The 144,179-nt window shown below is 36.8% G+C and overlaps 1 long non-coding RNA gene across 1 annotated transcript; it reads right to left on the reverse strand.

Moving 5' to 3' along the window:
- Window positions 1-44,032: 44,032 nt before the first annotated feature.
- LOC129471531 (uncharacterized) lies at window positions 44,033-47,537 on the reverse strand. The gene is made up of 3 exons (XR_008653624.2): window positions 47,475-47,537; window positions 44,514-44,662; window positions 44,033-44,147 (listed from the first exon to the last, which is right to left on the reverse strand). It is a non-coding gene; the product is annotated as an uncharacterized lncRNA (long non-coding RNA).
- Window positions 47,538-144,179: the final 96,642 nt, after the last annotated feature.

The raw sequence follows: 144,179 nt of genomic DNA on the forward strand, positions 1-144,179 counted from the left end.
GGGCATTGAGATGTTATTGCATACACTCTTCTGTTTCCTGCATTACAGTTCAGAATGCCATAGTAAACATTTTACCATATCATTATAAACTTCATAACTAAACATTCAATGGCTGTACATCATTTTTCCTAGTGCTAGTCTTATCTTTTTCCATTTTTGTGATAATTATTTGTATCAAGGAATATCTTCGTGATGCTCTTTGCATTTAGATTATGTTGTTGTGACTTCTAAATTGGGTAAAAAAAAAAGGATAACATTTTAAAAGTGTGATTTGGCATTGACATCCTAGAAATCCTAGAATGCTAAATCTCACATGTCTAAAGAAGTGCTTCTCAAATTTAAAATACACATTAAGTATTTTTAAAATTGGAATTCTGATTCACTAGGTCTGGAGTGGGGGCTAATAATCTTTACTGGAATAACCTTCCAAGTGATGTTGATGATGCTGGCCCTTGCCTCACACTTTGATAGGAAAACGCTAGTGATTTTTTTTCTCTAAATGTGTCATTGATCATTATGTTTCAATGTCCATGTATATCACAGAACCCTTTAACCTCACTGCCATGCAGGGAAGATATCATGACTGCATGTACATTTTTAGGTTTATGTATTATTTGCCAAAAATTCAGTAGTTAAATCCCTTTCCTTTCTGGCATTTGTTTTGTAGAAGAGTAGCCTGAGGACACCTCATTCTGTTTTCATTTGTGGTTAGATAACCTCTTACATTCCCCACCTTGTGTGTTTATAGGGTCATAATTCAAAAATGAAATTCAAGCAGCAGGGCTAAGTGAGCTCCAGCAGGACAAATCCTCCTGCTAATCATGAACTCTAGACACAATACAAACAACTGTGTGAAAACACTGGGGAGTGAACAAGAGCAGTGAGATTTTAGAGGGGAATTGACATGCAGAAAAAGGAAAGAGCACAGAGTGAGTTTCTGGAGTTTATAATTTTTAGTTTGAGGGCAGGTCATAGTCTGTGTCACACTGCCAATTAAAACTCCCACAGAAAACCTGCAGCCTTTTTTGGCAAGAAGAACTGGAGGTTAGAACTTGAAGCAAACACTTCCTCTCAGAAGTCTAAGGGTAGTCCTGGAAAGGAGAGGGAAAGGGGGAGCCCCTAAATCTGTGTATTAACTCTCCCCATATCTCAAGGCTACGCCATGAACCATGAATGTATAGAGTACACTGCTAGCAGCTCAGCAAAGGGAGAAAGATATGAAGTGACATTTTTGATACCACCTTTAGGGGAACACATTTAACAAAAGATGTATAGTGTCCAGTTTAGTTACCTACTGAAAGGAATTAAGAAGACTTGAAGAAATAGAGAAATATGCCATGTTAAGACTAAATATTGTTAAGATGTCAATTTTACCTCAAATTGATCTATAGTTTCCATGTAATTTCTATCAAAATCCAACAACCCTGCTTTTAAAATTCATACAGAAATATTAAGGACCTAGACTATCCAAAGCAAACTTGAGAAAGATGAACAAACTTGGGAGACATACACTATATAACTTCAAGATTAACTATAATATGCTGTAATCAAATTATTATTTTACTGGCATAGAATTAATAAATAGATTAAAGTGATAGAATAAAGGGCTAAAAACTAGAGACACACTTAGATGTCCATTTGATTTTTTTGGTCATAAATTCAATAGGAAAATGAATGATCTTAACAAATCGTGTTAGGGGAAAACTAGCTATCCTTTGGGAAAGCAATATACCTAGACCCTACTTCACACAGAACACAAAAATTAATTTGAGATGTATTATAGACTGAAATATAAAAACAAAACTATAAAGCTTTTACATAAAAATATAGGAGAAAATCTTTGTGACTTGTGTGTAGGCAAATGTATCTCAGGACACGGAAATTAAAACCACAAAAGAAAAAAATGAATTGGATTTTCTCAGAATTAAAAACTTCTTCGTATTAAAAATGTCACAACTTTGGCAGGAAGGTATGCATAAAACTTTTAAAATGCAAGTAGTGAAGCAGCAAAGAGGTAGCCTGAAAGGGCTCCCACTGGCCTAAGCTAGGACAATGTGAACATCAAAATAAGAATAATGGATGATCATCTTTAAATTAAAATGATCTGTGAAACTGCTGATAAATAAATACATTAATAAGTAAACAAAGTAAATGGAGGTGTGGAGGACCGATTTCCTACAGTAGAGTGACAACCAGTAAATGTGGAAGCAATGATAAAATTGTGAATCAGTATTTTACAGCCATCATAGTAACAATTATTGCAGAAAACACGTACCAATAGATGCCCAAACCAGAAAGTGAATTTTAATGAATTTAAATTTTAAAAAGTATGTATACAGTCTCAAATATCTATGCACAGATTACTTACAAATCTCAAAGGCAAAATGGTAACTTTACAGCTGAGAAATCTGGCAGACTCTATCTTGGATCTAACCAAAAGATCAAAGTTAACATTAGTAGTAATGGGAAAAATTGGTAATATTTACTTCTTGATGTGACACACGGAGAAGAACATACATCATTTACAGTATTCCTGTCAAAAGTGCATAGCCTGACACTGATAATGAGGAAACCACCAGACAAAGTCAAACTGAAGAACATTTTACAAAACAATGGACCTGTACTCTTCAAATGTCAGTGCTATGACATTTTTCAAAAAAGAGTGAGAAGCTATTCCGGATTAAAGCCTAAAGAACCATGACAATGAAATACCATGCATGATCCTAGATTAGGTCACAAATGGGTCAAAGAAATCCTATTAAGGACAATTGGTGAAATTAAATAAAAATTTCATAATTAATATTATCAATGTTAAATTTTCTGAATTTGATCATTTCACTTTGGTTATGTAAGAAAATGAATGACCTTATTTTTGGAGGAAGAGAGAGAACACAGCATATAGTAATATTGTAAAAGGTAACAATTGCTGAGAGGTGTATATGGCAATTAATTGTATTATTCTTGTGAGTTTTAAGTTTTAAATTGTTTTTTAAATGCAAAGTTTAAAAACCAAGGCAAAAATACAATTCAAACATTTTGCTGCTCTTTATTGAGGGAGTTTTGGGATTCATCTTTATCTGTGATTTAGGGCCTTAGGACATGCAGGTTTTCTTGATTGGTATCATTTATCAATTATCATTTAATAATTTTTTCAAATGTATTTCTTTTTTATCCCCCTTGAGACCAGGTATATCTTTTGTACTTTTAAGAGGTACGTGTTGCCAGGACCTCCTGAGGTCCATGAGCATGTCCTTGACCTTGGTAAAATAAACTTTCTAAATTGATTGAGACCTGTCTCAGATACCCTTTGGTTTACAATCTGTGCTTAGAATCTTTCTCTTTTATTTTTAATGAATATTTGTTTTAAATCTCTTTATCTAAATTGTCTGCATTCTGGTGGATCTTTTCAAGAGGATTCTCCAATTTGCTAATTTTATTTTCCACAGTGTTAATTTCATTTTGTTCAGCTTCCAATTCAGATTCTACTATTGTGTAGACTCTTTCCCTGAAAACCTTCCCCTGTCATTTAATATTTCATCTCATTTTCTGAAAATCCTTTCTGCTATTTTTTTTTTTTTTTCAAAGAATCCAAACAGACTCTACCTAGAGACAAAAGAAGATGCCATTTTTATCTAATACTACCTCTGTTCCTTTGGTAAATCATTATCAGGGGCTTTCTTTCTGTGAGTTTTCAGGTCAAGCTTCTGTTGTTGTATACTGCAGTATTTTGTTTTCATAGATACCATGTTAGCCTTTTTTACCGCGGACTCCTCCACAAACAGTGGAAGGGCAAGGGAGCCTGTCATTTGCTGATAGACGTCTAAGGCAGAGCTTCAAATCATTCAACTGCTTCTAAATTAGACTGAGATGAGATTTCCTCCTCCTCCTTCCCAGTCTGGCTCCCTGATACATTATACATGAGGAGTGGGCAGGAGGGTGGGGTGGGGGGAATAGGGTTGGAAGAGAAATTTCTTTTTCTTTTCTTTTCTTTCTTTTTTTTTTTTTTTTGACACAGAGTCTCGCTCTGTTGCCCAGGCTGAAGTGCTGGAGTGCAGTGGCACCATCTTGGCTCAGTGCAAGCTCCGTCTCCCAGGTTCATGCCATTCTCCTGCCTCAGTCTCCTGAGTGGCTGGGACTACAGGCGCCCGCCACCTTGCCCGGCTAATTTTTTGTATTTTTAGTATAGATGGGGGTTTCACCGTGTTAGCCAGGATGGTCTTGATCTCCTGACCTCGTGATCTGCCCCCCCTCGGCCTCCCAAACTGCTGGGATTACAGGCGTGAGCCACCGCACCCGGCCTGGAAGAGAATTTTCTAATTCTCTCTCTACAAGCTGCCCAGCAGTGGACTTGTAAGGTTACACTTCCCAGTATTCAAAACACCAGCACAAATTCCCTCTCCTTAACACAGTTATTTGTAATTTTTTGATGTTATTCAAAGTCTAATCATTTTAACTAAGTTCCCATGTTACTTTGGTCTGTAAAAAATACATTTTCACTAATAGTACAATCAACTTTTGGACAAAGCAAAGTTTCAATTTAGAAAGAGGAAATAAGATACGTAACTTTAATCCCAGTGATGAATGTCTATTTTTCCTTCTTGAATTGAATCCTTTTTGTTTCTTAGATATGTTTTTCAAAATTCATGTTTTGTGTTGTGCAGTAACTGCAATGAACAAGAATAGCATGTTTTTTATTTTGAAAATTGCTTTGAAGGTCTATATATTAAAATAAATCTAGTTAAGATACTACGGCCCAGCACGGTGGCTCACGCCTATCATCCCAGCACTTTGGGAAGCCGAGGTGGGTGGATAGCCTGAGGTCAGGAGTTCAAGAGCAGCCTGACCAATATGGTGAAACCCCATCTCTACTAAAAATACAAAAATTAGCCGGGCATGGTGGCAGGTGCCTGTAGTCCCAGCTACTTGCGTAGCTGAGAGACTGAGGCAGGAGAATTGCTAGAACCTGGGAGGCGGAGGTTGCAGTGAACCGAGACTGTGTCACAGCACTCCAGCCTGGGCGACAGATTGACACTCCATCTCAAAAACAAACCAAAGCAAAACAAATAGTATTTTTGTTATTAGTTTGTTGTTTTATAGTAGTAAATTGCAGTGAATGAGGATGGATTTATTTCTACTTTTAGGAATTTATTGGTGTTTTCTTTATGGCTTGATATATGAGCAATCATTTTAAATGTTCCATTGGCTCTTGAATAGGAGGTGCAATACTTATATAGGATTTAGGATTTGAAATACAACTGTACATAAAGTACACCCTATTAATATATTACTCAGGCCCATTTTTTGTTTACTCATTCTATCAAAGACTGTGTTAAAAATGTTCGATTAAATTTATGTTTCTGGCTATCTTTAAATTTCTAAGTATGCATTTTAAAATATTTAAATCCTCAGTTAAATGCTTAAAGATTTGCTACTATTTCTACGTTTCACATGCTATGGTTTGTGCTTTTGGTATATATATTTATACATGAATGACATATATATGCACAAATATATTAATTATATTCTATTTCCATTTATTTCATTTGTCAAAGGCTGAAAGATTATGTTAAAAACTTTTAGGAACTTATTTCTGACTTTATGTCTAAATATTTAATTTATATATTTACATATTAGGTTATCAAGTGCCTAAAAATCTCACCACAGTTTTGTTTGTCGTTAGTTGCATGTTTCACAACAGAGAGCAACTTTATCTACTGAAAAGCTTATCTTGAACTCTCCTTTGATATTATTATTAGAATCTTTGCTTTATTTTTATTGTATTTTTATTGCTCTATTTGCCCATCTTTTTCCTTCTAGTCTCTCCAGGCCACTTTGTTCCATGTATCTTGTTGATAGCATGTAGTTTGTACATATATGGTGTGGGTGTGGGTGTGGGTGTGTGTATTTATTTACTTATTCCAGACTATAAAAATAAACAATAAAAGTAATTGTTAAAATTAAGAACTGTATTGAAGTATGACTTACATACTGTGAAATACATGCTTCTTCACAGTACTGTTTGGTGAGTTTGGTATATATCAATATGCCCATCAAGCTAGAGAACATTTCTTTTACCACAGAAACTTTTGGCTCATGTCCTTTCCCAGTCAACCCACTTCCTAGAAGAACCTCTCTTCTCATTTCATAACCACAGGTCAAGTCTTCCTGTCCTTGACCTTTACATAAACATAGCCATACCTAACATATCTATTTGTAGCCTGGATTATTTCCCTCAAATTAATGTTTTGAAGATTCACTTATTTTGTTGCTTTTATCAGTAATTCACTGTATTGATTTTTGAGAAGCATTGTATTGTACAGATATAATGTAATTTTAACGTGTTTACCTGATGCTGGGCATTTTTTGCTTTTAATTTTCAGTTATAATGGATAAGAAGCTATTATGAATATCTGTGGACAAATCTTTTATGGACATATTCCCTCATGTCTCTTGAATATATTATTCAGAGTAGATTTGCTGAGTCCTAAGGTAGGTAGGTAGTTAAAGTTTATCAAAATGCCACATAGGCTGGGTGTGGTGGCTCACTCCTGTAATCTCAGCACTTTGGGAGGCCAAGGCGGGCAGATCACGAAGTGAGGAGATCAAGACGATCCTGGCTAACACGGTGAAAGCCCGTCTCTACTAAAAATACAAAAAAAAAAAAAAAAAAAGCCGGGCATGGTGGCAGGCACCTGTAGTCCTAGCTACTCTGGAGGCTGAGGCAGGAGAATGGCATGAACCTGGGAGGTGGAGCTTGCAGTGAGCTAAGATTGTACCACTGCACTCCAGCCTGGGTGACAGAGTGAGACTCCATCTCAAAAAAAAAAAAAAAAAAAAAAAGAAAAGCCGCATAATTTTCCAAAGTGGTTCTCATCTTAAATCCCATTTGCAATGGAACAACTTGCTTTACATCAGTATCGAAGTGGAACGCATGTACTCCTGGGAGGTGGGGGGAGCTCCTGAAACCCTTTGGGAGGGGGGGTCAAAAAGACCAGAAGTATTGTTATAATAATGGTAAGGTGTTATTTGTCTTTTCCTTCATGGGAACATTTGCACGGATGCAACAAAAGCGATGGTGGGTAAAAATAAATCAGCTGGCATTTTAGCATAATCAAAGCAGTGGCAACAAATTGCACTAATAGTTATTGTTTTCATCACTGCTGTGTACTCACAGTCAAAAACAAAAGGAAGAAACAATAAATAAACATAACAGCATCATATAAAAATGTCCTTGATGAAACAGTAAAAATTCCTAATTGTACTGAATTTTGACCCTTGAGTACACTCAATTTTAATATTCTTTGTGAAAAAATGGGCAGTCCACATAAATCACTATCGGTGCATTCTGAAGTTCAATGGCTATCCTGACAAATTGAACACGTAAATTGTAAGTGAAGTTGGCTGCATTTTCCATGGAACAACATTTTTTACTTAATAAAAATGACTGTCTATGGTTATTCAGATGGGGTATTTTTTAGATACTTTTCAAAAATCAAGTGTGTCTGTCACTTCAAGGAAAACAACTTGACAGTATGTGTTATCAGGGATAAAAGCTGAACTTTCAGGCAAATATTTGAATTTTAAAAATCTTGTAGCCACCAGCTTCTCAATATTTAAAGATGTATTTGATAAGATTGGTGTTGATAATATATGTGGCTTTTGATATTACACAATGAAATGTGTCAACGTTGGAATATCTGAATAACTTAGTTAACCAATGTTTTGCACATAAACAATGAATGATGTTACAAAATCATGCTTGAGTGAAAGATCTATTCAAAGTTCAAGAGGGACCGATGGATTTTAATGTAACAGAACGTGAAAAGTTCATTGATAGGTCTCTTTGTTTCTGAGCGCTGCTGCTACAAATTACCATAAACTTGGTGACTGGGAATAACAAATGTATTCTCTGTTATTTCTGGAGGCCTGATATTTGAAACTAAGGAGTCAGCAGGCCCTTGCTCCCCCTGAAGACTTTAGGAAAGAAACTTATTTTTCCAGCATCTAGTGGTTCCAGCAATTCATTCATTGGTGACCACATCAGTCCAATCTCTGCCCCCATGGCCACATTTCCTCCTTCTTTCTGTCTGAAAACTTTCTCCATCTCTGTCTTATAAAGATATATGCAATTGTGTTTAGGGTCCTCTTGGATGATCCGGGGTAAGCTCCTCCTCTCAAAATCTTTAACATAATCATATCTTTGGGTATGTAAAGTGATATTCACAAGTTCCAGGGATCAAGGTATGCATATATATTATTGGGGGCCACCATTCAGTGTGCTACAATGTGGTTTTGAATGTGGCATAATTAGCCCATAAAACTGATTTTTGCAGGTTTTTTGAATAAACATAGAAATTGACCTTTGGTTTTAAAATTTGAAACTTACATTTGTCTTATCTGTGTTCCTTCCTCAGGAAACCAACCCTCAGGCAAGAGATTAAAACTCACTAAATCCCTGCATCCAGACAATGAGGGTCTAGATCCTTCATCCATCATGATTGCCTTCTTACCCTTCGTTAGTTCCTGTTTTCCCACCTTCCTCACTGTATAAGCACCCTAGTTTTATTCAGTCAGAGAGATGAGTCTGAGACTGACCTGCAATTCTCCTTGGTGGCAGCATGTGTTGCCTCAGTGACTGGCAGTCTGTACAGTGAGCAGCATAACTTAGAATTAAACCCTGGTGTTTTGCTAACAGTTTCATAATCTGTATTGTAACTAACTTCTCAGGTTTCATCAGTTTTTCAGTTTTGACATAGTATAAAAGAACAATATCTACAGTAGCTGAAAGGGTTTTCAAGAAAACACCTTCCTTTTCCAGCTATCTATCTGTATGGGGCTGTTTTATTCAGCTATCTCAACCAACACAACTTGTCACAATGAACTGAATGAAGAAACAATATGAGGATCCAGTTTCTATTAAGTCATACATTAAGACATGTGATACTGAGTACCTTATTAGTTTATTTATAACTCTTTTTTAAAAGTTTAATTTTCCTTGTAATAGTTGGTCTAATGGACATTTAGAAGAATTGAAATATTTAATTTAATTTGGATATTAAATTCCAAATATTTAGAATATATGTATCTTCAATATTTAATTTATTTGTGTTGTCATTAGAGAACAGACTGTATGATTTCATCATTTGAAATGTATTGATACTTATTTCATGGCTCTATCTGTGGTCTTTTCACATCTTTGTAAATGATCCATATTTGGCCTATGTATTATGTTTACTTTTTTAAATAGTCCCATATTTCCTTCCTCTATACTTTCCTAGAAAGGATCTGATCATGATCCTCACCTTCCTTAAAAATTGCCAAAAGTTCTTTAGTGCCAAATTCCATGGACATCTTTACCAACTTTTCCAGATTTATCTCTAGTATTATTAACTGTACATTTGAGGTTCTCTGAACATGCCATCATATTCATACTTCTGTAACTTTTCACTTCTACTCACTGTATTTTTAGTACCCTGTCTTCATTATAGACCTTGTAAAGTCTCACACCCATGACCTCATAGACAAATCATTCCTTGTCTGTGAGTTATATAAATACCAATTTGGTCACTGGTTGATGATATTGTTTAAATGTTTTCTATTCTTTCTTATTTTCTTGTCTTCTTGTTTTATCAGTAAAAAATAGGAGCATGAAAATCTCTATGTGTAATTATGGATTTGTTCATTATGTCTCCCTCTAGTTCTGCCAGTTTGAGTAACACCTTTAGAATTTCCTTTTTGAATTGCATGTGCATTTCAAATTGTTATGCCTTCTTACTAAATTTAACCTTTTATCATTATGAAAATATTTTCTTTTTCTCAAAAAATTTCTTGTCCTAAAGTTGACATTTTCTTGTATGAGTAAAACCATACCATATTTATTTATTTATTTTTCTTGTTTTTTTTTTTTTTTTTTTTCTGAAGAGGCAGGGTCTTGCTTCATCAACTAGGCTAGAGTGTAGTGGCCCAGTCATAACTCACTGGAAACTTGAACTTCTGGGCTCAAGTAATCTTCCTGCCTCAGCCTCAGCCTCACAAGTAGCTGGGACTAGAGGCATGTGCCACAATGCATGGCTAACTTTTTGTATTTTTTGTAAAGAATGGGTCTTACTATGTTGCCCAGGTTGGGTCTTGAACTACAAGCCTTAACCAGTCCTCTCAGTGCAGCCTCCCAAAGCACTGAGATTACAGGAGTGAGCCACCACACCATGCTCATACTGTTTTCTTAGTGTTTTCATGGTATATATTCTTGCGTTATTTTACTTCCAACATTTTTGCCTCTATATATTTAAATTGCATGTCTTGTAAATAGCTTATAGATAGATCCTGCTATTTCTACCCAGTGTGACAATTTCTGTGTTTTGATAAGAATGTTTTGTCCAGTTATATTAAGTGCAATTTTGAAGAATATTATGTTTTTCTATTTGTCCCATTTGTTCTTTGTTATTTCCTGCCTTTGGATGTATTGAGTATTTTTATGATTATATTTTATTTTTTCGAATCTCACTCTGTAGCCCAGGCTAGAGTGCAGTGGTGTGATCTTGGCTTACTGCAACCTCTGCCTCCCAGGTTCAAGTGATTCTCCTGCCTCAGACTCCTGAGTAGCTGGGATTACAGGCATGCACCACCATGCCCAGCTAATTTTTGTATTTTTAGTAGAGACAGGGTTTTGCCATATTGGCCAGGTTGGCCTCAAACTCCTTACCTCAAGTGATCCACCCACCTTGGCCTCCCAAAATGCTGGGATTGCAGGTATGAGCCACCACACCCAGCCTTAAATGGCTTTTTAACTTTGCATGTTATTTGGGGGGATATGGCTTAGCTTATGAAAGGCTACCATGAATTAGTATTATATGACTTCATACACAATTGAATGATTTTATATGATTATTCTCTTTATTGCCCCTTCTTCCTTTGTGCTATTATTGTCATATATATTACTTCTACATGTTACAAAATCTCAGAATCTCATATATATGTGTATATATGTATATGTGTGTATATATGTATATATGTGTGTATATGTGTATCTATGTATATATGTATATATGTGTATGTGTGTATATATGTATATATATGTATATATATGATATCAAAATAATAGAAATAATTAGTCATTTAAATTTCTACATATATGTATTTCTGGTGCTATTCACTTCTTCCTATAGACATGATTTTTTAAACTGGTATCGTTTTTTCAGCTTAAATTTTTCTTAGTGTTTCTTTTATGTTGGTGAAAATTCTCCCAGGTTTTATTTATCTTACAATATATTCATTTCACCTTTTGAAGGTTATTTTTTTGCTACATACAGAGCTGTAGGTTGACATTTTAAAATTTCTGTCAGCCATTTTAAGATCTTATTGTATTGTCTTTCTGACTCTTTTGTTTCTGATGAAAAGAACCATTATTTTTAACCACGTTCCAATAGGAACAAAATAATATGTAATATTTCTTTTATTGCTGGCTGCTTTTAACATTTTTCTCCTTAACGTTGGTGTTCAGCATTTTCACTTTTGATGAGCTTTCATTTGTTTTCCTTTCTGTTTTCCGTACTTGGGATTTGCTTAATTTCTTGAATCTTTAAATTTGTGTTTTTCACTGAATTTGGGTAATGTGCAGCCATTATGTCTTCAAATATGTTTTTCTGTGTCATTTTTCTTTCCTCTTCTTCCGCTACTCCAATCACACATATGTTAGGTTGTTTGATATTATCCTACATTTCATAGGTCCCATTCATTTTCTTTCAATCTTTCTGGGTTTAATTCTGAATAACTTCTCTTAAAGTTTACTAATTCTTTTTTATGTAGACCAAGTCCATATAATAATTTTTTAAAATTTTATTTTAAATCTAGAATATTATCTGACTTTTGATACAGTCATTTCTCTAATGTTTCTTATTGTTTTATAAATTCTGTCCTATTCTCTTGTAAAAAAATTAAACCTATTTATAATAACTCCTCTACTTCAAGGATATCTGTTGATCTGCTTCTACTGACTACATTTTTCTCCAGAGTATTAGGCTATATTTTTCTCATGCTTTGTATGTGTAGTAATTTGAAATTTTTATTGCATATTGGGCATTGAGGAGCCTCTGGATCTTAACTGCCTAAAAGACACAAGTTTTATTTTTGCAGGCAGACAATTAAATCACCGACAGATCACTTTGACTCTACAGAGACTTGGTTTTAGGCTTATTTATGATGGTTATATTTTAGTTTTATTCTTAACTGTAAGGTGTATAGTTCTTAGTCCTGGGCTCATTTGTAAGACAAGGCCCTGCTGCGATGTTAAGGGAAAGCCCAGTGTGTTCACCAAGCTACACTAACTTGACAGAACTTGACCTATAAACTGTCTTCTTAGCATCAGGCAACTGCTGAAATCTCTGCCTCCTAACTGCTTACTGCTTCCTTCTAGGTTTCTTGAATTTTTCCTCTGAATACATGTTATTTAATGTTGTCCAAGCATTTGAGGGACTTACATGCAGAATTTAAGGTTATTCCTATGTGTGCCCTTCTTTTCAGGAGCTTTCTCTGATTTCCAGATATTCTGGTTACCCTAAACTCTGATTTCTGTCTCTTCAGCTCAGTAAAGCTGCCTTCTGTTTGGACTCTAATCTCATTCTGTTGCAGGAAACTAGGAAATCTGTTTCAGTGTAAAGCTGTTTAAAGGAGACGTTCTTTCTCTCAAGAACTGTGTCCCCTACAGTTTTGCCTGTTTTTGTTGCCTTGTCAATAGCTTTAGGCAGTTTATTTTAATATCTTGTGGGGAAATTATACATGTTAATGGCCACAGAATTAATCCAGCACAATCTTTTCTGCCATTTCGAGAATTGGAGTTCCCCTGCTGATCAGAATAATTTTCTTTTAATAAGAATGTTTATAACATTACCAATGAAAGTAACAAAAATATTTCATCTGTCATCTTATTTTATGTTTTCTGTTCGTACAGTTTCTTAACATTTTATAGATTTTCAATTTAATTTGTTTTTTTTCTCCCTTTGGTAACTTGGTAGTTATTGAAAATGGAAAGTTCCCACAAACTTTAGGCAAAGATGGAATCTTTGGTAGTCATGCTGCAGGGAGCGTCAAAATCAGTTTAATTTTAATTTAATTTATTATTATTTTTTTGAGACAGAGTCTCACTCTGTTGCCCAGGCTGGAGTTTAGTGCCATGATCTCGGCTCACTGCAACCTCTGCCTCCCTGGGTCAAACGGTTTTCCTGCCTCAGCCTCCCCAGTAGCTGGAATTACAGGCATGCACCACCATGCCTGGCTAATTTTTTGTATTTTTAGTAGAGACAGGGGTTCACAATGTTGGCTAGGCTGGTCTCGAACTCCCAACCTCAGGTGATCTGCCCGCTTCGGCAAAATCAGTTTTAAAGCAGTTCAATTGATCCATAACATTTATAGCCCATCAGTGACAAACTATCAGTGACAGACTCTTGCTACCAAAAGTTAGCCACTCAGAAACAGATTCACGCCAATATGCCTTTGGAGTGCCGGGCAATGAAAGGCATTCTCACCCAAGTTACCATACTTTTACTGATGATGTCAACTCCTTATACCTCTGAAAACCTACCAATCTCTGAATATCATGCTTTCCGAAGACCCTATGTATGATTAGAAGTTTTTTCTGCTTGGAAAGACTGTGTTTGACTGTCAGTGTTCTTCTTTATGATAATAAGCAATAAATTCAGCTTTAGAAAATCTTGTCTATTCAGTGGTTGGTCTTGCCATCCTTTAACAGCACAAAGCCTGTTCTTAATTCTACTAATTGTATATCTCCATCATTGTCAGAATGATTTCCCTCCTCCCTTTGGTATGATGCGGGGTCCACTTTATATATGTATTTGATTTATTTTATTATATGCAAATACAGTATTTTATAATTTCCTTAAGACGAGCTATTTTATATCCATATTTACAGAAGTCATTTACCTGTAATTTTCTGTTTAACTTGCTTTAATTACCTTCTTTAATCTTTTATATTTTGCTGCTACATCTTTATTTGTGTGGTCTTTATTTTGAATTTTTTTAGATTACTTGAAATTTGCCCTTGAGTGATTTTTTTCAGGCATGTTATCTAGTTTATTTCCTGAGCTTTTGTACATTTAAGATTTGTTTTTGTTTTGCCTTCAAATTTTATGGATAATATCTTTAAGTACAGAATTTGTCAATTACAACCTGTCACCCATAACACTCTGCAGACCTAGCCCCTTAATTTGTAGAGAGGCATTGGATAATGATAACCCATTGTTATTTTCTTATTTTTATAAACTTAATTTTTTTCTGCCATGCTTGATGCCTTTAGGATAACTTTAAAATTTTCTAACTTTTATTTTAAGTTCAGTGGTACATGTGCAGGATGTGCAGGTTTGTTACTTAGGTAAACGTTTGTCATGGTGGTTCCCTGTACAGATAATTTCATCACCCAGGTATTAAGTCTAGCATCCGTTAATTATCTTTCCTGATCCTCTCCGTTCTCCCACCCTCCACCCTCCAATTGGCCCCAGTGGGTGTTGTTCCCCTCTATGTGTCCATGTGTTCTCATGCTGTAGCTCCCACTTAGAAGTGAGAACACATGGTATTTAGTTTTCTGTGCCTGCATTGGTTTGCTAAGGATAATGGCCTCCGTCTCCATCCATGTCCCTACAAAGGACATGATCTCATTCTTTTTTATGGCTGCATAGTATTCTACGGTTTGTATGTGCCACATTTTCTTTATCCAGTCTGTCAGTGATGGGCATTTTGGTTAATTCCATGTCTTTGTTATTGTGAATAGTGCTGCAGTGAATATACACTTGCATGTGTCTTTATAATAGAATAGTTTATATTCCTTTGGGTACATACCCAGTAATGGGATTGCTGGGTTGAATGGTATTTCTGTCTCTAGGTCTTTGAGGAATCAACCACACTGTCTTCCACAATGGTTGAACTAATTTACACTCCCACCAACAGTGTAAAAGCATTTCTTTTTCTCCACAAGCTCGCCAGCTTATGTTATTTTTTGATTTTATAATAATAGCCATTCTGACTGGTGTAAAATAGTATCTCATCATGGTTCTGATTTTCATTTGTCTAATGATGAGTGATGTTGAGCTTTTCTCATGTTTGTTGGCCACGTGTATGTCTTCTTCTGAGAAGTGTCTGTTCATATCCTTTGCCCACTTTTTAATGGTTTTTTTTTTCTTGTAAATTTGACTCAGGTCCTTATAGATGCTAGATATTAGACCTTTGTCAGATACATAGTTTGCAAATTTTTTTCTCCCAGTCTGTAGGTTGTCATTTTACTCTGTTGATGGTTTCTTTTGCTGTGCAGAAGCTCTTTAGTTTAGTTAGATCCCATTTGCCGATTTTTGCTTTTGTTGCAATTGTTTTTGGCATCTTTGTCATGAAACCTTTGCCCTTGACTATGGAGGACACTTTTTAAGTGCATGAAACAAAATAATATTATGAAGGTTGTTTCTGACTTCCATTTCTGTTCACTCATTTTGCTTTGGGTATAGCAAATCTTCTTAATCTGAACTTCACTCTTTCTTCATGACATTGCTTCTTCTATGACATCTTTGAATAATCATTTCTTTTCCATTTATTTCCTTGTGAATAGTTTAGAAGTAAAATACAAAACTATATATCAGGGCATATGTATTGGTCTGTTCTTAAGCTGTTCTTAAGAAAAACATACCCGAGACTGGGTAATTTGTAAATAAAAAGAGGGTTTAATGAACTCACAATTCCACATGGCTGGGGAGGCCTCACAATCACGGTGGAAGGCAAAGGAGGAACAAAGGCACAGCTTACATAGCTGCAGGCAAGCGAGAGCTTGTGTGGGGGAATTCCCATTTATAAAACCATCAGATCTCATGAGACTTACTCACTACCACTAGAACAGTATGGGGGAAAGTGTCGCCATGATTCAATCATATCCACCTGGTCCCGCCCTTGACACGTGCAGATTATTACAATTCAAGGTGAGATTAGGGTGGAGACACAGCCAAACCATATCAGCATACAAAGCCTTTCACCATTTTGTCACTCACTGTCTTTTATATTTTTCTTTTAATGAATCCTTCCCCCCTTCCTGTTTAATACTTTAGACACATAGACCTCTGTCTAAATACTTAGTCCACATTCATGATCAAGAGTTATATCTCATGTAAGCCTTTCTACAATTTTTAGATAGATTTGTTCGCTGTCTTCATTGTACTACCAATTCCACATTATACTACCACTAATTCATATTTTATCAGAGCACATGTAACACTATGCATTTACATGTGCACCCCAATAGACTGTGAACCTTTAGAGGATAAGTAACCCATCTGATTTGTCCAAGTGTCATTTGTATTTAGCAATAGTGCTTGCCATGGGAAGTGCTGTTTAATAAATATTTGTAGAATGAATGAGTGGACATGCAATTGGCATCTATTCTAAGAATGCTGGTCAGGAAGTCATAGAAGTGGGTTTTTTTTTTTCTTTTGAGATGAGGTCTCACTTGGTCACCCAGGCTGGAGTGCAGTGGCATGATCTTGGCTCACTGCAACCTCCGCCTCTTGGGTTCAAGTGATTCTCCCATCTCAGCTTTCCAAGTAACTGGGATTACAAGTGTGCACCACCACACCTGGCTAATTCTTGTATTTTTAGTAGAGACAGGGTTTCACCATGTTGGCCAGGCTGGTCTCGAACTCCTGGCCTCAAGTGATCCACCCACCTCGGCCTCCCAAAGTGCTGGGATTACAGGCGTGAGCCACTGCACCCAGCCGTAAAAGTGGGATTTAATCAAGCTTGGAAACTTACCAACTACTTGACTTTGTATCTCTGTGCTTTTGTGGTCTTACTTGTACGATGATGGGGTTGTTAAGTAATCAGTAAATCCTCTTCCAGCTCTGAAATGTCATGACTTTCTAAATTCATTTATCCAATCACCAATATTTCTTCTGGAGAAAACAGTAGGTCTATTGATAATTTCAACAAAAATGTTAGTGTATCAGGGAAACCAAACACTAAAAACATAGCTTTTTCTATATGTGACACATAATTGACCTCATTCATTGCCCATAACACCCCAACCATGTAGATAATAATATTATCCTCATTTTACTGATAACTACCTGAGACACAGATTATGCAATTCTTCTAAGTTCACAAATCACCTGTAAATGATGAAACTAACATTTGGAACTAGGTAAACTTTACTTGAGTTCTGTGCTCTTAACTAGCACATTATATGGCTTCTTATTGTTCTATGCAGCCAGAATTACCTTTAAATGTAAATTTTGTTTCTAGTAAAGGCCATTATTGTTTGCTCATAGTAGGTGTTCACTATATATATTTGTTGAATGAATGAGTAAACTTTCGTAATTTATCTGACAAGGTGTTGATATAGTAAGCAAACTAGAGCTGCAAGCACTCTGTAAATAAAACAGAACATATCTAATAGGCTTTCTGGCACTTTCCCATATTTACATGTAGTGAATATTAAAATGTAGTTGTGACCTTTATAAAGCATCAAAAGCAGCATTAAAGAAGAAAAATTTAAAAACTAAAATATTTTGCAAGTTCTTACATTGCAGCTAAGCATTACCACAAATAAGAGCATTATTTATAAAATACAGCAGTAATAATGCTTCCTGCAGATTAGCATGGAGAATGAATATCAGCAATAAAGTCATAAATGTACTAGGCAGGTGTAATATCCTCACTGTGTTTAGTATTATCAGGATACAGTGGCATTCATATCTAAACAGAAATTCTGATGTTAAGGTAGTCTTTAACATATTACTTTTGTATTTTAAAAATTAGCATAAAATATGCTGTAATCGTAGATAAAACTCTTTAAAACCTTTTGATTTGTATAGTTTTAAATTAAAAGTACCATATATTACTATATAAAATACAGAACAGACTGACAAGCAAAAGCCTGAAACCTGTATTGCCACCATTGAAAAAGAACCACTGGCAATATATTGTATGGGTAGGTGTGTGTGTGTGTGCGTGCACGTGTGTGTGTGTGTGAGAGGGAGAAAGAGAGACAGAGAAAGGGAGGTAAGAGTGACAGAATCTGAATGTATTCCAATATTGTAGGTAAGGATATGTTAGTGATGACAATAATACTCCCAATGCAATATCTCCTGCTCCCTCATATTCTTGAATGACACTCCACCTCTTGCACGTCCCCAGTAAGTATATTGGGAACTCCTAGCATTTATTTTGACTGATCTACTGTTTCTGTCTCCCATTTAAAAACAGTCTGTGTTCAAGGCCACTTGGTGCTGCCAGTGCTCATACAAGTTGACCTTTAAGTCTATGCCAAGAGTGTCCTTCTGTTGTTGGGTTCCATGCAGATACTCTGTAACTCACGTTGTTATCTTGGGCTGACAGTCTGGGCTCTACTCCTCTATGTAATTTACATAGTAATTCATGGAGACACCTCCTTAAGGTTCTGTCCCTAACTGCCCTGGCTACAGAGACCCCAAACAAAACTAAAAGGAAAACGGGGTCAGATGAGGAATGAGGTGCTAATAAATCCAGTTTGTTTTCTTGACACTTTTCTGTTTGCAACAATGTATTAGGTTTCATTATATGAAATGATCAATATTCAGGCATTATTTTCATATAAAATCTGCATTTAAAAAAAAATTTTACTTTAAGTTCTAGGATACATGTGCTGAACCTGCAGGTTTGTTACATAGGTATAGATGTGCCATGGTGGTTTGCTGTACCTGTCAACCCATCATCTAGATTTTAAGCTCTGCGTGGATTAGGTATTTGTCCTAATGCTCTCCCTCTCCTTTCCCCTCACCCCCCGACAGACCCCAGTATGTGATGTTCCCCTCCCTGTGTCCATGTGTTCTCATTGTTTAACTCCTACTTATGAGTGAGAACATGTGGTGTTTGGTTTTCTGTTCCTGTGTTAGTTTGCTGAGGATGATGGTTTCCAGCTTTACCCATGTCCCTGCAAAAGACATGGACTCATTCTTTTTTTATGGCTGCATAGTATTCCATGTTGTATATGTGCCACATTTCCTTTATCCAGTCTATCATTGATGGGCATTTGGGTTGGTTCCATGTCTTTGCTGTTGTAAATCATGCAAAATCAGCATTCCCAAATGCTTTAACCTAATGACATTCGCTCCTGTTTTACTTTCAGCCGTAATTCTGTGGCCAACTCCTAATTTTTCTCCATTGACTATTTTCTTCTTATTTTTCCTTGTGGTAATGAAACTCCCTTTAATTTAATAAATTGAAAAAAATTATTTTAGGATCTCACTCTGTCATCCAGGCTGGAGTGCAGTATTATGATCATAGCTCACTGCAGCCTCAAACTCCTGGGGTCAAGGGATTCTCCTGCCTCAGCTTCTCTAGTAGCTGGGATTACAGGCATGTGCCACCACACCTAGCTAAGATTTTTTTTTCCAGAGATGGAGTCTTGCTATATGGCCAAGGTTGGTCATGAACTCTTAGCCTCAAGTGATCTCAGCTCAGCCTCCCAAAGCCCTGGGATTACAGTTGTAAGTTAAGCAACTGACCTCCCTTTAATTTTAGTTAGACATGGCCACACAGGTAAAGACTACCTTTCCTTCTACCTCCTCTAGCATGGCACCTAATACATATATGACATTAATATCCATTGTGCTCTGCTTAGCTACTCAGGAAATTACATATTTATTCTGGATCCTGAGACAGAAGATGGATTTTGCTCTCTGGATCTGTCAGTTCCCAGTCAGAGGACATTGTGAATCTCACTAAATTATCTTGAGCTCAGGATCCCTGTCTTAAAGTGTGGCAGCTAGACCAGATGACTTATGACTTGCCTTCACAAAGTGGCTGATTTCTAATATCTCTTCAAGCTTTAAAATTCTGTGACCCTTTAGAGCATACAGAGCCTGTGTTTAAATTTTTCCAAAGTAGTCTATCTATATATGTAATTTCATTTACTCTCTTTGGTTAATTTTGGCAAATCTTGATTCAGTGCCTATTGTAAGTATAAAACTATTTTATATGTTACATGTAGACATATGCCTCCTTAAGTTGATTAAGGGCGGAAATTCTGTCCTATGTTTTGTAGTTCTTATAGCATCCAGCAACACAACTCATTAAATACTTGCCAAACTCTATTTAATTAATGATAAGAAAATAAACCCTTGTCTCCTCGATACAGAGTAGAAGTTGCACATGAAAGTTAAGCTGTGTTAGTTCTCACTCATAAGTGGGAGTTGAACAATGGGAACACATGGACACAGGGAGAGAAACATCATACACCAGGGCCTGTCGGGGGTGGGAGCAAGGGGAGGGAGTGCATTAGGACAAATACCTAATGCATGCAGGGCTTAAAACCAAAATGAGGGGCAGATGGGTGCAACAAACCACTATGACACATGTATACCTATATAACAAACCGGCACGCTCTGCACATGTATCCCAGAACTTAAAGTAAAAAAAAAAAAAAAAAGAGGCCAGGCACAGTGGCTCACACCTGTAATCCCAACACTTTGGGAGGCCGAAGCGGGTGGATCACAAGGTCTGGAGGTTGAGACCAGTCTGGCCAACATGGTGAAACCCCATCTCTACTAAAAAATACAAAAATTAGCCAGGTGTGGTGGTGGGCACCTTTAGTCCCAGCTACTCTGGAGGGTGAGGCAGGAGAAACGCTTGAACCCAGGAGGTGGAGGTTGCACTGAGCCAAGATCAAGTCACTGCACTCCAGCCTGGGTAACAGAGCAAGACTCCATCTCAAAAAAAAAAAAAAAAAAAAAAAAAAGAAATATTTCTATTTTCTCCTGGAAAAAAAAAAAGTCAAGCTGTGAATTCTAAGAAACATTGCGTGAAAGTTTTAAGTAACTAAAGTTTTGTTAATAATATTCTGCATAATGGTTCTAATTAAGTCTCCTTGTAGCCTAAAATGAGTTTAATGTGGTTTCTAAGAAATGGTAATATTAACATCATGGGTTGTAATATGTCATTTTATGTAATATTAAAATAGAAAGTTTCCAGAAAAAAATATGCTGTGCCATTGGCTATAAGAAGTATCCTCATTTTGGAGAGATAAAAATATTAAACACATGTGTTTATCACAAAAATATGTGCTTGGTTACTGAAGTAATAGATACTAATAACCACAGCAACAATGTGGTTATACTTTGTTAGGTTAGGTAGAATAAGTGCCTTACATGAATGACCTCATTTATGTATCAGGTTGATGCTGTTATTATTCCTGTTTTAGAGAAACATACTAATTTTCCCAAGATTGAATGTCTAACAAGTGGTGGATCCAGGAGATGAACCCATCTCTACCAGACTCTATTGAATGACTTCTTAGCAACTGCATTAAGATCTAGGTGTTGTGTAGTTTCTTCAGAAGCAGGCACTTCTAACTGGAGAAACTATTGGGCTTGGACTCTAAGTTTACTAGCATTTATACATCCTAAAATCGGTTAATTAAATTGAAGTCTCAAGAGGATCCTATTCCACTCATTTTTCTTATTTCCATGGATTATGATTTTTATGTTACTAAATTGGCTTGCTTTCATTCATTTTTTTTTTTTTATTATACTTTAGGTTTTAGGGTACATGTGCACAATGTGCAGGTTTGTTACATATGTATCCATGTGCCACGTTGATTTCCTGCACCCATTAACTCGTCATTTAGCATTAGGTATATCTCCTAATGCTGTCCCTCCCCCTCCCCCCACCCCACAACAGTCCCCGGAGTGTGATGTTCCCCTTCCTGTGTCCATGAGTTCTCATTGTTCAATTCCCACCTATGAGTGAGAACATGCGGTGTTTGGTTTTTTGTCCTTGCGATTGTTTACTGAGAATGATGTTTCCCAGTTTCATCCATGTCCCTACAAAGGATATGAACGCATCCTTTTTTATGGCTGCATAGTAGTCCATGGTGTATATGTGCCACATTTTCTTAATCCAGTCTATCGTTGTTGGATATTTGGGTTGGTTCCAAGTCTTTGCTATTGTGAATAGTGCCGCAATAAACATACGTGTGCATGTGTCTTTATAGCAGCATGATTTATAGTCCTTTGGGTATATACCCAGTAATGGGATGGCTGGGTCAAATGGTATTTCTAGTTCTAGATCCCTGAGGAATCACCACACTGACTTCCACAATGGTTGAACTAGTTTACAGTCCCCCCAAACAGTGTAAAAGTGTTCCTATTTCTCCACATCCTCTCCAGCACCTGTTGTTTCCTGATGTTTTAATGATGGCCATTCTAACTGGTGTGAGATGGTATCTCACTGTGGTTTTGATTTGCATTTCTCTGATGGCCAGTGATGATGAGCAATTCCCTCTAAAACCTGGCACAAGACAGGGATGCCCTTTCTCACTGCTCCTATTCAACATAGTGCTGGAAGTTCTGGCCAGAGCAATCAGGCAGGAGAAGGAAATAAAGGGTATTCAATTAGGAAAAGAGGAAGTCAAATTGTCCCTGTTTGCAGATGACATGATTGTATATCTAGAAAACCCCATTGTCTCAGCCCAAAATCTCCTTAAGCTGATTAGCAACTTCAGCAAAGTCTCAGGATACAAAATCAATGTACAAAAATCACAAGCATTCCTGTACACCAATAACAGACAAACAGAGAGCCAAATCGTGAGTGAACTCCCATTCACAATTGCTTCAAAGAGAATAAAATACCTAGGAATCCAACTTACAAGGGATGTAAAGGACTTCTTCAAGGAGAACTACAAACCACTGCTCAATGAAATAAAAGAGGATACAAACAAATGGAAGAACATTCCATGCTCATGGGTAGGAAGAATCAATATCATGAAAATGGCCATACTGCCCAAGGTAATTTATACATTCAATGCCATCCCCTTCAAGCTACCAATGACTTTCTTCACAGAATTGGAAAAAAACACTTTAAAGTTCATATGGAACCAAAAAAGAGCCTGCATCGCCAAGTCAACCCTAAGCCAAAAGAACAAAGCTGGAGGCATCACGCTACCTGACTTCAAACTATACTACAAGGCTACGGTAACCAAAACCGCATGGTACTGGTACCACAACAGAGACATAGATCAATGGAACAGAACAGAGCCCTCAGAAATGATGCCGCATAGCTACAACTATCTGATCTTTGACAAACCTGACAAAAACAAGAAATGGGGAAAGGATTCCCTATTTAATAAATGGTGCTGGGAAAACTGGCTAGCCATATGTAGAAAGCTGAAACTGGATCCCTTCCTTACACCTTATACAAAAATTAATTCAAGATGGATTAAAGACTTAAATGTTAGACCTAAAACCATTAAAATCCTACAAGAAAACCTAGGCAATACCATTCAGGACATAGGCGTGGGCAAGGACTTCATGTCTAAAACACCAAAAGCAATGGCAACAAAAGCCAAAATTGACAAATGGGATCTAATTAAACTAAAGAGCTTCTGCACAGCAAAAGAAACTACCATCAAAGTGAACAGGCAACCTATAGAATGGGAGAAAATTTTTGCAACCTACTCATCTGACAAAGGGCTAACATCCAGAATCTACAATGAACTCAAACATATTTACAAGAAAAAAACAAACAACCCCATCAAAAAGTGGGCAAAGGACATGAACAGACACTTCTCAAAAGAAGACATTTATGCAGTCATTCATTCTTGTAAACAAAATGCCAGGGAGATGCAGTATTAACTGTGGGATGAAGTTCAAGTGTTGTAGGGATTTCCCATACAAAGTATATTTCTGTGGTTGTTAAGCAATGTGTAAAAGATTTACATCAGAGCTTCTGTACAGATGAAGATGAATGAAAATACCACAATTTCACATTCTTGGAGACATGAAATATAATTGGTTTGCTACATTAAAATAGCTAACAATTAGATCTCTTGGTTTTTGATCAAGGACATGGCTTTGTTTACAAATCAAAGATTGCAGGATTTTTGCCCCAGAGGGAGGAGAAGACAAATTTATGCTGTCATTTCTATCTGGGTGTTGATTATTTAGTTTTCTGCTTCTCCCTTTCCTGGGGTGAAGCCCCATAGCACATTTGAGATCTTTAGTACCCTGACAATGCACAACTTGAAAAAGGAAAGATGCATCCAAAGTCACATAATTTCAGCTTGTTAGCATGTCTCCAAGAGTTTAGGTGAATGGAGATGAAAACCATGTGAGCATGAGCAGACTACACAGGTCTTCTACATGAGTCCCTAAGGTTGGTCATCAACAAGCCAAGATGGTAGAATTTGTCATTTATTCGCTAGGTGACCTTCGATCACATATTTATGTAGCAACCTCACAAAGTTTGTGTGAGGATCAAAAATACATTTGCATTTTATATACTGGAAAGTGTCTTATACATTTCAGAGCACCTTATAGAGAAGAACTTTCATTCCCGGTAACCATTATCAACCTGTGATTTGTCTGTCCAGCTGATTTCCAGTGTCAACATCACCTAGAATTAATCAGGGTACTTTAGGGTAATGTTTTTCAAATGATTATGATACCAGATCATTTTAAAAAAAGATGCATTGTTGACAAATAATTTGATAAATAGAAAAACATTACTATAGAAAATGATAGAGAAAAACAAAGATGCAAAATATGAATTCTCATTGTCATTAAATTCAATGGACGTAAAATTAGTGGGTCAAATCGCTGTAAGAGATTCTAAAGCCTTCATCCACATGACTGAACTTATTTCATTTTATATTGCTTATCAGTGTTTCAGGATCTAGTGCTGTTCTGCGACCACACTTTGAATAGCACTGGATGGGGGAGTACATGATATGGTACTTACGGGATTACAAGACTCTGCAAGACTTGGGCCCTGCTTACTCTCAACACTGAACTTCTCACAGTTCTTTGAGGGTGTCACCCTCATTCCCTACATCAAGATCACCAAGATTTTAGTTGGCTACTCCCTCTGCCTGGCATGGCTGTACCACCCTTCTTTGCATGGATAATACCATTTTATCCTTTAAATTTCAGGTTAAACTTTGCTTTCTCAGGAAAGTCTGGCTTGAACCCTCAGACTCAGTTATGTTAACTTTGTTATAGGTCTCCATTACGCCTTGAATTTCCTTTACCTGTATATGCCATTTGTAATAATGTGTTGCCTGTTACCAACCACACACTGAAACCTTCTCTGGGATAAGGACTGTATGAATGCATATCAATTTCAGAATCCCCAGCACTAGCAACTGCTCACCACACAGTAAGAACTCAACAGATACTGTTGGCTGATGGACTGTTTTTCTGAGCTTGATAAATCTAAGAGTTGTTTACACGAAATAATTTTCTTTAAAAATAGTTAATATTTGCCCCCTTCTCTAACAGAGGTAGGTATGTCATTTTTAGGATTGTCAACAACAACAACAAAATCTCAGGTTCATGCAGCGAATAATATAGAACAGTCATAGATATTTTTAATATAGTCGTGACAACTATTCGTTGAAGTACAACTTTAAAAAATCAATTGGTAAAAGATTTTATGTCATTTTCATGTAAGCAGTCGAAATTTTCTTGACAGAGCAATATACTGTGGGAATGACTTTTACTGTTATTTGGTATCTATTTTGCCTCAACGTGGTATTCATGGTAAGAAGCGAGGAGGTTCAGTTTTGTGATAGTACTGCTATTTATATCATCACAGATGAACCTCGGAAACCTAATTTTGTATCTGTTAAATATCTATTCCAAAAAAATTATATATAGTAGCTTTATATTTACTCAAAGAGGCAAATATTTCTATTCATTACTTTAAATTCCCACATAACACATATACATACCTTGATGCGGTTGGCTTAGGACAGTAGTTCGTCATTTGCTTTGTATCCTAGTAGATAAAAAGTATCTATTAATTTGTAATTTAAATCCATTAACTTATCTGATCATTTCCCCAATTTTTCTTTTCTGTTAAATTTCCTGTCCATCAATTTTTCATCATTTATCCATTTACCAATCTATATTTATATAAGTGTGGAAAAAACCTATAAGAAATATACTAAGCATTTTGCGTAGTTTTTCATTTTCTGTAGTTTAGAAGTGAGATATTTGGTGAACTGTGTATGAGTGAGTGATTATCTTCAACTTCATATTTATATACTTTAAAATCAAGCAGACTTCTATTGCATAAAATGTAAGTAGCTAGAGAAAAATCAGGTACACTAAATATATAAATTATTATATGTATTTATATATTTATAAGGTATTAAGGAACTGAATAAGGAAGATTAAATAAAGTAAAAGTAGTTTACTAAATGAGTAAAAATAGTTTGCTATAGCTGGGTAGCAAATTACTATCTTCTCCTTAGTGGTTTGAAACAACACCTATTAATAAGTCATAGTTTTATAATTCAGAAGTCTGTGCCCAGCATGGCAAAGTTCTTTGCTTGGGGTCTTACAAGACTAAAATCAGATTGTCAACTGGGGCTGTACTTCTCGTCTGGGGCTGAGAATACTTTAACAGTCTCGTTGGCTGTTCTAAGAATTAATTTCCTTGTGTTTGTAGAATGCAGGTCCTAGTTTTACTGTAGCTGTTGGCTGGAAACCACTTTGACCTCCTTGAGGTGTACCTGTCTGTTGGCTGTTTACAACATGGGTTTTTCCTGTTTTCCAGGTCTGGCCAAGTACTTGTCTCTGACTTTCCCTTCTGCAGCCAGCCAGGGAAAACTCTGTACTTTTAAGGACTCATGCAATTACATAAGGCCCACCTGGGTAATCTCCCTTTCTCAAAGTTAACCATGCCATATAACATAACCTATGTATTAGTTTGTTTTCACACTGCTATAAAGAACTAACTTAGAGTAATTTATATGAAAAAAGAAGATTAATTGACTCACAGTTCTGCATAGCTGGGAGGCCTTAGGAAACTTACTATCATGGCAGAAGGCAAAGGAGAGGCAAGGCACGTTTTACATGGCAGGAGAGAGAGTGAAGGGGAAGTGGCACACACTTTCAAACAACCAGATTTCACGAGAACTCACTCACTATCATGAGAATAGCAAGGGGGAAGTCTGCCCCCATGATTCAATCACCTCTCACCAGGCCCCTCCCCTCAAACATGAGGATTACAATTTGGGATGAGATTTGGGTGGGAACATAGAGCCAAACCACATCAACCTAGTCCCAGGAGTAAAATCCTTCATAACTAAGGGCCCAGAGATAGGCAAGGCATGTGTACCAGGGGTAGGAAAGCTTGGAGGCCATCTTAAAATTCTACCTACCACAACTTCCAATGAGAGAAGACGTTCATATGAAAACTAACAATAACCAACTATTTTTACCTGTGGGAATCTGCTGTTTCTGAATTTGCACTAAGTATAAGTCTCGGTCCATGAAGAGGATTTATCACGGAAAAGAGAAACCAGCAAGAGGCTGGCTTGATGAATGAGAAACTAAAGGAGAACCAAACTTAGGGCCAGTTATCTCTGCAAGATGTTTTCTGAGTTCTGGGTAGCTGGGGCCACAGAAAAGCAGAGTAAAAGCTGCTGTTGTGTCTTAGTACTTATGAAACAAAGTTCCTGTAGAGGGTGAGACTTTCCTTAAATGAAATGTTTGCATATTTTGAAGCCCACATAGGGTAGGAGATAAAGGGCTAAGCTCCAATCTCTAAAGGCAATCTTGTCATTTTAGAGCTGAGAAGATAGAGACATGCCAGGTTCACAAACAAAAGTACCACCACACCTGAGGAACAGAGACATACCACTAAAATGGCAGCCCACCCCGACCCACCTCAATCCTTTAGTGGATTAAAGTGACCACCCCCTCTACTCGCTGCTTAATAGAGGAGAGTTGAACTATTAGTTGGTGGAAGATACCATAAGTCTCTATGATTCATTTATATATAATACATGGCATAAAATTTAATTTTTATACATGAAAAGAGAGATGTAAATGTGAGTATCAAGAAATAACACAGGTTGGGTGTGGTGGCTCATGCTTGTAATCCCAGCACTTCGGGAGGCTGAGGTGGGCGGATCACCTGAGGTCAGGAGTTCGAGACCAGCCTGACCAACATGGCAAAACCCCGTCTCTACTAAAAATGCAAAATTAGCTGGGTGTAGTGGCACATGCCTGTAATCCCAGCTACTCTGGAGGCTGAGGCAGGAGAATCACTTGAACCTGGCAGGCAGAGGTTGCAGTGAGCAGAGATGGCACCATTGCACTCCAGCCTGGGCAACAAGAGTGAAACTCTGTCTCAAAAAAAAAAGAAAAAGAAAAAAAGAGAAAAGAACGCAAACCTTGGATGCCCACAAGTGATACTGATATTAGAGTCAGAAGCCAAAGAATTTAAAATAACTGATTAATTTGGTAAATAAAGGCATAGCAAAGAGGGACAAAATGAATGAAAAGGTAAGCAATGTAAACACATTTCATGAATATAAAATTATTTGAGGTATTTCACGTTCTTACTTCATACTAAGTCTTCTAAATTCCGTGTGTGTTTTGCACTTAGCATGCATCTCACTTTGGACTAGCCGTATTTCAAGTTCTCTGTAATCTCGCGTGACTAGTGGACAGTATCATTCTAATCAAACACATAAGGTAGGAGAGGAAAATATTTCTTAAGGTGCCAAAAGCTCATTCAAAATAAGATTGATAAATTGGAGCTCATCAAATTGAGAACTGTTCATCAAACGTAGCATTAGGAGGGTGAAAATGCAAGCCACATAGCTGGATAATATTCCCAATATGAAAGGCTTGTATTCAGAATCTATAAAGGCCCCTGATAGATCACTGAAAAAATAAAACAATAATAGAATGAGTGAACTGTGGGCATAGATAATTTGTGTGTGTGTGCATTTTTTGAATTAAAATATGATTTTAGATTTTTGCCTCAAAAATATTTTTATAAGGGCATTTTACTTACATTTTTCTAGGAAATAGTTTTAGATTCATTATTTTGATATTTATCATATCAAATTTTTTGATGTATGATGTACATACGGTACATGCCTTATATTTACTAGACATAAATATATATTTATGTCTATTTGCATATTTCTGGTTATCTCAATATATACTTTTCATAAATGTAAAATATGACTATGTTATAAAATCATTATATTTATGCATGATCATTTTCAATGTAATTAAATTATTTAATGGTGTTATGGATTTCACAGTTTAATAGCTAAAGTTTTGTATTCCCTAGTGGTGCATTCACTTTTAAAGTGACAGCAACCATTTTAATCTTACAGATAAAAGTTGGGAAGTGATAGAGAAAGCATACTGCAAACAGTCAATTGAAACTAAGAAAATAACCACTGGAGGGATAGTCCAAAATAGAATTTTGCTATTTTTATTTTTTAAAAAACCACATTTGCTAAAAAAAAAAAAAAAAAAAAAGTTTTCCTCTAAATAATATTAAAAATAACAAGATTCATGTGATTTTGAGTGTGAGGTTATCTTAGCAACATCAAATAAAATGGAGACAATTGAATTTCACCCAGTAACAAATATCATTCATCCCTAAGAATGCTGTACTCAAGAAGATGGAGGTTTTATAAAGCTCTATAAAGTTCTGTAAAGCATTCAGGGAAAATAAAAGTGCTATGAACTGCAAACAGAATGGTACATGTTAATTGCAAGATGATTCAGTAAGTAGTATTTAAAATACATTTTGGAATTTTGAAGGCTTACATATGGTTTTGCCATAAAGACCATTTTTTGGATGACCTAGTTAATCTGGTATTTTGGTACGTGCTACTATGAAACTTGAGCCTAGATGAAGCAAGAAAAATAGCAGTGTTTTGTATTATCAAGCAGGTAAGATTTTTATGGTAGGAAAAAGTGACCTGATGAATTGCTGTAAAGAAAGTCAGATCCCAGTTCTATACGTAATTAGTCATGTGAACTTGGGCAAGCCATACACATTTATTTACATGGAAAAACTGAAATCATATGCAAACAGATGATAAAAATTTTACATTTCTTCTCATTTGGAAGTTACACACTGAATGTATCTTATTAAAACCTACAATAATCTTGCTACTGAATCTACAAACCAAGAAATTTTTTTTTTTTGCTCTAACAAGCCTAATACTGGTGAATTTTACATTTTACAAAATTCTTATATATCTTTTCTCACTAGATTATTCTAACAAGCCAGGGATTTAGGAAGGCATGAGATAATGAACAGTTTACACATATTTATGAGCAACATGAGCTAAGCTACATCATAACTAGACCAAATCCATGTTTGAGTACAACACTTTAAAAATGGAGTTTTGTTATTCTGGTTAGAATTTAATTTAGTCAAATGATGCAAAACAAAACTTATATAGGCTCATCTGTATTCAAACTACCTTCTTCAGATCACAAATATCAGCAGGGATAAGTATGTAAGAATAGTTCCAGGAGTAATGGAATTATGCCTTGCTGTTTGGCACTGTTGGAAACTCCATCAGAAATACAGGCTCCGGGCAAGGAGGAAGAAAGCTTTTTCACATGGGGAGAATAATGATAATTGGAGTAAGGAGGTTCTCATTACTTCCTACAGACTGTATGCCGGAGTTTCACTCAAGTGAACAATGAACCTGCTTATATTTTTTATGGCATCTGAACCCCTTGACCTACTTTTTAGAGAGCTGGGATCAAGAAGGACTTCTGAAAGCCCAAGGGGAATACAGAAATGTTAGACAGGCTTCCTTTTCAGTTCTATGAGTCATGCTCCATGTGACCGGTCTCCTACTCTTTAAGTTAACTGTTTATTGATTTGTTATCCTGGCATTCATGACCTTGAACCAGTCCTGGAAGTCTAATGCAACTTGGAATTTGTGCTTATTGGAAAATTTCTTATTCTAAAAAAAATTCCCTTTATGTCCCATGTTTAGTTTTCTTTTGCTATATCTTCCAACTGTAATGATCTTCTCCTGCCCCAACTGTCATCTATTAAAATTCTATCTTATTTTCATGGACCAGTAACAGTCAGTTCTTTTAAAATCCTAACCAGATTCCACAAGCGAATTTGATAGTTCATATAGCAGTGTTTGTAGCTCTCTTGCAACACTTGTCTTCTGCCTTGTTTAGATATACTGCTTTACTCCCTTGCTCCCTAACTTGATTGCACATTCCTTGAAACTTGGGATTGTGTCTCATCTACCATTTTACCCTACATTTCTTCAGTTTCTTTTTTCATTTTTTTTGTTTGTTTTCATACAAAGCAGGTATTTGATATTTACCTCCTAAGGAATGCCTATTGTCTAAGCATTCAAATTTGGGCCTATTACAATCAAGAAGGTGATTAAAGATTAAAATGCATTCTCTTTCTTTAGAATTAGCTTTTTCTTCTATATGTTTATGCAACATGGAAACTTCTCCAGAAAAACCAGCTCTTGCATCTATATTTTCTTCCTCAAGTGAAATCAAAACAAAAAACTCAGTTTTTCTTAAACTCATTTTCTCTTATTGTCTTCCTTAGCTGATTTAATAGCTTTTATGAAATTTAATAATATATGAGTCACTTTTCCTTTTCTCAGCTTAAATCTATGGCTCACTAAGCAATTCAATGTATGGGCGGGCCATATTTATGAGTCCCCCACCCCAAGTAGAAGAGAAGTAGAGGTGACTAAAATAAATCCTTAGTATACATTTGGAGCTGAGTTCCTCATGATTGGCCTTACCAGCTATGCCATAAAGATTATAGTTGCCAAAATACAATCAAGCAAATACATAGGACAGAACTCCATCTAATCTAAGGGAGGTCTTGCATATTTTATTTCACAATGTGGTTATCTACGATTTATAACCTTCCATTTTTCATTCAGACAAAGTTGCATGTATTCCATGAGGTTATAAACTTTCATTTTTTTGATGCATAGTTCAATCAGCATTATTTGCTACAGACAACAACACTTGAGGGACACATAAATTTTACTTTATCTTCACTGGCATAATGATTTATCAAGCACACAATAAAAGGGGGAAGCACTCTAGCCATGTACAGTTGTTTGGATATTACTTTCTTCCCATAATAAATCTCTGGTTTATGATAACCTGTGCATAAACGTGGTAAGCCAATATACTTTGACACCATGCTGATTCTATACGCAAGGATTGCCTGCCACACTGTTGATATAATAAGGGAGCTATCAACCATTGAAACATACCTTCAGTATTCTCATGGCTCTGACTCCACCACTGCAATGTTTTCAGTTCAATGGATCTTGATAATCTGGGACGAATAATTTGGAAACATCAACTGAGAAAAGCTGATATCCACATGATTTAACTCCTCCATTGTGTTCAAAAGAAGTAGTAAAATAATTTTAGGCTTAGGGTGACAGTGTTGCCCAAGGTCAGTAATATTCCATATGTACCTATGATATAGAACTTCAATTATTGTCTAGATGTTTCATTGTTTTTTTGGATCAGGTATGTATTGATAGGCTACTTATCATTGTGAATTTGGCTAATAGTTATACTAACAATAAAAACTATTTATTGAATGACTATTACTGTGCAAGTTTAAGATTAAGGATCATTTTGTTAGGTCTAAGAACTTTCTATGTTGAAACTGATTCATCCTGGCTCTTGAGGGCTGATTCTGTGCATCTCTTCCCAAGTCCTCATTCATTGATGTTACGTTGCTAGCTTGAAAATGGACATGGTATGAGTACTACACCATGGAACTGACAAATGCTGCAGATCAGGGCTTTTCAAATTTTTGGTTTAACAGCACATGATTATATCCTTTGGTGGTATTATTTTCATTTTCTCAATGTAGTAATTAAGGCTCAGAGTTTATATATAAGTTTTGTTTATAGTTGATGCTAACAGTATGTACATTTTAGGCCGAGGGTTTGAATCCTGGTCTATTACATTCCAGAAGCCATGCTCTTCCCGTTATGAGTAACTCGCTGACGCTGCATACGTACTCAACCAGGTTTAATCGTTGTGAATAAACTGTTCAATAAATTCGGCTTCCTTAACATTTTGACTATATTGAATTTTTTGTAAATGTGAATAACCAATTATCTTAGTAGAGGTTTTGTATAATCAGCTAGTTTGTTTTCAACAAAGTGTGTTTTTTTTATGGGAATGATGACTGCTAGGATGAAATATTGGCACCCTTTTCTCTGAGTGATATTGACACATCAGTACTGATAATTTAACCTTCACATTCCAACTGGCAAATTTAGCAAGAATCACAAGGAGATGGAATGGCAGGAAGAAAAGACAGGTGGGAAAGGAATTTAAAAATGTATAAAGATATCAGGAACAACGTAACTTTTAAAAAACGCACAATAAGAGTAAATTTCGAAGTCGTAGTGGTTTCTCCTTCAATGAATTATCAACAGTAAAAAAAAAAAGATCAGTAGTTTTTCTCTCCACAAGCAGGGTACAATTCCATGTCTGTCTTCCTAGTGATCCAGAACTGTTTTTAAATTCAAACCATTTTACTTGTTTGACTGCTTGTCTTGTTTCTGTAATCTGTTGTTATGGAAATGACTGAGATGTCAAAACATTGTTCAGTATGATCCCACAGGGGAAAGGGAGGTTCTAAGAGAAAAACTCTGAAAGAGGTTTAGAGACAAACCGAAAACAAATTTGGACTTTGCACTTAAAAATCAAAACACATTTTTGGCTTGGCTGTGCTTTTATTTTTTCAAACCACTTCCTCCCCTGTGGATGCTTAATTCTCTAGTTGGTGAAAGGGCCATGAAGCCCATTTTCAGTTGTTTACCATATACTTGAGAACCCAAATAAGTCAATGACACCATTTTGTGCTTGCACATCAGCAGGAGTTTAACCATTTTGAGTGAACTGACAAACTAATATAAATGAAATGAATCAAACCAGTTATGACTTTTAATGGTAAAGCCATAGTTACTTTTGCACCAACCTAATTATTTGGAATAATGGACAGGCTAAAGGACTGTTTAAAAATGTTGCACTCAAACCGGGAAGAAGTTGAATCCCTGAATAGACCAATAACAGGCTCTGAAATTGAGGCAATAATTAATAGCCTACAAACCAAAAAAAAGTCCAGGACCAGGCAGATTCATAGCTGAATTCTACCAAAGTACATGGAGGAGCTGATACCATTCCTTCTGAAACTATTCCAATCAATAGAAAAAGAGGGAAACCTCCCAAACTCATTTTATGAGGCCAGCATCATCCTGATACAAAAGCCTGGCAGAGACACAACAAAAAAAAAGAGAATTTTAGACCAGTATCCCTGATGAACATCAATGAAAAAATCCTCAGTAAAATACTGGCAAACCGAATCCAGCAGCACATCAAAAAGCTTATCCACCATGATCAAGTGGGCTTCATCCCGGGACGCAAGGCTGGTTCAACATACACAAATCAATAAACATAATCCAGCATATAAACAGAACCAAAGACAAAAACCACATGATTATCTCAATAGATGCAGAAAAGGCCTTTGACAACATTCAACAGCCCTTCATGCTAAAAGCTCTCAATAAATTAGGTATTGATGGGACGTATCTCAAAATAATAAGAGCTATCTATGACAAAACCATAGCCAATATCATACTGGGCAAAAACTGGAAGCATTCCCTTTGAAAACTGGCACAAGACAGGGATGCCCTCTCTCACCACTCCTATTCAACATAGTGTTGGAAGTTCTGGCCAGGGCAATCAGGCAAGAGAAACAAATAAAGGGTATTCAATTAGGAAAAGAGGAAGTCAAATTGTCCCTGTTTGCAGATGACATGATTGTATATCTAGAAAACCCCATCATCTCAGCCCCAAATCTTCTTAAGCTGATAAGCAACTTCAGCAAAGTCTCAGGATACAAAATCAATGTGCAAAAATCAGAAGCATTCCTCTACACCAATCACAGACAAACAGAGAGCCAAATCATGAGTGAACTCCCATTCACAATTGCTTCAAAGAGAATAAAATACCTAGGAATCCAACTTACAAGGGATGTAAAGGACCTCTTCAAGGAGAACTACAAACCACTGCTCAATGAAATAAAAGAGGACACAAACAAATGGAAGAACATTCCATGCTCATGGATAGGAAGAATCAGTATCGTGAAAATGGCCATATTGCCCAAGGTAATTTATAGATTTAATGCCATCCCCTTCAAGCTACCAATGACTTTCTTCACAGAATTGGAAAAAACTACTTTAAAGTTCATATGGAACCAAAAAAGAGCCCGCATTGCCAAGACAATACTAAACCAAAAGAACAAAGCTGGAGATATCACGCTACCTGACTTCAAACTATACTACAAGGCTACAGTAACCAAAACAGCATGATACTGGTACTAAAACAGAGATATAGACCAATGGAACAGAACAGAGTCCTCAGTAATAATACCACACATCTACAACCATCTGATCTTTGACAAACCTGACAAAAATAAGAAATGGGGAAAAGATTCCCTATTTAATAAATAGTGCTTGGAAAACTGGCTAGCCATATGTAGAAAGCTGAAACTGGATCCCTTCCTTACACCTTATACAAAAATTAATTCAAGATGGATTAAAGACCTACATGTTAGACCTAAAACCATAAAAACCCTAGGCAATACCATTCAGGACATAGGCATGGGGAACGACTTCATGTCTAAAACACCAAAAGCAATGGCAGCTAAAGCCAAAATTGACAAATGGGATCTAATTATGCTAAAGAGCTTCTGCACAGCAAAAGAAACTACCATCAGAGTGAACAGGCAACCTACAGAATGGGAGAAAATTTTTGCAATCTACTCATCTGAGTAGCCCTTGACAAAGGGCTAATATCCAGAATCTACAAAGAACTCAAATTTACAAGAATAAAACAACCCCATCAACAAGTGGGCGAAGGATATGAACAGACATTTCTCAAAAGAAGACATTTATACAGCCAACAGATACATGAAAAAATGCTCATCATCACTGGCCATCAGAGAAATGCAAATCAAACCACAATGAGATACCATCTCACACCAGTTAGAATGGCCATCATTAAAAAGTCAGGAAACAACAGGTGCTGGAGAGGATGTGGAGAAATAGGAATACCTTTACACTATTGGTGGGACTGTAAACTAGTTCAACCATTGTGGAAGACAGTGTGGCGATTCCTCAGGGATCTAGAACTAGAAATACCATTTGACCCAGCCATCCCATTACTTGGTATATACCCAAAGGATTATAAATCATGCTGCTATAAAGACACATGCACACGTATGTTTATTGCAGCACTATTCACAATAGCAAAGACTTGGAACCAACCCAAACGTCCATCAATGATAGACTGGATTAAGAAAATGTGGCACATATACACCATGGAATACTGTCCAGCCATAAAAAAGGATGAGTTCGTGTCCTTTGTATGGACATGGATGAAGCTGGAAACTATCATTCTCAGCAAAGTATCTCAAGGACAAAAAACCAAACACCGCATGTTCTCACTCATAGGTGGGAATTGAACAATGAGAACACTTGGACACAGGAAGGGGAACATCACACAATGGGGCCTGTCATGGGATGGGGGGAGGGGGGAGGGATAGTATTAGGAGATATACCTAATGTTAAATGACGAGTTACTGGGTACAGCACACCAACATGGCACATGTATACATATGTAACAAACCTGCACATTGTGCACATGTATGCTAGAACTTAAAGTATAATAAAAGAAAAAAGAAAAAAAAATGTTTGTACTCTGTCAATATCTTTCCATTTTTTAATGAATGTAGATATGTACTTCAAAGGTCAGCTTTTTATCAAGTGTACATCTATCATCCTGAAATGTTTATTTCAAAGCTCAAATGACTTGCTGCAATTTTAATATATGCCTTAAAATAAAAAGTGTGAGTTTCAAACACCATAATAAGAAATGTGTTCATGTGAATAAATGCATTTATTCTCCTTTGTCTTAGGATTTAAGGGAATAATTGCATTACCACTTACAACTTGCCATTGTCTGGCTTTTGAAAATATTGGTCAAATTAGTTCTTTGTAAATAATAGACCTAACCATTGACCAAAAGATAATCTTTCATTCCAAAATACATTAAAATTATGGAAGATAAATTTACTACCATGTTAAACATTTGAGAAAGCTGGGTTATTTGGTGGGTGGTTTGCATGGTGGAAGAGAGACGAAAATTTACTTTCTCCCTTTTCATCCTGAGCTTGAGCACTGCTGGGATCCCTGTTTGAAGAGAAGAAAGATTAACAGGGAGCTGAGACAACATTTTCTGGGGTACTATCACCAGTTTGTCACACGTCTTTTAGAAAGGTCAAGCTTGACATGCCCAAGTGTTTGGGAACAGCATCCTCTTCTGGGGATCCTATCAGATGTGCAGTAGCCACTAATCTGGCAGTGCCACTAATCTGTCAGGGTGGTCTGCGACATGATAAAACAAAGTCATCTGGAATTGAGTTTCCCAGTGGTGGGGACCATGTCAGTGTTATTTAGGAATGCACACCTGGCAGCCAGCATACTGCATTGGCATTTAGTAGTTTCACAATAAGTGCTTGTGGAATGAAGTTAGTTGAGGTTACATTCACTTATCTATAAAATGGGAATGGAGCCAAATGTGACTCAAAATGGGGTTGTTGAGAAGAAACAAGTGATGTATATGGAAGTCTTTTAAAAAAGTTAAAAGTTATTCTCACATATAATATATTGGTCATTTTACAAGTATAATTCCTTTTCTAATATTTTATGACATAAAATACATACATATATACATCTTCACTTGGAGACAGTTAAAGCAGGTGTTGGAAAAATTTAACATTGAAATAAAAATGCATATTTCAACACCAGGCAATTTTTTTCAACTTTGGATATTCCTCATGCAAATTTGGTTGTTATTTCTGAAAAATGGAATTATTTCTGTAATACTATGAGCTTGCAGGTACTATTACCTTAGGCATTTCAAACTTATTTCTAGATAGAGTGTTCTCTTATTTAACTGTATCATGTTACTCCTCCCTTTGCTGAAACAATGTTCTGTGGTCTTACACCCTGAAATTCTCCAGGTAATGTTTAAATTTGCATCTTTGCATATCTTATATTGAAGCTGTCTCTGTAAATGTTGCGTCCTCATGTAATTCCTCGGTATCTTTCTTAGCTTAGTCAACTCTAAATAGGCCCTTACATCTTCCTGCTCCAGTCCCCAAAAAGGGAATCAATCATAGGCTTAATGTTGATGGCCTAATTTGATAAGCTGTAACTTCATTTATGCAATTAACAGTCCATTTTATACTACAGAAAAGTTATCATAAAATAGCGACAGATTGTATTTGCTCCTTGCAATTATGTTATTTAGATATACTAGGAATCTCCAAAAACTATTTTTTAAATTGTGCCACGATGTTAAATATTCTTTTTGAGAAAATGATTTTATTCAAAATAGTAATGAACCCTTCTTTAAAAAGATAGAACAGATGTATTTTGAAATGCATAGTATTATGTGTGGAAAGCGAAGAAAAAGAACTAATGTTTATTAACATCTGTGTGCTATGCACTGTGATAGGGAATTTACGTGTATTATAATCCTCGCAGCAGGATTATCCTAGTTTGCAAATAGGAAAATGATTCTCAGAGAGTTTAAAGTAATACAGTTGATACCACAGTTATTAAGTGGTGGAAAGCATGTATATTTTTTAAATAAACTTTTAATTTCTGAATGGTTTTATATTTACAGAAAAGTTGTGAAAATCCTTATACCCCACACCCAGGTTCCCCTATTTTTAACATCTTATATTAGTGTGGTACATTTTTCAACTCATGCACCAGTGTTGAGGCACCAATAATGTTGGTGGAACTAATGCACCAATATCTTGGCTGTGACAGTTTCTCAGTCTTTCCTTGATTTTGATGACCTTGACAGTTTTGAGAAGTATTGGTCAAGCATTACATAGAATGACCTTCAATTTTGATTCAGCTAATGTTTTTCTTGTGGTTAGATTGATGTTATTGTTTTATAGAGGGGTACTATAGAGGTAAAATGCCATCTTCATCACATCACATTAGGGTATGTGCTATCAACATGACTTATCATTGTTAATGATCAAGTTCATCATTGACTTGAACTTGATCACCTGACTGAAGTAGTGTTTGTCAGATTTCTTCCTTGTAAAGTTACTCTTCCAAGCCCTCTTTTCCATATTGTTCACTCTGGAATGAAGTCACTATACTCAAGCTGTACATAAAGGGTGGGGAGTTCTGCATCACCCCCTTGATGAGAGTTATACATAAAGCATTTGGGATTCTTCCGTATGAGAGAGGCACCTTGTCTTCCCTATTTATTTGTTTATGCAATCATTTATTTATATCAGCATGGGCTTATAGATATTTTATACTTTGGGTTATAAAATAATGCCACATTATTTATTCTGTTGCTCAAATTGTCCCAGCTTTGGCCACTGGGATTTCTTTAGGTTGATTCATGTGTCCCTTTGTTGTGTGTGTGCTTCAGTACTGCCTTGCTTTCTAGCACTATGAAAAACCTCCAGGTTCAGATTATATAGTCCTTGTTCTGGACCTAGAATCAGACATTTCTTCAAAGAGCCCTAGTCCCTTTAATTGATACTAGAAACCAAAATCTTAGGTTCATTGTCGCTGCTAGGGTGTGGTAGATTCCAGGCCCTTTCAATTGGGAAGTGTGTGTGTGTGTGTGTGTGTGTGTGTGTCTGTGTGTTTGTGTGTATGCTTCCAACTGTACTTACATTAAATCAATGTGAGTTCATACTGATGTCTCAAACTGATCTAGTATCACATGAATCATTCTAGCCTTCCCCATTTGCTTCTCTATAGCCTTTCCTTCCAACAACAAGAAATTTATCTCCCACCATCTGCAGGCAATTTACTTAATTGTTCCATTTCAGCATACATGTATAGTGGTTTCAGAATAGTTAACCTGAACCCCCATAGGAAACAATTTTACTACCCAGAGTATAGTACTTAGGAAAAGTTTTTTGCTTTCAGTCTTATAGTTTCTACTTATTTACAAAGTTACTTAAGTCAGTATCTTTTCTCCTACCCTCTTCAGTGAGGTTATTCCATACTTTTTTAATACAATTAATTATTTTTTTTTGGTCAGTCTGCATTCCATCTTGGAGTCCCCTAGCCGCGTAAATAATTTTTTCTTTAAATTTCATTCTTTGTGCTGTAGAGTTCTGTTGATTTTGACAAATGAACTGTTTCCTGTATCCACCATTATGGTATCATAGAGTACATTAATTTTCCTAAAAAATCTGCCTCCCTCGTCCTTAACCTATTCAACCCTCCCTGTGACCCTGACAAGCACTGATCTGTTTACTTTGTCTACAGTTTTGGCTTTCCTAGAATGTCATATACATTAGACCATATAGTGTGTAGCTTTCCAGGCTGACTTGCACTTCACAATCGCGTTAATTCGTTACATTTTTGCATGGCTTGATAACTCATTCCACTGCATGCATAGAGCGTAGTTTGCTTATACATTCTCCTACTGAAGGACATCTTGGTTGCTGCTAGCTTTTGGTGATTATAAATAAAGCTGCTATAAATATTGCATGCAGATTTTTGTATATACATAAATTTTCAAATAGGTTGGATGAATACCTAGGAGTACAATTGTTGGTAAATCGATTTCAGCTTTGTAAGAAAATATCAAACTGTCTTCCGAACTGGCTTTACCATTTTACACTCCTGCTAGCATTGATTGAGAATTCCTGCTGGTCTGCATGCCTGCCAACAATTGATAGCGTCAGTTTTTTGGATTTTAGCCATAACTTTTTTTCTGGTGAGGTGTCTGTTCAGATCTTTTGGCCATGTAAAAATTTGGATTGTTTCCTTTTTTATTATTAATTTTTGAGTTCTTTCTATATTTGGGATACAAGTGATTTTTAAGTATTTTCTCACATTTGTGACTTGTTTTTATTATCTTTTATGGGCTCTGGATTTTTAATTTTAATAAAGTCCAACTTATGAATGGTTTCTTTCATGAAACCTGACATTTGTATTGCATCTAAATACACATCACCTCCCAAGGTCATGCAGTTTCTTCTTGAAGCTTTACAATTTTGCATTATACATTTAAGTCTATGATTCATTTTGAGTTAATTTTTGTAAAAAGTGTATGGTCTGTGTCTAGGTTTGTTTTTTTTTTTCATATAGACACGCAATACTTTCAGCAGCATTTGTTGAAAAGACTGTCCTTTTTCTATCAGATTGCCTTTATGTCTTTGTCAAAGTTCAATTTATTATATTTATGTGGGTCTATTTCTAGGTGTTTTTTTTTTCTGTTCTGTTTTTCTATGTGTTTATCTTTCACCAACAGCTTGCCCTGGGGAGGTCAGTCTTTGTTATATTAAAGCCTTCAAGTGATTGGAGGCAGCCCACCCACATTGTGGACAATCTGCTTTACTCAAAGTCTACCTATTTAAATGTTACTGTCATCCAAAATCACCCCATGATTACACCTGCTCTCTCTACTTCTCTGAAAGGTTTTCTTTTTTGTTATGAATGGGTTTGAATTTTGTCAAATTCTTTTACTGCATGTATTGGTATGATTGTGTGTTTTTCACTCTGTTAATGTGATGAATTACATTGACTGATTTGTAAATGTTCAACCAACCTTACATTACTTGCATCAACTCAACTTGGTTTTTGTTATCCTTTTAATATATTGCTGAGTTTGATTTGCTAACATTTTGTTCAGGATTTTTGTGTCTGCATTCAATAAAGTTATTAGTCTGTAGTTTTCTTATAATTTTTTTTGTTATTGGGGCAATGCTGGCTTTACCAAATGAATTGGGAATTATTATTTCTGCTTGTAGTAAGTGAAAGACCTTGTGTCTTTTAGCTAAAAATGTAAATGTGCTTGTATCCTTCTGCCACTGACTCATTCTTCAAACCTGGTTGACTCATCTCATCTCTAGATAGATTTCTTGCACTGTGAAATTAAGGATTAAGTGTAGATAACCTAAAATGTCTCTTTCAGTTCCAGAAACAGGATATCTATTTTTACATGTAGTAAAAATAAAAACCCTCAAATTAAATGACTACTTTACATTTCATAAAATCCTGATCATTGTATTATTGTATTCTCGCAACCCTGTTGAATAGAGCAGGTAGTATTTTTCTCTTTACAGATGAAATTACTGAAACTCATAAAAGGTATTTAATTTTTCTAAAATCACAGTTTCTAAGTAGTGTTGTAAAGATTCAAACTCAAGTTCTTTGGGCCAGCGTGCCAAATAGCTCCATTTTTGCAAGTACACAGGTTTAATGTATTAACCAATAAACTCATTCTCCTTACATTCTTCCAAAGATCATTCCTACTCTTTCTTAGAAACTTCCTCTAAATGTAGAAGCCAACAAGGGAGCAGAAAGTTCCCAGTAGATCTCTTTTTATAAAAAACGGGATTTGCTCAGAAGCCTACCTATTTTCTTCTTCTTCTTCTTTTTTTTTTTTTTTTTTTTTTTTTGCTGTGATTATTAAAGCTCAGTTTTTTGCTGTAGATAGAACTCAGATTACTACATTAAATTTTTTTAACAAAATACAGCCTGGCCTAACCAGCAAAAGTATAGTTGTTCTGCAGCCCAAATTGCACAATTGGTATGAGATACATGTAATTAAATAGCAGGGGAGAGAAGGAAGTGCTCTTGGGCCCTGCCACAAGGAAAACCAGAATAAGTTCACAGCTCTCTAAATTTGCCATCACACTGATATCTTTATCTCCTGTTAGCTACAAAGACTTTGCTAATCATTGCACTCCACAGTGATAATAGACTTACAATAAATGGATCACATCCTGAGACTGTCTGTCAAAGGAATCTGTTAATATGATTTTAAAACAGAAGTCAGGTCTAGAGAGTCTCTAACTCCTCACGGAAATGATGTTTGGCTTTTCCATTATAAAAATTTCCCATGCTGATCAAAGTGAGCAAAGTTGTCCTGAGTCTGGGATTTATTTGTCCCTGAGAGGAATCAGGCGTTTTTCCCATAAGTTTTTCAGGATGGTTGTAATTTTGTTGTAATGTTACAAGGGCCCTGGTTATTGTTTGTCGTCGAGATAATTGTACAAAATAGGAGAAAGACATCATGAGTGTTGTGTTAATAGAGGGTTCTGGTTTTACCTGCATGGGTGGAGATTCACTAAGAAGTAGCAGTTCTTTGCAAGTCAATTATCAGATATTTAGAGTAAAGCATGGAATCTTTCAGAAACTGGGAACACAAGGTTTGTGATGGGAAAGGAGGATGGTGAACATAAAATAACTTGTGAACACCCAAGGGCGGTGATCTGGAGACTCATAAAACGCTGATCAGACAGCATAAAACGAAAAGCCGTTTTTGAAAAAGAGAATCCATACTGAGGCCACAAAACTGTGATTAATCAAAAAGATCTTCCTTTTATTTGCTTATGTGTGGGACATGACTCGAATCATAATGACATATAACCACCACCATAAAAACAATTAGCATTATTAAGCGCTGTGTGCTAAGAATCTTCAAAAGCATGTATTAAGGCAGTAATTCTCACACCCTACAAAACAGCTACAAATATTATTCTCATTTTACAGATGAAAAAACTGAAGTTCAGAGAAGTTGAGTGGCCAAATGACACAGAGATAGTAACTGGCAGAGCCAGAGTTCTAGAGGGGTCTACCACATTCAAAATCTTCTCTTCACCTGAGCCTTATGCTGCTTTGCTGTCTGATCAAATGTGTCAGATCTGAATGATGATGCTTAATTTATTGAAACCAATGCATGATTAATTTTGTATACCAAATGAGACACAACACAGTAAAGTAGGGAAAACAAAACAAAAACAGAAAGAAATAAACATAGGCTTTGGAATCTGATAAACTGGAATCTCATCTTCTAAATAACTAACCAAAATAGATAACGCAAAGGACGATGTTTTCAAGATACAATAATAAGAACTCATTTGAACAGTTTTGTGTATGTATTAGTTTTTTATTGCTGATGTAACAAATTAACACATACACAGTGGCCTAAGGCAGCACAGTTTTATCATCTTACAGTTTTGTAATTCAAAATCGCATATAGGCCTCACTGGTCTGAAATCAAGATGTCAGGGCTGGTTCCTTTTTGGAACCTCTAGGAAAAAATTTGTTTCCTTGCCAATTCCACTTCCTACAAACCTCTCATATTCTTTCTCTCATGGCCTCCTCCCTCTGTCTCCAAGACAGCAATGTTGCATGTCTCTGGCAATTTTTCCATAGTTAGATTACTCTCTCACCATAGCCAGGAAAGATTCTGAAATTTTAAGGACCCATGTGGTTAGACTGGACCCAAATAAATAATCCTGGATAATCTCTCCATCTCAAAGTCTTTAATTTTGTCCTACCTGCTTAGTCCTTTTTGCAAAGTAGCACAACATGTTAACAGTTTCCAGCATTAGGACTTGGACGTCTTTGGGGAACCATTATTCTGCCTACTACAGTGTGTAAAGCTAAAAACATGGTAAATACAAACTGAGATCAAGTATGAGACTAGAGGAGAAATGCAGGAAACACTGTAAAGGTTAACCTCAGAGGAAGATCATTTTCTAAACATTAAAGGCATGTGTTTTCAGTCTTGTACATCTTTCTCATCTTACAATTGTGAAAACATTTTCCATACCTGGAGCTTGATCAAGTCTTCTTTTTCTATTTTTTCCTGTGAGGTGCCCACAGTATTAGAAGCTGGGACAGAGGGAAACAAAGACAGCAAGGGTCTCATCTTTCCAGATCCTGAACAATTCTCTCTTTAGGCTGTGAAGCTAGCATCTCCTGGAGTGATAAAAGTCCGTGTCAACTGATCTTTCTTGGGAATAAATGGCCTTTCAGAGTTTCGAGGGAGCAAGATTCTATGGATAATTTTACCCGGCTCAGATCAATAATAGGCATCATGTTCCTCTTCAAAGAACACCTTTTCCAGTATTCACCTCTGCATACCCATACAAAAAATAATTATTATTATATTAAGTATCAATTTAGGCTTAGAAAAAAGGAGAAAGTTGTCAGTAGAAATTGCTAATAGGATCTAACTGAATCCCACTTCTTTTAAGCTATGATTAAACAACAACAACAACAGAAAACACCCAAAGAGTTCACAGAATAAATGCTGACATCCAGTTCTGAGTGTTCTCTGAGGGATCTAAAGCACAGGCACCCTCAAAAACACACAAACGTGTTCTCTCCAATCCATCCTCCATTCAAACAATGAATTGCTAACCTTTTCATTAGGGGGTTTGTGTGTGAAATAAGGATGAACCCATTCAATTTATCATCCCAGAATAAACCTGTCATACTGTCACAGGAGCAGGGAATAGCCAATTGCTAATATCAAACGCTGTAAAAAGGGTTCTAGTTAGAGTTCCTGGGGAGTGACCCATTTTTGCAGCAGAGCACGAGTAGGCAGAAAATTATGTTAGAACAATATCAGTAAAACGTTGAACTCAAAAATCCTACTTGGACACAGGGAAAGACCCTCATGTAAGTATGTGAATAGAAATATTCAGAAATATTTCTGAAATATTCACATGTCACAGATTAGGACCCAGATATGTCTTCCCCCTTCTGATTGTAATATTCTTCCAATTTGGGCAGGTTATCTCAATTGCTGAGAGCCTAGAAAAGAGGTCAGAGATGAAGGAGTTACCTTCATATAAGAGGAAATTTATGTTCTATCAAGACAGACTATTCTGGAAATCCCAGCAAGTTACTTTGCAGAAGTCTGTCATTATGGGACTAGATATAAGAATACAACGTAGTAAAATAAAAGATTTGTATTACTGTTTTAGTCAGGAAAATCTAGGTTGCACTGGAGTAATCACCAAAATCGTAGTGGCTTAAGACAATCGAAAAATCTTTTTCACAGTCTGGGTCTGGGTGACTCTCCAGGGCAACTCTCTGCCATGTGGTACTCAACATTCTAGGTTTGTAGCATCTCCATTTTGCAGGAGACTGTCACATTTTGCTGTGGCGGGAAAAGAGGACCTTGGAGAGACACATATTAACATCTACATCCTGTCATTCCCAGCCAGTTTTCTAGAACCAGGCACTGCAATGTTTCTGGGAAATCTACTTTGGTATACTAGAATTGAAAACATTAGTGAGAGCTAGCATTGTCTACCACATACAGGTAGGTAAACAATCTGAGGTTCTGAAGGTCATGGCATAGGCATCTGTGTGAACATTAATCTGTGAGAGCATTATATTGGGATATGGTGGGCATTCCATGGGATAAGGTACCAAGAGTAGATATCTGATTAACCAACTTCCAATAGTGTAGGTGTTACTCGTTCATGCACAATTTAAATCTTTCCAATTCTGGTGACATGAAGTGGAAGAAATGACATTATAACAACTTTGATCCTCAGTACATTGTTAAGAAAACACCGAGTCACCTAATAGTTGTGTATAATATGTGATGAAGACCATGTCTGCAGAATTAAATTGCAAAAACCTGGCCTCTGTGTGTAGCATCTTTGTAGCTCTAAATCGATGATTTGTTTTCATATATGCTCAAAAGCTTTAAGTTACTGAGAAAATATTATCATAAATACAAGAGGCAAGTTTTGTACTAGCCATGATAGAAATAAATGACTAAAAGCTAAGTAGAATTTTATGGTTATTATTAGGTTTTACTACTTTTCAAAACTTAGTGTGTATTATTAAAGTTATTCATAAAAATAAGTAATCTAAAAAAGTTTACTTCTGCAAAAATGAACATTAGGTATGCATAGGTCAAGAACCTGCCCTTAATACATGACATTTCTACTTTTTATTAACCTTGAGTTAGTATCTTTTGTTGGTTAATTTATTTGCTATTGATACATTCTTCAGCCTTACAACATTTCATCTGTCTTTTTTATGGTTAGAGTTACATAGAGTTACATTCCTTTAATTCAAGTTATTTTAAATGTGGGCTTCATTTTTGTAATTTTTAATGTATTTAACTTTTTTTTCCTGGCTATGAGGACATGGAGGAGAACACAATATAACTTTCCTAATTCTAAGGAAATGAGAGTGCCCACATTCCTCTGGAGAATTTTGGAACCTTAATGGGGAGGTTCTGGGTAACACAAATATGCCAAGAAGACGTAAAACAAAAAGATGAAGCTATCAAGTGAGACCATCAGGAAAAACATCCAGAACTCAGTGCAAAGCTCATTTTTGCAGTCAGGCTCATTCTGTGTCCCATAGTCATGGCTACTGATAGGGGCAGGAGGAAGTTGGCGGTTATGTGTAGAGCTTAAAGAAAATGGTGCAATGTGGTGAGAGGGTGATCTTCATCTCTATATGAAGCTTTTTATAACTTTGCTCCTTTGAGAGGATTTGAGATATTTCATTATTTTGCTCTTCAACCTCAGTGAGCTTCATGATATCAATAAGCTTTTCTGTGATTCTCAGTCAATAGTCTCTATTAACTGTGAACAACTGAGAAAGTTTACGGTGTCTGGGGACAAGGAGTGGGTCTTGGAAGTAGAAATGACATTCTTGTATTACAAGGAACACTCCCATTTATTTAATAGAACATTTTAACCCTCTTCCTTCCTCTTTCTTTTTTCTTCCTACAAAATATTACTCAAACACTTACTATGCGCAAATCACAATGCGTTTAATGGAGTTTAATGAAGTTGAATTAGATATGTTATCCAATGTGAGAGAACTTCTATAGGGATCTTGTATCCACAGAACTGCTATCTATCTTCTACCCTAAAACCCTGTTGTGATGTCACAGATGGCCCTTGGAATTTTACCTGACACTTTTTCTTCAAGGCTAGATTCACTGACAAAAATAAAAGGACAGGGATGTTGCCGTGCGGCTATTTTTGTTTTGGCAGTTCAAAGTGTAGTGTTTGCAAGTCTCTGATTTCTGTGCCTGTATTTTTGCAGAAAATTCATGGCACCTATATTTCTTGAACATTTTGAAATAATATGCTTTACTCTGTAAGGACAGAAATAGCTTCAACTGCACACCACCTCTAGGCATTTTTCTTGTTTTATTTTCTTTCTCTCAATACTTTTAAGCAACTTTAGCTTTTAACTCATACACCATAGAAGAACTTAGTCAGTTGAAATAAAAAGTGGTTAATGACATAACTGGTCAATAAACATCCTACAGTCATCCCTAGGCAAAGAACACGTTCAGCTCACTTTCCCTCCATTTTCTTCATTTGGAAAGACTGACATACTGTGAAAGTCTAGTCAATAGTTGTTAGCATTTCTGAAAGCTAACCAAGTGAATTAGAGAGACAAAGAATTCTTTGGCAGAATTTCAGAGTCCCAGATCCACTAAATAACACAGAGGTTACTCTAGCAAAACCTTATTTAAGAATCATGTCATTTTCTCCTCTAGAAGACTTGCTTTCTTTAGCTATTCTTTTCTCCCCTTTTTTAAGGACTTAAGAACTTATTAAAAATGAAACCAATGTTGTCACTTACGTTGGATTAGTCACACAAAGCTCAGGAAAGCTGTACAGTGGAATATGACAACTTCAGAACTTGACATGAAATGCAAAATGAGAATCTTTCTTAAATTATTTTTAGGAGAAATAAGAAAAAAGATATGTACAAACATGGAACAATTGTGAATTGTCATCATTTTCTTGACACTGACAATGTTTTTGTACCATAACTCGAAAGGGTAATGTAGTAGTCTGTTTTCACACTGCTATAAAGAAATATGTGAGACTGGGTAATTTATAAAGGAAAGAAGTTTAATTGACTCACAGTTTTAAATGGCTGGGGAGGCCTCAGGAAACTTAATCATGATGGAAAGGGAAGCAAACACGGCCTTCTTCACAAAGCTGCAGGAGAAAGAAGAGGTGAGCAAGAGAGGAACTACCAAACACTAATAAATCCATCAGATCTTGTGAGAACTCACTCACTATCATGAGAGCAGCAGGGGGGAACTGCCCCTATGATCCAACCACCTCCTACCAGGTCTCTCCCTCAATACCTGGGGATTACAATTCAAGATGAGATTTGGGTGGGGACACATAAGCCTAACCATACCAGGTAACTAGAATGCAGGACCTGTTGCTAGGTATAGATGGCTGTTTGCATTTTGACTATTAAATGGGGGTACTGCTATTTATTATTCATGAATCCTGGTGCTTACTATTGTCATAATATGGAGGCCACAGTAAGGTGTCCCTATGAATCTGAAACTAGGGCTTTATGATTATTGTTTTGGATGTTAAACTATAAGATCAATTCATTATGGAATAGTCAGTGTTTCTCAAACTTTACTGTGCAAATGAGTCACTTGAGAATGTGGATTTGGATCCAGTAGATATGGGGTGGTACTTGACAGCTTAACAAACTCCTAAATAATGCTGATGCTGCTGGTCAATAGATCATGTTTGAGTAGCAAGGGACTAAATCTTATGTGAGCAAAGCCATACAAAGAGAAAACACTCAGTGAAATAGCAAGACTGGGCTGTTTGATGAATACAGCCACCAGAAGTCTTACTTGACAAAGCAGCACAGATTTAATACTACAGCTAATATCACCAGTGCCTATCTAAGCATTCATTGTCTATTGTCCAGTGAACATTGTGCCACACACTCCAAGTACTCTGATTCCACCGCTTCAACCATCTGTATTGTGTAATGGATGCATCAGGGTAACTCTGATTCAATTCTCCATTTTTATGTATTTATGTCATCATCATCTGATTCTCTGCTCACTAGGAAATTTTCCAATCATAATTTCCCATGTACTGCATAAAACGAGAGAATGAAGTTAATGGAGTTAAAATAATTAAGATGAAAATTTCTCAGTGAAAAGAAATCATTGACTTACCATAGTAAGATAATCTGCTGATTAAAGAATGTGAGTTATTCCAATACCTCTGACAATAACTTTTAATTAAAAATTAATAAAGTGGCATTTTGGTCGGTATCATAGTCTTTGTTGATGTGGGATCATGAGGCATAGTCCCACTTGAGGGTACTAATCAGCAGTTCTCATTCTGAAAAGTTGAAGGTTGACTGTAGAACAAAATAGATATAAAAAATCTGGAAACAAACAAAAAGCTTAGGAGAGATGGGATGGTTTTTCAAAGAGGGAGGTGAGGATATTTGCCCTATTAGATATTACAGTGTATTATAAAGATAAAATAACTGAACATTCCAGTATCTATGCCACTATAAGTAACATAGGTCTATTGATAGCTGACAAAGGGGCCTAAATATGTATTTTTAAACTAGAATGAGAAAGATTGGGTTAGTATAATAATAAATATGAGGCAATTTGCTAATCATTTGGAGAGAAACAAAGATATATTCTCCCCTGCACTTTATACCAAAATGAATACTATATGGGTTAATCAGGGAAATCATAAGGAAAGTTGTTCTAAGGGTGGCATCAGGGCAAACCTTCAAGTGTAAGGTTAGCCGTGCATGGTGGCTCATGCCTGTAATCCCAGCACTTTGGGAGGCGAGGATGGGAGGATTGCCTAAGCTCAGAAGTTAGAGAACAGCCTGGGCAACATGGCAAAACTCCATCTCCCCCACTCCCGCCACCCCACCCCAAAAAAAAGTTAGCTGAGCATGGTGGTACATGCCTGTAGTCCCAGCTACCTGCAAGGCTGAGGTGGGAAGATTACATGAGCCTGGGAGGTCGAGGCTGTAGTGAACCTTGATCCTGCCACTGCATTCCAGCCTGGGAGCAGTAAGACTCTGTCTCAAAAGGAAAAAAAAATGTATAAGATTAGGAGATAGAACTGGTTTGAAATTAAAGCACTTATATGACAACATATGTATCCATGATAAACATATATGCAATAAAATGAATTAGTAATGACACTATAAGCAGCTTTTGTAAATCAAGTAGAAAAAGAATAACCCCTCTAAGAAAAAGCTATGCACAAGGATAAGCAATTATAAAAGGAAAGAAAAAAAAACCCTGAAATGGTCAGTAAGCACATAACAAGGTGTCCATTGTAAGCTACCAAGATTATTTAGATTAGTTGGGAAATAAATAACCTATCAAATCTTTTAAAGAATCAAATCTCTATATTTCATATTTTATCCTTCTAGTAGGAGTGTTCAAGGTATTTAGTGAAGTGTTTTAATAGCTGAATTTTAAAAATCAGTTTTGAAAGGGAATGTAAACAGCTTAAATGTTCATTAGTGGATAGATGAGTAATTAAATTGTGGGTTGTCATACACTGTAAGTGTGTGAACATGAAGGTGCAGATTTAAATATATACACTGATATGAGAATATGCTCCTAATTTAGTTCATGTGAAAAAGGCAGGGTCCACATTAGCATGTACTGTTAGACCTCGTTTATTATTTAAAATATTTCTATATGTATATGCAGAACAAATATCCTAGAAAAATATATCAAATCCTCACAGTGATTATAGAAGCCTAGTGGAATTATAGATAATTTTCACTTCTATTTTCACGTTTTAGGTATTTTCAGATTTTTATTTACAGTAAACAGGTAATAACTTGATAATATACATCAGTAAGGCTATTTCCATTTTTAAAGATGTTAGGAAATAGTACCACTCCTCAGTGGGTCTCAGGAAATCCTTTTCTCTGCAGTAACACTTTAACGTCATTGCCATGTTGTTGAAAGTATATTTATTTAGAAACTCCATAAGCAGTGTCGTGGGTTCTGATTAGTTCAGCATAGGTAGTTTCACTGGAAATTCAATTTTTTTGGTCCTAGATACATTAGGACATCTTACCACTAGTTATGGTCTTTGTCACATGAGAGTGGTAGCAATAGAAATAGACACTAATGATAAAAGCAAAAATAATAAATTTTTGGTGTAATCTTGGCATCAAGATTCTAATTTCTTGTACTTCTCATTTTGTGCCTTTTTCTTCATATATTCTTCCAAATTCATTAAATGTATTATTTTTCAAATGTAGGTGCATGGTTCTAGTCCAGTTGAGTAGATTATAATAAATCTTAACATAGATTCTATAGATATTATTAATTTGAAAGGAAAGATGACTTGTAATTTAGGAAAGTGATGAAAATCTTTATGGGAGCATACTATCTTTACTGTAGTATGCATGGATAATTTTAATAAAGACAGTAGGAAATCTGACATTCCAGCTTAGAGGAACAATAAAATTACTACAATTAGAAGTAGAATACATGCGCCCTTTATGGATTATAGGCGAGTAGTTTTATGTCACCAGATGATGGAATATGGAAGTTGTGAGGAGAAGCCAGAAAGAGATCCTCCAGAGAAGGTCTTGATTGGAAGGCCAGACATTTATCTATTAAGTCACAAGAAGCAACTGAAGGCTTTTGAGAAGCCTGCGAAAATTATCAGACTATGATTTAGTGTGCAAAGAGCATGGATTGGACTGGAAAAATGAACAATTTTAGATAGGAAAGTTACTCTGGAAATTATTAAATTAGTCAAAATGTGGCTAGAGAATGAAAATGAATTCTAAAGTTATCACAGATATAGAACCAAAACTATGAGACATGATTAGATATGGCAGAGAAGAGACAGAGTCCTCTTATACATGGGTATTTGGAAAGATAACAGAAATAGAAACTTTCTTTGCAAGACGCTTAATTTATGGGGGAAAGTTCAGTTTGGAACTCATTTCAGTTGAGTTAGAGAGATGCAGCTGTATCTAAACATTGGCACCATTTTGAAGGTGGAAAATATTGAGAGATGAAGGACATATAGATGTAATTCTGAGTATCTTTTGCAAAAAGGAAACCTTGAGAAATGAGAGAGGGGATGAATGAGATGAAATTGGTAGATAGCACCAAGTGAAAAGAGAAGGCCAAGGGGAGAAACTTGGAGGGGCAAGTAGATTGAAGATGTTTAAAAGGTCAAAACAGTGCTTGGGAAAGCTGAGATTTTTGCCTGTTTTGTTCACTGCTGTATTCCTAACACGTAACATTGTGCCTGGCACATAGAATATCTCGATATAGGACATTCTAGGAATGAACTAATGTATAAAAGAGAGGGTTTAAAGAGAAAGGGACTTGTAAACAGTATGCAATACCATCTCAGAGGGAGAGAAAATGAGGTCTGAAGACAAAAGGGCATTTTGTGCTCAGGTCATTGCAGACCTTTGAGAGACGGATTCAGAAGAAATGGGAAGGGGTAGAAATCAGACCCTTTGGCAAAGCATCATTTTGGTTCCAGTCTCTTGTTTTGAGTATTTATTCTATCATTTTAAAACATTATTTTTCTGGTCTGTAACATCTAGGATCTGGGATAGGCATGATAGTATTTTCATTTTGTCAGCAAATTGTTACTCTTGGAGCTTTATGCTTTACTAGAAAAAAACCTCAAAAACTCTAAAAAAAAAAAAAAAAAAAAAAAACCTCTAATTAAACCCAAGAAACTCTAGTCCAACACACAATTCAACGTACTAATTCAGTCCTTGCATAAAGTGGGCTTTGTCTCAAGTGCTTAAATGTTGATTTCACAAGGAACAATAAAGCCACTATGAGTGATACGTAGAGCTAATTATTTTTACTTTCCCAAGCATTACATTGTGAAACTTATGTATGTATGTGTGTGTGTATATCGGAAAGGTGGTGTTTGTGTAAATTACAGATTTTGTTTATGTGCTAGATAACAAATAAGCTTTAGGTATCAATGCAACTAATCTCTTTAAATAGGAAAGAAGTTTATGGGGAGAGTGCTTAGTCTTGTGGGGGAGGTAACTGTATTCTAGTATAAGACAATGCATGTGTACCACTTAGCAGTGTGCTTTGCATTTGCCGTTTACTTGCGCATTTTGGTTAGCATCATTGCATTAAAGTACATGCAACTTTTGGGTTTACCAGATAAAAGTAACAAAGACATACCATTAAGAAAAGCAATTTACTCAGCAGGTACCAGCATCGCATTTACTTCATATCCCAAAATGAATGGTTGTGTGGTACTCATTTTAAAGCACATTTTATTACAAGGCAATGGGATAGATTTTGTTAGACTGGATGCTTTGTCAGTGCAAAATATGAAAAATATGTGTAAATCTTAAAGTCATTCACTCAAAGTTAAAGGATGACTAAGGTAGATGACCTATTGCAATTATGTAACACTAAAAAGTAACAGGAAACTGCAGCAGCGGAGGGAAAAAAAAGCTCTGAATTCAGTCCTGAAATCAGCTCACTTCTCTCTTATCACTGTGTGTCCATAGGCAACCCACATAAACTCTCTGATTTTTTCCTCATCAATATAAAAGGTCAATATGATAGACGAGATAAAGTCTTATCAAATAAGTATATTTGGAAAGATAATGAAAATACCAATTTAGGAGGAAGGTTAGCTTATGGGATACATTCAGTTTAGATTTGTTGAGTCACAGAGATACTGACATATCCAAGCAGCGGAATTGTTTTGGGGGTGGCGATTATAAGGTTGAAAGCAATAACAACAACAATAATTTATGCAGTTGCCAATGTCTGAAAGTTTGTGTCCTCCCACCTCAAAATTCGTATGTTGAAACCTAAGCCCCATTGCAACTCAATAGAGGGGGAGACTTTAGGAGGTGGTTAGGTCATAGCGCTCCATAAAGGTAAGAATATTCATTATAGTTGCCCATATAAAAGAGGCCTAAGAGGACTTGTTCATTTTTTCTGCCATGTGAGAATGCAGCAAGAAGGCACCATTTAGGAAGTAGAGAGCAAGGCTTCAGCAGACACCAAATCTGCTGGCTTCTAGATTTTGGACTTCCCAGTCTCCAGAACTGTGAGCAGTAAATTTCTTTGGTTTCTAAATTTCCCAGTCCAAGGCATTTTATTATAGCAGCCCGAACAGATAAAGACAACATACCACGATAAATACAGGTATTATGCTAAGCATTTCCTTTGTATCTTACAAGCAGTATATAAAACAAGAATTGTTATAATCCCAATTTTACTTATTAGAAAACTGAGGTTCAGAGAAGTTGAATGACTTACCCATGGTCATGTGGATAAATGGAATCAGGGTTCAAAACAGGACTGTTTGAGGCTAGACTGCTAAGTAGATGCATCCTTGCCTCCCAAATTCAACAGTGCATGTGAAAGTGCTCTTTAGAATAAAAGTACCACTAACAGATAAAGTGATATATTAAATCAGTAGATATTGCACATGAAGACTGGGTTAGCACAATATTAATAAATTCTATCATTGATTGCATGTTTACTATGTGCCATGCAGCTCACTCTACATAATTTCCATTAGCCATTCATGTAATTCTCATGGGAACTTGGTGACAGATTTGGCTTTAGAGTCAGTACTTTTACCCATGCCACCATGCTGCCTCACCTGTGCATGGTGATGACAGAACTGATGGGAAGGGATTTTCTCAGTGGCTGAGGTGAAATATTTTGAGAAATGTAGCTTCATCAGCAGATCGTTGTCTTACAGGAGGAAAGGCTACAATCTGGAGTCAATTTTTTTTTTTTTTTTTTTTTTTTGTAGGAGAGAATGTTATGGTCATAATGTGTCCGGAATTGGTGGGTTCTTGGTCTCACTGACTTCAAGAATGAAGCCGCGGACCCTTGCGGTGAGTGTTACAGTGCTTAAAGTTCTTAAAGGCGGCGTGTCCAGAGTTTGTTGCTTCTGATGTTCGGATGTGTTCGGAGTTTCTTCCTTCTGGTGGGGTTCCTGGTCTCGCTGGCTCAGGAGTGAAACTGCGGACCCTTTCGGTGAGTGTTACAGTGTTTAAAGTTCTTAAAGGCGGCGTGTCCAGAGTTTGTTGCTTCTGATGTTCGGATGTGTTCGGAGTTTCTTCCTTCTGGTGGGGTTCCTGGTCTCGCTGGCTCAGGAGTGAAGCTGCGGACCTTCGCGGTGAGTGTTACAGCTCTTAAGGCTGTGCATCTGGAGTTGTTTGTTCTTCCCAGTGGGTTCCTGATCTCGTTGGCTTCAGGAGTGAAGCTGCAGACCTTGGCGGTGAGTGTTACAGCTCATAAAGGCAGTGTGGACCCAAAGAGTGAGCAGTACCAAGATTTATTGCAAAGAGCGAAAGCAAAAAGCTTCCACAGTGTGGAACGGGACTGCAGAGGGTTGCCACTGCTGGCCGGGGCAGCCTGCTTTTATTCTCTTTTCTGGCCCCACCCACATCCTGCTGATTGGTAGAGCCCAGTGGTCTGTTTTGACAGGGTGCTGATTGATGCGTTTACAATCCCTGAGCTAGACACAAAGGTTCTCCAAGACCCCACCAGAGTAGCTAGATACTGAGTGTCATTTGGTGCATTCACAAACCCTGAGCTAGACACAGGGTGCTCATTGGTGTGTTTACAAACCTTGGGCTAGATACAGAGTGCTGATTGGTGTATTTACAATCCCTGAGCTAGAGATAAAGGTTCTCCAAGTCCCCAGCAGACTCAGGAGCCCAGCTGGCTTCACCCAGTGGATCCCGCACCGGGGCTGCAGGTGGAGCTGCCTGCCAGTCCCGCGCTGTGCGCCCGTACTCCTCAGCCCTTGGGTGGTCGATTGGACTGGGTGCCTGGAGCAGAGGGCTGCACTAGTGGGGGAAGCTGCACAGGAGCCCACAGAGGCGGGGAGAGGCTCAGGCATGGCAGACTGCAGGTCCCGAGCCCTGGCCCGCGGGAAGGCAGCTAAGGCCAGGCGAGAAATTGAGCGCAGCGCCGGTGGGCCGGCACTGCTGGGGGACCCAGCACACCCTCCGCAGCCGCTGTCCCGGGTGCTAAGGCCCTCATTGCCCGGGGTCGGCAGGGCTGGCTGGCTGCTTCGAGTGCAGGGCCTGCTGAGGCCACGCCCACCTGGAACTTGCGCTGGCCTGCAAGCGCCGGGCGCAGCCCCGGTTCCCTCCCACGCCTTTCCCTCCACGCATCCCCGCAAGCTGAGAGAGCTGGCTCCGGCCTTGGCCAGCCCAGAAAGCTGCTCCCACAGTGCAGTGGCGGGCTGAAGGGCTCCTCAAGTGCCGCCCAAGTGGGAGCCCGGGCAGAGGAGGCGCCGAGAGCGAGCGAGGGCTCTGAGGACTGCCAGCACGTTGTCACCTCTCAATAACAAGCTAAGTGGTTTCTTTATTTTGGTTTGGTCTTATTTTGAGCTAAGTGATCACCAATTGACACAGGATTTATGAAGGAAAACTGTAGCATATTCTTTGAGAAGAAAGCAGAAGTTTTGCCTCACATCTTCTCACCTTTCGGGACACTGCAATTAAGGAGCTTAATATCCAAATGTGGTAAATGGTTTTAATGTTTATGTTGGCTGCAAACCCTGGGGCAACAGCCCTCACATTCCTCATGTCTACCTTCACATTCTCACTGGGATGTTTACCCCTCTCTATCACCCTTCCTCCTCTCATTCTTATTTAATGAACAAAATATACAAACTCTCTACTACAAATATCAACAGTTCTTGGTTTGTATGTTGTAGAAAACTTTAGGAAACACAGTGGAGTATATATTTTAAAAACATTGTAAGCAAGTTTTTTTTGTTCTTAAGGCATATAACTTATTAAAATAAATGATCTCTTTAACTTAGAAACATTCATTTATTCAATCGTGTGGCAATTTAACCCTTGACTATGAGTCATGCACTGAGCTAATTACTAGGCACATTAAAAGAAATTGAATCAATTTATTGATTTATTTTAATTGCTTTTAATTAAAATCAATTAAATGAATCTATTGCTTTGAAGTCTTTTTTAGGTCTTTATTTCAATATGGTTAGTTTTGCTTCTGTTTTCCTGTTTACAACTCTTTTTAAATGTTATTACGGCATTTTTCTCTCCATCATCCATCTATCTATCTATCTATTTTTTTTCTCTTTTATATCTTTTCGTCATGTTTTCTACTAAGTGAGTAGTGCCAATGGATTCTCTTTTATTTTTCGTTGGAGAAGTTTAGATACTTCTTTCCTAAGTTTCAACTGTCCTTTAACTGATCTTGCTTTATTTCACCCATATTTCTTTCTATTTATTTTTATAATAGATTCAAATCCCGTAGGTTCTAAAACTGGTCATTCCTTCCCCTCTGAGTACAGAGAAAAATGGTGCTTTCTCCAGTAGTCTTAGTCCTCCTTGGTGATAATAGACAAGGAACTCACAAAATTAACTAGGCAGAGAAGAAACGACAAAACACCTGAAAATAATGCGCATCTCCAAAAACTGTAGTCTACCTTAAGTTGCCCTATTAATGTTATAATTTTTTAAAAATTTTATTAAACTCAGTAGCATTTGAATTTTGAGCAGCTTAAAATCAACAGTGAGTCATGATGAGATTTAGGGGTTCCTTGTTTATATTTCATGGGAAAGGAGGACATTGAGGGCTTTGACAAAGCATGTGCCAGCTCTGGAGGCACACGGTAGTGAGTCTTGAGAATTGTTTCCACTTGAATGCTCAGGTATTGTAAAATCCATAACTTCCATGATGATTTTCAGGTATCAGAATTAAGGAGCATCTGCAAAACTTGTCATGATTTACAGTGCTTTTAAAGGTAATATTTCACAAACTAATCACTTCAGAGGTACACATTTTCCTTTCGAGAGCACAAACTAATCATGGAAGATTTTGCATTTCTAGTGCCTTTTTCCTCTTTTCCAGCATGTGAAAGAAAAATTTCCTATCATATACTAATGTAGCTGATGACCCAATTCTGTTCTTTAGGTAGAGATATTGGTGCTTCTTTTAAATGGCCTATAGATATGATGTTTGCCCAACTAATTTAGGAATTAACTTGACCTTTGAGACACCTATCTCCTATAGCAGTGGGAAAAAAAATGAAGAGAAAGCTACAGCTCCTTTAATGCTGGTTTATCTGTAACATTAAAAAAGGCAAATGGAGCAATTAGAAAAGATGCAGGGTAGTGATTATTTTTTGAAAGAAAGTCAAAGGATGTGTTAGCAAAGGCTTAGTGGTACAGAAATAGCCTATAGACCTAAAAAATTTACACATGTGTGATTTTTTTTTAAATTGCAGCTTGCTTTATAGAAACAGAGAGTGTTCAAAATAGAAGAGTCTTAGGGACCACTGAGGACAAACTTAGAAGAGGGAATGAGTCCTGAGTGTCAAAAGCCCTGCTCTCCCTCATGTAACCAAGTAGGAAGAAGAAGTTAAATCTTTGGATTCAGGGTCTCTCCACCACCTATGGGTCTACAGTCCCAAGATCCAAGGTTAAGAATCCTATAGCTAACATCTAGCATAGGTAAAAATTAACCTATTTGTGTTATTTACAAAATGATAATAGTAATGTCCATCTCTTGGGCAGACAAATGCTTACAAAATGAAAAACATCAAAAATTGTCAACCTTAAGAAGAAACAATAATGGGCCTTATGGCAACACAAGTGGCCATTGCATATGCATTAGAACAACAGGCATAGTCAGACAGCCAGGAAATGAATGAGAGAAGGGACCATTTATGCAGCTTGGGTTCTGCTACCCAGTAGCAGTCTGAACACTTGCTGTTAGTAAGTGTAGACCTCTTGCCTGATCATATATTGCTTCCTTTCTGTAGCTCATCTGGGACTTATCTGGAGTTCACAGAGTGGGTGAAGTGCCCTAGACTGTGTTAAATTATTTCCAGTGTTGCTGTTAACATGGGTAAAGATAGCCACAATTAAGTTAACCGAACTCAGTGCAAGGTGGGCTTGCTATAATGAACTCTCTGACTTATCTGGAATTACTAAATTCAGTAGCATAAGTTCTACGTGGAAGACAAAATGTATTTTTCCTCTGGACATGGAGGAATGAATATTTCACTAACGAAAAACAGTGAAATTCTGGCCTACATTTCAAACACAAATCAGAATACTAGGCTATTGTGAAATTTTATCTGTAAGTTGTAACTACCTTGTGAAATTAAGGTAACATCATAATTTATTTTTTTTGCCAGTTTATGAATAAAACACTCATTTTATGAACTGTATAATGAGGGAGATAAGAAAAGAAAATGTCCCAGATGTCAAATAATTAAATGAGTACAGAATTTATGACTTAATTTAAAAGTACTTATCACAAAAGGACCATATAAATAACATATATGGTCCATATAAATAAGGAGGATGGTATAAGATGCAGATAAAAACAGAGAAAACTAAATGACAACACAAGTTAACGTGTCTTATGCAACATGAATGTGAAACCCATAACAGCATTCCGTTTGCTTCAAGGACTGCAAACCTAAAATCTGTTTAAAGCCATATCTCTTCTGTTTATTCTTAGCCCAAACAAATGTCTGCACTGCTTTCTAACCTAAGTAGGTTAATCATGCTCAAATAAATGTAACTCAACTAAAATATATATTAACTGAAAAGCATTGTAAATTCATACTGATCTATTTTTTAGACAGTTACTAAGACAGTTTATTATTAAGAACAATATTTTGGCCTTTTATCTTCTTTACTATGGGAATACGTACTTCAAAATGGATATGCTCATTGTTTCTTTAAAAAAAGTCTCATCTCTATATAATATTTGCTAACACCGGATTTGGGCTAAATTGACAAGCCACATCTCTTAAAGCAAGATTATGTTTCTTAGAACTTCATGTGTAATTAATACATAAAGGATTATTGACAAAATTCAAGCTTTGATTTTTGGGACAAAATAATCTTTTAATTAATATAGCTGAATAACTGTTTAAACTCCACTTGGGGACTCAATAAGAAAGACAAGTAAAATAATAATTAAAAGAAATATACAAATATCTAAATACCATAAAACATATATAAGTATCTCAGTTCATATCACTGACATGCTTTAAGATGTAAATTAAGAATGTATCATGTTTCCCTAGGGTATAGAAATTTTCATTAAAAATTGCATGTTCTTACTATGTGTACCGAATTATGTTAGAATGAGAGGGAACAAAGCTAAAGGTTTTAAATTTTTAATGAGTCACCGAATGTACCAAGATAAAATGTATTAACTTTTAATGAAATGACTGAGAACCAACTATGTTCAAGTTACTATGCTAGGCTCTGGAATAGGACAGTGTACATGAGTCTACAGTGGTGTAGATGAGCATGCATGTTATAGTCATACATATAAAAGCAAAATTGTAGCTGTGAAAACTGGTAGGACAGAGTACAAGGTTCTTTGAGAGCACATGATAAGAAGAAATGTGCCTAGTTTGAAAAATTATTCTGAGGACCTGATGATTGAGCAGAGATGTGAACTAAGAGTTCAGGTTAATTAGATGAAGGGGACTGGTGGGCAGTGTTTTAAGAGCAGGAACTGGATGTGAAAAGTTCCACGGCAGAAGGAAGCAAAGTTATTTTAAATAATTGAAAGGAAACTTGTGTAGCTATGTCACAGAGTGGGGAAGAAGAGTGGTATGAGGGGAGGTGCTGGACCACTCAGGCCAGGTAGGTCATGTGAAAGGTTGCAGTGCTTGTCCTAGGACCATTGGGAATCTATGAAAAGCTTTTAATAGTCCATGACCAGATTAATGCTTTAGTCTGGTTTCAGTCTGGTAGTGGGTTAAGGCAAAAACAAGAGAGGAAGTAAGGAGACCAATAAATGGCTCTTGTAGATGTGCAGGTAATTGGCAGAGAAAATGGAAACCAACCAGATTTTTGGATGAAATAGATACAGAAGAGGGGTAGAGGGAAGGGTCACAAATGGTGCCTGGTTTTCTAGTGTTCTAGTTCCATCCTCCCAGGGAAAACACATAGAACAGGGATGCCATGCCCTAGGCAATCTAGGCCTCTTCTCACTTGATTCTAAAGATTCTTAGTGCCAAAGTGGATAAAAATCTGGTTCCTGTGCCTAGTCCCTTATGCTCATTAAAGCTTAATCTACTTTTAATACTTTGCTGCTATTAAACTCCAACTTATAAACTCATTTCTTTTTGAAGTTTTGTTAAAATTGGTCAAATCCTTCCATTTTGCTTCTGATGTTTAAACAGAACATACAAGTAGTTCTCAAATACTGATAACCTTTTCCCCTAAACTATCAAAAATAAACTTTCTCATTTAAAAAAAGGTCTCATTCTCTATGTAAGATGACAAAACAGCGGCCAGCTCTAATGTATTTGGTTTGCCCCTGTTGGCAGCTCCTGTAAGAGGTAAATAAGATATTAAAACTGGACAGAAGAACTCTGCCTACTCAGAAAGTGGTGTTTCATCTCTGTCTGGGCCAAATTATGTCTTCTTACAGTAATTAAAAATGGCTCCATGAGCATTGTTATAAAAAATGAAAAGTGTCAAAATGTATCAAATCATTAGCAAGTGGCTGGTCATCCAAAACAGAATTTAAATTACAATTTTTAACATACTCATTTTGAATGTAATTAATACAAATACATCTAGAAGGCTGGAAGTAAATTAGCGCTGGCTTATAGTGATTGGTGTGTTCAACATATATCATGTGACATTTTGTTTTACTCTGTTGCACTGATTGTTTTCAACTTTTATCTCCCTGTCTTGGATCCATTACAAAAGTTTACCTGTTACTCTTCATCTACTTTGTGGGGATTTTAAAAAAAGACCTCTATAATTCTCAGAGCAGTCTTAAGTCCTTGAAGTAAGGCCCTGTAATATCACGGGGACAGTTATCTGCCATTATTTTAAGTCTGTCTTATCAAAGCAGCATAGGAATGAAGATATTTTTCCAGTGCCAATAGTTCTGTTATATCTGGGTCAAAAGACTATCTGTCTGGAGAATCACATAGGGCCAAATAAAATCAATCATTTTCTATGTAGATAAAGAAGTGTACATGTGTATTTGAATGTGAGTTTCAAAATATGCAGTTAAAAGAAACTGTGTTGGATGATCAGGAACATCCATGAAGGATGCCTTTTTTAAAAATCTTTGCAGATTCCAGTTAACAACTGACTCGTGAGTAATAACAAATAAATGGTTGTGCCTCTATATTCTCCTTTATAAAAGGGATTTGAGAACACATAGCCTGCCTACTCTTAGATCTGTAATTAGATTTCAAATGTAAGGTAATTTGCATTAGTATTAAATCATTATGAATGTGTATTTCATTAGTCTTATTTTCTCTCTGCATTGGTCTGCTAAGGCTGCCATAATAAAATACTACAGACTGGGTAGCTTAAACAATAGAAGCTTATTTCTCACAGTTCTGGAGGTTGGAAGTCAAAGGTCAAGGTGTCAGCCTGTTTGGTTTCTCCTGAGTCCTCTCTCCTTGGCTTGTAGGTGGTCATTTTCTCGCTATGCCCTCACGTGGCCTTTTCTCTGTCCTTAAGCATTCCCAGTGCACATGTGTATTTGAATGTGCGTTTTGAAATATGCAGTTAAAAGAAACCATGTTGGAAGATCAGGAACATCCATGAAGGATGACTTTTTTTTTTTTTTTAAATCTTTGCAGCTCCCAGTCAACAACTAACTTGTATGAGTAATAACAAATCCTACTGAATTAGGGCTCCACTCATGATCTTATTTAAAATTAATTAAAGGCCCTGTCTCCAAATATAGTCAGATTGCGAGATAGAGCTTCTTCATATAAATTTTGGAGAAACACAATTGAGTCCATAATACCTTCCTTCTTATTCATATTTTGCAGTATGTAGTTAACATTCAGGCATACTGCATCACGTATTTTACCCAAAAACTGAATATAAGAAAGTCTCAAAACCTGTGTATTGCCGAATGAAAGCAGGGATATAACAAAGTTTACTTCTGTTTCTTTATCTAGCTGAAGTTAGAAGTAGGGGGTAGCTATCCAAGGTAGACTTGCGATGGAAATGCTAGTGCTCATTTAGTCCTAGTCCAAAACCAAACACACTAGGAGATCCTATTTCTATGTATCTCTGAGAAATAAGGCAGGTATGTTACAATTAAATGTCTAGGAAAAAATGTAACCAGGAAGAATAACACAGCAAGAACTCTTTGTTGAAATCATGCCAATGAATTGCTCTCATTTTCCCATGTTTCAACAGTTGTATGTTTGGAGTAGACCAATGTGAAATTCTATATTTAGTAATGGTACACAGAGTACAATGTAATAAATGTAGAATTACTCTTTTTGATCCAGAATAATTTCAGTAAAGTGGCACATTATAATTACAACCTGTAGTGTTGTTATAGTTTAGAAAATGTTCTTTTGTTTTTTTAAAAAAATCATATAATTGTACAGTTTTTATTTTGGAGAAAAAATTACTTTACTTTAACTAAAAAACCATGTGCAGATATTACAATTCAATGTGGGCTTCTTGCAGGTGGTTCCTATATTTCTACATTTGTATCCAACCTTAAAAACTCCACATGACTGAATGTAGGCTTGGAAACCTCCTAGCTATAAACAGGTAGGGTGCAAACAGGATGATCTAATGAGAGGGAATATATTTGCAGATTTTGTTAATGGAATGGAGCAGCAAAAGGAAGTTTGAACAGTGATAGTGAATGAGATCAGACTGTCGAGTGACTGATTGGTTTATATAAGTAATTTTATTCCAGAAGATTTAAGGTGGCTTACAAGGATACCTAAAACATTACAAGATTAAAAAAAAAAAAAAAAAAAAAGGCAAAGGTGAAAGGAAAATTTAACAAAGATGAGAACAGGAAATGAGACTAAGAAAATGGCATATTGTGCTGATCTTTACATTTGCATCAGTATGCAAATTTGGGCTAAGCTTCCCAGCAACCTAACTTGAAGGTGGAAATAAAGTCAGTTGTACCCTCCATAGTCTACAAAAGATAAACCAAGCCAATTAATTGTTCAGGAGAAGTACAATTATTTTTGGTACTAAAATTAGAAATTTCTCCCTTGGATACACACAAAGGAGGCAATAGCATTTGGCAACATCCTGTTAATAATTTATTATACATCTTCAATTCCAGGTAAAATACAGTATTTTAAACAAAACCCACTGAAGAGAGAACTGCTTGCTTTTTCAGGGAGCCTAGGATACTTTTTATTAGATGTACAACCTGGTTTGTAACCCTTGTCCCATTATAATTATTCCCAGTACCAAAAACATTCTCCAAAATATACCAGTTAGGATAATAGATTGTATGCTTACTATAGTTAAAAATGCAATGCTTTCATTTTTTTTTTTTGGCAAAATTTATGTGACATTGACTAAGTCACATTTTTCCAGGTCTTCAAACTCCTCATCCCTAATATGGATTGTACACAAGATAACTGTCACTTGTTTAGTTGCCCAGTGTATTAGTTTGCTAGGGCTGCCATAACAAACCATGTCAGACTGGGTGGCCTAAACAATATAAATTTATTTTCTCACAACTGTGGAGGCTGGAAGTGTGAGATCAAGATGTTAGTGGGGTTGATTTCTTCTGAGACCTCTCTGTGGCATGTTGATGGGTGGTTGTCTTCTCTCTGTCTCTCTACATGGTTTTTCCTTTATGTGTGTCTGTGTCCTAATCTCCTCTTAGAAGACACGAGTCATGTTGGATTAGGGCTCACTCTTATGACCTTATTTTAAGTCAAGTAGCTTTTTAAACACCCTGTCTTCAAATAGAGACACATTCTGAGATACCGGGGATTAGGACTTCATTACCAGAATTTTGAAGTGACAAAATTCAGCCCATAACACCCAGTATTGGAACACACTTCCTAGGTTTAGGAATTCCTCACTAGGTTAATATTTAAGGAAAAAAGACTCCAATCCTTTTGCAGAAACTGAGAAGTCCAGATACAACAATTTGCCCCATAACCACATAGCTGAAATCAAGGTGTCCACCTAGGCTGCCGCTTAATCTGATGCTTGGGGTTCTCTTTCAACTTTACAAGCTTTGGCAACATTCACTTCCTTTTAGCTGTGTGACTGAGCTCCCCAGCTTCTTCTAGCTGTCAGCCAGATTCTACATTCAGATCCCTGCTCCATGGCCTCCCTAGGCAACATGGATGTTTGCTTCTTCCTGGCTGGCAGCAGCACATCTCTCTGTCTTCCTTCTCTCTGGTGGGCTACAATAGAATCTTATATAAGATAATGTAGCCGGGCGCGGTGGCTCACACTTGTAATCTCAGCACTTTGGGAGGCCGAGGCGGGCGGATCACGAGGTCAGGAGATCGAGACCACGGTGAAACCCCGTCTCTACTAAAAATACAAAAAAACTAGCCGGGCGTGGTGGTGGGCGCCTGTAGTCCCAGCTACTCGGAGAGGCTGAGGCAGGAGAATGGCGTGAACCCGGGAGGCGGAGCTTGCAGTGAGCCAAGATTGCGCCACTGCACTCCAGCCTGGGCGACAGAGCGAGACTCCGTCTCAAAAAAAAAAAAAAAAAAAAAAAAAAGATAATGTAATCACAGAAATGCCTATCCCCTCACCATTTGCCATGTAATGTAACAGAATCGAATGAGAGACTATCCCATTATATTCACAATTTGGAGGCTCACTCAAGTGAAGACAATTATACAAGGTATGTATGCTGGAGAGTCAGAATCTTGGAGACCATATTAGAATTCTGCCTACCATAGATACAGATTTAATTTGTCTCAGCCCGATAGTTGAATTAGAATCTTAGGATAAGAATTCATAATCTAAATTTGAGAATTCAAATTATTAGATAATCTTCAAAAACTGGCTCTTCATGGACATAAAGTCTATGAAACTGAAGTCCCACTGACTTGTGTCCCAGAGAGCCTCCAGGTCTTAGAGAGCTAATTAGAATGGAGAACTGATCCTCAGTATTTCTTTGGTGTTTTCAAGCAAACCTCAGATTCAGAGTTGGATTCTGTTTGGGAAATAAGAAATAAATGAGTGCTGCATCTGTTTTAATTAAAAAGCCATAAAACACATAGGTTCCAGCTTTAATGCCGTTGTCTTTGTATCCTACGTGTTTCTGCAGATACCTTCTGATCTCCAATGCACAACTCCATTTCCCAGGCACGCCTTGCTCATTCTTGTCTCTGGGCTTTGTTTCCATTTGATTTAAATATTTTCCTACAACTATAGCAATCGTGCTTATACTTCAAATGCTAGATTAAGAAACTTTTCTGATTTAAACCTTCATATTTAATTGAACTTTTCTCTGCCTTGTATTATGGTTAGCTGAGTTTTTAGAAAATTCTTACTGGATTACAATTCCGTAAAGAATAAAGGTGGTGTCTCTTATATTTTATACATCTCTTCTCAGATCCACTCCCCACCGCAAATTCTTCTCCTTTACTCTGAACAAATACCAGATTGTTAAATGCCCAGCCTCCTGCCCAGTAAATGGTTATTGAATAACTCTAGTTATTTAAATGGCAGGTAATCTCCATTTAAGCAAACGACAGGCATTTTTCTTTTATGTATCAGGTCCACCACTGTCTTACTCCAAGGTAAACTTCATGTTCTCCATGAGCCATAGTGGCCCTTTCTCTATCACTGGAAAATTCAATGTTCATTTACACCTTAAAACTTTGCCTTCGTAATTCCCTCAGCCTGGAATGATTCTCTCTTAGGTCTCTTTTATGGTAATACACATCTCAGTTCAATTGTTACATTTTCAGTAGCCCTAGTAAAAATAGTTCACCTGTTGAGTCATTACCCTATTTTATTTTTTCATGGTATTTACTACTTGAATTTATTTATTTTTGTTTATTTCATTAGTTTGCATTTATTTACTGGAATGTAAGCTCAATGGAGGTTGGAAATTTTCTATCTTATAATCATAGTATATTTTAGTTACTCAAAAATATTTGATGCGGCCGGGCGCGGTGGCTCACGCTTGTAATCCCAGCACTTTGGGAAGCCGAGGCGGGCGGATCATGAGGTCAGGAGATCGAGACCACAGTGAAACCCCGTCTCTACTAAAAATACAAAAAACTAGCCGGGCGTGGTGGCGGGCGCCTGTAGTCCCAGCTACTCGGAGAGGCTGAGGCAGGAGAATGGCGTGAACCCGGGAGGCGGAGCTTGCAGTGAGCCGAGATCGCGCCACTGCACTCCAGCCTGGGCAACAGAGCGAGACTCCGTCTCAAAGAAAAAAAAAAAAAAAAAAAATATTTGATGCATGAATAAATGAAAGAATCTTATATTTTATATTATGTACCTTAGAGATACTATATATCCTTCTATCTTTATTTCATTTTGATTACAAGTATATGATAAAAGTAACAGTGCTATAAATTTTTTCCAGTTAAGACTATATTTAGGCAAAATAAAAACTGATTATATGCTTATGAATATGTATCCTAATACTCTGAAGAATTATCCCATTATCCCATTTTCAAGAATGACTGCCTGTTTTCCATTTGCATGAATGTGGTATGTGTGTTACTTAAAAAAAAAAAAAAAAAAAACTTATGCATCAAGAGAAAAAAAAGGATGAATTAGACTGCATCAAAATTTAAAACTTGTGTGCATCAAAGGACATTACAAAAAAGTGAAAAGGGAACCTGTGGAATGGGAGTAAATATTTGTAAGTCTTGTATCTTATAAAGGTCTTATATCCAGATTATGTAAAGAACCCTTAGAACTCCAACAACAAAAAGATAACCCAATGGAAAAATACGTAAATGACTTGAATAAACATTTCTCCAAGGAAGGTAGAAGAATGGCCAACAAGCAAATGAAAAGATGCTCAACATCATTATTCATCAGCAAGATGCGTATCAAAACCACAGTGAGCTGCCACTTCTTACACACTGGGATCACTATAATAACCATAACAATAATAAAAACAGACAATAACACGTGTTGGCAAGGATGTGGGCCAATTGGAGCCCTCATTGCTAATGGGAATGCAAAATGGGTCAGCTGCTGTGGAAAACAGTGGCAGTTCCTCAAAAAGTTAAACATGGAATTATCACATGATCTTAGGATTCTACTCTTATGTAGGTACCCCAAAGAACTGAAAACAGATACTTAAATAAGCACATGTCCACACGTTTTTAGCGGCAGCACTTTTCACAGTAGTAAGAAGGTGGAAACAGCCCAAATGCTATTCATGGATGAATTTCAGAAACATTATGTTACCTGAAAGAAACCAGTCACCAGAGGTCACATGTTGTATGATTCCATTTTATATGAAATATCCAGAATTAATAAACTGCTAGAGACAGAATGTAGTTGGCAGTTACCAGGGACTGGTGAAAGAAGGGGTTAGAGAGAAAGTGCTTAATGGATAAAGGGTTTAGCTTTGAGGTGAAGGAAATGTTTTAGAACTATTAATAGATTTAAGTGGTGTTTGAACAAGATTGTGAATATACTAAATACAGTGAATTGTTCAAATAAAAATGGTTAATTTTATGTTATATGAATTTTACCTCAATAACTCATTTTTTAAAACTGATAGTTCTGATGTTCCGGTTAGCAATATTTAATTACTTGATATATGCATTATATAAGTCTCCTAAAAATAAGTAAAATGTAGGATATAAATTTTATAAGTTACTTATTCATGACTATGTAAATATATATATTACTTAAATCCTATACCACCACCTTATGTCAGCTGTCTATCTTTAGAGAATGAGGATGTTCATTTCTTTTTAGGATGAGAATATTTCTTGCATTACAAAGAAATTTGCCAATTTAATTTCTTACCTCAACCTCCAGTAACCACGGCATTCCCTTTTGGACAATATTCAAAACTCATAATAGGCATAATAGGATATTCAACATGATTTTCTTGATCAGTAAGTATTCAAATGAGGCATTTACAATTAATTACTGAATTCTTTTCACTAGGTATTTTTTGGATCATTAAAAAAGTAATCCCATATGTTCCGGAAGTACCTTATTCAGCTGTACCAAGTTATCCTGTGGAGACCCACAGGGACGAGTACATACAGAGGCTAGATAGCATTTAGAGGTAGGGCCTTGGAGAGCAGATTCAACTTGAATTCGTGGGCTGTGGCCATCCTAACCCTTTATCCCAAATTGTCTGTCATCATGCATGCTCTCAGAATAAGTGAAGAGTGTGGACAGTGCAGTCATTTCTGGGCCTGTGGTCTCCACAAGAAGATAGAATAAGGAACCCCACCTATTCACATTGACACTTCCTATTATGGGTTGAATTATGCCCCGAGAAAAATTCATTTGTTGATATTCTAACCCCAGTACCTCATCATGTGACCTCATTTATTACTTGATTCGCAGAGGTAATAAAGTTAAATGACGTCGTTACAGAGGGCCCTGGTCCATTTGACTGTTTTCTTTATGAGAGGGGGAAATTTGGACACAGAGATAAGCATGGAAGAAAGATGATGTTAAGAGACATGGAGAAAAGATGGCTATCTACAAGCGAGGAGAGAGGTGTGAAACACATCCTTCCCTCGCAGCCCTCAGGAGGAACCAACCCTGTCCACACCTTGATTTTGGACTACAATGCAGAACTGTGGTACTTTGTTACAGTAGCCCTAGCAAGGTGATATAATTCCAAATCATTTGCTCCCTTGCTTATTTTCCCCAGACACACCGAAAACAACAACATTAACAGTAAATCCCTGAAGTTAGTACTCATTTTCATAACCATCATTTTGGTAGGGAAGACAGCATTGATTAGCAATAATTGATGTCTAATAAAGATATAAGTGTAAATTTAACTTGATTTAGCAAAATGAAAGGGGAAACCTGTTGGGAAAGCTTTAAGGAAAACTTTTGATTTCCTGATAAATCTAACAGATGCCACTGGCCCATGTTGTTGCTTGTGTCTTATTGCCTTAAGCCAAATAGTAAGTCATGGGCTTCAGCAGTCGCCTTGGCCGCATGGGGTGAGAAGTCAGGCCATTAAGGATGTTGGCATGGTAATATATAAATGCCCGTGATGAGAACATCATTGAGTAATCACATGAAATATTTTCTACTACCACAATACCCTTATTAAGCAGGCAAAAATTCTTTTTTTTTTTTTTGAGATGGAGTCAAGCTCTGTCGCCCAGGCTGGAGTGTAGTGGTGCAATCTTGGCTCACTGCAACCTCTGCCTCCCAGGATCAAGCAATTCTCCTGCCTTAGCCTCCTGAGTAGCTGGGATTACAGGCATGCGCCATCATGACTGGCTAATTTTTTTTTTTTTTTTTGTACTTTTAGTAGAGACGGGGCTTCACCATTTTGGCCAGGCTGGTCTCGAGCTCCTGACCTCATGATCTGTCCCCCTTGGCCTCCCAAAGTGCTGGGATTACGGGCATGAGCCACCATGCCTGGACAAATTAATTCTCAATATAAAAAAATCGGCCAGACACGGTGGCTCACACCTGTAATCCCAGCACTTTGGGAGGCTGAGGTGGGTGGATCACCTGAGGTCAGGAGTTTGAGATCAGCTTGGCCAGCACGGTGAAACCTGGTCTGTACTAAAATTAGAAAAATTAGCTGGGTTTTGAAGCATGTGCCTGTAATCTCAGGTACTGGGGAGGCTGAGGTAGGAGAATCGCTTGAACCCAGGAGGTGGAGGTTGCAGTCAGCTGAGATTGCACCACTGCACTCCAGCCTGGGAGACAGCAAAACTCCATCTAAAAAAAATAAAATAAACAAAAAAATATATATATGTATATATTGTATATATATAAAAATCACTGTTAGTTTAAGTATTGGTTAGCTGCAGTCAGTAGTTCTGATATATCCTCTTGGACTCTTTCCCCAATGAAATAAATAAATACAAACCTTATTTTATTTTATTCTCTCTTTTCTTTCTTGTCAACCATATTTTCATCACATCATCTTCTTTGTCATCCCTTCAGAATGCTCTTCACGTCAAATAAATAAATCTAAATCAATAAATATATTTATCAAAGCTGGAAGGAAACACCTCAAAATCTTGGCAAGAGTTATACTTGCGCATGGGAAATATTGGTGCTTTTTCTTCCTATGCATTCTGTATTTTCCAAGTTTTTTTATAAGTTTTTTTTAAACGTACATATGCTACTTTTTAAAATCAGAAGAAAATAATGTTATGTAAAAAAAAAACAGGCAATCTTTACGTTATTGGAATAGGGAGCCAATAACCATATATGGATGTTTGCTTACGTATTCATTTAATATTAGAGTGTTTCTTACCATGTTAAGAATTTATATTCAGTTAAGTATTCCATCTTTTCCCACTCAATTTTGGTGTGATTTTAGATGAGTATCCAGTTACCATGGCAATAAATGACATAGGAATGCATAGATTAAATTGGAACAGAATCAAATACAAGATAAATTCAGAATCTATGCAACACCTTCATTACAGACAGGAACTTTTTCTATTCCTCCCATCCTCATAAATGGAAGCCAGTCCAAACAGTCTGTCCTAAAAATAAGAAAGAAAGAAAAGGGAAGAAAGAAAAGGAAAGGAAGGAAAATGTGAACCTAAAATACTTGTTTCTGGTGATTGGGATCCAACAAAGTCACTGCAAAGAGTTGTGGTGGGATTTGATATGGATCTCTTCGTCATAGTTTTTCTTTTCAATAAAATTATAATAATAAAATTCTGATTAAATAGTACCAGAATTCTGTGGCTGAGTGAGTTTTCCAGATTCTTGTAGGAGGAGTTAAAAACCTTGTATCTCTACACAGATAAGTAGAATGTGGATTTCTACTTACCCATCAAAAATTTATTTATATGATATTATTCATAGTTTCTCTACCTAAAATGATTAGAAAACCTTAAGTAAACCTTTGAGATAAGATTGTTCACAACCCCTATAGAACTGGTTTTATTTCATCTGTAGAAGTTATAATTCTTAGTTTAAAAGACTCCCAAGAGGAAAAAAAAATAGTTTTGAGTGAAAATGAAACAATTTTCTCATGTTTTATTATCTCAACACTAAGCATATTTTGTTACCCACGTAGCTAGCAAATGATTTGGCAAAGTGCTGAACTTATGGGTTTCCCTAAGTAATTCACCAAAAACTGTCTATTTTAATTGACTGAAATTTGTTATAACAACACACTTTTATCAAAAGCTATTGAAAAATACTTTGAAGGGATTTAAGGCTCAATGGTTGACTAAACTATAGGTCTTTTTTTTCTTTCAAGAAAAGACTACAAGATACTGTTAAAAGTTCATATTCCCAGGGTGGTTTACCCCGCCCATAAGCAAAGAGTATTTCCAGAGAATAGTTGAAATCTCCAGCGGTTTGACTGGTTGATCTTCTGGTCATCTTTTAGCCGCAAGTCATGGGAATATTGGCAAACATTGTTAAGTACAAAAAAAAGTAATAATCTTTGTAAGAATGTCTATACATGACTAAACCTATAAGGTCTTCAGCACAAAGTGACTGTGAACACAGGTCTCCAGGGTTAATAGCTGGGAATCAAATGCATTAGGAAGTCCAGCAGGAAGGGGCTGATAAGAAAAATTCTTTGTTCCTTTGGATATAGCAATACTTAAGATAAAACTAGAATATATTTTAGAGTGTGTCCAAGTCTAACTTGAGAATAAAACACACAGCGAATATTAAAAAGAACAGCAGGAAGGCATTTAATCTTTTTTTTCTCACTAAGCTAAATATTTTTAGTTCAAAAATAAATTATTTTCTAGTCATATTAAGGACTCTTAGTTTTGAACTGGCGTTCACATAGAAGAGCAATTGTTAGATGACTCCTAAAATAGTCACATGGAGCACCCAATATAACAATTATCTTTATAAATATCTGTAGTATTGGCTGGACGCAGTGGCTCATGCCTGTAATCCCAGCACTTTGGGAGGCTGAGACAGGCGGATCATGAGGTCAGGAGTTCGAGACCAGCCTGGCTAGCATAGTGAAACCTTCCTCTCTACTAAAAATACAAAAATTAGCTGAGCATGGTGGCACATGCCTGTAGTCCCAGCTACTCAGGAGGTTGAAGCAGGACAATTGCTTGAACCTGGGAGGTGGGGGTTGCCGTGAGCCGAGATCAGGCCACTGCACTCCAGCCTGGGCAACAGAAGGAGACTCTGTTTCAAAAAAAAAAAAAAATCTGTAGTATCAAGATTATTAGAATTAGTTGCTATGTGAAATAAACTATATGAATGCATAGATGAATGTATCATGTTATCTTTTTTATTTTAGTCATTTGAATAATAAAATATGTGCTGTCCCATATCCCTGATGCATACATTCTTAACAAAATCACATGTGGCCTTTTTATGTTGTTTATTTAAACATATGCAGTTCTGTATGTACTATTTATTTTTACAAACAATATTGTTCCTTACAGAACTGGAAATGAAGACCAACCAAATTAGAACGAGGAAATACTATTTATTCAGAGCTTGTGATGGCAAGGGTGTCAGCCACAATCTTTTATGTTTTGGCAGACTCCAAGCCAGGCAGAGGAGTGGGCAAGCTTTCAGAGGAGTCGGCAAGCTTTGTAATGGAAGAAGAATAAAAGGAGGGTTTCAAGTGTGCCTTTATTGGAGGCTGTTGGCATGTGCAAACTGTAGGCAAACTAATGAGAAGCAGGGTATTCTATATGATTAATTAGGGCTGCATATTTGGCTTTCTCTGAGTAGTCCTAATTTGGAAGTGAGAACAAAAATGAGGATAATTGTTAATTATTAGTCAACTCCTGGCTGCTTTGAGCCTATTGTTACAGCGGTTATTGTTAACTTTCTGGACTAGTAACTACCAACTAGAAATTGCAATTTGACTTCTTTAAGTCTGAAAGAGCTAGCAGCCTCACTGTCTATAGCTAAATAATGAGTTGGTTTCCTAGGCTGGTTGCTGCAGGTTGTGGGGCAGTTATAACTCAACTTCCTCAATAACTTGATGTTTTTACTGAACAATAAATTTTTGTCAGACCTAGAAGACAATGCACATGTTTTCCTCATTCTTTATAATAGTTGCATAATATTCTATAGTAAAAATAGACCAAAATGCATTTAACCATTTTAAAGAACGTCCAGATGGCTTCTAATACTTTGCTATTTTAAATAATGTTGCAATAAATGTCCTTAACTAAACATCTTAACTTAATGGTATCATTAACAATATATTGGTCAGATTCCCAGAAGTGGATTTGCTGAGTCAAAAGTTATAATTATTTGAAATTGTTGTGCATACTACACTGCATCATTTTAAGTGCTTTAAATAAATTCCCTAGAAAAGCCATCCCTGTTAAAAGCTGAGACCCCTGTTGCTCTAGTTCTTGAACTCTGGCAATCAATAGAGATTAGATGATGGATTTTCATTTCAAGGTGGCTAAATAACCACACCTGGCAGCTCCATAGTACTCAATCCCTAAAAGTCACACTCTTAAAAAAAAAAAAAAAAAAAAAAAAAAAAAAGGCAGCTGGGCATGGTGGCTCACGCCTGTAATCCCAGCACTTTGGGAGCCTGAGGGGGGCGGATCACGAGGTCAGCTGTTCAAGACCAGCCTGGCCAACATAGTGAAACCCCGTCTGTACTAAAAATACATTAAAAAAAAAAAATTAGCTGGACATGGTGGCACATGCCTGTAGTCCCAGCTACTCAGGAGGCTGAGGCAGAAGAATTGCTTGAACCCGGGAGGTGGAAGTTGCAGTGAGCCGAGATCGTGCCACTACACTACAGCTTGGGCGACAGAGTAAGACTTTGTCTTAAAAAAATAAAAAATTAAAAAATTTTAAAAGAGCAAGAGAATTATGGCAATTATGAGCAATTATTGGTAAATAGAAACTATGAGCAATCACTGGGAAGTAGAAGCTGAAGAGGATAATTGCAGCACGAAAGATCAAGAAATATTGTTACTTTAGATGGTATATTTCTGCAGCATAGAAAAGTAGGAGGTTTAGGAGCAATTAATTCCCTGGATCATTGAAGCAATTTGGTAGTTCAACCTATGTCTGCTTCTTTGGACAGGCAGCGGAAATCTGTGGACCTCGCCCCGGGATGAATAGTGAATACATGAGTTTACATTAGATACTCCGGGACATGCCTTGGTTACCTGGTAATGAATGTGCCGGAGAGCAATGAAGAGCATTACAGGAGACTAGTGTTCAGTCAGTGGGGCTAATTCTATATCTTCTCACTTCTCACTGATAAATAGCAGAAGTTCAGGTCACAGTTGGAGCTGGTAAGTTATGCAAAAAATAGAAGAGACAGTCTTTTTTGTCTTTGGAGCCATGGTATTTTATTCCATAACATGACTAGGTGGATATAAAGAGGAACCAACTAGAACTATAAAAATAAAAAAAAAATTGTGAAATTTATAGGCCAAAGTGCAAAATGTATATGGCAGTAGAATTAATTAGAAAGCTGACGCTAAAGAGAGAGAAATAATAAAAGGGAAGAGAATTGGAGAACAGACCCAGAAGTTCCAAAAAATCATCTAAATAGAGTTTCAAAAGATTAGTCATAATACGGAGCCGCCAGTATTTTAAGAGATAACAGAGAATATTCCTCTACAAAGAAATAAAGTTAGGAGATTAGAAAAAAGAGTCCACTCAGTGTTGAGCAGGATTTACAAAACCAAAGTAAATCAAATGGAAAATAAAACAAATAAAAATCCAAAGCAATTTATTCCATATATATATGAAATTTCAGAACATTAAAGTTAGAATAAAAATTCTAACAATTTCCGGGGAAATTAAATTATAAAACCAGGATAAATAACTACAATTAGCATATAATTAGCCTAGCTGATATGTGTGCTGAGACACTGCCCCATGGCGTCCTATCCAGAAAGGTGCATTTGTAAGTCACTCTGAATAGGCTGTGGTCTGTATCTTTATCTCCTTGTTTCTCTGCTCTATTCCATGTGGTTCCCCCTCTCTGGCAACCTGTCACTTTCAGTTCATTCTTAAGTTTCAGTTTACCTGATCTTCTGTCCTTTGACTCAGTGCCCTATTTTCTGTCTTCTCTCCTTCCAAACAAATGCTTCGGCAAAGATGTATTGTTTCCTAATAACACTTTTCTAGGTTAGCCTCATGAACTGTGCCTGTGGCAACCCTTACAGGCGTAGCAGGGCCTTCCTGAAAATGACCTAGTCCCTGCCAGCAGTGTCGTAGTCAAGAAGTTTGTGTCCTGAAAACCAAGAAAGGAATTTAAAAATACTCAAAGTCAGATTTATACAGGCAACTCATATTTGAGACTTTGAAGATTGTTTGCAGCTCTTTAAAATTTGTATTATTTGAATACATTTAAAAACTATGTGTTTTGTACCTGAACACATTTTTAAAATGTACAAACTATTAGTATAATCTTCTACTATAAATTAAATTATTAGCAATAAGGCAAAAAAAAAAAAATCTATCTTTGGCTGCCATCTTTAATCTTGGATTCTTTATCCATCCCTAGAGTTACTAACCATCTCAGTTTGGGATTTATCATGACAGACTTCGTTCTATAAAACCATCTACATGTATCTAGAAAGAAATATATGATTTTTATGTGTTTTAAAAATATAAATAGTATCTTAAGTGTATATTGTCTTGCAATTTGTTTTATTCACTCCAATACCTTTCCATATTAGTGTTTATAGGTCTTCATCATTTTTAAAACCTATTATATATTATCCTGTAGTCCAGATATATCAACATTTAGTCACCATCCTATTCATGAACATTTAGGTTGTCTCAAAATGTTTGTTTTCATAAATCTTCAATGTACATCTGTGAACATTGTAAACACTTGTTATTCTAGGATAGGTGAGCAGTAGATATGTTGGGTTACAGGACCTGCATGTTTGAAATTTTAATATATACTAGTAAATTCCCCTATGGGATAACTGTACTAACAGTGGAAGAGAGTCCTGTTTCCCCAAACTCACATGGACGCTGGTATTACCAATGTTTTAAGTGTTTGTTAATTCATTGGGTAAAAATAAAATCCCATTGTTTTAATCTCAATTAACTTTTATCACATTTTCTTCTGCATCATTGTACTTCTTCATGGGACTGAGCCTAAAATTACTAAAGTATGTAGTCCTGTATCGATCTATAAGAACCCTGAAACCTGAAAGCCATCATTTGTTTCTATATATAGTCTATGTCTTTTGGCAGTTCCAGATTGCAGCCCTCTCTGGTACACAGTCTAAGATATATGAGATATAAAGAAAAAAAAATACAGGAAATTCACTGTGGTGTTATTCCTCAAGTCTCGAGGATCTTTTATAGTTTAATGTATTCATTCCACCATGTCAGAGTCTTTTTATGATTGGCTGTTAAATTACTTTCAGAGTATTTAGATGTATTTAGAGGGGAGGAACAGAGAAAATTAAGTCTATGTCATTTTGTCCCTAGAATTAAGTTTTACAATTTTCAATACACTTTCATGTCTATCATAGTTTCTCACAAAGCCCTGTTGGAGGTTGCTTTTAAGAAGGTGTAACTTGGGACGAGGCATAACAAGATGGCAGAATAAAAGACTCCACCGATTGTCCCCCCTGCAAGAACACCAATTTAATAACTACGCGCATAAAAGCATCTTCATAAGAACCAAAAATCAGGTGTGCACTCACAGTACATTGTTTTAACCTCATATTACTGAAAAGAGGCACTGAAGAGGTAGGAAAAACAGTCTTGAATCACTGATGCCACCACTCTCCCACCTCTCAGCAGTGATATTTGGTGCAGAGAGAGAATTTGAGTGCCTGAAGGAGACAGAGGGAAGTAATTGTGACACATTGCATTGAATTAAGTGCTGCCCTCTTATAATAGAAAGCAAAACTGGAATGAACTCAGCTGACGCCTGCCCATGGAGTGGGTATTTAAGTCAGCCCTAGCCAGACGGGAATCACCCATCCTAGCAGTTGGAACTTGAGTTCTTGCAAGTCTTGCCCCTGCAGGCTAAAGTGCTATGGGGCTCTAAATAAGTTTAAAAGACCGTGTGGGCCACAAGGACTGCCATTCCTAGGTGAGTCTTAGTGCTGACATGGGCTCAGAGCCAGGGGACTTGGAGGGCGTGTAATCTACTGAGATCCCCATCTACCAGCTGGGATGTCTAGGGGAGTGCTGCTGCCACACCTCCCCTGGCACACAGTTCATGGTACTACTTGAGAACAGGAGAGGGAAGAGTGAGGAGGACTTTGTTTTGCATCTCAGATATCAGCTCAGCCATAGCAGGATAGGGTACTGGTTAGAGTCATGAAGCCCCCTTTCAAGGCCCTAAGTCATGGACAGTATTTCTAGACATACCCTGAAGCAGAAGAGAACCTACTGCCAGGACTCAGTCCTGGCCAATTTGATCACTAGATAACTGAAGAGACCTTGGGCCCTTGGGCCCTGAAAAACCAATAGTGATACCCAGGTAGTATGTTGTGGGCCTTAGGGAGACTCTGAGACTTGCTGTCTTCAGGTGAGACTCAACACATTCCCAGCTGTGGTGACTATGGGGAGAGACTCCTTCTGCTTGAGAAAAGCGGAGGGAAATGTAAAGGAGACTTTGTCTTGCATCTTAGGTACCAGGTTGGCCACAGGGTGTTAGAGCACCAAGAGGCTCTTGGGTCTCTGATTCTAGGCTTTGGCTCTTGAAAGGCATTTCTGGACCTGTCCTAGGCCAGAGTGGAGCCCATTTCTCTGAAGGGTGAGTCCCAGGCCAGGCAGCGTTCACCACAAGCTGAAGAGCCACTGGCCCTTAAGGGAACATTGGTGGTAGTCTGGCAGTACCCTGTGGACCTGTGATGGCAGTAGCCATGGGTTGACTTTCCTCTGCCTTTAGAAAGGGGAAAGACTGCATTTTGTGGTTTAAGTGCCAGCTTAGCCCTGGTACAATGGAACACCAGGTAGATTTCTAAAGTTTTTGAGTCTAGTCTTTGGCTCCTGGATGGATGGTACCTCTGGACCTGCCCAGCGCCTGGGGAAACTTGCTGACCTGAAAGGAAAGACAGAAGTGGCTGGCTTTGTGACTTGCTGATTATAGAGCCCCAGGGCTTTGAGCAGACATAGGCAGTAGCCAGGGAGTGGTTACAACAAGCCTTGGGTGAAACCCAGTGCTGTACTGTCTTCAGATCTGACTCAGTGCAGTCCTAGTGGTGGTCACAGGTATGCTTGTGTCACTGTTCCCAGCTCCAGGCAGCTCAGAGAGACTCTGGGAGAAAGGAAGGAAAGAGAACAAGAGTCTCTGCTAGGTAGGTAATACAGAGAATTCTCCCAGATCTTGTCCATGACCATCAAAGTGGTGGCTCTAGTCTGTAAGAACCATGGCATTATTGGGCCTGGGGTGCCCCTAATGCACATACATCTTAGAGCACAACATCCAAGTCCTTTAGAATATCTGGAAAGCCTTCCCAAGAAGGAAGGGTACAAACAAGCCTAGACTGTGAAAATTACAATACATACCTAAGTTGTCAATGCCTAGACCCAGGTGAACATCCATGAGTATCAAGATCATCCAGTAAAATATGACCTCATGAAATGTACTAAATAAGGCACCAGAGACCAATCTTGGAGAAACAGAGATATGTGACCTTTCAGACAGAGGATTCAAAATACGTTTGTTGAGAAAACTCCAAGAAATTCAATATAACACAGGTAAGGAATTCTGAATTCTATCAGATAAATTAAACAGAGATTGAAGTAATTAAGAAGAACCAAGCAGAAATTCTGGAGCTGAAAGATGCAGTTGACATACTGAAGAATATAGCAGAGTCTTTTAAGAGCAAAATTGGTCCAGCAGAAGAAAAAACAATAGTGAGCTTGAAGACAGGCTATTTGAAAATACATATCCAAAGAGACAAAAGAAAAAAGAATAAAAAGCAATGAAGCACACCCACAGGGTCTAGAAAACAGACTCAAAAAGGCAAATGAAAGTTATCGGCCTTAAAGAGGGGTAGAAAGTTTATTCAAAGTGATAATAACAGCGAACTTCCCAAACCAAGGTAAAGATATTAATATCCAAGAAGAAGAAGGTTATAGAACACCAAGCAGGTTTAACCCAGTGAAGAGTACCTCAAGGCATTTGATAATCAAACTCCCAAAGGGCAAGGATAAAGAAAAGATCCTAAATGCAGCAAGAGAAAAGAACCATCGTACAATGGAGCTCCAATATGTCTGGCAGCAAACTTTTCAGTGCAAACTTATAGGCCAGAAGACAGTGGCATGATATAGTTAAAATGCTGAAAGAAAAAAAAATGTTTACCCTAGAATAGTATACCTGGCAGAAATATTCTTCAAACATGAAGGAGAAATAAAGGCTTTCCCAAACAAAAAAGCTGCAGGATTTCATCAAAACCAAATCTATCCTACAAGAAATGCTAAAGGGATTACTACAATCAGAAAAAAAAAAAAAAAAAAGAACGTTCACGAGCAATAAGTAATCATCTGAAGGCCCTAAACTCACTGGTAGTAGTAAGCATACATAAGAACACAGAATATTAGAGCATTATAACTGTGGTGTGTAAACTACTCTTCAATAGAAAGACTAAATGACGAACCAATCAAAAGTGATAACTTCAACAACTTTTCAAGATGTGGTACAATAAGATATAAATAGAAACAACAAAAATTTAAAAAGTTGGGGGATGAAGTTAAGGTGTAGAGTTTTTATTATTTTTATTTTTGCTTGCTTGTTTTTTATGTAAATAATGTTGTTATCAGCTTTAAACAATGCATTATAAGATAGTATTTGCAAGCCTCATGGTAACCTCAAATCAACAACCATACAATGGGTGCCAACAAAATCAAAAGTAAGAAACTAAATGATATCACTAGAGAAAATTAGCTTCATTAGAAGAAAGACAAGACCGTAAAAACAAAATACAAAAAACAGAAAGCAAAAAACAAAATGGCAGAAATAAGTCCTTATTTAGCAATAAGAACATTTAATGTAAAGGGATTAAACTCTCTAATCAAAAGACATAGAATGGCTGAAGGGATTAGAAAAACAGACCCAATGGTTCTGTTGACTACAAGAAACACACTTCACTTATAAAGACACACATAAACTGAAAATAAAGAGATGGAAAAAATATCCCCTGCCAATAGGAACCAAAAAAGTGGAGGAGTAGCTATACTTACGTCAGGCAAAATCGATTTCGAGACAAAAACTCTAAGAAGAGACAAAGAAGGTCGTTATATAATGACAAAGGGGTCAGTCAAGCAAGAGAATTTAACAATTTTAAATATATATGGGCCCACCCAACACTGCAATACTCAGATGTATAAAGCAAATATTGTTAGAGCTAAAGAGAGCAATAGACCCTAATACAGTAATAGCTGGAGATTTCAACACCCCACTTTCAGCATTGGACTGATCTTCCAGACAGAAAAACAACAAAGAAACAGATCACACTTAATCTGCAATTCTTTTCAAAATGCCAATGACATTCTTCACAGAAACAGAAAAAACAATTCTGAAATTTATTTAAAACCAGGAAAGACCCAGAATAAACAAAGTTATGCGAAGCAAAATGAAGAAAACTGGAGGAATCCCATTACTTGACTTCAAATTATATTGCAGAACTATAGTAAACAAAATGGCATATTACTAGCATAAAAACAGACAAATAGATCAATGGAATAGAATACAGAACCCAGAACTAAATCCATACATACATCTAAAGTGAACTCATTTTTGACCAAGATTCTGAGAACATACATTGGAGAATGGACAGTTTCTTCAATAAATGGTGATGGGGAAACTGGATATACATAAGCAGAAGAATGAAACTAGACCCCTATCTCTTGCCATATACAAAACTCTAATCAAGATAGATTAAAAATTGAAATCTAAGACCTGAAACTATAAAACTACCACAAGAAAACACTGGAGAAACTCTCCAGGACATTGGAGTGGACAAAGACTTCTTGAGTAATACCCCACAGGTACAAGCAACTGAAGTAAAAATAGACAAACGAGATCGTGATCACGTTAAGTTAAAAATCTCCTGTACAGCAAAAGAAGCAATTAACAAAGTGAATAGAAAACCCACACAATTAGAGAAAATATTTGCAAACTACCCTTCTGACAACAGATTAATAACCAGAACATATAAAGATCGCAAACAACTCGAAAAAAAATCTAATAATCCAATTTTAAAAATGGACAAAATATCTGAATAGACAAGATATACAAATGGCAAACTGGTATATAAAAAGGTACTCGAAATTGATCATTAGAGAAATGCAAACCAAAACTGCAGTGAAATATTTCACCCCAGTTAAAATGGCTTTTATCCAAAAGACAGGTGATAACAAATAATGGAGAGAAGGGAATTCTAGTACACTCTTGATGGAAATGTAAATTGGTACAACCACTGTGGAGAACAGTTTGGAGGGTCCTCAAAAAACTAAAAATAGAACTACCATATGATCCAGCAATCCCATTCCACTCCTAGATATATACTCAAAAGAAAGAATATCAGTATATTGAAGAGATATCTCTGCTCCTATGTTTATTGCAGCACTATTCACAATTGGCAAGATCTGCAACAACCTAAGAATCCATCAACAGACAAATGGATAAATAAAATGTGGTACACATACACAATGTAGTACTACTCAGTCGTAAAGAGAATGAGATCCTGTTATTTGCAACAGCATGCTTGGAATTGGAGATCATCAAGTGCAATAAGGCAGGCACAGGAAGATAAACATTGCATTTCTCACTTATCTTTGGTGGCTAGAAATTAAAACAATTGAATTCATGAAGACAGAGAGTAGAAGAATGGTTATCAGAGGCTGGGAAGGGTAGTAAAGGTGGCAGGGGGTGGGGGAGGGAAGCAGAGAAAGCTTAATGGGTACAAAAAGGTAGAATGAATAAGACCTAGTATGTGCTAGCACAACAGGGTGATTATAGTAAAAAAAAAAAATTCATTGTACATTCAAAAACAATTAAAAGTATAATTGAATTGTTTGAAACACGAAGGGTACTGAATGCTTGAGGTGACGGATACCCTATTTACTCTGGTGTGATTATTACAGATTGCATGGCCGCATCAAAATATTTCATGTACCCCATAAGTATATGGATCTACTATGTACCTATAAAAGTTAAAAAGAAATAAAATATTAAAGAAGCTATAGTTCTTCTCCACAAGATAAAATTCAAAAGCTTTGAATTGTCTTTAAAGACACCTCACTTCCAGGTAGCAAGAAGTTTATAAAACAACTTTTACTGTAAAATAAAACAAAACTTACTAGCTTGCAAAAATCATCTATTCAGCTCACGATTCTTTGGGCAAATTGGAACATTCTGATTTTGGTTACCTTGACTGATGTCTACGGGATCTGCAAATGTGTCTATGATCACTTATTAGGTTTGGAAGATTTCACATGTTCTCCCCCTCATGTCTTAACATTGTTGGTTGTGGATGGTATGACAAGGAGTGGAGCCACATGTCTTTTTTTCAGCAGGCTAGCCCAGGCTTCTTTACATGGTAGTGGAAGAATTCCAAGCAGAACAAAAGAAGGCAAGCCTCAATGCAAAGTGCTTTCCAAGTCTGTATTTGCTGTCGTCTCATTGGTTAAAGCAAGTTACAAGGCCAAGCTCAGAGTCAGTGTAGGAGTGCCTCCTAAAGGGTGTGAATGTAGGGTGGATAGAGAATAATTTGTGGTCATTGAATAATCTACTATAGGCAAAGTCAAGTTCTGACCCATAAGCAATCACAATTTAGCTCATATTTGCATTGCATTTTACAGTTTATCCGTGTATCACATCTATTATGTCATTTCTTATAAATATTTCATATTTACTTTGCAGGAAGGCATAATATTCTCTCTAATATAAAATTCAATGTGACCACGGCTAACAGTCTAATAAATGAATGAAAGAATAAATGTATGTTTGATGTACATTGAATTAGGGCATTTTCCAGCCTACACAATATGTTAGGTATAATGTCAGATCTGGTATTGTTTTCCTTTGTTACCTCTTCCAAGCTATAATGAGTATCTACAAGTTCTTTTAGTCTAAGCCTTATTTAAAAATCCGTATCTATTTTTATCATATTTTCTATGACTTTATAAATGGTGAATAAATCTTTCTATGCATATGGAAAGAATTCTCATTTGCCGTCTATTCGTATGTGAATGTCCTTAAATTTCTTGATCATATTTATTGCTTATTGCAAAAATATTATAAATTTCATTATACCTTTTACAAGAGACAATCATAGGAATCAAATCTTACAGGTTTAGATTTAACATAATTCTGTTGGAGGTTAAGAGAATTTTTTTTTTTTTGGTATTGTTGTTATTATCTGTATTTTATTCCATTTAAAAATACCCTCCTTGATATTTTCTGCCTTTGGAAATCATTGGCTCAATAATTTCAAATTTTAAAAATGACATTAGCTCATCTCCAAGTGAAAATGGGTAGCTTAGTATTATTTCATAAGAATTATTTCAATTTTTCTTTAACTGTACCACTTAACAACTGCAGTAACGGAGGCTTATATGTTGTTTCTAAGCTCTCCCTTATATCCTTGTGAGTTCTTTCCACAGCTTATCGTCATTTGCTTGTTACTATCCAGAAGAATTTAATATCATCTGCAAACTTGCATATTCCATTTTACATGATTTCTTTTAGATCAGTTATTATGTGAGAACCTGAATTATTTTATCAAAATGTGAAGCAAATCTAGACACAGCACTTATTCCCAGGTACCTTACTACAAACACTTCTCCATCCTTAATATTGATAAGCTATCCCTTCCCTTTGTTTTCCTTCTCTGCCTCAAGTATGTATTCATGAAAATCTCTGCCCTCTAACGTTTAGTTCTTGAGTGGAGGGAGATTATGTTTAGTAAATGTACGAGAGAGTTTAATACATTGCCAAAGACTCACAAAACCCAACAATTGACAGCTATCACTTTGTTTCTTATCTGTACCTTTATTCATCCTGTTGGAGGAATCTGGTGAGGAAAGATTTATACTATTTATCCTTACAGTAACAGTGTGGCATGCCCCTCATCCCCCTCCTATATAGGTTATGCTTCCTTAAGTGCGCAATGAACCACTCTATATTATATATTGCGCCAATCGGCTAGGTACGCGAGTGAGAGTTACGGGTCTGAAATTCTAAGGCTTTTTACTGTGCGTTTTTATGGATGGTGTCAAAACAAAGGCAAGCTCAGGATAAATAAAACCACCACTCTCATTTATAATGTTGGAGCTCAGGACAAGGAGCAACAGAAACAAATATACCAGTATATTTCAATATATGCTTCCTTAGTCATTAGTGTTAGTGGCAGCCCCAGTGTCAGATTAGCCATATCTCATTGCCTAATTCACACATATGATGCAGGAAGCTTCCTATTAGGGGTGATTACCTCAGTTCTCTGGAATCTTTGTTTATGCCAGTGGTTCCCACCTAGGGGCGATTTTGCCCTCTTCAAGACATTTGGCAATGTCTGTAGATAGTTTTGGTTTTCACAACTTAGAGGTAGTGGTGCTATTTTCATCTAATGGCTAGGGGCCAGGGATGCTGCTAAACATCCAGCATTGCACAAAACATTATCTGGCCCAAAATGTCAATAGTGCCAAGATTGAGAAATGCTGGTTTATACCACTTTGCATATGTTCACTCATTTGGCTGGCAAGGTTCTGTAGAGTGTTGACAAATGTTCACCGTAATCATAAACATTGACATTTGTTTTGCTAAGTATCATGCAGGGCATAATTAATATTTCATTTATATATATGATTTTACTTTTATTTTTAATCTGATTATTGTTACATATCATTACTTTGTGGTGTATTATCTTTGGACAGCTTCCACAAATTTCTTTAGTTTTCCACTGACTCCTGGATTCCATTATAATTAAAAGCTTTCTCATCATACCTAAAAGAATTACCACACTTCTTAGTAGTGGTATGAATATCCAGGTTCTGGATAAACCTGATTCTGAAATTATCCCCACGAATGCAATAGTGTTCTTGACTCCTTGGGTTTCGTAGACACCGTCACACACTTGAAATCCACAGTCCATAGCTTCTCCAGCTGCAAAAATACACTAGAGAGGTAGATCCAACCAGAATATCAACATTTCGAAATGAATAATTACTTCCAAGAAAACCTGACCAAAGGAAAAATAATTGAGAGATAGAAATGATCAGATGTCTCAGGTCCACTGCTTTAATTTATTTAGGCCAAATTTAATTTCTTTCAAGCTCTAAGGCATATGGGGAAACGCTAATTTGCTTAGGTGCTTTAGCAGTAATGTTCATTAAGACTCATATAGTTCATTGCCATGTCAAAAGAAACTCCTTTTTCTTTCCTTTTACGAGCTTATATATATTAATGTGAAACTTACTGACCTCCCTTTTTGCTATGTGTGACCCATACAAGAATCACTGAGATAAAATCAGCAATTTCACAGTCCTTGTTCTGTGTCAAACAACTGCACACTGACAGATCCTTCAAGTTTGATTCATTAGTCAAGTTTTTTTTTCATATGTAAGGCTAATATGCAGTGATTTTTAGCTCTGAGTAAATTTAATCACTGTACCATTTCCGTGTGCTAATTCACTTTATTTCACTTCACAGGAGGCATATGTGCTTTAAAATATAGTGCCATATGTGTGCAGAATAGAGAATTTTTAGAACTGGAAGGAAACCTTGGGATCATTTACTCTCAATCTTGTCATTTTACAGAGTAGAAACTGAGGCATATGATGAATGCCAGGCTGTGAAATAATGAATCAGACTGTGAATTTGTAAGCCCTTAGCTCAATGTTGAATGCTGTTTGTGCTACCATTTAACTTCCATTTTATGACTTCAAAATTAAATTCAGCCCTGATTTTATAATGTGATTATTATTTTCCCACCAAGAACATCCAAATAATCATTTTACATTACCTGTTACCATTGGTAACTAAATGTTCCCACTAGTAAATATAAAGTTAAGTTAAACATTTAAAAAAAATGTTTACAAATCATCCTTTACTGTCAAAAGAACCCTAGGAATAATTGCAATCTTAGGCTTTTGAGCTTGTCTTCTATCTGCTATCTTGTATAGTAAAAAGGTAACGAAATTCTTCTATTTATTGTCTTTGCATTTTGGGCCAGTCACTGAGCCTCAGTTTCTTTACCTTGAAATAAACAAACAACATTGATTATCTTTGTAGCTCATATATAGTGTTAACGAAGTAAGGTTAAAGTGAGATCACCTTTATCAACTGCAAACACATGAGACTTACATATAAGTTAACCGTCTTTATTGTTAAAATATTTTTCTTGCTCAGATGCCAAAACCAATAGATTCTGGCTCTTTTATTTTCCTATTTCTTAGTTTTGTTATTTGAACAATTAACACTGATACATCCTAACTGACTTATTTATAAATACATTTAAAAAGATAATAGTTGATTAAGTCTTACACAGGACTTTTTTTTTTTTTTTTTTTTTTTTTTTGAGACGGAGTCTCGCTCTGTCGCCCAGGCTAGAGTGCAGTGGCGCGATCTCGGCTCACTGCAAGCTCCGCCTCCCGGGTTCACGCCATTCTCCTGCCTCAGCCTCTCCGAGTAGCTGGGACTACAGGCGCCCGCCACCGCGCCCGGCTAATTTTTTGTATTTTTTTTTTTTTAGTAGAGACGGGGTTTCACCGTGGTCTCGATCTCCTGACCTCGTGATCCGCCCACCTTGGCCTCCCAAAGTGCTGGGATTACAAGCGTGAGCCACCGCGCCCGGCCAGGACTTTTTAAATAGACTTTATTTTTTAGAGGAGTTTTAAGTTCACAGCAAGATTGCATGAAAAGTATAAGGTGTTCCCGTATACTCCCTGTCCCCTCCCCTCCCACCCACAGCCTCTTCCATGTCATCATCCTACACTGGAGTGGTTGGTTCATTTGTTACAATCAGTGAACCTACATTGACACATCATTCTCACCCAAAGTCCATAGTTCAAATTAAGTTTTCACTCTCAGTGTTATAAAATCTATGAGTTAAAAAAAAATCTATGGCTTTTCACATGTATCCACCATTATAGTTTCAAACAGTATATTTTCACTTCACTAAAAATACTCTGTGTTCTTCCATATTCATTCCTGCTTCCCTCTAATTCCTGGCAGCAGCTGACCTTTTTACTATCTTCATAGTTTTGTCTTTTCCAGATTGGCATACCGTTGGAATCATATAGTATGTAGCCTTTTTCCATTAATTTCCATTACTTAGCAATATGCACCCAAGGTTTCTCCGTGTCTTTTCGTAGCTTGATAGTTTATTTATTTTTTTTAGCACTGAATGATGTTCCGTTGTCTGGATATACCAAGTTTATTTTTCCACTCACCTACCAAAGGACATCTTGGTTGCTTCCAAGTTTTGTCAATTCTGTGTACACCTGCTATAAACATTCATGTGTAGGCTTGTGTGTGAATGTAAGTTTTCAACTCATTTGGGTAAATGCCAAGGAGTGCCATTACTGGATTATATAGTAAGTATGTTTATTTCTGTAGGAAACTGCTAAACTATCTTCAAAGTGGCAATACCTTTTGGCATTTTCCCCAGCAATGAATGAGAATTGCCGTTGCTCCATATCCTTACCAGCAGTTAGTGTTGTCAGTGTTTTGGATTTTGGCCATTCTAATAGCTGTGTAGTGTTATTTCATTGTTGTTTTAATTTGCAATTCTCTAATGACATATAATGTTGAGTATCTTTTTAGATGCTTCTTTGCTATCTGTATTTTCTTTAGTAAGGTGTCTGCGTCTTTTGCCTGTTTTAAAATGAGGTTTCTCTTTGTCCATTTGGGCTGCTATAACAAAATACCATAGACTGGGTGACTTATAAACAACAGAAATTTATTTCTCACCGTTTTGAAGGTTGGGAAGTTCAACATCAAGGGTATAGCAGATTTGGTGTTTGGTGAGGGCCCACTTCCTGGCCTGCAGCTTTTCACTGTTTCACACTGTGGATGAGACTAATTAGCTCTCTGTGGTCTCTTTTTTGAGGGTACCAATCCAGTCATGTAGTCTCTGCCCACATGACTTAATCACCCCCGGAAGACCTCACCTCCTATTATCACATTGGTGATTAGTTTTTCAACATATGAATTTAGGGGGATGGAAGTGGGGGCCACACAAGCACTCAGACTACAGCAGCATTTTTCTTTTTCTTATGGCTGTTTTCAGACTTCTTGTATATATTAGATAACAATTTTGTATCCACACTGAATCTCCAGCAATTTGTCAGTTGCAGTTCAGTTTTTCCTATCATATTACTACCTCTTGCAAAAGTTTTTGTTCGTGGGTCTCCACTCTGATAAGTTGTGAGTACCTGAATCTGCCTGTCTGCTCCTCCAATGATGGGGAGAGGCAGTGGTTTGCCCTCCCAGAGATCCTCCTCAGAGATCACAGTTCTCTGCTTGATGTAAAAAGAGTTGTTGAGTTTTAGTTAGTTCAGCTTTTTATTTGTTAGGGTGAAGTGATAACTTCCAAACTCCTTATATGTGGGAGGGAAAATCAGAAGTCTTACACAAGATCTTACAGGTAAAAATAAAGTGAAAAAAAAAAAAAAAATGGTTACTCAGAGGAAGAAAAATAATTTAAAAAAATAGCATGTGACAGATAATTGCTTCCCAAGTATTTATGTGCATATAATCTGATTCAGTAAATCTAGGGCAAGTGTGAAATCTATAGTTCTAGCAAGCTCATAGGTGATGCTAATGTTGCTGCTGTGTGAACCACACTTGGAAGTAGTAAGGTAGTATACAGTATCCTCTGACAATAACAATTATTATCTGGGCTTTACAGGCATATTCCAAAAAAATTATATATACACACATATATCTATGTGTTTGTGTATATTATGTGTGTATGTGTGTATTTATATATATAAAAACATTAAGTTTTGCTTTTTATATTTTGAAGCTATCTTACTGGGGAATAGATGTTTAGAATTGTTTTTCTAGTTAACTATTAACTTTCTATAATCCTATAAAATTTCTGTCTTAACTTTTAGTCTTGTGTTGGTACATACCTGAGTTTTCTTTTGGATAATACTTGCCTGCCTGGTGTGTGTATATGTATATGTGTATATATATATTTTTTTCCTTCATTCTTTTACCATAACTGCTCCATACGTTTATACTTTTTGTTGTTGTTGTTGAGATGGACTCTTGTTCTGTTGCCCAGGCTGGAGTGTAGTGGCACGATCTTGGCTCACTGCAACCTCCACCTCCTGGGTTCAAGGGATCCTCCTGCCTCAGCCTCTCGAGTAGCTGGGATTACAGGCATGTGCCACCACACCTGGCTGACCCTTATACTTTTGATCTACTTTTGCAAAGAGCACATAGCTAGGTTTACTTTTCTTTTATCCAGTTTGTCTTCTTTTAACTAGAATATTTATTCATTTATTATGATTCTGAATGTATCTGGATTTGTTTCTAGAATCCGATTTTTTTTGCTTTTTTATTTTTATTTTATTATTTCCTTTTGTTTTAAAATGTAGGTCTTACCATTACTTATGTTTGGTTAACCCAAGAGATCAGGAGAGATGACTGCTATTGAAAAGATAGTTTGTTACTCAGATCCCAAGAGGAAGGGCTGTGCTATGCCATGAGAGGCCAAGCAGGGATGTACTAGGATTGGTGAAGAGGCGGAGAGGGGAAAATTATTGTCAAGAGCCTTTAATGTGGTGTCCACAAGAAGGAACAGGTGAGGCAGGTTAATCAGGTTTAAGATGGGCTATTCTAAATAATTTCAGTGGGCTTAGGGGCTCTAGCTAATTGTCTGATCCTTGGGTGATTATGGCAGGTGAATGATGACCCATAATGTGGAAGCCCAGTAAAGGAGGTAGTTGGGTTTTAGATTCTAGACTGGTTGGTTTGCATTTGAAGAGCACATTCATGGGTGAATTATTTACTATCTCTGGGAATTGGCTAACCCTGGAAGGGGCAGTCCCTTCAGGGGTAGAAAAGCCTCAGATGTCAAAACATCAAATTACAGACAATAAAAGACATGGGGAATATACCCCATTAGATATTCATTGGTTTTGATTTATTAAGTTATTGTTTGCTTGTTTTATTTTTCCATTTTCCTCCCTACCCCCAAAGTTTTAGAAATTACATTTTCTTTGTCTATTCCATTTTTTTTTTTTTTTTTTTTTGAGATGGAGTCTTGCTCTGTTGCCCAGGCTGGAGTGCAGTGGCACAATCTTGGCTCACTGCAACCTCTGCCTCCCGGGTTCAAACGATTCTCCTGCCTCAGCCTCCCAAGTAGCTGGGACTACAGGCGTGTGCCACCACGCCTGACTAATTTTTTGTATTTTTAGCAGAGATGGGGTTTCACCGTGTTAGCTAGGATGGTCTGGATCTCCTGACCTCGTGATCTGCCCGTCTCGGCCTCCCAAAGTGCTGGATTACAGGCGAGAGCCACTGTGCTCAGCCTAGGACAGGGCAAGGCCACAAGGCCGAGGCCTCGTGACCGTGGGCCCGGTATCCCGGACGTGAGTATTATTTTAGTAGTTACCATTAAAATCTTTACCATCCTTCTTAATTAAAATGTTAATCGAATACCTTAATTATCTCCTGAACTTCTATAGCAGTTTCACTTTCACCTTCACCTTGATGCTTGAGTTTTGTTCTCCCGATAGTTTGCACTCTTGATATTACCATTTTCCTTGCTTCAGTCTCAAGCTTGCTGTTTTCTTGCTGCTCACAATTTTTCACTTTGGTTTCAGTGTACCATTCTTACATATTGTGAACCCACAAATGATTAAAGAGACTCTTTCATTAAGGATTCAATGTTTTTGAGGAAGAAATATCTTTCAGAGTAACTAAGCCACTCTATTGTTGAAATTCCAGCCATTAAAATTCACAGATTTCTTTCAGCTCAAAGAGCAAGGGTTACTAGAGTAAATTATTTCCTAATCCAGAAAATTGAGTTTCTAATATGGTGCTGTGTCAACAGCATGTGAACTGGCAGGGATAAGACTCCACATCTCCAGTGGCAAGGTCAAGAGGGAGCTCAGAACTCTGCAAATCTTGGCAAATTTCTTATACTTTCCCATTTCCACCCCTCACCCATTTTCTGCTTTGAAATAATTGTAACTATCTACAGTTTTCCCCTGTTTATTATATAAGTCACAAAGAGAAATCCAGCACTCCCAAATCATCCTTCATGTCCTTTCCTCTCCACACTGCGTTGCGCATTCCACTTTTGACCCCATCTTTATTTTCCTAACTTCTGGAACCTTACAATCATTAGTAAAATCCCCTGTACTGTCTTTCATGTTTGCTTTTCACTCCTTTACTCAAACTTCCTAGTCCCCCATTCCCCAGAATCCCTTTTCCCCGAAGCCTTATGATAATAATGGCTATATTCTTTCTGCACCCATTGTTCTTAAGCTTAAAAGTGTGGTTGCCGAGGGGGGAGGATCGCTTAAAGACAGGAGTTGAGAACAGCTTGGCCAATAAAGCAAGACTTCATCTCTCCAAAAATAAAAAATAAAAGTGGAATTGATGACCTTCTTGTTTTTCATTGCTACTTCCATATAATTTTTGTCTCTAAATTTTCCAGCTTTTAATATCTTATCTTCTAATTCAACCACCCTTGTCAGTCATCTGGAAGTTCCTGGGTTATTTCCTTATTTCCTCAAGATTTTACTGCTGACTCACTGTCAATGTCTCCCACACTATCTCTTTTATTGTTCTCCATGAAGTCAATATCCACAAAAGTGGTCCCTCCTCTACCCTCGCTTCTTATTTCCTTGTTGTTCTCTATTCTAATCATATTGTCTTCCACCCTACTTTAGTCACTTGGTGATATTGTCATCACTAATATATACATTTTCTATATAAACTCAATTTCGAGTATTCTATTCTTTGACCACAAAACTATTCTACTTGCAGTTTACTTGTTTTACTAACCCAAGTCCAGCAATTCTTCTGTCTCACTAGGATCTACTTCATTTGTCCCTCTCCTGATATCCTCACTTCCTTTTTCTTTGCTCAAGGTTTCTCATTGTTGCAACACTTACATGGTAGATTGGGCATTTCTTTGTTGTAGGGACTGACTTGTGTGTTATAAGATGTTTAAGCAGTATCCCCAAAAGCTACCCATTAAATATCAGTACCACCCCCACCCGGTTGTGACAACCAAGGATGTCTCCAGACATTACCAAATGACTACTGCAATGCAGATTAGACCCACATTGAGAACCTATTACTTGGAATAAAACCCACGGTGAATTTTTATAACGTTCTATTACATGCATCCTCAACTTTCTTGGCTTTTCCCATTTTACCACACATAATAAATCCAATCTGCCATTTACTCCCACCTACACCTTACAGCTGAACATAACCAGAAAACACAGAACCATCCTAAATCTTATCACTTTAAGTTCATGATTATTAACTTTAAATGAGTCTTCAAGACTGATAATTATAGCACATTTCCTGACTCCATCCATGCTTACACTCTTTTGTATAATAATTTCTGCCCTCTCTCATTTACCTTTTGTCACCTCATCCTCCATCTTCAGCCTGCATCTAATTATCTTGGTCTTTAACAGTGAGAAAATAAAAACCATCAGAGGGAACTTCCACAGTCTCCACTCCACATCTACAACTTTACCAACAGCAGTGTCTATATATTATGCCTCCTCTCCTTTTATAATGGATGAACTGTCCCTGCTCCTAGCCAAGGCTAATCCACTTGGTATTAGTTTCTAAACTCTCTTGCTTACTCAAGTTATGTTCACAGAAAATCTTCCCATTCTCCCCTATATCTTCAAATGTCATTTTTTTATTTGAGGACACATATGCTTTTATTGCTACAAACTTTAAAAATAACTTCTTTTTAAAAAGTAAACTTAAAAAGAAAACATCTGGCCTTCTTTTACCCTCCATGGCTGCCTCATTTCTGTACTCCCCCTTTCTAAGGGAACTTTTGACACAAAAAAATTGCTTCCATTCCTGCCTATCCATTCTCTCTTAAACCCATTCCAGTTGACCTTTGCTCCCACCACTTAATCAAAATGCTTCTTGTCCTGTTCACCAATGCATGTCGCACGGATAAATCCCATGGAATGTTTTTATATCAGTTTAGCATTTGACACAGTTGATTACACTACCCTGTATGTAAAACATCTTTCACTTCCTCCTAATTTTCTTCCTAATTCTTTGGCTGATTCTACTCTGCCTTCTTTGCTGGTTCCTCCTCAACATCAAAAACAGATCCTTGGAGCTAAATAACCCACTCTTGCAGGAAGATACCCAACTGCATGGCTTTTAATACCAACTCTTTACCCAAACTGACAATGCCGAATGTGTATCTTAAGTCTGGACCCTTTCCCTTGAACTTGTGACTCATATATCTAAATGCCTACTTGATATGTCAACTTAGATGTGTAATGGGCATCTCAAACTTAACGTCTCCCAAAGTTGAGTTCATGCTTGTCCCATCCAACATCTGTGCCACCTATTGCCTTCCTCATTTACATAGACACATAGACATATAGTAAATCCTCTCAGTTTCTGCAACCCCAATTTTTTTTTTTTTTTTTTTTTTTTGAGACAGAGTCTTGCTCTGTCACCCAGGCTGGAGCTCAGTGGCATGATCTTGGCTCACTGCAACCTCTGCCTCCTGGGTTCAAGTGATTCTCCCTCCTCAGCCTCCTGAGTAGCTGGGGTTACAAACACATGCCACCAAGCCTGACTGATTTTTGTATTTTTAGTAGAGATGGGGTTTCACCATGTTGGCCAGGATGGTCTCGATCTCCTGACCTCATGATCCACCTGCCTTGGCATCCCAAAGCGCTGGGATTACAGGCGTGAGCCACCGTGCCTGGCCTGAAACCCCAATTCTTGAAGTCATCCTTTACTATTTATTTTATCTCCTGCTTCATCTCCAAATGCATAAAAAAAATCACATGGACTCTAACCTTAAATCTACACTTAAGTCAAAACTACACTTAAGTCAGAAACTCTTACCACTTCCACCACTGTCAACTAGATTATGGCAGCCTCTGATCCCCCCTGTTCTCCCATTCAGCTATGGTGATATTGTTAAGATATAAGTCATGAAGTTCATTCCCTGATCAAAATATTGCAGTGAATTTTATCTTATATAGACTAAAAGCCAAAGTCCTTGCAAATATCTACAAAGTCTTACGTGATCCAACCCATCAACCTAACAGTTTCCTTTGGGATCTCATTCTTTGTTCCAGCCACACTTGTCTTCTTGCTTTACTTTGAAGACCTCAGATATGCACCCACTCAGTGGCATTTCTACTTACTATTCTTTCTCCCCGGTTATTCACATGGTATAACCCCTCAGCTCCTTTAGGTCTTTGCTCAAATGCTTTCTTTTCAGGAAGGCCTTTCCAGGTCACCCTTTCAAAAATTGAATTCCTTCAATCTACACTTCCTTCCCGTATTTCCTGTTTTTTGTTTTTTTCTTAACACTGAATACCATCTACTATGTAATAAGATATATTTTACTTGTTTTCTTCAACTTACTAGACTGTGCTTTTCATAATGAGAGAAAAATTGTATCCCTAAAAAACAATTCAGTTAAATCCTCGGTATACCTAGCATAGTACCTGGCACACAGCAGGTACTCAGTAACTATGTTTAAATAAACCACTCAATGAAATGCAGAGTATTTATTCAAATGTTACAAGAGGAAAGACTTGAACTGATTTTTGGAGGTTATGTGCTTCTTTCCCTGAATTATATCATCACTAGCTTTAAATTTGTGTCCTTTCGTGATATAGAGCTTCGATGTCAGAGACCATATTTATGCTCACTTTTAATTTCTACATGCCTAGAGCCAAATTATGTATACTGAGGGTTAGGACCACCCCCTTACTGCCTCCATGTATTTTTTTATACATCAAAGAAAATAAATTATTGGCAAAAATATTTCCCACAGTTCTCTTTCTGCTAGGGAAAGAGGATCAGAAGGCAAATCTCCCTCCTAATTTCCAGGTTTGTTATAGTCTTAAAATCTACACGAGATGTTTCAGGTATAGTAATAAAACAAATGTGTTTTGTCCTATTAGGGAGTAAGAGTTATAAAAAAAAAATACCCACGTTTTATTTCTGCTCTTAAGAAACTGAGTAGAGCTAGTTAAGATGAATTGCTTCTAAGTGCAAGTGAGTTTTGGCAAAAATTAATTATGCTATTAACATTTTAAAATCTAATATTTATTTTGAATTTGACTCTTTGATAAAGTTCTGTATATAGGCTTGTATATGTTAGCCACATTCAGCATTGAAAATGTTGTGACTGAAATAATTTGCATGAGATTGTTGTTAAAAAGGATAATTATGCTTCAACATAGTTAATGTAAATGCTGAAATGTTTAGAGATACATATATTTTTTCTCTTTGCCCACTCCATGAACCCTTGGTTTTATACAGAAGTATAATATTATTTCTCCTAGCAGAACTGTTTTTGAGCAGACCAAGTCTCTATTTCTGTGTTTCTGCTGTTCAACATTCAGTGGTTTGTTGACCTATTTTTAGGACAAAATTGTTTCATACACTGGAGAGAAAATGTCTGAGACATGACATTCCGTGCTAGGAACTATAATTTTAGAGGAGCACTGTCAAAATAGGATATATCTCTGAATATAGCATATGGTTAAATGAGCGTCTTCTGTAGTCAGGCAGACCTGAGCTCAAGTTGCACCTCTGATTTTTTCTCTCTTTGTAATCTTGGGTGAGTGACCTTGCCCCTCTGAATCTCACAGGGCTTGCATTTATACAATGCAGACAACAGGAGCACAAAATCTATTGTGCTGTTGTGATAGTTCAATGTGAAAATCTTGCAAATGAGTAACTGTATGTCTACATTTACTCAATCTAGCAGATTGCCCAATAAATTTTATTGTTTTTGTTGTAGTTATTTATTTCTAGACAGAGAGAAGATGCAAAACTGCATGATCCACAAAGTGATTAAAATACCTGATATGCTGGGAGACTAAGGAAACATGGGAGATGTCTTTACCTATTCCAGAGTGCCTTGTGGAAGATGAGTTTAGACCTCTTCCATATAGTTCCAGGGAGAATAATAAGCAGTATTGGGTGAAGTTTAACTGAGAGAAACCCTGGGCTTAACATCTGGAATAGTGCAGCAGGCAGAATAATGGTTTCTCAAGGTTGTCCACACCTCAATCCCTATCACCTGTGACTATGATGTATTACACGGCTGGGAATTTAGGTAGCAGATGGAATTAAAGTTGCTAATTAGCTGACCTTAAGATGGGTCAATTATCCTGCATTATCCATATGAGCCCAATGGAATCCCAAGGGTCCTTAAATGTGGAAGAATAAAGAGAAGAATCAGTGTGAGAGTTATGTGATGTGAGATAGACTTGAATAGCCATTGCAGGCTCTGACCATGGAGCAGGATCACGAACCAAAAAATGAGGATGGCCTCTAGAAGCTGGAAAAGCAAAGAAAATAGATTTTCCTCCAAAATCTCCAGAAAAAAATGCAGCTCAGCCAACATCTTTATTTTAGTCCAGTGAACTCCAGTGCATACTCTGACTGCCAGAACTAGAGGATAATAAATTTATATTGTTTTAACCCACTAAGTTTATGGTAACTGATCATAGTAGCCATAGGAAACTAATACAAACAGCCTATTAAAAACATGAGCTGGCTGGGCAAGGTGGCCGACGCCAGTAATCCTAGCACTTTGGGAGGCCAAGGTGGGTGGATCACCTGAGGTCAGGGGTTGAACACCAGCCTGGCCAACATGGTGAAATCCCATCTCTACTGAAAATACAAAAAATAGCAGGGCATGGTGATGGGTGCCTGTCATCCCAGCTACTTGGGAGGTTGAGCCAAGCAAATTTCTTGAACCCGGGAGGCTGAGGTGGCAGGCCGAAATTGCGCCATTGCACTCCTGCCTGGGTGACAAGAATGAGACTCTGTCTCAAAAAAAAAAAAAAGAAAAAAGAAAAGAAAACAAAAAAATACATGAGCTATACAAAATACAACATAATTATTTCCCCAAAACTGGAGGTTCAGAGAGGAGGTATCTATTTTTGGGGAAAGTGTCCTAAAAACGCATCCCCATGTGATGGAGAGAGTTTGATTACATGAAGCTGAGGGTGTTTAATGGAAAATATAGTAAGAAAATCCAGAATGAGTCATTCTTTGATATATGGATTCAGCTGCTATTTTTTTTCTTGGTAATTCAAATGAAGCTATTATTGTTGATATGCCATATTCTGTAGACATTAAAAATTATTCAGCATGTCTCACAAGGTCACATATTCAGACTCACCCTTCACCTTTTAAATGGAGATAAATGCATCACTCTTGAGATAGAGAACTTATTTTTCAAGGACAGGTTAAAATCTATCTCCATTCTCTTCTTTTTTCTCCTACTACCTTGGATTCTGAGTTTGCCTCTTATGCAACAATACAGACTGTTAAGGTGCTAGTTTATGTGACTCCATCCCCATACGTTCCCTGAATAAATAAGCCAGCAAGGGCCATTTTATCTTACCTTTCTGCTTTACTTTTCTCCAAAACATGGATGTCACATGTATTTCTCTGAAAAGGAAACAGATAAATTTCACCTTAGTATGAAAGCATCTTATTTATTTTCAACAATTTCTGTATTCCTCAGGATAAAACAGATACATAAAGTTAAAGCTAAGTATATTTTGCTGATGAGTATATTTTTAGCTCATTGCAGAAGCAAAAAAAAAATACATGCAGTGTGGCAGAGGACATCAAAAGTGGTATGAACATTTGTTAAAGAAAAAAATAGGAAAATACCAAAGACTGCGAAGTCTAAAATAAAATCAGCAAAATAAATTCCTCTGTTTGTTAGTGATAGAAAAGAGAGTAATAGTATTTGTAAAACCAACCATTGGATTGTATAGAAACAATCCAGCATTTTTCTTTATTTTGTTGGATGACAGATCACAGTATTAAATTAACATTTTTAATTTGTATACATTATGTGTGTTTGTGGTCCAATCTGACATCAAAATTATATTCCTTGTTCCTGTTATTTATGACACAGTGGTTGCAGAGGAACATGCTTCTGGTACCCAGTGGATTGGCTGGCCTGCGGCAGAAGGCGTTGATGGCTCTGGCTTTCCCAGTCTACTGGCTGCTGCAGGATATAGTCTTTTATGTTGCTGTCATTTCCTAGAGGCAAGGCAATTTGGCAGCCCTTAAGCTCCACCTTGTAATTTGTCATCTTCCTATGTATTTTTGGCTGGGTTGTTCACTTTTAATTCTAGATCCTAAAAATGCAACATGAAAGTAGCTTACTACATCCTGCAAGAAAATGTTTCTACCTTTTCCTCCTCCTTCAAGTGCTGCTACTGCTGCTGCTCCTATTACTACTACTACCACTACTACTAATGGCAGTAACCATTGATGGAGAGCCTAAAAAGTACGAGCACTTTAAGAAAGCTTTACATATCACATTTAATCTTTGCAAAACATGATTGTTACCACCATTTTACAGACAAGAAGGTTGAGGCTTAAAGAATAGAAAGAACTTGTTACCAATCAAACACATATATAATGATGAATCCAGTATTCAAGTTAGGGTAGTAAGACTCTATAGCAGGTGTACTTTGGCTAAATGTTATTCTGTCTCTCTGCACCTGTTAACCCTATACCTTCAGTGACAACACAATGTGTTATTATATTTATTATTATACATACTCTCATATTTCTTCATCCTGTATTTCTCTCTTTTCATACTCTTTGTGTGAACAGCGTGTATAAACCAAACTCCCATAGCTGAAAGCCAGTGCAAACTTCTCTTTTAGGCCAGCTTATATACTGAAATGAGTAGATACATGGGTATAGGAGAGTAATATGGTTAAGAAGAGAAAGCAATACCAGAATTCTAAAAAGAGGAAGAAATTTGTGGAGAGTTATTTTTTCAACTATTTTCATTCTTTCTTCTCACGTCATCTCTAAACAGTTTGCCCTAAAATAGGGAATGACTTTGTCTATGCTCTTGACCTGGTCATACTACCCATATTCCTTTCCCTTCTTGGCATTCAACATCGAAGCTGTCTATCAGGGCCCAACACTAGGACACTCTATGGTCAATTGATGCCAGTAACTTCTCTTTATGCTTTTTAATGTCATCTAGGAGAGAAGTCGTGTGCCTCCCTCTCAACATGTTTTATTTGGTCATTTGCATAGTGGCCTTATTTTTGCATTTCTTCAGTCAAAGTGTAACAGGACACCTAGGCTTTATGTAATTATCAAAGCCTTGTCATTGGTGTACTGTGTCATTAACAGTCTCACATTGGTTTGCCAGGAATGAGCTGACCACTGTGTTGCATTTTCCCATTGTTCATGGAGAGACATTATTGAAAGTCTAAATCACTTGGCAAAGGCAGTTAGAATTCTCAGGGGACCAGAGGTGGCAGGGATGGCTGAATAGCCTAATGTCCCTATGTAGTTTTTTCTCACCACATTCGAAAGTGTATAATGCATACAACACCCATCTTGTTTTCCCACAGAATCCTGCTTCCTGCTCAACAGGCCCTCAAATCAAAGAGATTTATACCATAAATTCATCACCTTTATTGCAGAATTTGGTTATCTCTCTTTCTTTTTATATTTCGATCTTGTTCATATTGCCTTCTCTCCCTCGTTAGCATATAGAACAGCCTATACTCTGTTTTGAAGAATTGAACTCAGAGAGGATATGTTTGTCAATATGACTGGCTAGCAAATCTTTGATTAAAAGTTATGTTACTCATTACCATGGAAAATCAAAGTGGGAACAATGCTTACTGACCATTTTTGGAAACAATTTCTTGCTCATTGCTTTCTGTGATCTTTCTTAAAAACAAAGCAGTAAATTGCTACATTTCACTGAAAGGGCAACACACAGAGCAATTTGTATTTATGCAAAAAGATTCCATTACCCATTTTTCTTTCAAATTAGTCTCTAAGAGTTTCTACCTGAAGGAGTGCTAACATTGGCAATTATTTTAAGATGAGTTAGTCAGTGTTTGATAGAATAAAACCTCCATGTTCTTAGGTTGACAGATAACTATCAATGCTATTTATTTTCCCAAGGATAATGGTCAGAACCTGTGAGCTACAAAATCAATAATATGAATGATTATTTGCCAGTGAAATCAATGGATCTAACTCCTATGAAATGTGTCCATCATGAATGAAAAGCATTATGATAATGAACTCATACTGGCAGAGTAGAGTGAAGCCCTGAGAGACCTTCAGTTTGTTTACCTGCAGATGAGAGCTGGTCCCAGTGATACAGACAGTCTCAACCTAATGAAACAAAGCTAGGGAAACAAGAAAAACCGGTGTGAAACATAAAAAGATCTCTGAGAGGGCAAAGGATTGCCACACAGTCTACATAAAGTGTAGAAACCCTTACCCCCTCCCTCTCAACAGATATTAAGATATAGTGACAGCAGAGTATGTTACCATCTTGGGTTATCAGTGAAATTAAATGTCATTGGGTTCAATCCTCCATCCAATGCTTGAGCTTCTTCTACTGTGATTTCACCAAGTATTGAAAAATGCCTCCAGGGATGAGGAATTCACTATCTTTCCAAGTATCTCACAATAGAACAAGACAGCAGAACTGGATAAACAGTGTAGGAGTCCACCGGCATAGTTGTATCAAAAGTGTGCTCAACAGGAACGTCGCAGTAAAATCATTACACTTGAAGAAAGAAAGATCTTATTTATGGACTCCATTTAAGAATGCTATTTATAAAAAAGTTTTTGACATTTAAAATCATATTTTATGGGCCACGGACTTAGTGTTATAGAAAATCTTACCATATGCATCGGTTCCTCACTTGTATGAGGTAAAAATAAAGCATAACTACATTGCCTTTCAAAGCAAAATCAGGGTTCATTATTGCAAAGCATCTGCTTACTTGTTGTAAGGTGAGTGAAAGAGACATTATGTTTATGAATGAGCAATATGGCATTAGACCTTTCAGGATTGGGATCAAGAAGGCAGGAAAAAGCAAGGTGAAAAATGTCCTTTTCAAGTGTACTGTCATGAACTGGGTTGACCTACCATCATTTTAGCCTTGATGTTATTGGCATCGCAAGGTATTTGACACATAATGAGGATAGTTGGAATTGACCTACTGAGAATTATAATGGAATATGAACCAGAGGCAAATAAGAGCTGTAGCTTAATTTGGCGAACCACCTACTTCTCAAATATCCCATACTGCTTGCCAGAGAGTCCAGTAATACTAATGACAGCAGGTAGCATATATTATCAGCTTTAGGAATGTCACTAACCTAAGGGTGAGCATTCCTTACCTAGATCACCAGAGTTATATTTGTATAAATCCAAAGGGCAGACATTCTCTCTACTTTTAGGAGAAGTAAATATCAGTTCAATTAAAGGGATAATATTCTATTTAATGAAGCTGTTGAAAAACTAAGTAGATTATTTTATGATATAAATTCATGGTTCGTGGACAATTAAAATAAACTTTTTTAAAAAAGCACTGAGGCCAGGCGAAGCGGCTCACGCCTGTAATCCCAGCACTTTGGGAGGCTGAGATGGCCGGATCGCTTGAGGTCAAGAGTTTGAGACCAGCCTGGCCAACATGGTGAAACCCCGTCTCTACTAAAAACAAAAACAGCTGGGTATGGTGGCCCATGTCTGTAGTCCCAGCTACTTGAGAGGCTGAGACAGGAGAATTGCTTGAACCCAGGAGGCAAAGGTTGCAGTGAGCTGAGATTACACCACTGCACTCCAGCCTGGGTGACAGAGCGAGACTCTGTCTCAAAAAAAAAAGAATTTGAATGATCACTGTTACTGAAGAGTTTGTATGATTCTTACGTAATTCCTGATAGGCCCTTCCAGCTCGAGTATCTAGTAATTAACTCATATCCATTCATTCACTTAACAATATTCAATTAATGATGATGCAAAATGACATTTTTACTGTTTCATTATATTTTTAATCTGAATTAACTATATATTTTAAAAATGTTAAAGAATCAAGGAGGTGAAATACATGTAAGCACCCAACCTCATTTTCCAGCTTACAGAATCTCATAATAGTGAATCAATTAATTCATCCTATTGATCAACAAAAATTAATTTTTACTAATTACTGAGTGTAATTTAGAGAATATATTAAGCTCATTAGAGGATTAGCAGCATTATACCAAAAAAATGCAGTTTTGTTATAGCCTGTTCTCTCACTTCATCTGGATCTCTTTTCAAGTATCATCTTATCAGAAATGCCTTCTTTTGCCTCCCTATGAAAAATAGCACAACCCCACTACATCACTCCCTCTGCTCTTATTCTGCTTTATTTATATTGACAAAGTTTGTTACCTCATGATACTCTTGTTTTCTGTCTTCTTCCACTAGATTGTAAATTCCATAAGAATAAGGATTTTGACTTTTGTTCACTCCTACCTTTCTGTTTAGGACAAAATCTGACACATAGTTGTTGCTCATAAATACTTATTAGATGCTTGAATAAATAAATGAATCAATGAAGGAATGAATAAAACTGAATGAATTAATAAATGGTTTTGCATAATATAAATGAATTTTTATTGCAAGCAGATACTATTTTCATGTCACAAATAATATAGTCAATATTAAAGCTATTTTTCATTTTATATTTCATACTAAGTTGCACTAACAGGAATAAATGAAAAATGATGAATGGAATATATGAAATCATTTTACAGAATTGTAAAAACCCTTTCCTTACAATTTCACTTTATTTAATGACTTAGGAAAAGTAAATAAAACTCACTTGAAAAACAACTTAAATGTGGCTAAATTAACAGGTGTTTTAGTCAAATTTAAAGTTCCTTCTCAATGTGAAATAAGACTTTTGTAAGTAATTTCTATCATGCTTAACTCTCAAAAGCATTCCATTTGTCTGTATGAATTCATGTTGGATCATTGCTAGAGAGGATAGAGATGCTGAAAAATAGCATTGGTCAGAGGTTTTTCCATGCATTTGGGTTTCTGAAATACTCCAAAATGGCATGTTCTCATAGACATCTTTAAATAGCTGTGATCTGTATAATATTTTTCTGACTCTTGACCCACCATGTTTTTTAAGTTGGAATATTTAATGATGAATACTAATTTTCAGAATAACATATGGTTTCTCATATAGATGGCAAATATTTTCGCTAGTTGTGATCTATCAAATTATTCATTGCAGATACTGCATTATGAAAACCAAAGGTAGCCAATGAATCTTTCCGATTATTGGTTATATCAATTCAGCAATGCAGCTTACTTATAAAATGGCAAACTATGCATCACTGTGAATATAGAAAAATCAATTTGCCTATGCACAGCGGCAAATTGCATACATACACGAATGGATTTCTGAACAATCTTTCAAGGGATTTTGTGATTGCCTACTAGAAAACTAAATATAAACCATTAAGTCCAAAATATCTTATTTCATTTTTTAAAATGCCATTGTAGCTCAACCTTTTGCCCCAAACAAGAGAAATAATATTTTTCTAATTAACCTCAAGTTTGAAAAAAATGCAAAAATAAAGAATATTCAGGTAGTGCTTAGAGCTTGTTTTCTTTCATGAAGGAAGAGGCAGTGTGGTATAGTTGAAATAGCACTAGGTCACAGAATCTTGGAATAACACCCCTTTCAATCTATATCTGTGTAAACCTGAACCTGTCTTTATTAATGGAACTTACTTGATTTTTCCTAGTTTCAAAATGCTATGTAAATATCAATTCATGATATTGATTATTGTGCCTGGAAAAATATTAGGTTAGAATTTATGTTCCTAAAGTCTCTAAGAAGTTGCTAGAATGACACAAGAAATCAAGAGTCAGCTTTAACAAGGTAGCAGAAAGACTGATCAATATATCCAGGTAACGTTAGAGCTTCAAGAATGCTGGTGATCATCGTATTTGACCTTTTCATTTTAGATATGAGGAAACTGAGCCCCAAGAGGTTAAGTTGTATACATTCATATAGCTAAGTAGTGAGACAATACCAATTACTATAAAAACAATCTAGTCTTCAACGAGCATCTCAATACTCTTTTGTTATCTTCTCTATGGTGCTTGCTACCCCACCTATAGGGAAATGTTAGGCAGTGAAACATTTTAAGACTCTTTAGATAAATAATATATCCAAGCCTGCCTTTATATTGCTATTTCATTAACTGAAAGCTGGCTGGTAGCATTTGTGTAGTGTTTATCTTTGGGCTTGCCTAATTCATATCAGTGGGCATGAACAATTAGACACATGGAAGAACTGAAATCTGTCAGCTCACTTTAGTTTGCTGAAAACTGTCTTATAAAATATGGCATTGTCCACAAATTTGGACAAGGCTAACATGAAATATTTGGGAGCACCTCACTGGTTATATTAAATCAGAAACCAGCCTTGTTTTGTTTTTTTCCATCTTTAAATAATTTTTTGGGGTGGAGAAAGATTATTTTTGGGATAGAGTTTAGGGATAGAGGAATTATTTGTTTCTTCAGTACTGCGTAGATGTGGCCTATATGCCACTGGTTTAAGACCGTATTCAATTTTAAATGTACTCTTGTGTCAAATGCAATTATGAAGGCATTTGAATATTAATAAAGATCCGTTTCTTCCACAAATAACAATAGATAGGAAATGAGCAATTGGATAGTGTTATATGCGTGTAGATAATTTTTTTATTAGAGCCAAATTTACCAATGGTAGTGTTGTCAGTTAAAATACCATGACACATACACAATAAAATCATATATAATTCAAACTGTTCTCACTTTACAAAATAGACAATTGAATAACTGTAATTGATTCATGTATTGCAGTATTCGATTAGTTAGAATATATATCCAAAATTAGGGCTGTCAATCAGAGAAAATGAATGCATTTTTTCTATTTCATAATATTAATTGGAAGAGGAAACATTATTCTTTGTACTCAGACTCAACAGGGCTACACACATTTCAGGTTATACAACAGTAAGTATACATTTTTCCTCTAGTTATGTAATTAGTTTGAGCACTTTGGTAAATTTATGAAAATCAGTTAATATGAAGCTCTGTGACATAAATGTGGTTTCATTCATTTAAATTTACTGTATCATTTGGATTATTTTTGAAGACTCATTATATTGACATGTATTTACTTTTGTATTTTGGAGAACTCTGTCTATATTATTCAGAGTCTGTATAACTATACTGAATTACTAACCCAATAAGACCATCTCATATCTCTGAGGATCAGTGGACTGAAGGATCTGTTAATGCAATGTGGAATAATACATAATTACATAAATTTAAATATTCATGTTATTGAATTCAAAGATACAAAGCTCTCCTCGAGTTCCCCATAGTGACTTTTTCTGAATATCCTTTTTAGGATACTAATTCTTGAATTTGGCTCTAATGAAGCAGGGTCGTTCATCTAGAGTAATACCTGAGGTTCGTTGGCAGGGAAATCAAGGACTTGGACACACAAGGAATGAGGTTAAGAGTGGAGGTTTAATAGGCAAAAGGAAGAGAAAAAGCTCTGTCTCTTGCAGAGAGAGAGGGGCTCCCAAGTGGGTCTTTTGGTTCTCTGGTGAAATGGATGGGGGTTTATAGATGAGCTTGGAGAGGCAGTGTCTCATTTACATAGGGGACAAGAGATTGTTCATACCAGTTGTGCTATTTGCATAGCGTGCAGAGAAGCTGGTCGCCCCATCCTAATCTTTTATTATGCAGATGGGTTCTCTACCTGTTGTCTGTTCCTTACTGTACACCTGGTGACAAAGAAAAGGAAAGATGGAGCCTCCATGTTGAACATACCTGGCCCCCAGGTAGTCTTTTCCTATTGGCACAGCTGCTGGCATTCACCCGTGCAAGCTTCTAGCTTGCTTTTCTATGTCTGCATCTTGATTTTTCAGGGTGTTCTTTGTTAGAAAAAAAACGATTTTGGGGCTGCTTTTTATTAAAAGGGAAACCTTACCGAGGACTCTCTTACCCTCACTATCTGCCTACGTAATTTCTTTTTAGCTTCTGTATCACTAACACTTTACGTCTTTTCCATGTCTTTGAATTTCAGACTCTTTCAATAAGCATCTTTGACCATCATTTCAAGAATGCCCTAAATACACTAAGCGGCCAATAAACATATTCTTTGTGTTCAATGGCAGTGAGCATAGACCTAGAGCACCCCAAGAGAGGACAAATAAGCACAACTCTGTGGAAGGCATCAAGTCTGACTCATCAAATAATAAGTCTTAATTATGATTAAATCAAACTTTCTGTAGAGACGAAGTTTCACCGTGTTGGTCAGGCTGGTCTTAACTCCTGAAGTTTTCTAAATTTTACATATGAGAGATGGGACCTGATTATAATAAATTAGTTGAATCATAAAAGGATTAATTGGAAAATTACTATTCAATCACAAATTTTTTTACTTTGAATAAAGTCAATTGGGCTTTGATTCAAACTGAGAAAAAGAAAGGAGTAAGTAAGAACAATGTCCTAAAAGTATATCCCACTCCACATATACCCAGTTATCGATGGGCGTTCTGGTTCAAATACCTCTAACCCTGGACAATGAGCATGATGTGTGCCATCATCCATACACACATATTCACACAGTCATAGAAATAGATATGTTCCTTATAGAAATTATTTGGCTCTGTAAATACAGCAGTGATTCAGGTCTTTTATTTTATCTCATACAATGAACATTTCAAATCTAGGGGCAGATTTAATACCATGTTTTGATTTATCTAAAACTTTAACCTTAACTCTGGTATGTGGTGTCTATATTTTACACGTTCCCTATTTTTCTCATCAATACCTTTATTAATCATATGATGACCAAACTCCAGAGCAATTTCACATGCTCAGAGTCCAATTATTTCAGAGTAAAAATTAAGCAACTTGACCTTTCTAATAGTTACCATAGGTTTCCCCAAAAACAATATGTCCTGATCCTAATCCTCAAAATCTGTGACTGTTAACTTAGGTAATTAGACTAAGAATCCTGAGATAAGGAACTCATCCTGGATTATATACATGGGTCCTAATTCAAAGATAAGTGCCTTTATAAGAGGAAACAGAGGGAGACTTGACACAGACAGAAGAGAGGATAACACAGGCAGAATAAGAGGAGGTAACGTGATTGTGGAGGCAGAGATTGGAGGAATGTGGAGAGCCAGGGTAACTACTGGGAGCTGAGAGAGGTACAGAATGGATTCTCTTCTAGATCCCCTAGAAAACTGTGGCTCCACTGATACCTTGATTTAGGATTTCTGACCACCTGAATCATGCAACCATAAATTTCTGTCGTTTTTAAGCTACCAAGTTGGTGGTAACTTATTACCAATAGCAGCCTTAGGAAACTAGCAGATCTTGGTATTGAGAAGTAGGGTGCAACTGTACTAAATGCCTATAAATGTAGAGGTGGTATTGGAATTGAATAATGGGTAAAGAATGGAAGAATTTGGGGAAGCAACATAGACAAAAACTAGATTGCCTTGAAGAGATGGTTACTAGAAATACAGATGCTAAAGAAGATTCTGGTGAGGGCTAAGAAGGAAGTCAGAAGAATGGTAGAGAAAATTTCTGTTGTCATAAAGAATACATATATTGTCATGAGCACAATGTTGGTAGAAATATGAATATTAAAGACCTTGCTGGTAAGGATTGAGAAAGAAATGAGGAACACATGATTGGAAACTGGAGGAAATGCAATCTTTATTACAGGTATACTTCAGAGATGTGACAGATTTCCTTTAAGACTGCCACAAAATTTAAAGCTAATATCGTAATAAAGCAAGTCACATGAATTTTTTGGTTTTCCAGTACATACACAAGTTTTGTTTATACTATACTATAGTCTATAAGGTATGCAATAGCATTATGTCCACAAAAACAATGTACATGTCTTAATTAAAACTTATTGCTAAAAAATGCTAATGATCACCTGAGCCTTCAGTGAATTGGAGTCAAATATCACTGATCACAGATCACCATAACATATGTAAAAATGAGGAGAAGTTTCGAATATTGTTGCAAGAATTGCGAAAATGTGACATGTGACACAGCGACACAAAGTGAGCACGTGCTTTTGAAAAAATAGTGCTGATAGAGTTGTTTGATCCATCCTTGCCACAAACCTTCAATTTGTGAATGATGCAGTATGTGTGAAGCACAATCAAGTGAAACACAATAAGACAAGGTGTGTCTGTATAGTGTGATGGAAAACTTGGTTGAATTGTAATTTACTTGCCTAAATTTAATTTTCTATGGAAAATAGAATTTATAGTAATGAATGTGGATATTTAGGCAAGGAGATTTCCAAGCAAAATGTTGAAGGTTGTGCCTTGCTTTCTCATTGCTGCTTATAGTAAAATATGAGAGGAAAGAGATAAATTGAGGAAAAAACTACTAAGCAAAAAGAAAGCAACACTTGATGTTTTGAGAGGTTTTTGTCCTATCCAGATTAAAATGATATTAAAATTAGAAAATTTACTCTTGTGAAAGCATGTTCTAGAATTAGTGCCCAAGGGTGTGGCTGGACAGTGTTTTGCTGAAGAAATTAGGAATGAAATTCATGGATTCACTGATCCATCTCAGCAGAAGCCAGGAATTGAAATGAGGTTACCTAGAAATGAGCTGTGGAGAACTCTCTTGTCTAATGGAGTGGATCCTCTTGACATATATAGAAGAGCCACATGGGTTTTGAAAATGTGGTATCAGGAGAAACCTGCCAGCCTGGAGGGAACAATAGTACAGGGGATGAAATGAAGAAAGGCTGTCGGCCTTTTGGAATGCCACAGGCCAGAAATTGGCTAATACAGCTACTTGGTTACAAACCTGTGATACTCCTCAAGACAAAGAGTGACTCTGAGTGTAAAGCTGTCGGAGCAGAGACAGAGGGTGGCAGAATCATGGGCCCAGAACATAGAAAAGCCACAGAGAAATATTATTGGCCTTGAAATCTAATAGAATTTATCTTGCTGGATTTCAAACTTGGACTGACAATCTCTTTATTGATTCGAATTTCTCTGTTTAAGAAGGGGATGTCTATTCTATGCCTATCTCACAACTGTATTTTTGAAGCAGATAATTTATTGTCCAGTTTCTTAAGCCCACAGATGGAGAGAAATCTTGTCCCAATATGGGTCATACCCAAAGTCTCACTCATAGATTATTTGGATGATTTAGATAATGAGATTTGGGAATTTCTAGCTGCTTATATTTTGATGAGATTTTAAACTTAAGGTAGATGCTTTAATGGGTTGAGGCTTTTGAGGATGATGGGATAGGGTGAATGTGTTTTGCAGATAGAATGAATGTGATTTTTTTGAGAGACAGAGGCAGACTATAGCAGGTTGAATAGAGGCCCCCAAAACACATATGTTCATACCCTAATGTCAGATACCTGTGAATGTTACCTGATTTGGATAAAGGGTCTTGCAGATGTAATTAAGAATCTTCAGATGAGGAGATCATTCTGGGCTATCTGGGTGAGTGCTAAATCCAAAAATGTTTCTTTATAAAAGAAAGGCAAAAGGATAATTGAAACACCTAAAAGGAGAAGACACAGAAGGAAGAGATTGGATGAGTCAGAAGGCTGGGGCAGCCATTGGAAGTTAGAAGAGGCAAAGAACAGATTCTCTCTTAGAGGCACCAGAGAATGCAAGGTTCTGCCAGTACCTTGACTTAGAACTTCTGGTATCCTGAATCATGACACAGCAATTTTCTATTGTCTTATGCCTCCAAATTTGTGATAAATTATTTTGGCATCCACAGTAAAGTAATATCAACCTCCTCATATAACACCATAGTTTTTAATACTGATATCTGAAAAGAATATTTTTCCCCAAGTCAGAATGTGTGGTCATGAAATTAATCTTGAGTTCAACACAGTGATGGAGACTTTTGGGAATATATATGCAAGCAAACACGTACAGATAATCTCCTTCATGGAATGAGAGATAACTAGCCAACTGTTTGGAGACTAAGAGACTGCTTCCTTCTCTGCAGGCACTAGGTCTGGAGGGGGCATTAAGATGCCCTTTGTGACAAGAACCACAACATACAAGAGGCTCTCTTGAATCTGGTTTGTACACAAACAAGGTTACTCTGCATGGGAAAAAAACCTTACTAGAAAATTCCCTGTCAAAAAAACCTTACCAGAAAATTCCCTGTCATTTATTTGTGTAAGCTAAAAAATTGTTGGGTGATCAATAGAATAAAATATCATGCACTATATGTTTTTAATGTTCCCTCTAAACAAAGATTCTTGATTCTATATCCTTTAAGATAAATATGAATTAGCATTTTAGGAAACAGAAGGAGTATTTTTGAGATATTTAATTCATATCTAATAAATTCAAACCAGCAACTTGAAAAATATGGTCTGTAAAGATCTTGAGATTGCATTTGTTGCGGGAGGAGTTAGGGCAGAAGAAGAGTGAATGGGCCAAGCAGCTTACAGACCAGATTCTGTCCCTCTGATACAGTTTGGCTGTGTTGCCACCCAAATCTCATCTTGTATCGTAGCTCCCATAATTCCCATGTGTTGTGGAAGAGACCTGGTGGGAGATAATTGAATCATGGAGGTGGTTTCCCCCATACTGTTCTCATGGTAGTAAATAAGTCACACACGAGGTGATGTTTTTATAAGGGGTTTCCCCTTTGCTTGGCTTTCATTCTCTCTCTTGTCTGCTGTCATGGAAGATGTGACTTGCTCCTCCTTGCCTTCCACCATGATTGTGAGGCCTCCCCAGCCATGTGGAACTCTTTCCTTTATAAATTACCCAGTCTCCAGTATGTCTTTACCAGCAGTGTGAACCTTTACAGATTTTATAAAGACATACCCACTCTCTGGTATGTCTTTATCAGCAGCATGAAAACGGACTAATACACCCTCCCTGCCCTGCTTACAGCACTACTATGCTCTTCTGTGTACATTTTGACTTCTGTCTTATACTTCCTTTGTGCAGTAGAATTCCATGTCTATAGTACATTAAAAAAAAACTAGCCTAGACATTATATGTATTTGGCTCTAAGTGTTAATGTGTTAAGGCAAGAACTAAGTGGTTTGGAGCTGAGTCCTCTTTCTAATTCTGAGTTTTAAATTATTGTGAAATTAGTAGAATTAAAATCATGTTTTAAATAAAGTAAGTAGTAGAGAAAAAAAATCATCCTACTAGGTTAGTTCGTTATTTCTCTGTTTCCTATAAAAATTGAGATGAAAGATGGGGAGATATAGATGTAGATACTCTATACTTTTCTGGTAAATATCTTTACCAGATAAGTTTCCTGCATATTATTAATGGTTTCTATGAAATTTTGAAATTGGGGTGTGTCTGTTTAGACTGCTATAGAAAACTACGAAGGACTGCATAATTTATAATTAATAGACACTTATTTATCACAATTCTGGAGGCTGGGAAGTTCAAGATAAAGTTGCTTACAGATTTGGTGTATGGTAAGAGCCTGCTTTCCAGTTTATAGATGGCTGTGTCCTTACAGGGCAAAAGGGGGAGGGGTGTGTGTCTTTTTTATAATGGCACTAATCTCATCCATGAGGGCTCTGCCCTCATAAACTAATCACCTCTCCAAAGGCTCCACCTTCAAATACCTCACACTGAAAGGTAGAATTTCAACATAATCAAATTAGAGGAGATATAAACATTTCGTTTACAGCATTCCACCTCTGTCTCTCCAAAATTTCTGTCCTCAAGTGCAAAATATATACATTATATCCCAGCAGTCCCCAAAGTCTTCTCTTGTTCCATCATCTACTCCAAAGCCTAAAGTCAAAAATTTTATCTTAATATTATTTAAATCAGATGTGGGTGAGACTCAATGTATGATGATTCACCCTGTGGCAAATTCCTCTCCAGTTGTGAACCGGTGAAATCAAACATGTTATGTGCTTCCAAAGTAAGTGGTGGGACAGGCCCAGGGCAGATATTCCCATTCTAAATGGAGAAATGGGAAAGAAGTAAGGAGGGACAGGTCCCAGAACCTAACAGGGGAAATAACGTTAAACCTTAAGTCTCAAGATACAATCTTTGGGCCAAGTATGGTGGCTCAATCTTGTGATCCCAGCACTTTGGGAGGCCGGGGTAAGTGCATTGTTTGAGCCCAGGAGTTTGAGACCAGCCTCAGCTACATGGTGAAACCTCGTCTCTACTAAAAATACAAAATATTAGTCAGAAGTGGTGTCCTACACCTGTAGTACCAGCTACTTGAGAGACTGATGTGAGATCACTTAAGTCTGGGAGACCAAGGCTGCAGTGAGCTGAGATTGTGCCACTGTATTCCAGCCTGGGCAATGGGAGTGAGACCTGTCTCAAAAAAATATACGCATATATATTCTTTGGCTTGAAGTTTTGCCTACTGGATGTACTTGGGGGAGGGGTCTTGCCCTTTCGACACATTTCAAGGTAATCGGGGCCAAAATCGGATGCTCAAAATGGATTTTCAACTTTTATCATCCTAATTGTTTGAAGGCACATCCAATAATGATCCCATCTTTAGGTAAGCCTGAAGGCATTTCTGCCCATGCCTCACTGTGTGAAACTTCCTATTGGTGGCTGCATTGCTTGATCATATTAAATGTTTTCTTGACTGCATCATTTATTTTGACATGTATTAAATAAGGCTTGCTAGGTCAAGGGAGATGCTCCTTCCCATCTCTGTTGCTTTCACGGTAATATGTTTTCAGATTAAAAAAAAAATCTAACTGGGTTTTTCTACATAATGTTATTTCAGTATTTCAGTTGGTAGTGCAATCAATACATCAGCCTTGGTGGCAGTTTCTGACCTAGACTATATTGTCGTATTAATCAATCAACTTGTAGAGACATTCAAAGTAAATCCCCCCTTGACAGTCACAAAGCTAAGAGAGAAGGCCAGAGGAAGGAAGCAACATTTTAGATAACACAAATCAAATGAGTTTAGAAAAAGGCTTTTAGAGGTCACTGGGAAAGGAATGTTACATGACAGTTTTCTGAGTAGGTCAATATTTTTTAAAACTACATTTCCTCCTATACCAAGTTTCGCGTGATGTGCTTAGTTTATTGCACATTGGAAATATCAAATATTTATAAATTATGGTGGTAAAGGAACCGTAATTTACCTAGAGAAATTGGCACTAGATTTTTTTGAGATTGCGTGGAATTGCTTTAGAGTTTTGCCTTTACACTTAGTAGTTTTTTCTATTACTTGAAATTATAAATTAGTTAAAATACAGAGATGTTTAGGCATTGCCATCTAATACTATGAGAGAACAGTGGCAACTTAAAAAGGAAAATACAAAGACTCACTTGCTTCTCCCATTTCATCATTTCAAAGGAACTTCAATACACCTGCTCTAAGGCAACTCTGTCAGGGAAAGCTTTAATTAGAAAGAGAAAGCTCCTGTTTAATGATCGGAGAGTAAACAGAGATCAGCATGGAGGTTACTGAGAAGTGTGTTATTCTTACTAGCTGAACAGAGGAGTCTTCTACCAATAAGGAAGAAAAACTAAAGGTTCTTTTCAATGAGAGGACGTTGGCTAATCACATAAATAATGGTAGAGTGAAGATTTGGAATGGTGACTGTGGGTATGTTCTTTAAAGAAAAAATTTAAAACCGTTTTTAAACACAGATATTCTGCAGTTCATGAGAAACCATAATCATCATCTCTGCAAGATTTGTTTGTTCTCATTATTTTTTAAAATTACTGTCTTTATCTATCCATCTATCTATCCGTACAGAAACAGCCACTAGAGAGTGTTTAATACATGACCTGAGATCTATAGAGTTTCTTAAAAACATATGATTTTCCTTGTGCAAATTCACATAAAGAACATTGAACTAGCATCTTTATTTTTTCCATTAAATGTTTTCTTTTTGATTTATTCATTTTGCTGTATATAACTCTCATTCATTATTTCTCTTGCATTATAGCCAACTGAAAGAATCCACTGTATTTTATTTATTACCTTCACAGGGCGTCTACGTTGTTTTCATTTCTCTGCTTGTGTAAAACATTGCTGCACAGCACATCCTGTACTTGCCACCATATTAATCTATGCATGAGTTTTTCTTCAGGGTGGCAAGTTAGGGGGTTGGAGAATAACACCAGGAGTGGGATTACATTAATGCGTACTTAATTTCATTAGCTTCTGATGGATTGTTCTCTAGAAAGTCTGTGCCACTTTATATCTCGCCAGCTGGGTGCTGAGTGTTTTCATTTGTTTACCCATCACTGGCAGTTAAAATGATCTTACATACTAATTTTTATCAGTGTGATAGATATAAACTAATACTTCTTTGTTGTTTTAATATTCATTTCTTCCTGACTACTAGAAACATAGAATATCTCCTTATATACAGTATCTTGTTTAGCAAATTACTTTTTAAAATACTTTTTTCTTTCAAATTTGATATCTTTGCTGTTGGTGGTGTGATTTAAAGCCATTCGTTCATGTATTCCACATTGACATTGGTTTTAGATATTAAAAACTCTATTTCTCCAAACTAATTTTGTCCAAGGTGTCCCACGTAGAAAAAAAAATCCATAATTTTGATCTGGTGAAATCCATACATTTTTCACTTCATCATTTATTCGTTTTCTTTTTTCTTTTTTTTTTTTTTTTTGAGGCAGAGTCCTGCACTGTCGCCTGGGCTGGAATGCAGTGGCGTGATCTCGTCTCACTACAACCTCCGCCTCCTGGGTTCAAACGATTCTCCTGACTCAGCCTCCCAAGTAGCTCAACTTCTTCATTTGGCTTCCAGAACTCTATTTGAGCTCATTTCAAACATCTCTGGGTAGTCCTGACTCCTTCAATTTCTTTTTGATTTCTTTAGTTCTATGTCACAGTGTGCCCCAGAGCTCTGTTCTCAGTCTTTCTTTTCTCTCCCCACTCATTATACAGATAATCACATCAAATCTCAAGACTATAATTAACCTGTATACACTCATGAGTCCCAAATCTCTATCTCCAGTCCAGACCTCTCCTCCAACTCAAGACTGATAGATATCTAAGTCTTCACTGAATCATGTATCAGTCAGCATCAAACCAGAGAAGCAAAATCAGTAAGAGATGTCTTTTAGAAATTTTATTGCACGGAATTGACTTACATGATGGGAGGCCTGGATAGGAAAATCAGAGATCAGAGGGAAGGCTGGAACTCTCAGGCAAGGGCTTAAGCTACTGTATGCTGAAGCAATTTGTTTTTCTTCATGGAAGTCTCAGCTCTGCCTCCCAACTGATTGAATCAGGCCCACCCAGGTTACATAGGATAATCTTTGTTACTTAAATGTAACCGATTTTGAACTTTAATCACATCAACAAAATGCCTTCACAGGAATACCTGGATAAGTGTTCCGTTGACTAACTGGGGACTGTATCCTAGTCAAGTTGAAACATAAAACCATCATATTCACTAACTATATCTAAAATAAAACTCCTACTTCCTTTATCACCAATGCTCAAGACTTACCCTTACATAACCTACACCAGCTCAGGTCATGTCACTTCCATTTTACCTGTTCCTCTGACCAGAAACTGTAGTGTATTCATCAGTCATTTTGTTCTCTTACACCTTGCATCCAATCCACTGAGAAAACCTATTAAGTTTTATTTTTTAATATAGCCATATTATGATCAATTTCTACCAGCATTCTTGAGGTATGGTCCAAACCACTATCATCTATTTCCAAAGTTACTGCAACAGACTTACAATAGTTTTCTTTGCCTTCACCATTGCTGCTGGATGGTCTTTTATTCACACCTTGTAAGTGATGGAGTTTGTACTTGAACCCTAGGCAGTCTGATTTTAGTGCCTGCACTAAAATTTATTTACTGTAGGAATGGCCTAAAGTCCTTGTTTATAGGGATAAAGAGGTTAAGGTGATAGAAGGTGAAGGTGGTTAGAAAGGGCCCATTGCCTCTAGTACAGTTATAGGTTGCAAAGGTACAAATATTTACCTCTTAGCAATGTGAGAACTTTGCTAAGACAGACATAATTAGGCAATTTTTATGGAAACAATTGGTAGGACAAAAGAACATACAAATACTGGTGGGCTATATAAATTACTAGAAAATATCTTGGAAAGAGTCTTTAAATATTGCTGAACTATCCCCAGAATTAGAGATGTTCTGGGGGACCAGTGCTTTATTTATATAAAATGAAGTAGTTACCTTGGTCCATAAACACATAGTTTGGGGAGTCTTTATTTCTAATCAAATGCAAGAGAGCATAGTTGCTGCCACTTCTCTTTCTCCTTCTCCTTCTTGAGGAGCTGTGCTGTCTGACTTTACATATATAAGGGAGAGGGAATGTTGAGAAAGACAGATTTGGAATCTGAGTAAGACAAGTTTAAATACCTTTTCTTTTCTGTGGTTGTAAGTATTACTGCAATTATTCCAATTATAATTGACTTTGCTTGTGAATAAACCACGCAGACTATGCTTGAAACAGGGTGGGGGTGGGGAGGTGGGCGGGGGGGAACTGTACCATAGCTCTGGGTCAAATGCAGCCCACTGCCTGTCTTTTTAAAATAAAGTTTTTTTTTGGAACACGGGCACATTCATTTGTTAACATATTGTTTGTGGTTGCACTCATGCTAGGAGCAAAGCTGAGTAGTTTAGGGAGAGACCACAGGGCTGGCAAAGCTGAGAATATTTATTATCTGGACCTTTAAAAAAAAAAATTGCTGACCACTGATCTAAAGAAAGCCCTTAGAAATTATTATTATATGGTAAGGTTTAAGTTTAGACTAATCAGTAAAATTAGTTGCAAAACCATTCTACTTTCTACAACTGTCCAGAAGTGTCCAGTTGGCTCTGTAGTTAAGACAGTATTTGGTCCTAGGGTCATGACAGCAAAAACGTCCCCCACAGGCATAAGCAATGCTTTCTTACAGGGGTTCATATTTAGATAGCGAATCTACTTAAAATCACTTGATACAAATTGCAAGGCAAACTTTGAGCTGTTAGAGCCCTCTGGGAATCATTTGTTTGATTCATTGGCTGTTAAACAGATGTCCTCACATTAGGATTTCAGGGTCCATAAAATGTGATAAGATCTGGGAATGCAACTAAAAAAGAGAACATAAAGACAGTCTCTCTTCACTTGAGTCTTTATGAGCTCTTCCCCCCCACTTCCTGACCCCCCACTTTGTCTCATTCTTTGCATATGCTTTTGCTGCCCAGGTATTTATTATAAAGCTCTGTCATTTGTTTTAACATTCACCAACAAAACTTAACAATCCCAGATTCATTTATTTTATGGTTCAGAAACACTATGAAAATACTTAAAATAATCTGCTATTAAAACTAGAATATCCTCCAATATCAATAGGAGGTATTTAGAAAGTAAGCATCTATTTAGGTGGTATCTTCAATATAAGATACTATAGCAGGAAATGGGCCACCATATGTGTATATCCTGATTATGTAGTGCTGTGGTCTAAATGTGTGCCCCCCAAATTCATATATTAAAATCCTAGGCCGGGCGCGGTGGCTCACGCTTGTAATCCCAGCACTTTGGGAGGCCGAGGCGGGCGGATCACGAGGTCAGGAGATCGAGACCACGGTGAAACCCTGTCTCTACTAAAAATACAAAAAATTAGCCGGGCGTGGTGGCGGGCGCCTGTAGTCCCAGCTACTTGGAGAGGCTGAGGCAGGAGAATGGCGTGAACCCGGGAGGCAGCGCTTGCAGTGAGCCGAGATCGAGCCACTGCACTCCAGCCTGGGTGAAAAAGCGAGACTCCGTCTCAAAAAAAAAAAAAAAAAAAAAAAAAATACTAGCCCCTATGGTGATGGTATTACGAGGTGTGGCCTTTGGAGGTGATTAGGTCATGAGAGGAGAGCCCTCATAAATGTGATTAGTGTCCTTGTAAAACAGGCCCTGAGGAGCTCATTTGTTCCTTCTACCACATGAGAACCCACTGAAAAATCGGCAGTCTGCAACCTGGAAGGGGGACCTTGCTAAAACCAAACTGTCTTGGCACCCTGATCTTGGATTTTCCAGCCTCCATAACTGTCAGAAACAAATTTCTGATCTTAAAAAGCTACCCAGACAATAGTATTTTGTTATGGCAGCCTGAAAACACTAAGAGTCATAATATATAATTTGTTCAAAATTGTTACACAGTATATAATTTCCTAGATATGGGGAATTATTGGATATTAAGTTATGCTTAATATGCTTTTAATGTTTTTCTTTGTTAAAAAAAGAAAAAAATCTTCTCCAGTAACATCTCATTTTTAAAAAAAAATTTGTTTTGTGTTTTGAGAGTGCATCCACACCTGGGAAGTATCTGTATATATGAACTTATGACTAAATAAACCAGGGATGAAGAGGGAAAGAGAACATACAAGGAGCTAAAAGTGAATTATAAAGGAGTATATGAAAATACTTGTTGACATAAGGTAATCTCATTTTAAAATGATATCTGACATTACAGGAGACATATATGGTCAAAATGAACTTTGGAAGAAGTAGAAAATCTGAAGAGACAACCTCAAAAACATGAAAAAACATTGTTATTCATAAAATGCCCCAGATTACGAAACTGTGAGAGGTCTTTGTGCATGCATGTGTATGCATATATAAAGATGTCAAGTTTTGTTATATGTTTAAATATACACACACATATATATCTCATATATGTGTATGTACATATATATGTGTATGTCTATCAGTGACATCTTCAGGTAGATAGATGGACAGATATCTCCAGGCAGGTTTTTAGATAATATAAAGAATATAATTCTTATACTCCTCAAATGAATCTAAAATACATAAGAAATAAAGCCAACATATATAGTTTGTAAATTAAATGAACTGCTGAGCTGAAAATTTGCCCAATGTAGCATGAAGAGGACAAATACCAAAGGCCATTCTCTTATGAATTTGGATGCAAAAGTGTATATAAAATATCAGTAGCTAAGTCTCTAGAACAATAAAGAAATCATCTACCACCACAATATAGGTGTTATCTCAGGAAAGTAAAGGTTATTTACATAATTCATCTAATTGTAGAAACAATATTCAAAACTAAGTAATAAGCTCAGATGTGGAAAATGCAACCGATGTATGTCAATATCATTTCTCAGTGGGATTAAAGAAAGTCACATAGAAATCTGATCACAAAATGCAGTTATTTATACCTCTATCTTTATATCAATATTTATAGAGATACATGAAATATTTAGTATATTGGCATTTACCTCAAAATCTAAAGAACTCAAGATATAAGTAGCATTATTATTATTGAAATTGCCCATAATAATGGTCAAATAAGAGAATGTTCTAATTTTGGGGGACACATGCTACAGTTTTTAAGAGGGAAATGTCATAATTTAGATACTTTAGGGTATGTGTGAATAAAAGGTATACATAGTATGTACAGTATGTGTATATATATATGTATTGGTGTGTGTATGGCGCATACAAACAAAAATTTAAAAATATGTATTTATGCCAAATTGCTAATAATTGTTGAATCTACACGATGGGTAAGTGAGTATTACCTTATCTTTTCTTCTTTTCTGTATAATTTTTTATAATAAATTTTAAAAGTATAAATTCTCAAATGTATGGTTTAATTCAATTGTATGATATATTGAGATTTGGGAAGATTATATGACACCGTGATTTTAATATTCAGGGAGACAAAATAGGAAGAATTAGCAAGGAAAATATTAAAAGTTAAAATTAAATGAGTTTTTATTTGATATCAAAATACATACATAAATAGAAAACATATTTTAAAACCACAGAAATTTATGGAGTATATTGACATAGAAATAAATATACAGAATCAACATAGAAATAATAATTGATAACCTGAAAAGTAACTTGATACACACACACAGAGACACACAAAGACATACCCATGCACACATGAAGTATGTGATAAAGGAGCATCAAATAACTGTGAATAAGAGTAAAATATTCATCTAATGATGCTTGCAAAATTGGAAGAAATAAATGAGCCAAATCTAATGTTTCATTTTACAGTATAATGTGAAATAAATTACATTTAGGAAAAGAGTTAAATATTATAAAACAAATAAACTAATTCACAACATAATTTTAGGGCAATAAAGGTTTGAAAAAAATTGAATTCTTATTTTTTTCAACATTTATTGTAGATTCAGGGGGTACATGTGCAGGTTTGTTATCTGGGTATATTGTGTGATGCTGAGGTTTGGGGTATGAATGATACTGGGCATAGTACCCAATAGTTATTCAAAGCTTCCTCCCCTCTCTCCTTCCCCACTCTAAGTAGTCCCCAGATTCTATTGTTGCCATCTTTATGTCAATGAGTACCCAATGTTTAGCTCGTACTTATAAGTGACAACAAATAATATTTGTTTTTCTGTTCCTAAGCATTAATTTGCTTAGGATAATGACCTCTAGCAGCCTCCATGTTGTTGCAAAAGACATGACTTCATTCTTTTTATGGCTGTATTGTAATCCGTGATGTATGTTTTCCATATTTTCTTTATCCTATTCACCATTGATGGGTGCCTAGCTTAATTCACTATCTTTGCTATTATGAATAGTACTATGATGAAAATGAGGGTGCATGTGTCTTTTTGGTAGAATGATTTATTATTTTTTTGGATGCATACCAGTAATAGGGTTTCTGGATTGAATGGAAGTTCCGTTGGAACTTCTTTGCAAAATCTCCAAACTGCATTCCACAGTGGCTGAACTAATTTACACTCCAATCGACAGTGTATAAGCATTCACTTTTCTCTGCAGCCTCATCAGCATCTGTTGTTTATTGACTTTTTAATAATAGTCATTCTGTTTGGTGTAAGATGGTATCTTATTGTGGTTTCGATTTGCATTTCTCTGATAACTAGTGACATGAGGCATATTATCATATGCGTGTTGGCAGCTTGCACATCTTCTTCTGAGAACCGTCTGTTCAAGTACTTTGTCCATCTTTTAAATGGGATTATTTGCTTGTTCAGTTGTTTAAGTTCCTTATAGATTCTGGATGTTAGACCTTTGTTGCATGCATAGCTTATAAATATTTTCTCCTATTCTGTAGGTTTTCTGTTTACTCTGTTGATAGTTTATTTTGCTTTGTGGAAGCGCCTTAGTTAAGTGCTGCTGGTCAATTTTTGTTTTAGTTGCAATTGCTTTTGAGGACTTAATCATAAATTCCTTCCCAAGGCCAATGTCCAGAATGGTGTTCCTAAGTTTTCTCCTAGGATTCTTATACTTTGAGGTCTCACATTTAAATATTTGGTCTATCTTGAGTTGATTTTTGTATATGGTGAAAAGTAGGGGTCCAGTTTTCTTTTTCTACATATGGCTTGCCAGCTTTTCTTGCACCATTTATTCAATAGGGAGCCCTTTCCCCCTTGCTTATTTTTGTCAAGTTTGTCAAAGATCATATGGCTGTAGGTGTGTGGCTTTACTTCTAGGTTCCCTATTCTGTTCCATTGGTCTATGTGTTTTTGTACCAGTACCAGTACTAGTACCATGCTGTTTTGGTTACCGTAGCCTTATAGTATAGTTTGAAGTCGGGTTATGTGATGCTTCTGGATTAGTTCTTTTTGCTTAGTATTGCTTTGGCTATTTGGGCTATTTTTTTGGTTGCATATGAATTTTAGATTAGTTTTTTTCTAGTTCCATGACAATAGTTTGATAAGAATAGCTTTGAATATGTAGAATGTTGCTGCAGTATGGCCATTTTAACAATATTGTTTCTTTCAATTCATGAGTATAGAATGTTTTTTCCATTGATTGTGTTGTCTATGATTTCTTTTAGCAGTGATTTGTAGTTCTCGTTTTGGAGATCTTTCATCTCCTTGGTTAGATGTATTCCTAGACATTTTTTTTTTTGGTGTGGCTAATTACAAATGACGTTGCATTCTTGATTTTGTTCTCAGCTTTAACGTTATTGGTGTAGAAGAGTGCTATTGATTTTCGTATATTGATTTTGTATCCTGAAACTTTACTGAAGTTGTTTTTCCGTTCCAGGTGCCTAATTTAGGCAAAGTCTTTAGGATTTTCTAGGTATACAGTCATACCCTGAATGAAAAGAGATATTTTGACTTCTTCTTTTCCTATTTGGGTGATTTTTATTTCTTTCTCTTGCCTGATTACTCTGATGAACACCACTTGAATAGGAGTGGTGAGAGTGGGCATCTTTGTCTTGTTGCAGTTTTCAGGGGAAATGCATCAAGTTGTTGCCTATTCAGCATGATATTGGCTGTGGGTTTGTCATAGACGGCTCTTATTATTTTGAGGTATGTTCCTTTCATGCCTAGATTGTTGAGGGTTTTTATCATGAAGAGATGTTGGGATTTTATCAGAAGCTTCTTCCACCTCTACTGAGATGATCACATGATTTTTGCTTTTAGTTCTGTTTATGTGGAGTATCACATTTATTTAGTTGTATATATTGAACCAAATCGCATCCTAGGAAAGAAGCCTACTTGATTGTGGTGAATTAATTTTTTGATATGCATTGAATTTGGTTTGCTAGTATTTTGTGGAGGATTTTTGCATCTATGTTCATTAGGGATATTGGCCTGTACTTTTCTTTTTCATTGTGTCTTTTTTGCCTGTTTTTGTGTAAGTGTGATGATTGTTTCATAGAATGAGTTAGGAAAGAGTTCCTCCTCAATTTTTTGGAGTAGTTTCAGTAGAATTGGTATTAGCTCTTATTTGAATGTGTGGTAGAATTTAGTTGTGAATCCATCTGGTCTGGGGTTTTTTTGGTTGGTAGGTTTCTTATTACTGATTTAATTTTAGAACTCAATATTGGTCCATTAAGGGTTTCTTCCTGATTCTTGGGGGATGGTGTGTTTACAGGAAATTGCCTGTTTCCTTTAGATTTTCTAGTTTGTGTGCATAGAGGTGTTCATAATAGTTTCTGAGAATCTCTTGTATTTCTGTGGGATAGGTTGTAATGTCACCTTTGTTATTTCTGATTGTATTTATTTGGATCTTCTCTCATTTTTTTTTTCTTTTTTAATCTAGCTAGTGCTCTATAGATCTTGTTTATCCTTTCAAAGAACAAAGTTTTGGTTTTATTGATTCTTTGTATGTATTTTGGGTCTCAATTTCATTCAGTTCCACTCTGATTTTAGTTATTTCTTTTCTTCTGCTAGCTTTGGGGTTGGTTTATTCTTGCTTTTCAAATTCTTCTAGATGTGACGTTAGATTGTTAATATGAGATCTTTCTAAGATTTTGAAGTAGGCGTTTCATGCTATGAACTTTCCTCTTAACGTGCTTTTGCTACATCCAAGAGAGTTTGGTATGTTGTGTCTCTGTTTTCATTTATTTTAAATAATTTTTTACACAAAATGCCAGGAATTGAACAGGGATCTACAATGGCAAGAAAGAGTGGCTTTTCTTCCTGGAGAGGATCTACCAATTCCATTCAGTAACATGCCACCCAACCAACATTTCTAGATGTTACAGGTACCGTGCTTCTGCAGTGGATTCATATTAATTCAGGAAATGAAAATGTCAATTCTATTATTCTGAAGCAATGCACCACCAGTGCCAGCATCCAGTTTGCCATTTCTTGTGGAACATATCTCTCCTTTGGGCCTCAATATTCTAAACAAAATGAAGTTTACTTTGGGTTGCCTCATCATACTCAATGCAGTCACTACCATATTACCTGTCAGCCATGCATGCATAAGCCCAGCACTTAGGGCAGCATTTCACATTGAATCTTCATTCCAACTGTATTTATTGTATTACATGCAGGATTGTGTGTTGTGGGAAGTCAGGGACACCGAATGGAGGGACCGGCTGGAGCCACAGCAGAGGAATGTAAATTGTGAAGATTTCGTGGACATTTATCAGTTCCCAAAATTAATACTCTTATAATTTCTTATGCCTGTCCTTAATGTCTTAATCCTGTTATCTTCATAAGCTGAGAATGTACGTCACCTCAGGATCACTGTTGTACAAATTGATTATAAAACGTGTGTTTGAACAATATGAAATCGGTGCACCTTGAAAAAGAACAGAATAACAGCGATTTTCAGGGAACAAGGGAAGACAACCATAAGGTCTGACTGCCTGCAGGGTCAGGCACAATAGAGCCATATTTTTCTTCTTGCAGAGATCCTGTAAATGGATGTGCAAGTAGGGAAGATATCACTGAATTCTTTTCCTAGCAAGGAATATTAATAACTAATACCCTGGGGAAGGAATGCATTCCTAGGGAGAGATCTATAAATGACCGCTCTGGGAGTGTCTATCTTATGCGGTTGAGATAAGGACTGAAATATGCCCTGGTGTCCTGCGGTACCCTCAGGCTTATTAGGGTGGGGAAGAAACCCCACCCTGGTAAATTTGAGGTCAGACTGGTTCTTTGCTCTCGAACTCTGTTTTCTGTTGTTTAAGATGTTTATCAAGACAATACGTGCACAGCTGAACATAGACCCTTATCAGGAGTTTTTGATTTCACCCTTTGCCTTGTGATCTTTGCTTTGCCCTTCGCCTGTGATCTTTATTGGCCTCAGAAGCATGTGATCTTGTTCTCCTTTTATACTGTTTGAAGCATGTGATCTTTGTGACCTACTCCCTGTTCATACACCCTCTCCGCTTTTGAAGTAATTAATAAAAACCTGCTGGTTTTGCATCTCAGGTGGCATCACGGTCCTTCTCATATGTAATGTCACCCCCATAGGCCCAGCTGTAAAATTCCTCTCTTTGTACTCTTTCTCTTTATTTCTCAGACCAGCCGACAGTTACAGAAAATAGAAAGAACCTACATTGAAATATTGGGGGCAGGTTCCTCCAATAATTGTGTTCACAGAGTTCTGGTGGAGGCTAAGGAGGCTCCATGTGGGTGGGTAAGTTACCCAGTGTTATGATGTAAGCAAGGAGGAGAGGCTGAGTTTGAGCCCCTTTTTGTTTGAATGCAAATACCATTATATCACCCTCTGTGCTGTACAGAGATATCACACCATGTACACCTTTAACTTTCTCTCACTTTTGACTATTTATGCTTGACTCACTATTCATTTCATTTTTCGAAATTCAGTTATTTTGTTTTTCAAAATTGAGTTTCACATTCTATAGAAATGTGAAACTCTATATAACCTCCAAAGAAATTGGACTTTGGGGCAAGGAGAGGTCTCTTCCTTCTAATGTTTCAAGAAGTCCTTCAGTGAACATTTAAATTGTAAGGTTAGATATCTGCAAAAACTTCTGATACTAGCTAGATTTAATTTAACACTGAGAGATTTATTCTCACTAAGCAGGTACAAGGAATTGATGTTTTTTTTTTTTTGTTCTTCCTTTTGAAAAATAAAAGTCTTGTCCTTATGCACTTTAGTGATTCCTAAAATACCTGGAAAGAATTTTAAGCCTTTTGTAGTTCTTCACTTGATCTTAGGCAAAAGGCTGAAAAGAGATCTTTTGTAGTTCTTAAAAGCCACTCAGTTTTACTCCCAAATGACAACTTTACCTGCTATAAGTTTTTTTTTAAAATTTCATAAGCTATTTCTCAAATAATTTTATACCCATTAAATAGAAGAGAAAGGTGGATTCTTTTATCCTGAGGTAAGAGAGAAATCAGTTTTCACTTAGATTCTAGCTAGAGGTTAATCACCAGAGAGCTTGTAGGTTCTCTTTGGTGACTACCGTGTTTTTTATTTTAATTTTGAGTAAATTTTATTTACAGAGCAGTTTTAAGTTCACAGAAAAGTTGAGCTAAATTACAAAGATTTCCCATGTATCTTCCCCTGACCACCCACAGCCTACCTGACTATCAATACCCCTCACCAGAGTGATACACTTGTCACACTTATTGAACCTACACAGAAATGTCATTATCTCCCAACGTCCATAGCATACATTAGAATTCACTCATGGTGTATACATTCTATTGGTCTGAACAAATATATAATGTCATGCATCCAGCATTATGTTAGCAGTGGAAGTTACCTGAGTCACACGGCATGTTAGTGGTAGAAAATATTTGTTTCCATACGGGTCTGCAGCAACCTCGGTTCTTGCCTCCTAAGAAGAAAGAATTTTATGAGGGGCTTAAGGCAGAAGGAGAGACCGAGGCAAGTTTTAGACCAGGAGAGAAAGTTTATTAAAAAGTTTTAGAGCAAGAATCAGAGAAAGGAAAGTACACGTGGAAGATCGCCAAGCAGCCAACTTGAAAGACAACTGTGTGGTTTGACCTTTTGACTTGGGGTTTTACATGTTGGTATACTTCTGGGGTTTGTGTCACTTCTCCCAACTCTGGCGATCTTATTGGGAAGTTGCTGATCACCAGTTTCAGGTGCTTTTTATCTATTAGGAGACTGCATTTCCCTGGTGACAGCTGTGACCAGTTATTACTTTAGAGAGACAGTTAACAACCGTCTGACCATCACCCGATGGTCACCCAACACTTATGTGTGTGGGTGAGTCGGGGAGCCCTTTCCTGCCTTACTCATACCCAACTAGCTACGCACTGTAACAATTATAGCATCATACAGAGGCGTTTCACTGCCCTAAAATCGTGTGCTCTCCTCCTGTTCATCCCTCCTTAGCCCCTAACCTCTGGCGACCCCTGATCTTTTTACTGTCTCTATAGTTTTGTATTTTCCAGAGTGTCATCTAGTTGGAATCGTTGATGTGTAGCCTTTCTCATTGGCTTCTTTCACTCAGAAATATGTGTTTGAGTTTGTCCATGTTTATTCATGGCTTGATAGCTCATTTCTTTTGAGTACTGAATAATATTCCATTATCTATGTGTCCTGGTTTACTTGTCTGTTCATACACTGAAGGGCATTTTGGCTGGTTTCAAGTTTTGGCAATTATGAATAAAGCTTCTATGAATATCTATGTCCAGGTTTTTGTATAAACATGTGTTTTCAGCTCATTTGGGTAAATACCTAGGAGCATGATTGTGTAGTGTTTTTAAGAAATGTACCTGTGAAAACTCTTAAATGAGACTTGTTTGCCCTAGGTAACTATAAATGCATGCACCTTCCACTGTATTACACCCAACCCTCTTACTTTTTATGTGACCTTTTTTAGGCATTTGAGATTTAACTACAATAACTAAAGGAGATTTTGTGTACTTCACAGTAGGAGACATTTTCCATCTAAGAAGGAAAAATATTTTTATACATGTATTATAGCTATTTTAATTCATGATTTAATGATTTATAGTACCAAGAAACTATAGTCTGAAGACCCTTGAAATGGAAACCATTGACTTTCATTAGTTGCCTGTAGGAGTTGCAGAATATTTTTCTTTAGAGATGAAATTACTTCTTTTTCTCTGTATTGTCTTCCAAAAAGCTATACAGGCATTAGAAGACATAGTTTTGATCTGAATCTTGTGGAAAATAGAGCTACTCTTGTTTTGCCCATTTCACACTGGTGTTGTGAGGACTACATTTACTAAATAAACCTTTATGAACTGCACAAATATGAGTTGCTACACAAAGAAGGAGGAGCCGAATGAGCTTTCATTTTATATGCCACTAATACAACTCTTAAAAATAGTTGGAACCCTTGATTCAAAGTCCATTTTATCATAAGGAATATCTTTAATTGATAGGATGGAATTGAGATGAATTATGAGGATGATACATGGGGTATTGCTTTTGGAGTCATTTCTTTCTTGTAGAGTCCACACAGCTATGGAAGACAAAGCCTGACTGGGGAGATATTAGTTTATGAACTTCATCTATGAACTTATTATTGTTGTGATCTACTTTATACTAGTAAAACATGTCGTCTGAAAATGTAAGGCAGTGAGAAACCTATGACAAGCCTTCTCTAGAAAGAGCCAAGTGAATTACATGAAGGAAATAGATAGTTTAAAAATTTGGCATTGCCTCTTGTTGGAAACATAGCTGAAGAAAAAGTAACAATTTCCTAGTAACAATTATCTGCACACTTATGTGTCTTAATGATTAGACCAAGTGTAAAAATGGCATATAGATGTGTCAGGGAGTATATGCGTAGTTAATTAAGTCTGAAATAATAAATGTATAATTTGCACAGGATAAGGTAAACAGCCAATTAAATAAGATATGATATATACTCTCTCTACTCGTTAGTCAAAGCATAAAATATTTACTTGTGTTAAAATAAAGGGAAATGCTTAAAACATTAATAGGGTACTTTACAATCTTGAAGTCAATAAGTTGTTATATGATGGTTATGTAAATAATTCACATCTCCATTCAGCAGAAAGGGACTCGGGCATTTCTGCACAGAACAAATACTTTATGTTTGCTATAAATTTCTCCATTGGGCCATGCTATCTCCAATGGCTTGTCACGGATGAAGCCTGGAGGGATTTTGGTGCTGATGTTTTACTCCTGTTTCTCTCCATGAAAATATTATTATCTTTTATTGATTGCTGCCATGATCCTAGCACCACTCCAAGTGCTATGAAAGAGCACAAGTAAATATTGCAGTCACACCTGGATTCTTTAGACAAAAAAAAAAGGAGATAAGTAAAAAATAAATTAAAAATAAATAACCAAACTTACACATGTGTCAGATAAGGATCACTTTTAGTATACAACTTACAGTCAAGTTTATAATTTGGTATGCAAGAGAAATCTGATGTTTACAGAATAATTTCCCAGAAAATAATGCCCGAATTAGATTGTGTGCCTAAAGTATGTAATCAAAATAAGAGATCAAGAAGGCAAAGGATCACAAAACACTTTTAGTAGTATTCACTTGAGATGCAAGTGTGGATAAAACTTGAAGAGGTTAGAGGAAGAGAGCAAGCCATGACACAGAGAGGGAGTGTATGGGGTAGCCCAAGTGAATTCACCTTCAGAGAGGAAAGCTTGGAATCTTCTCTCAGAAGAGAATGGTTCAGGCAAACATCTCTACTTTTAGACCAATTTATTCAGACTACAACAAAGTATACATGAATCTTTATAGTAAGTAGCATGGTCTCAATGTGCTGCGGTATGCAACATTTCAATTCCCTATTATTCATCAGCTCAAATGCATCTTCCCATAATTTTAATGTTCTGAGTTGCTTGGGCAATGGGCCTTAACATGTGTCCAAATATCTGAATGAAACATGTTACCAAAACAGGATTAATAACTGAATTATGTAACAAAGTTGTGCATATATCAGAATTTGCCTTTTATTTTGACATTATAGGGAGTAAACTAGGAATCACTATATTAGATGGAATCCCTGTCTGTGCTTTGATGGCTCTAGGAAAATACAGGAAACTACATTTGAAAAATAAATGTTGTGATTAGCTTGCTAGTGCGTCCACACTCTTAGGCAGTCCTGGATTCTGACACATATATGACTTTGGCATGTTCACTGGCTCCATGATATTCACCAGCATTCCTTGAATGGTTCATCACAGTAAATTGCTCACTTCAGAAAATAATAAGGACTTTTACCCGCCCCCCCCCCCGCCATTTTTTTGAGATACAGTCTTGCTCTGTCGCCCAGGCTGGAGTGCAGTGGTGCGATCTTGGCTCACTGCAACCTCCGCCCCTCAGGTTCAAGGGATTCTCCTGCCTCAGCCTCCTGAGTAGCTGGGATTACAAGCAACTGCCATCATGCCTGGCTAATTTTTGTATTTTTAGTAGAGACAGAGTTTCACCATGTTGGCCAGGCTGGTCTCTAACTCCTGACCTCAAGTGATCCACTCACCTCAGCATCCCAAAGTGCTGGGATTACAGGTATGAGCCACCACACCTGGCCTGCTAACCCATTTTTCATCACTAATGGATTATATAATGGGATCCAACTGCATCCAGTCTATTCTAAGTGGGCTTGAAGATGGACTCAGAGAACTATAAACTGATGCTAAAAAATGCTTCCGTTCATCTGGGAAGTCCTTCTCTATCAATAGACTGAATGTATTATTAGAACTTCTAGAGACAGATCATTCATCAGTTTTTCCCACCACACCTAAAAATACAGAAAGTAATCACTGTTTACACATAACCATAAATATGTACATGTGATCCCCTGAGTGAACATGAACATGCATGCACACTCCCCGCCACCCCACCACTTTCCTGTTAGTACATGATGGCCAGGAGATGGTTAATGAATTTGACATGATACAAAATTTTCACCCATAATGAGCACCACAGAAACAAGCTGATTTTTAAAAGCTTAAGCACAATATGACTCCTGTAACAAACTTTATAAAGCAGCATTTTAATCTTTTTGCTTAGAGGACACTTACATATTTTAGAGTATCAGAAGAAGAATTACCAACTGATTGTCACATATCACTATTTATTGATAGGCATATATAAGACAATAAGAGTTATTTAGATATATTCATGGTGTTGGCTTCTTTATTTTTGTCATTTGCCTTTAATCTCAAAAGTGAACTCTTCCAAAGGGGATTTCATTTGATTATTTGTTTTTTTTTTGATTCAAGGAAAGTTATAATTTAATAGATTATCTTAATGTAAACTTTTATATTAAAAAAATCTGTCCCAAATCAGAAGTGTATCTTTAAGCTGACAACTTCGAAGTGGTAAACCCTCATAGTAACATGATTAGCTATTCCAAATTTGAATAGTTCTCTTTCCTTGTTTTCATAAATGTGTTTGTGTCTATATTAGAAATGATGTTTGAATGAACATTTTAGGATTACTGTATGTGTTTTGGAAACATAAAACACCTAAAAATATCATGAAAATACTTTTACAAATGTCCATAAAAGGTGTGTTTGAGGTATATTATCCACATAAAGCTTAGAATTTTCCATTGATTTGGCCTTTCTGAGCACCATAACTTTATTTTCAATGTACAATATCTATTATCTGTTATTATTGTTTTGGCACCAAAGAGAAGATGCCTCAAATTAACACTACTGCAATTGAGGGCACAACTGATTCAGAAGGTAATTTTTTTCCATTTCCTATAACTGTACAGATATACAACATTAAAACAACACCCTATTAAAAAGCTTTATGAAGTTGTAATAGGCAAGAGAATCTTAAAGTCAAGTGCGTCAGCTAATAAACCCAAAGAACCATTCAATCTATGCTGTTTATTAGTCATTCAGTTTATACCCTACGAAAATAAAACATGCACAAATAAGAAAAGCAATTTTAGATTTCCTAAAAACATTAGATGCGCTTGTATCTGGGGTAAGATAGAACATGAGATTATTTTTATTTTTCTAGATGTTACATAGCATGAACCTGAGAAAGGATGTGGGTGTTAGATCAAGGTAAGGAGAATGCATGGGATATAGGGAGTTGTGCCGTAGGATAGAGACAGCTGTGCCTGCGATACAGTAGCCACCATCCACATGGGGCTAAATTAAACTAATTAAATTTAAATAGATTAAAATTGAACTAATTAAAATAACTACATAAAATTCAATAAAATTTAAATTTACTTGCTCAGCTACACCAGTTACATTTCAAGTGTTCAATAGACACATATGACTAGTGGTTGCTGAATTAGCACCAAGTAGAACTTATCCATCATTGCAGAAAGTTCTTTTTTTCAGCTCTGAATAAACAACAGCAGTCACACAAATTAAAATCTTAATTCCAATACATCTAATGTTTCAAATATCGATAGTCAGCCTCTTTTTAGTTCTAGAAATATACAAAGCTTGCTATCTTCATTTACTTTCAATATTTAAAATATAAAAACAACATTTTACTATATAGGGATGCAAAATTGAGTATAAGTACAAATCTTCATGAATTTTCCAAACTGAAATGGAACACATCCATGTAACAAGCACCTGGATAAAGAAACAGAACAATCATTCCTGGAAACCCCAAACCACCTGTACCCTGCTCTCCTACCCCACCACCCTACACTCTCCTGTCACTACCTCCCTTCTAGTCACTTTATCCCAGCAAGAATAATCAGAATTGTGACTTCTAACCACAGAAATTACTTTTGCCTGTTTATTTTTTTATTATAAAATAGGTTATATATTATCTAATCTTCTGTGTTGAACTTGTTTGGCATGAAATTATATCTGCCTGTGAGATTCATTCATGTTATTGTGTAATATTCCTAAATAATCTTTTATCTGCTATAAGTAGAGGTAGGAAAACTATGTTTTTTTAAAAAGGGGCAGAGAGTAAATAATTTCAGTTTTGTGGGTCATGTGGTGTCTGCCACAGCTGCTCAACTCGGTTATAGAGTGAAAACAGCCATAGACAATGTATGAATGAATTGATGTAGCAACTGTGTTCCAATACAACTTTATTTACAATAACAGGCAGTGGTCTATATTTGGCCCAAGATCTGTGGTTTGCTGAATCTTGCTGAATAGTTTTCCGTTGTGTGACTGTACTACAGTGTATTCATCCAATTGCTGATAAGCATTTGGTTAGTTTCCAATTTGGGTTTCTTATTAGTGCTATGTGAACATTTTGTTACACGTTTTTAGTGAGTACTTTTAAGTCCTTTTTGCTCCTTCTCTACCTAGCGTGCTTCTCCCTCACCAAACAGGTATTTATTCTTTGGCACATATTTTAAATCTCACCCTCTATTATGAGTTGGATTTTATCTGCCCCCCACCAACGATGTTGAAGTCCTAACCCACAGTATTTGTGGATGTGACCTAATTTGGAAATAGGGTCTTTACAGATGATGAAGTTAAAATGAGGCCATTAGGGTGGACTCTAACTCAGTATGAGTGGTGTCCTTATAAAAAGGGAGACTTGGACATGCATCTAAGGATAGAGGAAAGACAGTGAAGACACATGGAGGGTGCAGTCTACAGGTCGAGTGCCTGAGGCTACCAGAAGCTGGAGAGAGACCTGGAACAGTCTTCATCACAGCCCTCAGAAGAAACCAGCCATGCAGGATGATGGCTTGATCTAGGACTTCTAACCTCCAGAACTGTGAGACAATAAATTTCTGTTTTTTAAGCCACCCTGTTTTTGCTACTTTCCTGTGTAGCCTTGGCAAACTTATAATACACCCCTAAATGAAGTCTTCCCTGGCCATGCATCTAAAGTGGCACTCTCTCTCATTGTCATCATTCAGCCTTGTTTATGTCTCGTTTCTTTCGTTTGTTTTCCATTTTCCCTGCTCGAATTAAGTTCCATGAGAGCAAGAAGCTCAACTATTTTTTGCTCTACTAAGTTTTCCTTGCATAACATACTACAGATGATCAATAAATATTTTGTAATAAATTAATGTGCAAGGGTTCTGGTTTTGCAACATATATTGGACTCCTTGAAATTGAAAGTAACTGGAATAGTCAGATCCATAAGCTAAAGATGGCTGAACTAATATTTTTAGAAGACCAACACTGAATGACATTAATATGAGCAGGTTAGGAAGAACTTTAAGTAGTGGAAGAATGGAATCTCCTAAACTAGTATTTCCTGAACACCTGCCATGAACCAATTGCTGTATAATATGGCTTGGCTCTGTGTCCCCACCCAAATCTCATGTCGAATTGTAATCCCCATGTGTCAGGGGAGCGGCCTGGTGGGAGGAGATTGAATCATGGGGACGAACTTCTCCTTGGTATTCTCATGATAGTGAGTGAGTTCTCATGAGATCTGGTTGTTTGAAAGTGTGTGGCACTTCCTATTTCTTTCTCTCTCTCTCTTCTGCTCTGCCATGTGAGACGGGACTTGCTTCCCCTTTGCCTTCCACCATGATAAGTTTGCTGAGTCCTCCATAGTCACGTAGAACTGTGAGTCAATTAAACCTCTTTTCTTTGTAAATTACCCAGTCTCAGGTAGTTCTTTATAGTGCTGTGAAAATGGACTGATACAGAAAATTGGTTCCGGGAATGGGATACAGCTATAAAGATACCTGAAAATGTGAAAGCGATTTTGGAACTGGGTAACACGCAGAGGTTGGAACAGTTTGGAGGGCTAAGAAGAAGATAAAAAGATGTGTGAAAGTTTGGAACTTCCTAGTGACTTGTTGAATGGCTTTCACCAAAATGCTGATAGTAATACGGACAATGAAATCCAGGTTGAGGTGGTCTCAAATGGAGATGTCAAATGTATTGGGAACTGGAGAAAAGGTCACTCTTGCTATGCTTTAGCAAAGATACTGGCGGCATTTTGCCCCTACCATAGAGATTTGTGGAACTTTGAACTTGCGAGAGATAATTTATGGTATCTGGTGGAAGAAATTTCTAAGCAGCAAAGCATTCAAGATGTGACCTGGCTGGTCCTGACAGCATACAGTCATATGTATTCACAAAGAGATGATCTGAAATTGGAACTTATGTTTAAAAGGGAAGCAGAGCATAAAAGTTTGGTAAATTTGCAGCCTGACTATGTGGTAGAAAAGAAAAACAAATTTTCTGGGGAAGAAATTCAAGCCAGCTGTAGAAATTTGCCTAAGAGAAGCCAAGTGTTAATAGCCAAGACAATGGAGAAAATGTCTACAGGGCATGTGAGAGATCTTCATAGCAGTCCTTCCCATCACAGGCCTGGAGGCCCAGAAGGGAAAAATGGGTTTGTGGGCCAGGCCCAGGGCTTTACTGCTCTATGCTGCCTCAGGACATAGCACCCAGTGTCCTAGATGCTCCAGCTCTAGTTGTGGCCAAAAGGAGCCAACATACAGCTCAGGCTGTGGCTTCAGAGGCTGTGGCTTCAGAGGCTGCAAGCCTGAAGCCATGGTGGCTTCCATGTGGTGTTGGGTCTTTCGGTGTGCAGAAGGCAAGAACTGAGGTTTGGGAACCTCTGCCTAGATTTCATAGGATGTGTGGAAATGCCTGGATGACCAGTCTGAAGTCTATGGAAGGTTTGGAGCCCTCATGGAGAACCTCTACTGGGGCAGTGTGGAGGGGAAATGTGAGGTTGGAGCCCCCACACAGAATCTCCACTGGGGCACTGCCTAGTAGAGCTGTGGGAAGAGGGCCACTGACCTCAAGACCCCAGAATGGTAGATCCATGGACAGCTTGCACTGTGTGCCTAGAAGGCCACAGGCACTCAATGCCAGCCTGTGAAAACGGCTTTATCCTGCAGAGCTACAGGGGTGGAGCAGTCCAAGGCATTGGGAGCCCACCTCTTGCATCAGCATGCCCTGGTTGTGAGACATGGAGTCAAAGTAGATTATTTTGGAGCTTTAAGATTTGACTGCCCTGCTGGGTTTCTGATTTGCACAGGGCCTATAGCTTTTATGTTTAGGCCAATTTCTCCCATTTGGAGTGGGAGCATTTACCCAATACCTGTACCCTCCTTGTATCTTGGAAGCAACTAACTTGTTTTTTATTTTATCAGCTCATAGGCAGAAGGGACTTGCTTATCTCAGATGACACTTTGGATTTGGACTTTTGAGTTAATGCTGGGATGAGTTAAGACTTTGGGGGACTGTTGGGAAGGCATGATTGCTTTTGAAATGTGAGAAAGACATAAGATTTGGGAGGGGCCAGGGGTGGAAAGATATAGTTTGGCTCTGTGTCACTCTAATCTCATGTCAAATTATAATCCCCATGTGTCAGGGGAGGGGCCTGGTAGGAGGTGATTGAATTATCGGGGCAGACTTCCCAGTTGCTATTTTTGTGATAGTCAGTGAGTTCTCAGGAGATCTGTTTGTATAAAAGTGTGTGGTACTTCTCGTTTCTCTCTCTCTCTCCTGCTTTGCCATGGGAGAATGTGCTTTTCTCCCCTTTTGCCTTCTACCATGATGGGAAGTTTCCTGAGGCCTCCCCAGCCGTGCGGAACTGTGAGTCAATTAAACCTCTTTATAAATTACGCAGTCTCAGGTAGTTCTTTATAGCAGTGTGAGAACTAACTCATACACTATACTATGCATTTACTATTTAATTCTGCCTCTACTTTTGCCTAACTTCTCTAAGCCCATTTTTGTAAACAGTGGAGAAAGTATTAATATTCTATAATCACTGAATGGAGTAAATAAGAAAATACCTACAAATCACTCTGCATATGGGTCAGTATAGTAAGTGTGCAATAAATGCTAACCACCAGAATTCGTACTGTATTTAACAGAGAAGGAACTAAACACTAACAGTCTCTGCCCATGGGTCTACAGCTTGTAAGTGGCAAAAGAAAATTTTGGATACAGAATTATTTGATTCTATTGATAATTCTGGATTCCTATTTATATATTCTTTCAGGATTTTTTTTTTTTTTTAGTGCCTGGCTTGACTAATAGTCATACTGCATGAGGAAAAGCCATTTTTTAATTTTTTTAAAAGAAAACAAAATTGGTGGCTTTGAAAGGTCACTTCAGTTATTTTGACATGTGGCTGATGTTCACAGTAGGGGCCCTTGAAGCTTCCATTTGGGACGCAAATTGTAGGCCGCAGCACTGGACGCAACCATTACTTTTTAAGAGCAATGCCAGGTTAATTTGCATCTGGTTCTGTGAAGGCAACATCATAAAGCTCTTTCTAACTCTATGATTTCACACATGCAAGACCACTTTATTTAGAGAGATTTTAAAACGTTGACACTACTTATGGAAATTTGGAAAGTAGGAAGACTAAAACTTGATTTTCAGCATTGGTAGTGATGATCTGGCCCAGGGAACACTTGGCAGTGTGATAGGTGGCAGTCAGCACAGGCAGATCATAGCCATCACGAATGATGGCACAGCCTTTGGAAATGAGCCTATCCCAGCACAGCAATCTCATTGGCCTATTTTTAAAAGACACTGTCTTAATCTTTTGCCTCTAATATAATATAATATAACTTGTACATTTCTCTGGCAATAAAACAAATACACTTCAGGTTTGTAGACAATCAACATTTTTAATGCTTGCCAAAAATTGAATGACAAGGAAGACAAAGTTCTAATTTTAAAATATTGGTAGTTATTCTCTAGATGTATTATATACACTTAAGGATGTAGTGGTGCATGTGAGTGTGCATCCACAAACAAATACACTAATATTAATTTAACACATTTATTGTGATTTTTGTTCTTTGGAAAGGAGAGATTGACAAGTTTCTGTGTATAAACTCAGACCCTTTACAATTTAAGGATATTTCACGGTAGGAAAGGAAGCCAAGAATCAGCTACTAGGGGTAGTTAATGATCCCTAGTTTCCTGTAGATCAGACAGCAAGAATAATGATTTCATAAATGTGTACCAGTGTCAGGCAGACAACAAATGTGAAAGTAGAGGACACTTACCGCATAATATAGTTACTGCTAAGAGAAAGAGCATTTTAAAAGGTGAGAACATTTCTGAGATCAACTCAAGGCCCAAACCTTGTGGTACTTTGAGATTTTAACCCTAAGTAATGATCCTGTATTCCTTTCTCATTCTCAACCTGTAGTTGACTAAAAATTACAGGGGATTTTTAGCTTTGCAGTATTTATTAACCTGTATTTTGTTGCATCAAGGAATGATGGCGTTATTTAAAAATAGATACAAAAATCTTATTTATCCAAAGAAATGTATGTTTTAAGAACAATTGGCATGAGAAAAGTGGGCAAAAAACATGCAATTAAATATCTACAACTGAATGCCTAGACCTTCCTAGAACCAGAACCAAAGTACATAAAATATTTGTTGTTTAACTTTTTAGCTGCTCTTGGCTGTCTGATTCAGTGCTCCCTATTCAGGGACAGGTCTGTTTCCTTTGGGATATTTTCTGCCAGCCGATGACAAGGATGCTGTTCCAAAATGAAATTTGGAACCCAATTTTAAATTGAATCTCACCCTCCAGAGTACACAATAGATGGAACCTGCCTATTAAATCATCAACTTTTAATTAAATCCTTTGCAGCTGTAAGTTCCCCATATTCAACAAGGTGATAAATTCATTGTGTTTTAATTTAGTTATATTTCTTGTATTAAACTCACTGCAAAAAAAAGAGGGTATAATATTTACCAAGTTACCAGAAATGGCTTCTTTATGGATTCTTGATCACAGCATAGTGAAGTGTTTAAAAACTTTGGAGTCAGCAGCAATATGGAGTCAAGCATTGGCTGTAGGAACAACAAATTCTGTGATCTTGTAAAGTTAAATGGCATCTCTTAATTTTTTTTTTCTTTTAGAGACAGGGTCTCACTCTGTCACCCACTGTGAAGTACAGTGGCACAATCATAGCTCACTGCTGCCTTGAACTCCTGGGCTGAAACAATCTCCTCGCTTCAGCCTCATGAGTAGCTGGGACTATGGGCAAGAGCCACTGTGCCCGACTTTAAATGACCTCTCTTAACTTCACCTTTTTAGGCAGATTAAATTACTAACTCTCATTCTTTTCTTCTCCCCTCTCTTGTATCCTCACCACCGTCATGAACTAATTGTGGATAGAGTGTATTACTTCTGTCCTTGACTTTGGGCTTGACAATGGGCCTTGTTTTAGCCAAAGAAATGTGGGTGGAGGATAGCGTGCCATTTTTAAACTTAGGTCTTAAGAGGTCTTCTGTGTTTTAGCTTACTGTCTTGCATTTTGTCACTACCAAGAGAAAAGTTTCCCCTGGGTAAATTTCTTCTCTTTGATCCTGAATACTATGATCAATGCATGAGGAGCAGAGCTGTTCCTACTGAATGTGTCCTGCATGAATTGACTGGCTAACCTGCACATATGTGAGGAATTAATATATGTTCTATGCTACTCAGATACAGTGATTGTTTTATTACACAACATTATTGTAGTAATAGAGAACTGACACGATTTTCATATTGGTAAATTTCATATGGTCTCTTAGTCACAGAGATGGAAAAATTAAATTTATTCATTTAAGGATATTAACTGCTACTATCGACAAGGTCCTTTGCTATAAGCTTGGAGGATAAGAGAGGCAAGTTTTCTGTCATTTGGGAGATCACATTCTAGTTGTGATGTATATATTTCAATATTCAATGTTATTTATGACATGGTAATCATAGTAAGAAATAAGATAATTACTAGCAACATGTAAAAATACATTACTAATTTATGTTAGTAATTCTATTGCATGTTGATACCATGAAGGATGGCAAATATAAAATGAGAACTAAAATACAGTATGAAAATTGGATACCCAATAACTACCTTTGTGAATAAAAATTTTCAATAATAAGCAACTTGTACAGAAACAGATAAAAACTGAAGAAAACTGCAACATAAGGCAAAACATATGTCTTTAACTTAGCAAATGTTTCTCTACAGGTCTCGAAGCCTGAGAAGCTTCAAGAGGGAGTAAGTTTGATTTAATGATATCACGTAGTGTGAGGGTTAATTTTATGTTTCAACTTGACTGGTCTATGGTGTGTCTAGATGTAGTCCTGCATGGGGTATCAACATTTCAGGAAGTCTTAGCAAGAGCAGTCAGGAAAGAGAAAGAGATAAAAGACATCCAAATAGGAAGAGAGGAAGTCAAACTATCTCTTTGCTTATGATATAATTCAGCACTTAGAAAACTCCATAGTCTCTGCCCAAATGCTCCTAGATATGATAAACAACTTCAAGGAAGTTTCAGGATGCAAAATCAATGTACAAAAATCAGTAGCATTTCTATACGCGAATAATGTCCAAGCTGAGATCCAAATCAAGAACACAATTCCATTCACAATAGCCACTAAAAGAATAAAATACCTGGGAATATAGCCAACCATGGCGGTGAAAGATCTCTACAATGAGAAGTACAAAGCACTGCTCAAAGAAATCAGAGATGACACAAACAAATGGGAGAATATTCCATGCTCATGGATAAGAAGAATAAATATTGTCAAAATGGCCATACTGCCCAAAGCAATCTGCAGGTTCAATGCTATTTCTATCAAACTACCAATGACATTTTTCACAGAGTTAGAAAATATTATTTTAATATTCACATGGAACAAAAAATGAGCCCGAATAGCCAAAGTAATCCTAAGCAAAAAGAACAAAGCCAGAGACATCAATCATACTATGCAGCTTCAAACTATACTATAGGGCTACGGTAACCAAAACAGCATGGTACTGGTACAAAAACAGACACATAGACCAGTGGAGCACAATAGAGAGCTCAGAAACAATGCCATATACCTATAACCATCTAACCTTTGACAAAGTGGACAAAAGCACACGATGGGGAAAGGAATTCCTGTTCAATAAATGGTGCTGGGATAACTGGCTACCCATATGCATAAGATTAAAACTAGGCTCTTTCCTTTCTCAAGATGGATTAAAGACTTCAAGGTAAAACCTAAAACTATTAAAATTCTGGAAAAAATAAGTAGGAAATACTATTCTGTATATAGTCCCTGGCAAAGGTTTCATGACAAAGATGGCAAAAGCAATTGCAACAAAAACAAAACTTGACAAGTGGGACCTAGTTAAACTAAAGAGCTTCTGCACAGCAAAATAAACTATTAACAGAATAAACAAACGACCTACAGAAAGGAAGAAAATATTTGCATACTATGCTTCTGACAAAGGTCTAATGTCCAAAATTTATAATGAACTTAAATCAACAAGCAGAAAAGAACCTCATTTAAAAATGGGCAAAGGGCGTGAACAGACATTTCTCAAAAGAAGATATGCACGTGGCCAATAAGCATATGAAAAAAATGCTCTGTATCATCAATTGTTAGAGAAATGCAAATGAAAAACCACAATGAGATAGCATGTCACATCAATCAGAATGGCTGTTACTAAAAAGTAAAAAAAAAAACAAAAAACCAGGTGCTGGTGGGGTTGCAGAAAAAAGGGAACATTTACATAATGCTATTGGGAATGTAAATTAGCTCATCTACTGTGGAAAGCAATTTGGAGATTTCTCTAAAACTTAAAACAGAACTACCATTCAACCCTGCAATCCCATTACTGGATATATACCCAAAGGAATATAAATCATTTTACTATAAAGACATGCACACAAATATTCATTGCAGCAGCATTCACAATAGCAAAAACATGGAATCAGCTTAGATGCCCGTCAGTAGTGGACTGGAGAAAGAAAATGTGGTAGATCTACACCATAATATACTACACAGGCATAAAAAAGAACAAAATCACATCCTTTGCAGCAACGTGGATGGAGCAAGAGGGCATTATCCTAAGCAAATTAACACAGGAACAGAAAACCAAATACTGCATGTTCTCACTTATAAGTGGGAGCTAAGCATCGAGTACACATGAACACAAAGAAGTGAACAGCAGACACTAGGGCCTGCCTGCTTGAGAGTGGAGGGTGGGAGGAGGATGAGGATTGAAAAACTGCCTATCAGGTATTATGCTGACTATTTGGGTGACAAAATAATCTGTACACCAAACCTTGGCAATGCACAATTTACTCATGTAATAAACATGCATATGTGCCCCCTTAACCTAAAGTAAAATTTGGAAAGAAAAAGACAACATTTCAGTAAAGGATTTCAGTCAAGGATGGTGGTCTGCATATATGATTGTGGTCTCATAAGAGTATAATACTGTATTTTTCTTGTACCTTTTATATGTTTAGATATGTTCAGATATACAAATACTTACCATTGTGTTACAATTGCTGACAGTGTTCAATACAGTGAAATGCTATACAAGTTTATAGCCTAGTAGCAACAGTCTCTACACCATATAGTCTAGGTGTGCAGTAAACTGTACCATCTAGGTTTGTGTATATACATACACTCAATGATGTCCACACAACAACAAAATCACCTAATTAAGCATTTATCAGAATGTATCCCATACTTAAGTAATGCATGACTGTATTTGGTTAAATATTATTCTGGTGTTTCTGTAAGGATGTTTCTGGAGGAGATTAACATTTGAATCTGTAGACTGAGTAAATTAGATTTCCTCTCCTCTGTGAGTGGGATTCATCCAATTTATTAGAGGCCTGAATAGAACAAAGAAGCAGAGGAAGGAAGAATTCGTTCTCTGCCTATCTTTGAACTGGGACATTGGACTTCTCCTAGGTTTTGACTCAAACTGGGGCTGAAACTTAGACCATTGGCTCTCCTGATTCTCAGGCCTTCAGACTCACACTGCAACTGCACCACTGGCTTTCTTGGGTCTTTAGCTTGCTAACTGTAGATCATAGTTCTTCTCAGCTTCCATAACTACCACACAAGCCAATTCCTTATCATTTACACATGTATACTTATATGTATATACATTCTGTTTCTCTAGATAACGCAGGCTAATACACATAGAAAATACTTTTTTCCTTTTGCCTTTCTGTCCAAATCACATTCAAACATTGCATATCTCTAAACATAGGTTCCACAATGCAGAAAAAAAAAATCACAAAAGATATCTCAAGGAAAAGAGATGTCATACGTTTTCTTTGCTATTATTTTTAATCCTTATGTTAAAGCATACACGCAGAGAAAAAACCTATTTCTACAATAATGGAATAATAACTTCTAGGGGATACCAGGAAATCACCGAATGTTAGAAAAGAAAGGAAAATCAGAGAATTTTCATTCATCATTTTACATGATAAAATTTCCCCCAGGGAGGAAACTTAATTTGCCTAAGGCCGTTGAGAGGCCAAAGTTGAGATAATAATACTAGTAAGGGACTATTTTTTATCCTGTACTTATTACATGCCTCTCATTCCATGTTGTACATTATTGTTACATTTGATAATCATTGAACAAGTATGCAAGGTAAACATTTGCTTATTCTAATTTCTCAAATGAGGAAATAACTTAAAATGTCAAGCAACATGGCTTGGGACCCACAGACATGTGGCTATATCAGGCTTAAAATTCCAACCGTTTTACTGTAAAGCAGTGCTTTTCAAACTTTAGCGTGCCTACAAATCACTTGGAGATGTTGTTAAAATACTTGGACCCTACCTCAGTGTCTGACATAATTGATGTGGAGTAGCCCTCCAGCAAAAGCATTTAAAAAAATCTCTTGTGGGTGATTCTTATATGATTCTAATGTGGAGCCCTGGTTGCAACCCCTATTTAGAGCCTGTATGGTTGTGT

The sequence above is a fragment of the Symphalangus syndactylus genome, chromosome 21, assembly GCF_028878055.3.
Source record: "Symphalangus syndactylus isolate Jambi chromosome 21, NHGRI_mSymSyn1-v2.1_pri, whole genome shotgun sequence".
Lineage (NCBI taxonomy): Eukaryota > Metazoa > Chordata > Mammalia > Primates > Hylobatidae > Symphalangus > Symphalangus syndactylus.